Source organism: Leptosomus discolor, chromosome 23, assembly GCF_034619465.1.
Source record: "Leptosomus discolor isolate bLepDis1 chromosome 23, bLepDis1.hap2, whole genome shotgun sequence".
Taxonomy (NCBI): Eukaryota; Metazoa; Chordata; class Aves; order Leptosomiformes; family Leptosomidae; genus Leptosomus; species Leptosomus discolor.
The window spans coordinates 2,472,835-2,608,146 of NC_141413.1; the positions used below are offsets into that span (position 1 = coordinate 2,472,835).

The 135,312-nt window shown below is 57.9% G+C and overlaps 6 protein-coding genes across 15 annotated transcripts; 2 read left to right on the top strand and 4 right to left on the bottom strand.

Annotated features, from left to right (window-relative positions):
- Positions 1-626: 626 nt before the first annotated feature.
- LOC104341321 (peptidyl-prolyl cis-trans isomerase A) lies at positions 627-10,159 on the bottom strand. 4 transcript variants are annotated; one of them, XM_086477198.1, is made up of 21 exons: positions 10,100-10,159; positions 9,874-9,988; positions 9,573-9,775; positions 9,291-9,483; positions 8,950-9,204; positions 8,703-8,876; positions 8,545-8,610; positions 8,297-8,468; positions 7,361-7,505; positions 6,681-6,891; positions 6,489-6,594; positions 6,087-6,244; positions 5,851-5,918; positions 5,652-5,720; positions 5,296-5,540; positions 5,037-5,212; positions 4,691-4,909; positions 1,640-1,670; positions 1,444-1,532; positions 1,081-1,253; positions 627-942 (listed from the first exon to the last, which is right to left on the bottom strand). In XM_086477198.1, the coding sequence occupies exons 1-21, from the start codon at positions 10,147-10,149 to the stop codon at positions 807-809; spliced, it is 3,054 nt and encodes a 1,017-aa protein (XP_086333324.1). In that variant the 5' UTR covers positions 10,150-10,159; the 3' UTR covers positions 627-806. The 4 variants fall into 4 exon arrangements, with proteins under 4 accessions (XP_086333324.1, XP_086333328.1, XP_086333326.1 ...); XM_086477200.1 differs by lacking the exons at positions 627-942; positions 1,081-1,253; positions 1,444-1,532; positions 1,640-1,670 and adding an exon at positions 4,461-4,583; XM_086477199.1 differs by lacking the exons at positions 627-942; positions 1,081-1,253; positions 1,444-1,532; positions 1,640-1,670 and adding an exon at positions 4,461-4,583 and having other exon boundaries at positions 5,037-5,233.
- Positions 10,160-12,218: 2,059 nt separating this feature from the next.
- On the bottom strand, positions 12,219-46,898 carry OGDH (oxoglutarate dehydrogenase). 4 transcript variants are annotated; one of them, XM_086477159.1, is made up of 24 exons: positions 46,847-46,898; positions 43,366-43,615; positions 36,864-37,052; positions 31,414-31,516; positions 26,420-26,464; positions 23,924-24,039; positions 22,595-22,749; positions 22,003-22,149; positions 21,425-21,515; positions 20,290-20,469; positions 19,084-19,212; positions 18,420-18,599; positions 17,906-18,058; positions 17,130-17,232; positions 16,784-16,912; positions 15,720-15,870; positions 15,504-15,631; positions 15,244-15,422; positions 14,995-15,066; positions 14,201-14,323; positions 13,569-13,641; positions 12,791-12,954; positions 12,541-12,695; positions 12,219-12,440 (listed from the first exon to the last, which is right to left on the bottom strand). In XM_086477159.1, exons 2-24 carry the CDS (start codon positions 43,585-43,587, stop codon positions 12,320-12,322), a joined length of 3,108 nt encoding a protein of 1,035 aa, XP_086333285.1. In that variant the 5' UTR covers positions 43,588-43,615; positions 46,847-46,898; the 3' UTR covers positions 12,219-12,319. The 4 variants fall into 4 exon arrangements, with proteins under 4 accessions (XP_086333285.1, XP_086333286.1, XP_086333287.1 ...); XM_086477160.1 differs by lacking the exon at positions 31,414-31,516 and adding an exon at positions 31,646-31,736; XM_086477161.1 differs by lacking the exon at positions 26,420-26,464.
- A 2,358-nt stretch (positions 46,899-49,256) lies between these two features.
- Positions 49,257-50,534, top strand: LOC104349943 (interleukin-1 receptor antagonist protein-like). The gene is made up of 6 exons (XM_009955626.2): positions 49,257-49,297; positions 49,391-49,439; positions 49,529-49,718; positions 49,807-49,977; positions 50,087-50,232; positions 50,322-50,534. The coding sequence occupies exons 1-6, from the start codon at positions 49,257-49,259 to the stop codon at positions 50,532-50,534; spliced, it is 810 nt and encodes a 269-aa protein (XP_009953928.2).
- A 1,350-nt stretch (positions 50,535-51,884) lies between these two features.
- On the top strand, positions 51,885-59,826 carry CKAP2L (cytoskeleton associated protein 2L). The gene is made up of 10 exons (XM_086477044.1): positions 51,885-51,993; positions 53,188-53,254; positions 54,776-54,842; positions 55,184-55,594; positions 55,643-56,307; positions 56,751-56,943; positions 57,611-57,766; positions 58,290-58,364; positions 59,174-59,304; positions 59,397-59,826. The coding sequence occupies exons 1-10, from the start codon at positions 51,885-51,887 to the stop codon at positions 59,638-59,640; spliced, it is 2,118 nt and encodes a 705-aa protein (XP_086333170.1). The 3' UTR covers positions 59,641-59,826.
- A 1,036-nt stretch (positions 59,827-60,862) lies between these two features.
- On the bottom strand, positions 60,863-65,042 carry LOC147413868 (cytosolic purine 5'-nucleotidase-like). 3 transcript variants are annotated; one of them, XM_086477118.1, is made up of 18 exons: positions 64,954-65,042; positions 64,287-64,360; positions 64,037-64,154; positions 63,847-63,942; positions 63,637-63,728; positions 63,492-63,549; positions 63,275-63,368; positions 63,112-63,165; positions 62,927-63,010; positions 62,745-62,786; positions 62,547-62,654; positions 62,324-62,390; positions 62,077-62,247; positions 61,826-61,877; positions 61,649-61,709; positions 61,341-61,517; positions 61,082-61,183; positions 60,863-60,969 (listed from the first exon to the last, which is right to left on the bottom strand). In XM_086477118.1, the coding sequence occupies exons 1-18, from the start codon at positions 65,040-65,042 to the stop codon at positions 60,913-60,915; spliced, it is 1,596 nt and encodes a 531-aa protein (XP_086333244.1). In that variant the 3' UTR covers positions 60,863-60,912. The 3 variants fall into 3 exon arrangements, with proteins under 3 accessions (XP_086333244.1, XP_086333243.1, XP_086333242.1); XM_086477117.1 differs by having other exon boundaries at positions 62,547-62,786; XM_086477116.1 differs by having other exon boundaries at positions 64,037-64,360.
- Positions 65,043-66,440: 1,398 nt separating this feature from the next.
- Positions 66,441-74,964, bottom strand: SLC20A1 (solute carrier family 20 member 1). Of its 2 annotated transcripts, none has more exons than XM_009955222.2 (10): positions 74,649-74,964; positions 74,400-74,540; positions 74,232-74,317; positions 72,563-72,659; positions 70,753-70,872; positions 68,895-69,140; positions 68,257-68,806; positions 67,984-68,169; positions 67,597-67,681; positions 66,441-67,164 (listed from the first exon to the last, which is right to left on the bottom strand). In XM_009955222.2, exons 1-10 carry the CDS (start codon positions 74,962-74,964, stop codon positions 67,003-67,005), a joined length of 1,989 nt encoding a protein of 662 aa, XP_009953524.2. In that variant the 3' UTR covers positions 66,441-67,002. The 2 variants fall into 2 exon arrangements, with proteins under 2 accessions (XP_009953524.2, XP_086333241.1); XM_086477115.1 differs by having other exon boundaries at positions 70,753-70,893.
- Between the last annotated feature and the right edge of the window lie 60,348 nt (positions 74,965-135,312).

The window sequence follows — 135,312 nt, forward strand, 5'->3', positions numbered from 1 at the left end:
GGAGTAGGGAAACAAGGGGCTGGGCCCCAGCTTCTACCCCCACCCAGGCACCCTCAAACTGGAAGCGTTGTGATCATCCTAAAGCTGAGCACCCTTTAACTGGGGGCACAGGCTGCCCCAGCCCAAACTGGGACTGTGCTAAACTGGGAATTTTAAGAGAGCTGATCACCCCCGAACTGAGGCCACTGCCCCCCCCAACTGAGATCACCAAACACATGAGCTCCTCCCAGACTGGGAGCACTAGAATCCCCCCCACACCTGAGCTCTCCCTTACTGGCAATCTGATTTTCCCGGACCAGCAGTCCCCAATGCCACAGACCCACAAGGCACCGAAAGATGAGGGGCAGCACCCCTCCCATGCCTGGGGGTAGGACACATGTTGCAGCCCCACAGCTGCAAGGGGGGGGGGGGGGGGGGGGCGGGCCATGGCAGTGGGTGAAGAAAGGGGGGGGGTCCCTTCCCTATTTGCAGCACCAAGGCCTCAAAGGATCAGCTCCATACAAAGATCTGCACCTGTTCACTCTTGACCCTAATGAGGAACTGGCATAGCACACTGCAGGTGTCCTCATGCCTGCTCCCCCCCTCCCCCACAAGCCTCACCCACCCCCCCACCCCAATAAGGGGGAGAAGGTTTAACTCGTTTTATTTAGACTCAAAGGTAACTGCGGCCCAGCTGGACCGTGCACATGGGGCCAAGACCCAGTAGAAACGCAGCAGTAAGTCAGGAGCAGGGTGGGACAGGGTGAGCTGCAGCAGGGCACGGCGCCCGGGCTGCCGAAGGAATGGTCAGTTGTTGAGAGGAGGGTTTACGAGAGCTGCCCGCAGTCGGTAATGGTGATCTTCTTGCTCGTCTTGCCGTCCTTGGAGCCACAGCGCTCCATGGCCTCCACCACGTTCATCCCTTCCTTGACACGGCCGAAGACGACATGCTTGCCATCCAACCTGCAGAAGAAACACCAGTCACAGCTGGCAACTGCCATCCCCAGGCAGGGACCTCTGTGCCAGGCCTGCCATGTCACCTCCTCACCGGGGTGGGTACCAGGGATCCCGGAGCTCACCCTCCCACAGCCCCTGACTCACCATTCAGTCTTAGCAGTGCAGATGAAGAACTGGGAGCCATTTGTGTTGGGGCCGGCATTGGCCATGGACAGGATGCCAGGGCCCGTGTGCTTCAGGATGAAGTTCTCATCGGGGAACTTCTCCCCATAGATGGATTTGCCGCCAGTGCCGTTGTGGCGCGTGAAGTCACCACCCTGCAAAGAAGTTGCATTTCAAGGCACAGGCACAGGAGAGAACTCTCAAGCCAGGCGCAGCGGCCCCACAGAGGCCGCAGGCAGAGGTGCCTTCCCACCCCCAATCAGCCAGCACCCAACTCTGAAAGCCAAGTGAGCGCCAGATCTCCTCACCCACCCACCTCCCTGCTGTGGCGGAAGCACCACGCACCTGGCACATGAACCCAGGAATGATTCTGTGGAAGCAGGACCCCTTGTAGCCAAAGCCCTTCTCGCCAGTGCTCAGGACACGGAAGTTTTCTGCAAAGGAAGAGGAAAACCATCATCAACGGCTCATTTTGTCCAGAGTTAGGGACAGCACTGGGGTTTGGTGCAGCCACAGCGTGGCCAGTGCTTCTTTTACCAACCTGCTGTCTTGGGGACCTTGTCTGCAAACAGCTGCAAAGAGAGGAGAGACTGTTAGTCAGGCTGGGGTGAAGACTGACCACTATCCCCACCTCGGGGGGCACCGCGAACCCATGGGGATTCCTCTCCCCTCACTGCTCAGAGCCCAGGGACCCTCTTCGGGGTCACCGATCCAGGCCATGCGTGCAGCTGCAGGGCACTCCCCACCTCACGCTTTCATTTGGAAGCATCCGGAAACTCCGAACTAACAGGCATGGCATCCAAACGGCTTTAAAATACGCTGCACGTCCCACCAGGGGGGGCGGATGCGCATTTGTTCTGCTAGCTGCTATTAAATTAAAAACCTATTTAACTCGAGCCTTCCCAGGCAGAGCGCATGGCGCCTCCCAATCGCTCCAGAAAGATTTCGGGCAGCGAGCAGCCATCTGCACGGCGAGGCGCTGCCGGGCGAGGAGGGGAGGGTGCTCCCCGCGGGCTCTGCGACAGCCGCAGCACAGCGATCCCTGGAGCGCAGTCCCTGGCCGTGCCAGAGATGCTTCGCACCCCCGGCCGCCCGCTCCGCGGGGCGCTAAATGCTTTGCTTCCGCCGCGACAATCCTGCGGCCATCGCGTTGCCGCCGCCCTCGCTCCCCACCCGCCTGCCCACACCCGGCAGGACAACGGGCAGCATCGAAGCATCTCCCCGGGGTGGGGGGATGCAGCTCCCTGCGATGCAGCAGAACGGCTCCGGGGACTGCAGGCGCCCGCCGAGGGGCGGCTCCGTTCCGGGGGGACTGGGACAAAATGGCGGCGCGGGCAAACGCGGCCCCGATCCCTTAGCAGGGGAAGCCGCTGAGGCTCCCCCCCTCCCCTTCCCCCCCGCTCCCCCCCCCCCCTGGGGCGGAGCAGGAATGCGGGCTGGCGGCGAGGCCAAGGGGGGCCGGCGCTAACGGGCCGGCAGGTGCGGAGGGCCGGGGCTGCCAGCCGGCCGAGAGGCAGGGCAGGGCAGGGCAGGGCGGGAAGGGCCGGGCGGCGGCGGGGCTCCCCACGGGCTGCGGCACGACCTGCCCTGGCTCCGCACCGCCGCCGCTTCCCAGCTGAACCCTCAGCCCGCAGCGGGGGCGGCGGGGCCGGGGGCTGCGACGGCTCCTTTGTTCCCTCCCCGCCGGGGCCGTGCGGCCCGGGGCGCCGCCAGCCCAGCCCACCCCATCCCCCCTCTCCCCCCCCCGCCCCAAGAGCGACGGCCACGTGGAGGCGGCGCGGGCCCCCCGCCGCCCCCCGCCGCGCAGGCCCAGTGCCCACCGCCCCTCCCCCCCCCCCCAACGGCCCCGCGCGCCCCAGCGAGGAAATGGCGGCGACCCCCGCCTCAGCACCGCCGCCCCCCCCATCCCGCCCCCACCTCGAAGGTGACGCGGCCGAGGGGCTCGCCGTTGGCAGCGATGTCGAAGAAGACGACGGGATTGGCCATGGTGGGGCGGGAACGGAGCAGCAGCGACGACTCCGTGCGGCGGGCGCGGCGCAGCAGAAAGAGATGGGCTGCCCGCCGCTCCTTATATAGTTTCAGAGAGGGCCCGCCTCCCTCCCGGCGCTGACCAACGGCCGCTGGTCTTGTGGCAGAGTGGCGGGGCGGATGGCCAATCGGCGACGCTACGTTTGAAAAAGGGGGGAGAAGCGGGGGCGCAACGAGCGCGGGCCTGGCGGCTGAGCAGGGCGGGGCGCGCATGCGCGGTGCCTGCAGGGTGGGGAGGGGGAGGCGGGGGAAGGGGGGGATGGGGGCGGCGGGGGGCTGGTGAGGGGCCGGGGCGGCGGGCTGGGACCGGCAGCCGTGGGGCGGGAGTGGGGCTGGACCGTGGCCGGGCTGCAGCGTGGGGCAGGCCCGGGTTGGGAGCCGGGCCGGGGACTGACAGCGGGGCTGGGGCCAGGCCCGGCGAGCTGTGGGGCAGGCCCGGGGGGCCGTAGGGCAGGGCGGGGGGCTGTGGGGCGGCGAGCGGCAGCCCCGCGGTACCGGGTCGTGTGCGGCAGCGAGCTGCGGCCTTTATTTGGGTCGCCCCGCCCGGGGCTGTGGGGCAGCTGGGAGCTGCCGTGGGTCCAGCCAGGCCCCGGGCGGCCGCTTGGCCCAGCGGGGCCCCGCTCCCGGTTTGGAGAAACCCCAAAGACCCCCCCCCAGGCCTGGGCAAGGCGTCCCCTGGCCGCGCTGCCCGCCCTGCCCGCGGTTAATGATTGATGGCAGCGGGCACGCTTGACTGCCCTGCCCGGCCGCAGCCGCCCTGGGGAAGCAGAAAGGATCCCTCCAGCCACCCCACCCGCGAGCCCCTGCCCGGGGTGTGGGGGGAGCATGGGACCAGCCCCACAGCAAGATGACAAAGGATGGAGGGGGACATGGGGTGGGGGGACACCCTGCCCAGAGACACGCAGGAGGCCCGCCGAAACGAAATCCTTTAATAGCCAGCGATAAGGAAACGGTACAGGGTGCTCAACGGCTGGGGGGGGCCATGGGGTAGCTGGGGGGCTGAGCCCCACATCCCCTTGGGCGGGCACGTATGTTACAAGGGGAAGCAGCATATGCACATTTATACAGGGGGCACGGGCTGGCCCCGCAGCGACGCACTTGCCTTTAAATACGGGGTGGGGGGTCTTGAGGGGGCGGGGGGGCAGTAGTGTTTCTACACTATGTACAGCCTTGTGCTTCTGGGGGGGCTGAGCCCATCCGTCTCTCCGTCGCATCGTGTCCCTTCAGGGGAAGCCTCCTTGTTGCAGGGGCAGGGGCACGCCAGCGCTGCCCCCCCCCCCAGCCCTGTGGTGGGACTGGGGGGGGGTGGGGTGGGGTGTCCGGTGGGGGTGGGGGTGTGTGAGGATGGCTCAGTTGTTCTCGAAGAGGGAGAGGAGGTCGTCGTTGCTGCTGCTGGGGAGGTCGGGGGGGCCCAGGTAGGAGAGCAGCTCGTCGGGGTTCGTCAGCTCGGGCAGCAGCTGAGGGCAGCAGCGTGTGATGACCAGCCCCCCCTCCAACCACCCCATAGCAGCCAGGGTCCCAAACCAGCAGCGGGACCCCCAGCCGCCCCCCCCGGGGTACTCACGTCGAGGGCAGGCTCCGAACCGTCGCCCGTCCCAGCCATGCCGGGCGCAGGGGGGAAGGCGAGGTCAGCGGTGTGTGCCGGGCCTGGTGGTCCCAGGGGGGGCCGTGCCGGGGCACTCCGGTGGTGCAGCGGCTGGGCCGGCTGGCTGCCCGGGGGGGCGTTGTGCAGCCCCGGTTGCACCGGGGGATGGGACGGCTCCATCCGCCCCGGCGGGGGCAGCTGGGGGGGGGGGGGAAGAGCACAAAGGTAAGACCCCCATCCCCCTCTACCAGGACCCCCCTGGTCCCCCCCACGGGGAGACATGGGGCCCTGGGGGGAAACCCACCCCCTCTGCAGCCCAGCTGACCTGTGCAGGGAGTGGGGGCGCGGGGGGCTTCTCGGGGGCCAGGAGGCCACTGGGGATGTCGGACTGGTAGGAGATGGGGGGGGGTCCTGGCGCAAAGTCACTCAGCGTCGGTGTGCCGGGGGCGCCGGGAGCGGGGAACGGCTCAGGGAAGCCACCGGGTCCCGGAAAGCTGGAACCTGCAGGAGGAACGGATGCCATCGGGCGTGCGGGGGACAACACGGACAGGGCCTGTTCCTGTCCCCTGCAGGTCCCCCCATACCCGGGGTGCCATAATCGGCAGCAGCACCGGCTGCGGGTGGCGGCAGTGCCGGGAAGGGTGAGGAGCCAGGCCCCAGGGCCGCGATCATCTCCATGATGTTGGGCAGCACCATGTGCGTGGGGCTGAGGGTTCGGCACCGCTTCAGCGCCGGCCCCTCCGGCTCCTCCTTGACGTGGATGTCGGGTTTGACTGGGACAGGTTTCCAGCTGCAGGTTGGGTCGATGGTGATCTCCTCGTGCTCAGAGCTGGGGGTGGCAGAATGGGAGGGGGGGGGGGCGTTCAGGTTGGGGGGGGTCGGCTGCATGGCCCCCCAGGGGTGGCACGGTACTGGCCACAGACGGAGTGGTGACACTTACTTCTGGATGTATATCAGGATGCCCAGCATGTACTGGTCCACCTCCAGCCCCTCCAGCAGGGCCGTCTTACTGCAGGCAGGGAAAGACAGGGTGAGGGCAGGGAAACCACCATCATGCACCCCTGCCCCCAAGGGCAGGGAAACCCCCCACCCCTGAAAGCAGGGAAACCAAGGCACAGCCCCGCTGGGCCCCCACTCACTTGCAGACAGGACACCGCCAAGTCCCCCTCTCGCAGTTGAGCTGCAGGTAGGACTCCAGGTCAAAGCACTGCAGGGAAAAGTGATGGCTTTTTTTAGGACACATGTTGCAGCCCCACAGCTGCAGGGGGGGCCATGGCACTGGGTGAAGAAGGGGGGGGGGGGGGCACATGTTGCAGCCCCTGGGGGACACAGGGTGGGACACACCCCCCCAGCCCCCTGCCACCATCACTCCTACCTGTATGTGCCGGCAGTCATGGCCCCTGGCCGGCAGCTGAATCCTCCGGAAGGTGATGGGGCATTTGAGGGACACCTTGATGGCAGTCTGCTCCACTCCATCCTCACCGTTAGGCCCCGGGGTCCCCGGGATGGTCCCACTGCTGAAGTTGCGCTTGACTGGTGGGGGGCAGAGGGCGAGGGGAACCATGAGTCAGAACAGGGGACACCAGGATGGGGGTGGCAGCGTGGTGACATCTGGCCGTGGTGACCCATCACCCCCATCACACTGCAGCCCCCAACCAAGGTGTCTCCCCCACCATGCTGGAGTGCTGGACCAGGGTGTCCCCCCCCTGCACCATGCCACAGACTCCTCCATCCTCCAGGACCTGGTGGGCCGGGGGGTGCCAGCCATGATGCTCACTTTTGGTGATGCAGTGCTCAGCGGGGAGCAGGCGCTTCTTGATGAGACCCTGCAGCACCGAGCGCACCGAGGGCCGGTGCACCAGCTGCAGGACGAAGAGGTGGGACTGCGGAGAGACAGAGCGGGGGCTGAGCCACGGTCCCAGCTCTCACCTGGGACCCCCAGGACCGCCCCCCCCCCCAGGTGACTCACACAGCAGCAGGCGGTGACAGTGATCTGGATGGTGTTCCTGCCGGGCTGGCAAACATGCTTCAGGTAGAGTGGCTTGTGGGAGGTCTTGTTGTCGCCGCGCTCGATGGTGAGCGGTGTGGCGTTGACGCTCACCTGCACGGAGGCCGGCCAGTTGGTGTTCATCTGCCGGTCCTCGTGGTGGTAGCACTTGAACTGCAGCTCCAGGTCAGGCCTGGCAGGGCAGGCAGGGGTGTGAGCGGGAGGGTGGAGAGGGGTTCTGTCCGCATGTGAGACGCTGCACCGTGCCGCACCGCGCCACACAGTGCCAAGCCATGCCGCGTACCATCGCGCCGTACAGCTGTGACAAACCCCACCGGGCACCACCGCGCGGCACTGCGCTGCGCCAAGCCACGCCATGTACCACCACGGGTGCAGCACTGTGCTGTGCCGAGGCACGCCGGGTACCACCGCACCGTACAGCAACGTGCCAAGCCATACCACATACCGCCATGCCATGCAGCACCGTGCAGTGCCGAGCCGCGCAGCACAGCACCGCACCACACCGTGCTGTGGCACACCGCGCCGAGCAGCCCAGCACGATGCCGTGCGGCACACCGCCGTGCCGCTCTGCGTCACGTGCGGCGCCGTGCTGTGCTCCACCGTGCCACGCTGCATGACCCCCTGTCCCCCACCGCCCTCACCTCATCATGAGGGTCTTGTAGACGGAGTCGCGCAACTGGAAGACGTGGTTGCTGACGGCCAAGTTGTGCTGCAGGCGGAAGGGCTCCAGCACCACGCCATCCCGCACCGGGAAGGTCAGCCGCAGCTCTTCCCCGGGGGCCGGCCCTGCCAGGGACACAGTCAACAGGGACCCCTGCGCCCCCCAGCCACGCCCTGGCAAGCCCCACCCATTAGGATGAACCCACTGCTCCGCCCTGCAAAGAGGCACCTCCCACTCCAGGGCACCCCATCCCTAGGCAGAAAGCTTCTCCCACTATGGATGGTCCCACCCCAAGGCAGGAAGCTCCTCCCACTCAAAAAGGCCCCACCCCCACAGTGAAGACCCCTCCCACTCCAAGGCACCCTGTCTCTATACAGGAAGCCCCTCCCATTCAGAGGCCCCACCCCCATAGAGATCTCTTCCCTATGCAAGAAGCCCCTCCCACTACTGATAGCTACACCCCATCCATGTAGGAAGCTCAACCCACTATCCAAGAGGCTCCTCCCACTCCAGGATACTGCACCCCTATGCCAGAAGCTCCTCCCACTCTAGGAAGCCATACCCTTACAGTGGTAGCACCTCCCACTGAGGACCCACCCTTTTCACAAGCCCCACCCACTACTCAAAGTCCTGCCCCCTTCACAAGAAGCCCCTCCCACTGTCTGAAGCTGTCCTCTCATTGGGCAGTGCCTGCTAGGCCCCACCCCAGCCCTGGCAGTGGCCACACCCCCTGCACTGAAGCCCCTCCCTTTTCCTTCAACTCCTACCCACAGCGCCCTGCCCTTAAAGGGGCACTGGCCACCAGGCTGCCAGCCGTGGTGCCCACACCTGGGCCTGGGGCACGGTGGGGGAGGGGAGGGTGTTTCTGTGATGTGCCCCTCCACCCTGGCAACCCACCCCCACCGGGGCCACCTACCCGAGGGGGACGGGTGCAGGGAGGCGACGCTGGGCTTCATCTCCGGCAGGAAGGGTGACTTGACATCCTGACCCGGGGATGCGTAGGGGGGGATGCCGCTGCCCGGCGTCATGGGCGGCGTGGGGTTCCCGGCCAGCGGCGAGCTGGGGTAGCCCGGCAGCGACCGGCCCGGCTGCGGAGGCACCGCGCACCCTCAGCGCCCAGCCGGACCGCCATTGCCCCCCACCCCACCCAGTGCCGGGACTCACCCCGTTGACAGCCGCCTGGCTGTAGGTGCCAAAGGCGGCGCTCTGCCCGTTGAACTGGTCAGCCGGCTGCGGGAAGAGGGAGGTCTCCAGGGGGTGGCACCAGGGGACAGCAGACACCCGGCCCCCCCACCCCATGCCCACTGTCCCCCCTGCAGTACCTTGTAATAGGGTCCGGCGTTGCCCGAGGTGGAGAGGTACTGGCCCATGCCCTGCTGCAGCCTGTGGCCGGGGTAGGAGGGGGACGGAGCGGAGGGCTGGGGGGCACTGGGGGCGTACTGGGCCCCAGCCGCAGCGTACTGCCCGCCCTGGAGGTACTGCTGCGCTGGGTAACCCTGCGGGGCCAGGGCGTCAGCGCCAGTGGGGGGGTCCCGGCACGCCGTGGCCCCCACCATTGCCGATGCTCACCTCGTTGGAGTACGCCCGCTTGAGGCCCTGGCGGGGGAGCTGCTGGCTCGGGGCGGGACCGGGGTAGGCGTGCTGGGGCATCCGCTGCCCACCATAGAGGGGGCCGGTGCTGGGCGCCCGCGCGGGGCTCATGCTCACGGGGGAGACGCCGGAGGGAGCCATGACGCCTGCCATGCCAGCCGGACTCATGCCAGCAGGGCCGCGGGGTCCGGCGTGGGGCAGGAATTGGCTGCTGAAGGGCTGCCCTGCGCCCATCTGCAGCAGGGGAGGGGGGGGGGTGGGTCATGGTGGGGCAGGGGCAGCCGCCGGCCCCCCCGGCTGTGCCACAGCCAGGTTCTTACCGCGCCGTACTGGCTCAGCTCCTGACTCTGCTTCTCCTGCAGCGCCGCCACCGTGGCCGTGGCCGTGGCCGTGGCTGTGGCAGCGGCGGCGGCCACGGCGGCAGCGGCAGCTGCCTGGGTAAAGTCAGCTGGCGGCCGGCTGGCGTGCGAAGGGAGCCCCATCCCACCAGGGCCACCAGGGCTGCCGGCGTAGCTGGAGGACAGAGAGGGGGAGAAGGGGCATGTGGTGGCCCCACAGTGGGGTGTGTGCCAGAACAGGGGGCGGTGCAAGGCTGGCCTTACCTGGCAGTGAAGCCCGGCCCGCCGGGGTAGGCGCTGCGGCCGTAGACACCTGGCTGCACGTAGCCCTTCCCAGCTGCCCCCTCGGTGAAGGGCTGCTGTGGCAGGAACGGCGGCGAGCTCATGCCAGAGCCGGTGCTGGCCATGCCGGGCAGCAGCGGGGTGCTGGAGCTGCTCCCCCCGGGGCCCATGGGGCTGCCAAAAACCTGGGGGGTGGCGGGCAGCAGGTCAGGCAAGGGCACAGCCATGGCCGGGGGGGGGGGGGTCCTCGGGGGGGGGGGGGGGGGGAGGATGCTGCGGGTACCTGGCTCTGGGAGGTGTTGCTGACACCCCAGACGGTGGTTACCACGGAGAGGGAACCCGCCGGCTGATTGGTGCTCGGTTGCCAAGGAACAGCCTCGTATGCAAATGAACCATCACTAGAAAATTTAAAAAAAAAAACCAAACCCCCCGTTAATTAAAAAGAAGAAAGGGTGGAGATCACGGGGGAGCCCCCCCCCCCCCCCCCCCCGGGGGTTGCCGGTGCTCACCCGTGGGGGGTGGGCGGCAGGGAGGGTTTCATGGGGTTCATGGAGTTCATCGGCAGCGGCTGGGCGCAGGTCGGCTCCTCCGGGGCCGCGGCGGGCGCTGCGGGACGGCGTCACCTCACCGGGGCTGCGGGAGGCAGAGAAACGGCGGGTGAGGGGCGGGGGTAGGGGGGCGGCCACCCTCAGGGGCAGGGGACCACCGAGAGCGGGGAAGGAAGGGGGGTACCCGGAGACTGCATGCCCTCCCCCGCCGCGGCCTCCGGTACCGGGAGACTTGGCGTCCTGCCCGCGCCTGGCACCGGCCTGCATCCCGCCCGCCCCCGCCGTGGCCCCCCAGGAGCCCCCCCCGTGCTGGCCCAACGCGGCTCCTCCCCCCCCCCCCCCGAAAAAAACCCCGCGGGCATAGACACCCCCTGCTCCCGCAGGGACCGCGGGCTTTCCCCCACGCCTGCGGGTGGGGGGAACCGCGGGGACTTCCCGGGGCGAAACCCGGGGGTGGGGAGGGACGGACACCGCGGCCCTCCCGGAATCGCCCCCCGCCCCCCGCCCGGGAGCTGCCGCCGGCGCCACCCGGGGTATTTCCAGCGGGGGGGGGGGGGGGGGGGGGGCGGCGGGGTCACCCCGGCGCTTTCGGTTCCCTCCGGCCGCCACGGAGGAAGGGGGGGCACCCGCGCCGCGCCGCGCCTCCCCCGGCAGGGGCCGCCAGTCTCGGTGTGCCCCCGCCGGCGGTGACAGCCCTCCCGTTCCGCGGCCGCGGGCCCGGTGGCACTGAGGGGACAGGCCGCGGGGCCGGGCCGCCCCCCCTCCGCCATTACCATGGCAACCGCCCCCGCCGCCCCCGGCGAAGTAAAGGGGGGGAGGGGGGGGCGCGGGGCCATTTCCAGCCGCGGCGCGGGGCCGCGCACAGGGACCCGCCCGCGCCGGCGCTGCCCGTCCCCGCCCGCCCCGGCGCTGCCCGCACTCACCGTCGCGAACGGCCCAAAATGGCCCTGGCGGCGCCGGGCGCGCGCGGCTGCGCGGAAGCTGCGCGGGATTTTCAGCCAGCGCGCGGCCCCGGCTCCATGGCGGCGGCGCCGGCGGCGGCAGCGGCGGGGAGGGGCGGGGCGCGCGGGGGGCGGGGTGGGGCGGGGCGCGCGGGGCCGAGCCGAGCCGAACCGGGCCGGGCCGAGCCGAGCCCGCGCCGCCGCCGCTCACAATGGGGCCGTGAGCTCATCAGTATGCACGGACCGCCCCGCCCCGCCCCGCCCCGCCAGGCGCGGGCAGCCGAGCACCGAGCGGGGTGTAAAGGGTCGGGCGCGCGCGTGCTCGTGACGGGGGGAGTTGGGGGTGTGCGTGACCGCGCGTGTGACCACCTGTGCGCGAGCGGGCGTGACACGGCGCGCGACTGCGCTCGCGGGGCGGCGGGGCCGCGACACGCGCGTGCGACAGCGCGACAGGCTCCTGTCACCAGCCGGGGCGGGACCGAGGGCTGCGTGGGCGTGCACGGCGCGAGCGCACGAGCGTGCACGGTGCGTACAGGAACACGGACCCCGCGTGTGCCGGGGTGACCGCGCGCCGGTGACGTGACGCGACGTGCGGCACACGCGCGCCCCACGTCCGGGGGGGGTGGGGGGGGGGGCTGCCGGCACCCCGCGGCCGGGGGCGATCCGGGGGCCACCGGGGAAGGCCCGAGCCGGCCCTGGCCGGGGGGTCGCCCCCCTCGGCCCCGCCCCCCCCAGGAACCCCCCCACCCACGGGAGGACGCGGTCTCCAGCGCTGGAGCAGCGGCCGCGGGGGCTGGAGGCCGGGGCGGCCAGAGGGGGACAGCGCTCCCCAGGGACGGGCAAACCGCGCCACGGGGGCCCGGGGGGGGGGGGGGGGGCAGCACCCCCAGACCTGCCTGAGCCCTGCGGGGGGAGGTGGGGGGTGTCACCTCGTCTCGCTCCCCTGGGAGCGGCAACGGCTGCAAGTGCAACCCCCACCTGGGAGGGGGCTGGACGCCCCCAGAGAAGAGCCCCGGGGACCAGCCCCTCCTCGGGGGCTGAGGGTCTCTCCCGTGGCTGCTCCCAGCCCATCGCCTGCCGGGGCGGTTGCACCGGGGCTGGCCCTGGCCCAAGCCAGACAAGGACTCCAGGCGCCAGCGTGGGGGTTTCACAAGGTCTGTAGTTAAGGAAGGAGAGGGGAGGTGAGCGGGTGACAGACGGACAGGCGGACGGGAGCATGCTGCCGCCGCCGCACTGGCGCTTAGGCCAGGTCCTTGAAGGCGTCAAGGTTGAAGGCCGTGTTGAGGAGCCGCTGCAGCTCCGTCAGGTGAGTTTTCTTGTTGCCGGTGGCGGGGGCAGCTGCCGGCTCCCGCCCCGCATACCTGCAGGGGAGAAGGTGAGGGATGAATGAGGACCTGCACCCCCAGACGGACACACACACACACACCCCCCCAGCATCACGGCCACCCCCCAAGTCCCTACCAGACGGGCTTGGCGCGGTTGATGGTGGTGCGGAGCCGGGGTTTGACGTAGTCGTAGTAGCCCTGGTTCTTGTGCTCCTCCTGGCACCACACCAGCTCGGCAGCCGGGTACTTCTCGGCTTCCCGCTGGAGGAGGTCGAAGGGGAACGGGGAGAGCTGCAGGGCAGAGACGGAGCAACGTCACGGCAGCGTCACAGCAGCTACGGCCCCCCCCCAGCCCGCAGGCTCGGAGGCGGCCGGACCCTGCTCACCTGCTCCACCCTGGTGATGGCCACGTCAGCCTCCATCTGCCGGGCCTTGCGCTCGCGGGTCAGGTCATAGTAGACCTTGCCAGTGCAGAACAGCACCCGCTTCACCTGCTCAGGGCTCTGGGCTGCGGGGCCGCTGTCGGGGATGATGCGGAGGAAGTGGGTGCCTGCCAAGGGAGAGGAGGGCACTGTCACCCGCAGCAGCCTGGCACACCGCGCCGGCAGCTGCCTGCACCCACATCCCGTGCCAGCCCCTCCTGGGACCCCAGCCTGGGCAGGCAAACCCGAGAGGCAGAGCCAGACCAGCTGGTATCGAGTTCAGCTCCCAGCCTGAACCATCATGGCTCTGTGGGACTCGGGGCTGCCAAACCCCAGCTGTGCCGCTCCGGCAGGGCGCAGTCGCCGATGGAGGAAGCGCCACGGCAAAGCCTGGAAAGCCAAGCCCCATCTCTCCAGGGCGCCAGAGCTGGCACTAACAAGGGGTGGCTCCAATTTGCTGGGTAGATGGCGGCAGCTGGCACACCAAGGCCAAGGCTGGGGCAAGCACGCCACTTTGGCGCTGGATGGGAGGGGGGAGGGAGGAAGGCAGCCCATGTGCAGAGCTCCCCGCATGGGCTGCCTGTGATGCCCCGATGCTGGTGGCGTCAGCCTCGCTCAGCCATTCTTCGGCACAGGGAGGCAGTGCCAGGTGGACTTTACCCGAGGTGGCCAGTTCCTGCCCTTCACCCTTCATCCCGCAGAGCAGCACAGGGGGGACCGGACACCTCCACGCCACTCGTACCTGGCAGCATGTCGTCGAAGTTGGAGCGGGCTTCAGGGTGACGCAGCAGCGACTTTGGAGTGAAGATTATCAGCTGGAGGGGGAGAGGAGGCAGAGTGAGGCAGTCGGCCTCGCAAGAAACACCTCCCTTGCAAGCAAAGGCCAGAGCACCGACCTGCCTGTCCTGCCTGCCCTCCCCTGCCTGAGCACAGGAGCGGCTGAGAGAGATTTGCTCCTCACTCAGCTGCCGTGCTTTGCCAGATCGGGCACCAGCAGCACCAGCTTTCCCAGTCTGGGTTTCCACTGGGGAAGAGGCCAAGGTGCTGCCGGGAACCCGCCTGCCCCACAGCTGGAGCAGAAGGCAAGCGGCTGGATCAGGTTATTTACTGATACCCACTGGCCCCAAAATCTCCGACCTCCCCGCGCAGCGCAGGAGGGGGTTGCAGCCACCCCAGCCTGCACGAGCTGGCCGGCAGCACATCACGTACTGGGCCAGCCCTGAGCACCAGGAGGTCCTTGGCCTGGGCAGCAGCAAACTGTTTGCTGCCAAGGTGCAAGAACAAGCCCACCCCGAGCCCCGTCCCCAGGCTCGGCAGGGCCGCGGGGCTGCCCCGCTTTGGCACCGAGCCGGGCGCGGAGCTGCGAGCACTGACCGGTTTGCGGAAGGGCAGCAGGATCTGGCGCCGGAGGACGTGGAAAAAGTTGGCTGGAGTGGAGCAGTTCACGACGATCCAGTTGCAGTCGTAGAGCTGGCGCACATCGAAGTCATCCAGTTTCTGCCTCCGCAGTCGAGGGGATTTCATTGAAACACAAAGGGCCTCTTGGCCTCGCAGCTCCGGCACAGGGAGAAGAGCAGCACCCAGCCTGCCCTCCCTCCCTCCTTCCTCTCCCTCCCTCCCTCCTTCCTCTCCCTCCCTCCCTCCTTCCCCTCCCTCCCTCCTTCCTCTCCCTCCCTCCTTCCTCTCCCTCCCTCCTTCCTCTCCCTCCCTCCTTCCTTCCTCTCCCTCCTTCCTTCCTCTCCCTCCTTCCTTCCTCTCCCTCCTTCCTTCCTCTCCCTCCTCTCCCCCTCCAGAGCACACAGAGACCCACGGAGACCTGGGAGAGGCTGCAGGTCTGTGCCCCGTACCTTGAGGCAGCCATGGGGGTGGCCAGCAGCCCCCTCCCACGCTGCTTTTGGGGCCACTTCTGCCTCGAGCTGTGCAGCAGCCCCAGGGGTGCCAGAGGTGCAGCCTGGGCACCGGCTTCAGACCCTTTCCCCAAACCCTCCCGGCTGCAGCATGAGCCCAGGACGTGCCACACCTCCTGCCAGCGGCTCCGCAACACTCGCCCCGACTGCAGCGTTATGCTAAGCCCACCCAAGTGTCGTTGCCCCCCTCCCCATTTCAAGGTAGCGCTCAGATCCAGGACACAGGAGGGCCGGGCTGAGCTCAGCGCAGCCGCCACTCACGGGGAAGACGTCGGGATCGTCGTTGCACATCTGCAAGAATCGCTCCGGGCGGGCGGAGGAGTGCTCGGGGCCCTGCGGGGACCAAGCAGGGGGGACGAGTGAGGGCGGCAAGGCTGGCATGAGAAGCCAATGCCGGGCACTGCCGTGCTCCTAGCAGTGCTACCTGCTGCCGTTTCCCTCGGCTCTGCTTCTGGTGCAGGCCAGGCAATGGGCAGCCCTGGGTGCCAGAGAGCTGGGGGGGGTCCTTACCATGCCCTCCATGCCATGAGGAAGCAGCAGGACAATGCCGTTCTGCCGGACCCACTTGGCCTGCCCAGGACAGATGAACTGGTCGATTATGCACTGAGCAGTGTTGTGGAAATCCCCAAACTGGGCTTCCCAAAGAACCAGGGCGTTGGGGCTTGCCATGGCAAAGCCCAACTCGAATCCTGAGGGATGTGAAAGCGAGGGGTTATCCTCCCAGAGCAGCCTCACACCCCTGGGCGATGGGCACAGACCTCCTCACTCACCGAGGACACCGTACTCTGACAGAGAGCTGTTGCAGACGGTGTAAGGAGCCTGGTTGGGCCAGAGGTGGTTCATGGGGATACAGGTCCTCTTGTCCACGTTCTGATCATGCAGGACATGGTGGCGATGGCTGGAAGAGGGGAAAGTGTTTTACTCCCTTCAGATCCCTTCCAGAAAGGCTGGAGTCGCCTTTACGGCCACCAAAAGCACGACTTTACCTGAACGTCCCCCTCTCTACATCCTGGCCGCTCAGGCGGATGTGGATGCCCTCTTTGAGCAGGGAGCCAAATGCCATGTACTCTGCCAGAGCCCAGTCCACCGTCCGGTTCTTCACCATCTCCCCACGGGTTTTCAAAATACGGCTTAAACCTGCCGGGACAGAAGCCAGTGCATAGATGGCGCCGGAGGGACCTTCAGCGACACCATGTTTGTCCCACAACCTGCCCACGGACTGACAGACTGCAAATGCCTGTGGGCAGAGGGACAGGTCCACTGCTGGAGGGATGAACTAGGGACAAAGAATTGGGACAGCAGAGAAGGATCAGCTCCAAAGAAGAGCTGCTCCTTGGTTCACTTCTGTTAACCACAGCTCCCTCCTGAACTAGTTCTCGTAGATCACAGAAGGGTTTGGGTTGGAAGGGACTTCCAGAGGTCACCTAGTCCAACCTCCCTGCCATGGGCACAGACACCTTTCACTAGACCAGGTTGCTCAAAGCCCCGTCCAACCTGGCCTTGAACACTTCCAATGATGGGGCATCCACAGCTTCTCTGGGCAACCTGTTCCAGTGTCTCACCACCCTCAACGTAAAACATTTCTTCCTTATGCCTGATTTAAACTGAAAGAGGGTAGCTTTAGAACCCTCACCCCTTTTCCTGCCACTGCAGGCCCTCCCTCTGCCTTTCTCATCAGCCCTCTTTAAGCACTGGAAGGCCACTGTAACGTCTCCCAGGAGCCTTCTCTTCTCCAGACTGAACATCCCTGATTCTCTCAGCCTTCCTGCACCTCAGGAGAAGTGTTCCAGCCCCGGAATCATTTTCATGGCCTCCGCTGGACCCGCTCCAAACAGGTCCATGTCCGTCTTATGCTGGGGACCCCAGAGCTGGATGCAGTGCTCTGGGTGGGGTGTCTGGAGCAGAGGGGGAGAACCCCTCCCCTCGACCTGCTGGCCACACATATCGAAGCCCTGTAACAGGTCCCTTCCTTCCAGGCCACATTCCAGCTCTATCCCACATCTTCTCTGGAACAAATGCCCATTCTGGCAAAGTGTCTGCAAGCTCCTACCTCCATGGATAGTGAAATCCTCCACCGGCACTGAGCTGGCCACTTGACCAATGTGTGTCAAGTCGTCTTCGTTCAGACCGGTGGAAGGGCAGGTCATGCTCCGGGGCTGGCCATCCAGAGTGAAGAAACCTGCAGGAGGAGGAGCAGTCCACCATGTTGTGGGAGCCATGCCCAGCTCCGTGTGAAGAACTCAGGTCAAGGACACCCTCCAGCAAGGGTGGGGATGCAGGAGCGGAGAGCATCACCCCACCTCCCTACCAGGGTGATTTACTAGAAAATACCTGCCACAGCTCTAGAGAAGCCAGGCTCTTTGCTAGGGACCTCCGGAACGTTGCTAGCGACTTACCAGGCCAGGGTGAGTCCAGCCAGTGCTTGATGTGCAAGATCTTTTCATCCTTGGATCTCGCATGGGCCTCCTCACAGATCTTGTCATACTTGGCAATTTCCTCCTGAAAGGCAGCACCAGGAGGCAGAAGAGCATTACCGAGGGGTCCCCAAACAAGGGTGCTGAGCCTGGGGGCCTCGGCATGAGCTTGCAAGGGTGCTGGAGGGCACAGCTGGTCCCCGCAGACGTGCAGCTCAGACTTAGGGAGCAGAGCTGCTGCTGGAGGCCCCCGTCCCCCAAGGGCCAGCTCTGCTGCTCTCCTTACCAAGAACTCGCATTCGGCCCTAAAGACGCTGCAGAGTGGCACTGGAGCGAGGAAAAGCCGGCAGAGCTGCTGCCACACTCACTGCCAGGGCGGCAGAGCAGGGGCAGGGGACCTGCCCCAGATAGCCCCAGGCCACAGCGAGCCCGAGTGCTGCAGAGCTCAACTCTCCCGTGGGTCCCAGCTGCGCTGCAGCAGCCCAGCACCGTACGGCCTGTGCTGCACTGATCACGGGGCAATCCTGTTCCTGAGCTGTTCCGAGCTGGCACAGTTCAAGGACGAGCCTCAGCTTCTAACCCCCTCGCTGCCCGGTCTGCAGCGCTTGCCCAAGCCCAGCACAGCTCTGCCACCTTTAGGTGACAAGCACCAGCAGAAACGGGCCGTCACATCGTTCACAGCCAGGTCTGAACCAACAAAGTAGTTCTGCCTGGAGCCGCCACCCGCAGTTTTCCTCCCAGGCCCCAAGGGACAGTACCTCATACTCCAGCTGATTTACCACCCCCTGGGAAATCAGCAGCTCTACGTATTTCTGCAGCACCGGCTTCTGTTTCCGGATCTGTTTGTACATCAGGGGTTGTGTGAACATGGGTTCATCCATCTCGTTGTGCCCGTTGCGCCTGTAGCAAACCTGCCAGGAAGGGAAAGAGCCTTTGAAAGCAGCTGCTTGCAACCTGCGGCTCCAAAAGTGGTCGGAGGCACCTGGGTCTCTGTGCTAGGAAGGGTCCGAAACAGCTCAGGAAGACCCATGCTGTCCTCCCCAATGCTGGAGGTGAGGGCAGGCTCCATACAGAGACAGTGTCGCTCCTGCAAGCACTATTACAGCCTCATTGCCTTGCTTCACACCACCTCCTCCCTCCCCTCATGCCCAAAGGGACAGACAAGCCCTGAAGGGAAACTTCAGCTTTCAGAAAATACACCCTGAGAGGTATCAGCGAGCACCCGCAGCAGAGCCACAGCTTTAGGATAAAGCCTCGTGCCACATTTCTCACCAAATCCACCACCACGTCCTTATGGAAAGTGCTCCGCCACTCCGCTGCCACGTTGCACACGTAGACGACGGCCTCCGGGTCGTCCGCGTTGACATGGAAAATGGGCGCGTTCACCACGCGGGCGACATCGGTCGGGTACGGGGAGGAGCGGGCCATGCGGGGGTCTGTCGTGAAGCCGATCTGCAGCAGGTGAGAGAGAAGGGGACCAGCACAGGGGTAAGGATTTGGAAAGCGGCGCACACAGCTCCAGGGACAGCTTGGCTGCGGCGGCTGAGCTGGGGGCTCCCCCACGGCTGCGCCGCTCAGCACAACCCGCCCGTCTCCTGCACCCCAGGCACCGCAGCCCAAACCCATCCCTAACCCCTGGGAACGGGCTGGTCCCAGCGAAAGGTCTCTGGCTTATGCAGGGGCAGAACGGAGCAGCCCTGCGTGATCTCGTGCGTCGAGCACCAGGTTGCACCACCGGCACGCCAGGCTGGACTCCAAAGCTGGTGCTGTTGAGCGGCTGGGTATAAAGTACCCCCTGCTGACCCCAGGGCGATGGCTCACGCCAGGAACACTGGCTGGGAAACAGCTACTGCCCGCTGCCAGCTACCACCCAGCCCTGGGCCTGCGGAGGCTCGTCTGCGAGGGACCCCACGGACGCAGGGGATTTGCTCCTCACCTGGTTGTTCACCACGACGTGGACAGTGCCGTGGGTGGTGTAGGAGGGCAGGTCGCTCAAGTGGAACGTCTCATACACGATGCCCTGCCCAGCAAAAGCGGCATCTCCGTGCAGGAGGATGGACATCACCTGGGAGACATGAAGGTGGTCGTCAGGGGCTCTGCGGGGATGGTGGGCCACCAGGAAAGGGCCCAAGTCTCATCCCCCTGAGCCTTCAGCATCCCAGAAAGGACATAGAGCAGCTCATCCACGCACCCAGTGCTTTCTCAGGGGACTGGCGTGGAACCAGCCATGGCTGGCGCAACCACCAGGGAGAAGGCTGTGGCCACCAATTCTCTCCCCAAGCAAGGGCGTCACTCAGTATGCCTCGATCGGGCAGCGGGACGGCACCCGCTGGCTGCGAGTCCCATTCCCAAACACGCACATCTCAAAGCAAAGCCTTTTTCTAACTGAGGGAAGACAAGAAAAATGCCCCTTTCCCCCACACTTTCACCCCAGAAGACCTTTGGGCACGAGCTGGGCCGGCAGCTCACTCCAGCTTGGGTGATGTTATTTTGCTGCTGTACCCAGGGGCTGGCTGAGGACGCCGCCTGTCAGACGAGGACAAAGTTTTGTCTATTTATAACCAGCCCTTGGGGTGTAGGAGGAAGGGAAGCACTTTTGATCTCACCCTTCCACTTCTTGGCGTTGGAGACAGGTCTGCGATGAATCAGACCACAAACAAACTCCCCCACCTCCCACAGCCCATTCCCTGCCTGCTCTCCCACCCGGGTGCAGAGAGCTGCCTCCAGCTTTCCCAGTAATGGTTTACCCCAGGAATGGTTATCCCTGGTCATGTTGAGATCTTTCAGCTTGATGCTGCTCCTGCTGAGCCTCCAAGAGCTGTGATGCTCAGGGTTGGCTTTCAGGAGTGCCCCTCATCTCCCTGTTTTCCAGCAGCGGGTTTGGGCGTATGCTGCTCCCCGCAGCCCGTTTGAGCTGGTCATTCTGAGATGGAGGAAGCGGCAACGGGAGCCCGGAGTGGGCAAGCCCCTACCAAAGTTATCCCAGCGGGGAAGGACATGGGAGCAAAGTCAGGGTGACAGCAGGGGAAGGGGCACAGCAAACAAAAACCAGCTGGGTTTCTTCGCTTTCCCCCCAGCCTGCCTCCCACCAAACTCTGCCCAGCCCAGCCCACTCCCCTGCAGGCGTCTCAGCACCACTCACCTTCTTCCCTTCCGTGTCCCCACAGTAAAACTGCTCTGCTTTAGTCTTGCCTTGAACAACAGGATCAGCTGCCTCCAAGTGAGAAGGATTTGCCACCAAAGAAAGGGTGATGTTCCTGTCAGTGACACGGTTAATCCGCCGGTGGTACATTCCCAGGTGGTACTTCACATCACCGGAGCCCTGACAGAGGGGAGAGGACAGTCACCCCCAGGCAAGTGAGCGGCTTTTGGGGCACGGAAGGAGACCTGAGGCAGGGCAGTGCTGACCCCAAGGGCTGGAAAAAGGGTGCATTTTCTGGAGGCACTGGCAGAAAGCAGCAGGCACTCACTTTAGGAGCTGACCGGGCAACCAGCAAAGCAAAGTGGCCTGTTCCAGGTGACAAACTGCCAACAAACCTCAGACAAGCATCAAGCCTTTCTCGGTTGAGGCAAAGAAACAAATGTGGTGGGTTTGGGGAAGACACTGGAGAAGAGACAACGCTCACCCAAGCTCTGCCCGCACTGCAGCCGTCCCTGGCATCGCTCACAATATGCTGCAGGTCCCAGTTGAGGCACCTCGACACCCCAGGATGCTGCTTTCCCACCTCAAAACCCCACCTGAAGGGCATGGCAGGATAAAGCCAGCCCCACCCAGCTTTCCAAAAGTCAAATCATCCTGGCTCATGATGCTGGAAGCTTTGGAGCACGACTGCATCGCAGCGACAGAGCCTGCGGCACAAGCAATCCGAGCCTGGGGGCTTTTGGAGCTGCTTTAGGGCCCTGTATGGGGATGTGGGGCTGCTGCAAAGGGACCAGCCAACCTCTGCTCCTGGCCGCCTTCCCCTCACCTCATCACTCACTCCAAGGCTGCTTTATGCCCACGGAGAGCTGCTGACCGCCCAGCCTGCGCCGGAGACACCGGCAGCGGCCGGGGCACGTGTCACCCCCAGGACAGACAAGGACAGACCAGCACTGGCACAGACGCAAAGGCTTCAGTCGCACACGTGTGCGTGTGACGTGGGAATCTGTGATGCTGATGCCACCGAGTGACACCACAAGCTGTGGCACAATGCAGCTCACTCTGCACAGCCACAGCCTCCAGGGACCACATGGTGACAGGCGACAGCAACCCGCTACGGGCAGAGGAGGAGACTCACCTCATCAGCAGCCTCCAGCTTGGAGTCGAACTGGCAGAAGATCTGCTCCAGCTCTTTCCTGATCACGTTGGCGAGAACATTCAGGCGTCCCCTGCAAAAAGCAAGACCGTTGCTGGTAACCAGCAGCGCCAGTCTGGCATCGAGTGCCACCGGCGACCTGCCGTTCCACCCCGTCACGCAGAGGCAGCGCGACAACCCCACACCTCCTGCGATGGCTGCGGGGTCACCCGGGGAGGGGGGTCCCGAGGAGGAGACTGTGGACCCCTCAGCACAGGGATGGACCCGCTGCTGCCACATCCTGACGGTGGCCCCAGAGCAGACAGGATGAAACCTGCTCTGGGGGTCCAGCTCTGCCACTCGAGCCACCACCCCTCTCCAGGTGAATTTACAAACAAGCTGAAGCTGAAAACACCATGATGGGAGAAGAGCAGCCAAGGCTGGAGCTCTCCAGCTAAGGTTCACCACCAGCCAAGACCAGTTAGGTGATGGCAGAAACCAGTGTGCCCTTCTGTACTGAACCCTGGCAGCATCGCCCTCCTCCGCGCCCCAAGCACCGCCGCGGAGAGAGGCAGGGTTACCTGTGGGGCATCCCCATGATAACATAATCCACTCCCTTCTCACTCGACTTATCAATAATGGTCTTTAAGGCTGGGATCAGCACTTCACAGCCCTCCAGACCAAAGCGCTTCTCCGAAGACCATTTCCGATGGAGGAACTCCTCAAACCTGGAAGGCAAAGGGCGAGAGGGATCAGTGCCAGGGCTACAGCTGGGGGCAGAAACCAGAGGAAGGACGGGGACCGCACCGGGGGAGCCACAGCACCAAGCGATGCTTAAACAGGCATCACACAGCAGCCCACCAGCCTTCCCGGTCATGCCCGTCCGCTCCCGCAGAGCCCAGCTGGCCGCTCCCCCACCCTGACACTGTGCTCCACTTAAGCCTTATTTTTAGACCTTTTCTTTCAGGATCATCCACGTTTTTGGGCTCTTAGCCAACACCTGAGCCTGCCAGCCTGGCAGCTCACTGGCGTCACTCTGCTGATTAAGCTGACCGTGACAGATGATGTCAAGATATGACTCAGGTGGTGACCGCGTCACTCTGGCTGGAAGCAAACCCACCCCCCCAGCAGCAAGAGAAGATCTGGAGAAGGTGAAGACCCCTCCCGAGGTACCTGGTAGAGCGGACCAGCCTGGCCAGCAGCGTGCGTTTCTCTTCGTTGGTGAACTGCATGATGCCGGGGGTCTCAAACTTCTGCCGGATCCACTGGCACTGCTCCAGGTCGTTGATAAACATGAACTCCACGCCGATGTGCTGGCAGTACGCCATCTGCCCCGACGGGAGAAGAAAGGCTGTGAGACAACAGCCAGAGCTTTAGCACCTCCTCACCCCCCCGCAAAGACGGGCACGTGCGGCATCGTATGGGACCCCAGGGCCAGGGACTCTTTCATTCCGCTCTTTAACCTTTCGGTGAGACAAAGAGCCCTCCCGCACCGGCGGAGACACAAACCCTCCTGCCTGGCAGCCGTGCTGCGCTGCCTGACCACCGGCAAGCGCTACGTGCGATGGCAGTCTGGGGGGGACCCGTGAGCAGTGCCCGGCAGCCAGCACCACGCCAGCCCCGTTTTGGGAGCCTGGTTTGAGCTGTCTTCCCAGGAAAGGGGACACTGCAGGGGACGTGCTGGGATGCTGCGGGGCAGTTCTGCCCCTGCACAGGACCCAGCATCAAAATGTTTAATTCCCTGTCCCTGAGAGGCCCGGGATCAGACCCTGGAGTCCTTTACATCCGGAGCCAAGATTTTCCTTCTCAGTGGCATCAGCTGTGACCACGGCCACAACTCCCATTCATATGGTGGGCAGAGCATTAGCAAAACCACCTCCCCCAACAAATAAGGAGCCTGTTCTTGCAGCTTATCTAAGATGTTGACGCAGTTTTGCTTCTCCCAAGGTCAACCTGTCTCAGCAGAGATCGTCTGAGCAAGCCGGCAGCTTGCCTAGGCGACGTCCGTGCTCTCAGACCAGGCAGAGCAGGGTATGAAATTTGGCAGGAAAGGGGAACCGGCTGCAAGAGCTGGAAGCCCACGCTCATGTTGGAGCTGCTCCTGCACCAAGACCCTCCCAGGGGCCACCACACGGGGCCGCAGCACTACTGCAGCACACAAGGGGGGTATCACCTGCCCCCAGCTCAGTCCTCTGCTCTCCCAGCACTGCTTTAAACTGGAAAACACAGCTGGGGAGGTTTCCAAAACAGCAGTATTTAGTTGCCTGGTGTTTGCTCCACCTTGGGAAGACCAGATGTGTTGCCCCAACGCAGCACAAAGCTGGAGGTGATCAGAGATAAGCGAGTAACATGGGGCAGCTGCTACGAGTGGGGCAAGCGCCGAAGGAGCAGCTCCCAAGGCTGTGGGCAGCAGCAGGGCCCAAGACCTTCACAAAACCAACTGCTCTGCCCCCACTGCGGGCTGCAAACAGATCTCACACAGCCCTCCCTGCCCGCCCTCACCTCCAGCCGACGGATGATTTCCCGGAGCGGAAGAGCCGATTCATTTCCACCGATGAAAGTGGTTGTGGGCAAGTGGAAGACCTTGTCGAGGTCAGATTCATCCAGCCCGTAAAAGCCTGCAGGATTTTTCATGGGTGGGACAAGCGAAAGCAAGAGAGAGAAAGAAGGAAGGGGGACGGGGGAGGGACACACCGTCACGCAAGGACCAGGTGCATTTGGGAGAGGTGCAGAAGGGACAAAAAAAAGCAGCATAAAACCAAAATTAAGCATGAAGGAGGTTTATATGGATAAAAACCAAGCCGTAATTAAACAAAAAGACATTAAGCACAGAACAACACCGTTATTATGAAAGGTAACACAGGAAACGAAACACAAAGCAATATATATACGCATGTAAATTGGCAATTAAAATCCCAGGTGAGAATCAGGAAGTTTGTAGCCCCAAGAACGCATAAAATACACCACAAATTATAACAGAAGGGAGAGAAAAGAAACAGAGGAATTGAGGAGTCACCGAACACAACGGAGGTGTCACCACACAGTGGGAATTAAAAATGAAGAGTCAACGCAGAGAAGGAAACGGTTAAAACAGACAAACCCCAAAAAGGGAAAGAAAAAGCAGCAAGAGAGAGAAAACGGCATCAGGGCTCTGCGATGGACTCTCGTGAATAGCTCAGCCCGGGAGCAAGGCAGCCAGCCGGCCCCTCGGGGGGGGGGGTTTGCTGCCCAGATACCCCCTTGCCCCAGTTAACAGCCTTTTAATGACGGGTTTAGCCTAGCTCTGCTCAGCAAACCTCCTCCTTTTTGGTGCTGGCACCTCATGGCTCGTAGGCGGCTCACACGGGGCTGCGCAGAGCTGGGCTGCGCCTGGAGAAGGTGCTGAGCAGGGCCTGGAGCTGGAAGTCGGATTTTAGAGCTGCAGGTGAACACCCCACCCCACCCCCCCCCCGCCGCCGCTGCCTGCTGCTGTTACAGCATCGGCAGGTCCCTGCCAGCACCCGCGGCAGCTCCACGGTACCCCAAAGCACCCACTGAAGCTCATGGTTGTCTTTGGGGAAACTGAGGCACGGAGGAGGAACAACTCACTGAACCGATGCAGCAAGGCAGAAGCAGAGCTGGGAAGGTGACTTGGGAGTCCCAAGACCCTTTTGAAGCAGGAACTTGGCTGGAAGGAGGGCGGACGAGCAGAGCTGCCTGCTGCCAGCCCAGAGCCCTAACGCCTCCCTCGGGCCCTTCGTCCCCCCAAACTCCCAACAGGTTTCAAAGTGGTTTTGAACGCAGGACAGGAGCCACAGAGGCGGCAGTTACCACCGTTCCTCCCAGCTCCCTCTAAACCAGCTCAACACCCCAGCTGGGGTCTCTTATAGGAAGGGTATGGGGGATGCCACCCCCTAAGTGCGGCAGGGCAGCATAACCCACATTCCTCTGGGCAAAGGGAGGCAAAAATTGACCCCTCCAGAGCTGGCCCTCCTTGAACTTAATCTTGAAAGAGTCTATTCCTCACTCTCTGGTCAGGAATGGAGGATGAGCTGGAGACAGAGCTGGCTGTGGCTCACCCCTGTGCAGCCTCAAGGACGGCGCTTGCTGGAGGCTGCGAACACCCACAGCAAGCCCAGAGCAGAGGTTTTCCTGGTTGTCACTGCTGTAAATCCCCTCCTGGACACTGCTAGTCCCCGGGGAAAGAATTAAGCCAGACCTCGGGGAGCTCAGCTCTGGAGCCGTGCCTGGGAGCACTGAGCCACAGCTGGCAGGAGCTGAGGGTTTGGCCCCGTGTTCCCAGGACTTCTCCGTGGTTCCTATCCAAACAGAAGTCCTGGAGAGAGGCGGCATTAATACAGAGCATCCCAGTTAAGCTGCTGGCTGGAGGTTTCAGGGATGTCTCAGTAATTTGCTGTGGCTCCCAGCCCCGCTGCACAGGGCTTTGGCTCACTCTGCCCTGCCCATTTGCAGGCTCAGGCACACTGTGGGGGGTATCAGATTTTACAAGGGGTTTTCAGGGCTCTAAGCGTCTCTGCTTCTGCTTTGCTGCAGCCTGCCAGCTTTTTTTGACAGTGCTCAGTATTTATAGGCAGCAATACCATCAGATGGGGGGGAAGGCTAGGGATGAGCTGCCAAATTTTCACCACGACAAAACCAGGGCAGAGTCAGGAGAAGACAGCTTGGATTTTTAGGAGACTCGAACCAATCGGGGAGATTGAGGCCTCGTAAAATTAATGTTCACAACAAAACGTGTACTCTAGCAAGCTAGGCATGCAAACACACAGGATGGAAAAGGCCAGCGAGGCTCTAAATTGGGGATCTCTACAGATGAAGCATCACTAACCAAGCGCCTACACCGAGACTTCTAGTGGGACAAATTAAAAATAAACACGTTACAAAACTCAAGAGTGGGGTGAGATGGGAGGGACCCGCTTTACCGGCTTGGTTCATGCCCAGAATAACCTATTCAAAGAGAGTCCTGCACTCCAGAGGGTTAAAGGCTCATTAATTGCATACCTCCTACTGTTAACACTCTCAGCCGCTCCTTGAACACTGCGAGATCTGGGGTGGGCAGGGAGGGGGGTGCAGAAAGGGAGAAGATAGAGAGACGCAGTCAAAGTTAGTAAAAAAACCCCTGGAACCGTGAAAACTAGTCATGGAAAGCACAAGTCAAAAAAATACAGTATTTAAAATACAGTCAAAAACCACCAGAGGCAAAAGGGTTGGGACGGAGGATGACTATGGACTAGGCAGAAAAGAAATACCGGTGGGAAGTCTGGCGAGAGGAGGGAGGAGCAGGGAGGGGAACAGGGGGGCCATCAGACACTGGGGAGCAGTTGAGCTGCATGGTTTGAGATCTCCTCTCGAGGGCACCCCTCGGGCGGGTGAGGGAGACCGCCCGGCACAGCGTCTTCACCTGCTGCGACCAAAAGGCACCTTCCCATCAGGCTGCATCAAGGGGAGCGTTATCCTCGGCGGGGCAGGGAGCTGCCTCCCACCAACATCTGCTCCCGCAGGGTTTCGCTCTGCTCGTCGCTAGCGCGAGGATTTCAAGGTCACTCCCAAGGAGGCACCGCTGCTGCCTACAGACAGGCAGGAGGGGGATCGGGGAGGGGGGGGGGGGTGGTTAATGAGCTGCCGTTAATGAGGAAGACCAGCAGCGAGGGGGGCAGGCACGACGCCCGTCATTTCTTGAGCAAGCTTGGTGCAGGCGGAAGCACCGGGACACGCGCTGGCAGGGCTGCCGGGATGGCGGGCTGCGCGCGTCACCAGACTGGGTTAGGTGGCCCGAGCACCTCAATCTCACCTGGGTCACAAGAAAGGCTTTGGAAACACTTCTCCTTCTGGTCAGCAGGGGAAAATCATACGTTTAGGTGAGACGTTTGCTTAGCAAGGTCTCAAACTGGGGAAAGGGGAGGTGGCAGCACTCCCAGCCCATCTCCCCGCAGGGGCTCGCCTGGCTCATCCCAAGCTGGTGGACGATTTCCATCAATTCCCCCTGGGCAAGAGACAGGAGCAACTGCCTTCCACGGAGAGACAGACGGACAGATGCTCAGACACACACCACCTTCCACACAGCACCTGGATTTCAGCGTGCTAAGGTATTATTTCCTCGGACAGGCCACATCAACTTCCTGCAGTCACCTTGTCTTTGGTTTTACACCACTTACCACACAAGATCAGCTGCAGCAGAAGATCGGGATGAGATTACTTTGTTTTTTAAATAGAAAAGACAAAGAGAAAAGAGGAATTTGGTGGCTCCAGCCCCACCACTCCTCAGACCAAATACCCCCAGGCGGGTTTTCTCCCCCTTACATTTTCTCCAAAGCTTAATCCAAAGAGAGCTTCCAAACCAGACACAAACCAGTTGCTAAACAAAAGGCAATTGAGAAGAAAGATCAATTTCCGAGATTAACCATGCAACTCCTTTGAATTACAGCACTGCCTGGCCACGGTTTAAGCTGTTGGCAGCAGAGCTCGCACCACAAAAGCTGACCTTTAAGGATTTCATTGCTCAGAAAGAGGAAACAAGATTGCTTCCAAGTTTCAAAACCACTCCTGTTATTAACTGCTCTGTCAAGTGTTAAGAAATACTCTTTCAAAGCAAAAAAAGCCAGCAGGATCTGCTTAGAAATTGGCTTTCTCTGCCACAAGCAGGCGACAGCCGATCCGAGGCTCAGCCGGAGCCTTGCCCACACTCTGCAGCAGTGCCGCTCTCCTCCTCTCTTGCTGAGCGTTGTTTGCAAGTTGTGCTCACCAAGTTGTATCTTAAGATCAACCAGATGAGGTTTTCCAGGGGAAAGTCTATTCGGTCATAGATAATACTTACAGCAAGATAATAAAGCCTCCTTTGATTAGACACAGCCATTTGAGTCTAGGGTCCTACCATGGGGCATAACTCCAGCATGAGCTAGCAGCTGATACCAGCATAGCTGCTTCCAGGACTTGTTATTTCCTATGAATTCATGGAATTCTGGTAATTAAATCAACACCAGGAACCACAAGGACGGGTATCTTAGCATGAAAGCCACTGAGAAACAGAAATTAAATGCCTGGCTCAGACACAGAGATTGCGAGCTGAGATTCTCTTCTAGCCAATGCCTACGGACCAGCCATGCCTGAACAGTTTCCACCATGGCAAGCTGGGCTGGGTCATGCTGCTGGGCTTGTGATCACTCACCATGGGGGAGCAGGAAAAATGGGGCTTACACTGCTTTACCCATTGTGTTACAGCTGGGATGATGCTGTCAGCTCAGCTCTGCAGCCAGAGCTCCAAGGGAGGACCTGCTCTTGGATCGCTTTGGGCTCTCCTTCCTCTGAAGCAAGGATGCTGCTGGAGCACACCTTGCTTCAGAGGAACCACATGATCAAAGAAGAAGAAAAGACCTCTGAACTAACCTTCCTCACTGAAGCAGCCCCGTGAGTTCAATGTCCAAGTGGAAACCAGTAAGGAGCAGTGTCCCTCAAGAGTCCATACCAGGACTAATACAGTTTAGTACCTGCATCAATGGCATGGATAGTGGGATCCAGGGCACCCTCAACCAGGTTGCAGATAACGCCAAGCTGAGTGGTGCAGTCGACACGCTGGAGGGAAGGGAGGCCATCCAGAGGGACCTGGACAGGCTGGAGACGTGGGCCCATGAGAACCTCATGAAGTTCAACAAGGCCAAGTGCAAGGGTCAGGGCAATCCCCAGTGCCAGCACAGACTGCGGGATGGATGGATGGATGGATGGATGGATGGAGAGCAGCCCTGTGAGGAAGGACTTGGGGATGCTGGTACATGACAAATTGGACACAAGCCAGCAATGTGCACTTGCACCCCAGAAAGCCAAATGTATCCTGGGCCGCATCAAAAGTGTGGCCAGCAGGTCGAGGGGAGGGGTTCTCCCCCTCTACTCCACTCTCCTGACACCTCACCCAGAGCACTGCATCCAGCTCTGGGGTCCCCAGCACAAGACGGACATGGACCTGTTTGGAGCGGGTCCAGAGGAGGCCACAAAAAGGATCCCAGGGCTGGAACACTTCTCCTGAGGTGCAGGAAGGCTGAGAGAATCGGGGATGTTCAGTCTGGAGAAGAGAAGGCTCCTGGGAGACGTTACAGTGGCCTTCCAGTGCTTAAAGAGGGCTGATGAGAAAGGCAGAGGGAGGGCCTGCAGTGGCAGGAGAAGGGGTGAGGGTTTTAAACTGAAAGAGGGTAGGTTTAGATCGGGCATAAGGAGGAAATGTTTTACGGTGAGGGTGGTGAGACACTGGAACAGAGCCTGACCAGTCTTGCCCAGAGAAGCTGTGGATGCCCCATCATTGGAAGTGTTCAAGGCCAGGTTGGACGGGGCTTTGAGCAACCTGGTCTAGTGAAAGGTGTCTGTGCCCATGGCAGGGAGGTTGGACTAGGTGACCTCTGAAAGTCCCTTCCAACCCAAACCCTTCTGTGAGTCTATGACTTACTGAGTGCCACCGTAACTCTGCTCCCTCCACCCAGATCCCTTTTCTCCTGAAGGAGACCGGTCACTGCAACCACTTGCAGCCATCCAGCTCTGGGTTTCATGCAGACCCTGCTCTCCTCTCAAAAGGGAAACATGTCCACCAGGCACAATGCTTCACGGTTCTCCTCTGCTGCTCTGCTTCAGAAGGACCACAGCGCCCACAGCACATACCAAAAGCCCTGAGCTACAAAAGGCTCTCCTCACCCTCTCCTCTCCCCAGCCACTGGGAGTGGCTGCAGAGACACCTAAAAAATTCTCCCGGCTCCCCTCGCAGTGCCTACTATGAGCACTTGCATCCTCTCCTGTGTCTGGATTCACAGCCATCATCTCCCCACCTCTTCTCATCAAAACCTCCCAGGCATAGGGCTTGCTCCCACTCAGAGCCAGCTGGATCCCGAGGCTCAGCCGGGGCTTGGTCCTGCAGACAAGCATATCAGAAGTCCAGACCTCGGGATGAAGCAGCTTCCCCACCATCCAGTGAGCCGGGACAAGCAAAACCTAATCCTTCCCTACCACTCCCAGTATACGTAATCCTGTATGAAGGTCCAGCGGGTCCAGGGCTGGTGTCCCTGCACTGGCAGCTGAACAAGGAATCAAGATTGTTTACATGCACCGTACGCTCTGATCAGCTGTTTGAGTTGTGCAAGGTTAGTAATCATGACTGCTGATCTACTCTAGGTTAGAAGCATGCCTCTCGAGCGCTCGTAGTGCCAGGGTAACAACCCTTGGAAAGCACCAGCAAGGTGAAAGAGCTCAGCACCACGGCCTCGTTCTAGCTAGAAGAATTTCAGCGTACTACAGAGATCAAATCTAAAGCATGTGGAGAGGTGCTGAGTTTAAGCACTTTCAGATTAGGATTTCAAGTCCTAGGCACCACACACGCTTCTGTGCCACACTCATGCATCTTCCGCTCAAAGGCATTGGGCTTTCCACCTCTCTACTCGGACGGGAACGTATCCCAAAGCTTCCTTGTTATGATCACCGGCAGGGACTTAGAGCTCAAGCTCGGAAAAAGGGGCAATTAAGGGATTTACAGATGCTGCGGCAAGCCAGGAGCGAAGGAGGGCAGGGCCTCGTCGCAGGGGCATGCCAAGAGGTGCTTCTCAGCCCCGCAGAGACAAAGCCAGCCCATTCCTCCCAGGTCTCTGGGTCCCCAAGAGCAGCAAGCGGAGCTGAGGCAACAGACCTCCAGCTCTCACCAACACAAAACCTCTCTGCTTTGCATTTCCAGAAGATGCAATTGCTTCCACCCCTGGATGAGTGAGTTCAATGACATAATCAATTGGCACTGGTTGGAGGAGAAACATGAGCTGAGCAATAGGGTTTTGGCACATGACCCATTCGCTGTGACAGCCGGAGGAGGGCAGAACTGCTCCGTGGCCTCCGGTCGACTATAAATTTAGAGTGATCATTACTAAGGAAACTTAAGACCTTTCCCCTCTGACTGGTGAAGCAATCTACCTACAAAGCTGTGAAAGAGAGAGGAGCTCAAGCAATGCAGCACTAACTGCTCTCAAAGCCCTCACCCAGTTTGTCTGTGGATGTGATAATATCGGCTGGAAGGGAGGAGTCCAGATCTGCATCCAAGATGCCCAGTGGGTCGAGTTGTGCTACATGATGCCCTCGAATCTATGAAATGGGCCAGATATGGAAAGGAGAACAGGTACCAAGAGGGAGAAGGGAAAGGGAGAAAAACAAAAGAGGGGAGGGGTAAAAAAGTTAAATTACATTAGAATTAATTTGCAGAGTAATTCTCACCGACGTTTGGAGAAACAGTTACTGGCGCATCATCAAAATTTACACAACTAATGCCGAGAGGATCAAGCTTTGCAATGTGATGACCCCTGACCTGGAAGCAACAACACAGATTAGTCATTAAAATAAGTTAGTTGAAGAAACATTCCTTAAAAATAAAAAATAAAAAAGAAATGCACAGTTTCCACCTTGACATTTTTTGCAGAGCCACCCCAATTTCTGGCTACAACTAAAGCCTGGAGAAGTGGGATTTACTTTCAGCTACAGCATGTAGGTGTGAGTGCCACCAGCTGCAAGGACCACTCTGCTCTGCCTGAAGCCAGGTTTCGGCAGGGCGGGCAGGGGGAAGGTGATCTCCTTGACAGCACAGACCTTCCAGAATTGAGGTCCGAGGGTCTCCTACCACCTGTCTGGTGTCCAACCCAAGCACCCCTTTCTCTACTGATGCAGCAATATCGATGGTTTCCTCCTAAGCACCAGAGCAAATTATGAGGCCATTTTCCAGGTTTTGGCTGATCTGGGTGCCCTCCTGCCAGCGTGGCAGAGAAAACAAGCGTTGCCACCAGCAGCAACAGTTCCTGAAAGGCAGAGGAATGTGTCTGAGGAAGATCTGCCTGTCTGTGCTGTTAGAGATCAGCAGCTCACAGCATCCTTTTGGAGAGAGGAGCCTCCAGCACGACTTGGAGCACTCTTCTAGGAAGGGGCAGGTGCAGAAATAGCAGAGCGCTTTGGCCTGAAGACAGCCTTGACGGCTCCCGCTGGTGGCAGTCAGGCCAGGAGTCACCACGCCGCGTTTGAATCCACCTCAGGAGCCACAGAGAGTAACAGGAGGTAATGAGTTTTGCTTTTCGCCTTCATAGGAGGAGGTGCCCACAGACGGACCCCAGCACATCTCACTGGGCAAACTCAACCCGTCTCAGTGGCCAGCACTCTCCAATTGGCAGGCCATGATTCATGTCTTGACAGCTCCTGGTCTCAAAGATTCCAGGCTCAGCTACACTGGGAGCAGGGCAGGAAACATGACTGCCACGGTGTGGGGTGCAATGCTGCCTTGACACTGTGAAAACAATACTCCCAGCCATCAAATCTGTTAGCAGTTAGGGGAAAAAAAAAAAAAAAAATCACTCGTGTATGAGGGGATTACTGAACCTCTTGTACAAGGCAGACACACGGATCTGACCTTATCTACCAGAAAGGCACTCCTATTCAGAGTATCCCAAAGGGATTTTAGGAAATTATTTTTGTGGTTTTACCAGCCAAGAGCCTGAAATCAGCCATCAACTTCAAGGCAAACTGCTAAGAAAGCACCGACCCCTCTCCATGCTCTCTGTAGGGCCAGATGACGACGTGCCCCTGAGCAGTGCTGGCCACATGGAAAGCTCTTCTTCTGGGCCAGCTTTGTCTGGGAAGGAGTTGCTTGTCCATTTTGCAACAAAACACGGGGGCTAGCCCATCATTTACCAGTCAGCAGGACACAAGCTCACCACGCTGTTCCCCACAGCCGGGTTGCTCTCACCGAGACCAAGGAGGCCACTTCGTCCAGCAAACAGGTTTGGGCTGGAGGCACCCGGTGGCTTTGAGATCAACCCAGCAGTTTGCAGGCACGCAGCAAATCCTCAAATCGGTGTAGGAGCAAGGAGAAGGTCTTTTCCACCATACAAGCCATGCTGCTTGTTGTTCTCCACGTGCAACGCAAGCTGAAACCAGAGGCTCCTGACCCAAAACAAGACCACAGCAGGAAGCATCAGGCTTGCAGATCCTGATCCTGATAGGGGACTTCAACCACCTGGACATCTGCTGGAAAAGCGGCACAGTGGATTGCCAGCAGTCCAGGAAACTACTGGAGTCCATTGAGGACAACTTCCTAGTAGAGATGATGGGAGAGCCTGACCAGAGGAGAGGCGCTGCTGGGCCTGTTGCTCACTAGCGCGGAAGAACTTATTGGAGAGGTCAAGGCTGGAGGTTGCCTGGGCTGCAGTGATCACACCCTGGTGGCATTCTCCATCTTGAGGAGTACGGTACAGGTAAAACATGGAGTCAGGACCCTAAACCTCAGAAAGGCCAACTTTTGGCTGTTTAGGGTGCCAGGGCATGGGATCCCTTGGGAAACTGCCCTCGGAGGCAAAAGAGTGAACAAGAGCTGGGAGATATTCAAAGGCATTTTTCTTCAGGCGCAAGAGCTCTCAGTCCTGACACGCGAGAAGTCAGGCAGGGGAGGCAGGAGGCCAGCTTTGCTAAGTCGAAACCTCTTAGCCAAACTGAAACACCAAATCCTGGGGAGATTATAGGGATATGGCCCGGGAGTGCAGGGAGGGGACCAGGAAAGCCAAGGAGCAGCTGGAGCTGAAAAATAACAGGGGTTTATTAAGGTACATAGGACAACACAGGGAGATGAAAGAAACTCTACACTCCCCGCTGAGCAGAACAGAAGACGTGGCTACAACCAACGTGGAGAAGGCTGAGGTACTCAACGACTTTGTGGCCTCAGTCTTCACTGGCAAGTGCTCCAGCCACACCGCCCAAGTCACAGAAGGCAAAGGCAGGGGCTGGGAGAATGAAGAACCATCCACTGCAGGAGAGGATCAGGTCTGAGATCATCTAAGAAACTTGAAGGTGCACAAGTCGATGGCACCTGGTGAGATGCATCCGCAGGTCCTAAGGGAACTGGCGGATGAAGTGGCTAAGCCGCCATCCATCACATTTAAAAAGTTGTGGCAGTCTGGTGAAGTTCCCACTGACTGGAAAAGGGGAAACATAACCCCCATGTTTAAAAAGGGATAAAAGTCAGACCCAGGGAACTACAGGCCAGTTGGTCTCACCTCTGTGCCCAGCAAGATCATGGAGCAGATCCTCCTGGAAAATATGCTAGGGCACGTGGAAAACAGAGAGGTGGCTGGAGACAGCCAACATGGCTTCGCTAAGGGCAAATCGTGCCTGACAAATTTGTTGGCCTTCTACAATGAGGTTACAGCATTCGTGGATAAGGGAAGAGCAACCATCATCATCTACCTGGGCTTGTGCAAAGCATTTGATACCGTCCCGTGCAACATCCTCGTCTCTAAACTGGAGAGACATGGATTTGACAGATAGAATACTTGGTGGATCAGGAATTGGCTGGATGGTCACACTCAAAGAGTCACGGTCAACAGCGTGATGTCTGAGTGGAGACCAGTAATGAGTGGTGTTCCTCAAGGGTCAGTATTGGGACCAGTGCTGTCCAACACCTTTGACAGCGACATGGACAGTTGGACTGAGCGCACCCTCAGCAAGTTTGCCGACGACACCAAGCTGTGCGGTGCGGTCAACATGCTGGAGGGAAGGGAGGTCATCCAGAGGGACCTGGATGTCAGGTAACGCCAAGTGCAAGGTCCCAAGCACAGATACAGGCTGGGCGATGAGTGGATTGAGAGCAGCCCTGCGGAGAAGGACTTGGGGGTGCTGGTGGGTGAAAAACAAAACCGAATGAGAGGCAGCAACGTGCGCTCGCAGCCCAGAAAGCCTCATCAAAAGAAGCGTGGCCAGCAGGTCGAGGGAGGGGATTCTACCCCTCCACTCTCATGAGACCCCACCTGCAGTACTGTGTCCAGCTCTGGGGTACTCAGCATACAAAAGACATGGACCAGTTAGAGTGGGTCTAGAGGAGGCTGGATCCCAGACAGTGAGATCTGTGAGGACAGGCTGACAGAGTTGGGGTTGTTCAGCCTGGAGAAGAGAAGGCTCCAGGGAGACCTTATAGCTGCCTTCCAGTGCTTAACAGGGGCTTACAAGAAAGATGGTGACAGACTTTTTAGCAGGGCCTGTAGCGATAGGAGAAGGGTAATGGTTTTAAACTACTCATCACAGGCAGGGCTTCCTCCTGCCTTCCTACTCTTTCATACCTCCATACCTTGTGCTGAACTTCCCCACCTGAACACCCCACTGCAGCTACAGCCCTACAGGGACACTAGGGTAGGGAGATGGATTTCTCACTGCAGACAGCTTAGAAAAGTACATCCAAGAGCAATCACCTCCCAGCGCCGCCATTCAGAACCTGAGGAAGTGACAGGAATGCAAAAGAGGTTACGGATTTTGCGTTCAAATTGCTGACTCGGAGCTGCTGCCTCCATCTACATCAGTCACCACTTGTTTGAACTTGGCATCTGCCCACTTGTTCCACCAGCGAGAGCTGCATGGCCTTTAGACACGGCTCACCAGGATCTGCCCGAGCTGGAGAGAGCTGGCAGGGTGGTCACCTCCCATGAAATCAGCCACGAGGGAAGATGCAGGTCCTCACAAACATGTCCCAGCTTCCCCTTCTTAAAGAAAAGCAGGGCAGTGCCCCAGCGCTGATGTCAGCACCTCGGCTGCGGAGGCGGGCAGGGCAGGGGCACTTTCTTCAAGCCAGAGAGCAGGGCCAAGCCTGGGCAGACCTTTGGACTTGCCCAGTGCTGCAGTTCTTGCCTTAACCTGTGGCCTTGTACATTGGATTTTTCCCCACACCTGAGTAGGAACACAACCTGCAGTGGGTCCTTCTTTGCAGGAATAGGTGAGAAGACCACGGTCACAGCATGCTGGGTTTGTTAGCTTCTCACCACAGCCCCAATTAGAGCCCCTCTGCTTGACAAACCAGAGTGCAAACAGAGGTGAAAGGATGACGCAGATGTAGAAACACATTTAAATGTCCTCTCGAGTTAAAATATTGGCTGGCCATCCCCAAGCCGGAGGATATTTGCTTCCTGCTCAAAACTTATTTCTCCTGAAAGGCTGACTTTGGCAGCATCGGTCCGAGTTGCAGCCCAGCGGCACCGCAACCCTCTTCCAGGTCGCAAATCACAAGGAAATGTTTCCTGAACTTTTATCTTAGGACCTCGGAAGTTCTCTCAGCAACACAGGGGAAGCAGGACGGGTGCCCCACACCACTGCTGAGCATGGCAGGAGCCCACAGCACAGGAGCATCATTCCAGAAGCCAGCAAACCATGCTGTGCAGAGAAGACCTCCCCTTCCCTGCCACCATAATTGCTCTGTTTGCGTGACAATAACTTTAATCTTCCTATTGTCCAGCAAAGCATCAGCTGAGCTTCTGCCCCAACAGATCAGCAGCTCCTGTTAAAAACCAGGCAGCCCAGCACACATCCTGCATGCTCTCCATGCAAGACACATGCATCAACTGCACTAACCCCAGCCCACCTCAGCCACCCTACGGAGGACACGCTCCTCCTTGGCGCAAAGCCGCCTCCTTACCTGATATGCCCTGATGAGAGATTGCACTGCGAGATGGTCCTCCACCAGTTTATCTACGTTGGGCTGAGCCTGAACCAGGAACTGGGCTTGGGACAGCGTGGAAAGGCTGGTACTCAGTGGAGGGGGGCTTTGGTAAGCGGTGCCTGGAGCAGCTCCAGCATTGGCGTTGCGAAAGAAGATGTCCCATGACTAGGAAAAGGGAAAGAAGAGAGGCATCAGGGTCATTACCCGTGACCCAAACACCTCCTCACTGGAGGTTACTGAGGTCTCAGCATTATTGCCACAGCAGGGAGTAAAATCCCCGGGGGCAGAGCTGCTTTCTCCCCTGCACCCAGGCTCCCACTGCTGAACCACCCACTTGCCTTGGACTGCAGAGAACTAAAGCTCTCCCACTATTCCAGTTAACACCATTATCCTACTTCCCATCCGTCTGGATTGTTTCTTTTGGCATGACACCGTCCCCAGAGCCCCCCCTCCCTTGGCAGCAGCACTCAGGACAGTCCACAGGTGACACCTCCCACGCAGCTCAGCTCTTGAAACCACTACTCTGAGCAATGAGCCCCAGACCGGTCTTCGGTCTCTCGTTTCCTTCTCTCCAGGGCAGGAGACTGCCTTCTAAATACCCACAATATTTTCTGAAAAACAATTTTTGCCCTGTAATCACATACATCTCTTTTGCTTTTCCATGGACTAAACGGTGTGAGGCCCAAGTCCCAGTGCGAGCCGTGCTGTCTGGCCCTCAACCAATTTTTCTTTTTCTGTCCCTTCTTCAATTTTTCCCCATCCTTTCAGTGATGCTGACGCCAGCACAAAGCAGATACTCCCGTGCCAGCTCTCCTGTGCCCTTAGCAAGGCAGATACCACCTCTGGTCCTGTTCCTCTCTGCAGACTGGATTTCTCAGTGTTACAAAACCAAAGCAAACCCCCCCAAAAACCCCCTCGTCAGTCTTGGTGTAACTTTGTGGTACTTATCCAGCACTGCCTGAAGAGCCCAAAAGCATCCCAGGCCAAATCCAAGTTAATCTGTCTACTTGAGGAGGCAGCATCGGATCTGGGAAAGGGCAGAGACCAGCAGAGCAAGGTCCAAGCCACGTCCCCCCGTCACTCTCCCACCCCTGCCCGCTTCCCGCGGGCCACCGAGCGACAGCAAAGGACGACGGCAAGGCAGAGCGGCGTCTGCATGCCCGCACATACCCGAGACACCAGCTAGAGCAAACAAATCCCATCGGATTTGCACGCTGCTTCCAGCCCAAGGGTCTCTCCACTGACCGGGAGCAGGAGCCCAGGACCCTGCACGCCCCTGAACCTTATGTCTGCGGAGAACAGCGAACCCAGCCGCGGCGATGCAGGGCCAGGTGAAGCGCTGCCCAGCCAACCCCAGCTTGTTCAAACCGAGTCGAAAAGAGCCGTGAGAGCAGCTCCGGTGGTGCTTTGGGGCAGAAAGAGCAGCTTTTGCACCCTGGTAGCAGGATGGAGGGGACCAAAAACCCGACCTTTACCAGAAGAGCACCAGCTCTCCCTCTTCGCTGGAGCTCCTCCGGCTGCAGCACCCATCACATGCCCCAGGAAGCTATTTCCAGCCCAGATTTACCCAGACTCCCCACCACACGGCTGCGCAAGGTGATTAAATTTAGAAACAGGTCACGTTGAAGGAACATAAATAAAATCTGGAAAAATTTGGCACTAACTGATAAACAATAGCTCCCCCAAAGGGAAAAAAAAAAAAAAAAGGAAAAACAAAAGGCAAAGACAGAAAACACTCGATCCCATTCTGATTGCTCTCTGCTAAAGGGTTTCAGCAGGAAAAGCAGCAGAGCTGCTTTTTGTATGATCCTTACTCCAGGCTACTGGTGAGAGCAGCCCAAGCTCCTTCCCTTCCACAGGTTCACAGAGCTCACGGGTGCCCCAGAAGCCATCAGCTCCTGCGAGCAAGAGGGATGAGCACCCGGGGATGGGGAGGAATCTGGCTAGCTGCTTCACTCAGTGGTTAAAGTTGTTTAGTGTACTGGAAAATAAAGACAGGCAAGAGAAAGGGAGCACCTGCCAGCCCCAGGAGAGGGCTGGCAGCAGTGCAGGGGGGACAGGGACAGAGCCAGGAGGCAGAAGTGTTGCCTTTATGACCTCCTCCCTTCTGATATTCAACAATATTAACCTCTTAGAGATGCAACTTGCTTTGGTACTGAAAGAAAAAGTTCATTTTAAGCTCTCTAAACAAGGTGTGGCACCAGCTTGGTGAGCTCAGGCACTTTCACTAAATGCTTTATTGCCCAACATAATCACAGAGTATCTCAGGCTACCTGGCTGCAGGCTGTGCCCCACGTGAAGGCTGTGGCCCTGATAAGCGCTATAAAAACGTCACCTTTCAAGTTGCTGATGTGGTTTCAAAGTTGAGAGTACTTGAGGGCCACCCCGGGGGTTTCTAGTGACCCAGGGAGGTACCTCTAGAGCTCACGTATCCCGTGGGAGAGGCTGAACAGCCCCATCAGCATTACCCTGCTTTATCACGGGAAGGAGGACTTTGCCTTAATCCAGCACTTACCAAAGGTAACAGCAGTAATAAAGCTCATCAGATTATTCCCCTCCGACCCTCTCCATGTCCACAGCAGCCCTGTGAGCGCTCCTCTGGCTTCTCCTATATATAAGGGTACTATATATATATATATATATATATATATATATATATATATAGGGTATAAGAGAGTTCGGATTCACCTCATTTTTACCAAGAGGGCTCAAAGCCACTATCTCCTTGCTCCTAAGTGCCCAGACAGCCCCCAGGTCTCAGCACGCTAAATACTACCAGTCCAGGTCCCTGCTGTGACCGTCCCTTGGCCACGCAGGCCACCACGGCCCCAGCACAAGGTGACAGCCCAGACTGCACCAGCAAAGCGGGGCAGGAGAGGCAGCTGACCGAAAGCAAGTCTGGATAGTCCAGGCTTTAGAGGGATTTTGAGCTCAGCTCTGAGAGCGGAGCTTACCGCAGGTTTCTCTGTTGAGAACAGCCCCAAAACCAGCTCACCAAGCAAAACCAGTATCTTTCACTTCACTTATCAGACTTGGTTCCTAGAGAAGGGTGCGGCCTCAGGCTGCTCCATCCCAGCCTCCACCACAAAGACAGCTCAGAGGTTGGGCACGCACAGTAAGGGGAGTGGGGTGACATCTCCCACCCACCACAGGGCACCTCAAATCGGGCCGGGGCTGCTCCAAGCTAGGAGGTGCACAAGGGAGACATGGCCGCTCCCTCCAGCTTGGGCTGCGTCCCTGCTCCTTCTCCTGCCATGAACTCCAGGGGATGGAGAGCACCAACCAGACCTGTTCTGCACGGTGACAAGCAAGGCAGCACCTCCTGCTCTAGCAGGGAGAGAAGGAAGAACATTCGTAGCTTAAGGCTGGAAGACAAGGACCATGAACCAGATTTACAGCAGGTAACCTTTGCTGAGAATAGGTCAAGCACCGACCGATCGGTCCGTGCTCTGCGCATCACCTGCTCCCTTATCAACATGAACAAGGACCTTCAGTTCTCCGGGGTGCTCGCTTTTGAAGATGGGTAATGAAAGCCCAACGTTTCAAACCTCCAAGCGAGACTCCTACCAAATCCAGGCTGGGCCCCTGTGGGCGAGCCCGACTGCAAAGGATGCAGTGAAGGTACCTCCCAAGGCCAGGCGCTGGGGTCTGGCCTCACTGCAGACCGCAGGCTCCTGCCGCCGTGTCGGCGAAGCCGGGGTTACACGGCGTGGTCTACACACGTTGTGGACATAAAACCACTTTCAGTATAAAAACCAAAACACTGGCATACTAAGAAATCCACGCCAAAGGCTGAGGTGCATGCATACAGGGAGAGCTGTACCCCTCCACAACCCCAACGCAGGGGCTGCTGTTTAGGAAGATTAACTTGTCACGCAGATACGACTGCGGGTACCGTCTACCTCAGCAGCGAGAAGCAGCACGGTGAGGCACAGCCAGGCTCTGCTCTGGGCAGATAAGCCACAGCCAGGTCTGTGTGACAGCTCGGCTGTTTTTGGGGACTCCACCCTCAGATGGGACCCTACATCTAACAGGACGGAGGCCAGTGCTTATCAGGGACGGGGCGACACTCCACTGCTGCTCCAGCGTCATGATGGGGGGGACACAGGCTGACAGGGACCGCTCGCAAGCCGAGATCAGGAACGGCCACAACCCCAATCCCATCGCAGCAGCTCGGTGTCTCAGTGGGGACAGGGTGAGCAATGAAAAAGCGTGGAGGAGACGGGGGCAAAGCTCGGAGCTGGGAAGGGATCTTGGCGAAGGGGTCACAGGAGAGACAGGTCAAGTATGAGGGCCAAGTGCATCAGGGAGCCACAGCAGAGTCCACGCCCACTCAGGTATCAACCCCACCCAAAGTTTGGGGACCTGGAGCTGGATTTCGTAGCATCACAGAATGGTTTGGGTTGGAAGCAACCTTCAAAGACCATCTAGCCCAGTCTCCCTGGTCTAAGCCTCTTTCTCCCAAGCAGGACGCCAGCTTGATTTTGCTCAAAAAGCAGTTTGTAAGACTGGCTTTTTACATTACCAGCATCAGGTTTGCTTCCTGGCAATGGTAAGACCCCTTTTCATTTTCACACTGATTTTCCTGACGTCACAAACCATTCCCAGCCATGCTGGGGGCAAAATCTTATGCCAGCTCCTGCACTGCTCTGAGCACTTAAAAGTACTTCAATGGACATTGATTTCCAGGGGTGACTAACACACGCTTGCAATTCCTCACCCTAAACATTGGACTGGGGCCCTGCAGAGGTGGTGGGAGCTCCACCCTTGTACATGCTCAAAACTTGACCGCATGAGGCCCCGTGCAACCTGGTCTAGCCGCAAAGCTGGACATCACCTCCAAGCCAGCCGTGCTGGGGCAGAAGCTCTTTCCAACCTAAATTCTCCTCCAATTTCTTCAGCCAAGCATGCATAAGGACCCCTGTACAGCAGTGTACACAGTGCCTACGTATAGACAAGTTGATGAAGCTACAGGGGCTACATTAAAGAGGAGACAAGACCAGAGGAGACCCAGAGGCCTGGCCTCAGGACCCAAATACACTTCCCACCCAGCTGCCCCAGTTAGTCTTGATGTTTACTCTCACATCTGCTCTGAGCGACAGGCAAGCCTGAGTAGAGTCTGTAGATCAAAGAGCCGGTATCAAACCATGAAGACTCTTTGCCAAAGACACAACTGTGCCTGCCACTGGGACAAGCATGTTGTAACCCTCACTTGTTTTTAAATTAGACTACAGCATTTAGGTTCATGGCTTTTAATTCAATATCCTGCCTCTGAAGGACTGGGCTGCACCACGGGCGTACGGGTGGCTAGCTTTCAAGCCACTACCTGACAAAGGGCACAACCCAAACCAACACACTTTGTGTTTTCCAAGATTGTATTGCTTGGCTCAGCCACTCATCTGCCTCAAAAGAAGCATAAAGTCAACACTGGTTTTGAAAATCCAGCTTTGATCCTACCTCAAGACCTTCACAGCACCCTACAGGCTGTGTGTTTTGAATGCATGGGATCGGTGCCATCGAAACCACACTCAACACTGATGCAAGTGTTGGGGCACGAGATTCCTTACTCACCCTTGACCACTCCTTTAACCATCGTGTCCTGGTTTGCAAGCGGCTCATGTGCTACTGAATAAAGAAAAGCCCTGCTCTGCATCAGGACACGTATGAAACAGTCTTAAAAATCCCCTTGGTAATGTTGAAACTTAGTCATCAGAGGAACATTTTCCTCGTGAAACACTGGGGATGGGGAAAAATGCAGCCAGGTTTCAGAAATCCTCTTCCCAGCTGAGCCCTCACCTGCTGGACTCTACGTTAAAGAGCTGGCCTTCTCCTCGCTGAAGGAGCTTCAATAATTCAGATCAAGACAGATCTCTGCACATACTGCCCATGGCTGGGTTGGTTTCGCAGTTTAAAGTTCAGGAACAGCTGGTGGGAATCCTTCTGGATGCCAGACCCAGTCCCCCTCCCCAGGCTGCATATCAGCAGTCTGGCTTTACACACACAAGCTCAAAGTCAAGCTTAACTACAGCATTTACCTCAACATGTAACACCACCCATGCCTGGAGCAAAAAGGAAACCAGTCAAGACGTAGAGAATACCCTCCCTGCCTGCCCCCCTCCTCCACTCCGGAATAAACCCTCCTGATGAGCCATCAGCGCAGGGTAAAAACAAAGCCTCAGGAGCTCTTAAAGGTGTATTCCCAGGAGAAAGCATTCCTTGTATCCGCTGGCAATCCAGGATGCTGCCCGCGTCCCACAGGCCCACGGTGTTCCCTCTTGAACAGAAAAGCTCCTCTTGGCTCTTGCTCAAGGAATCGCAGACGTTTGTTTTGGGCAAAGCGAGGCAGAAGGACCATCCACAACCACGCGGCCTCTCTGGCTGAATTCAATCCTCCTTGGGACACGTGCACTTACCTGAACCCACTGCTCAAACACACAGAGAGAAGCAAAGGCGACATCCTGGCGAGGTTACTCCTTACCTTATGTACACTTTTGGGATTTTCCAGCCAAGCATAATACATTTCCTCCACGTAGTTTGAACTAGTCCCACTCAAAAAAGGCTCGGCAGCCACCGGTGCGCTGTAGCACCTGATCTGTTGAAACGTCCTGGGTGCTGCCGGCCTGTGTTGGGAAATTGTCTTTACAGTCTGCGAGGCCGTCAACGGCCTCAGCTTTGCTGCACAAGTCCTTAAGTTAAGCATGTTTGTCCCGTCGCCTCACGGCAAGTTTCTGTTGGGAGAGAAGGGAAAAGCAGCTTAGAAATTATTGCAGGGGAGCACAGAGCAGAGACCACCCCCCCCTCCACCCCCCATCAGCCCCGAGCACGGAGAACTGAGCTCAGGATCAGCTTTTAGTTCAGATTAATCCATCCACCCCACGGCCGAGTCCCTGATGGCTGGGAAATGCAGTTTTTGCTCAAGTCACTCGGCGTGACCAGCTCTGCCCCCCCCCCATCCCTGCCAGCACGGCACCGTCCTCCCCCGTGACGCGACAGCGAAAAGCCGACGTGCTCAGCGGGGGCCCCAACACTGGCCTCAAACGAGCCGCTGCGCGTCAAAGCCACCAGCAACTTTTCAGATCAGCACAGCCCAGATTAACAGCAAAAGGTATCAGGTTCCCCCGGTGCTCTCCTCTTCAGCTCCCAGCCAACAACATCTACTCCTTTTCCAATAATAAATCCATCAACTATTCTTCGATTTTGTTTCATTTGTTTAATTCTTCCTCTGAGAATCCTCTTTTTTTTTTTTTGTTTTAAACAGAAAAATCCTCTCTATGAAACTCAAACTCCAGCTGGACACTTTGGCCCTTCAACCTCCCATTTGCAGGGACGTCACATGAGTTTAAAGAAAAACACTTTAAAGCACCATGCCCAGAAGGGTGCTGCAAAAATTGTTACCAGCTGGATTTTACCGCTGAACATCACGTTTTCCTTCACACCGAGCTGAACAGATCTAGCACGGCACACTCCTCCAGGTCTGAGCAAGCCACAGGAGGACAACTCCCACCACGCCGACCCAGCACAGAAGCTTTTTCCATCGCTCTCCCAGGTAGAGAGAGTGTCTTGGCTTCGATTTCTACTCACTCTGTGACCACTCTGCTTGGCCAGGGTTTTCTTTGCACCGGTTTGTGTTGCACGGACCAGGAAAAAGCTGGGAAGAAATAGTCTGCGGGGAAGACTCCTCGCAAAGTAGAGGCATGGTGGTGCAAAGCACTTGGGATGTGGCTCCAGGACAGACCACTTCATCGCTCCCCCTTAAAGCTCAGACCCAAGAAGGCCAACGCAGTCGAAAGACCCAGAAAGGGGCTCTCCCCTGCCCAGAGAACCCAGAGAAGCACCCCGGAGCTGGCATGGAACCTCTCAAAGGTCCTCCAGCAACGTCCACCTTGCAGCTCTTGGTGGGGCACAGCCCTGCATGGACAAGTGAGGCCTGGGGTTAACCACGCTCCGACAGCCGCAGCCCAAGGGAAAGTGCTGGAGCAAGATCATTTCGGTGGAAGCGTTGGCACTTGGAGCCAGGTCTTCTTGGAGCTGCCCTTTCCAGCCAGCTCCTCTCGCAAGAGGCAGGACCCAAGGCTGGAGGTGACCCAACTGGCCGGTTTCCATATCCCCGACCAGTTTAACAAGCAGCAGCCCAATGTCAAAGCAGCTATCGTGCATTCCCCAGACTAAAATGAAGTTTTGCAGTGGACCCGAGGAAAAAAAAAAAAAAAAAAAAAAAAATACAACTTCGTGACTAGCATTTCTTCACCCGGGCTTCCAGATTTGCCTCGCTGAATCTAGTTCTGGCTACTTGGCACAGCACCAGTTACGCTTCCCACCTCAAATCCACAAGATTTTGGTCCAAAGAGCCCAAGGAAGACCCAGGATCACTCTCTAATTCAGCCAAAGTGTTTTACAGATTTACCCAAGGGAAAAAAAGGAAGATCATTCATCGTTTCCACCCTGCTTGATCACTTCTGCCCACAGTCAAACCAGGACCATAATGGGCAAGAAATGGCAAGCGGGTGCAGGACAGTGAGCATAGGAGCACTAGATGTTTTCCCAGCTTACCCTCCTCAGATTTTAGCACCAAAACACATGCTGATGTTTTAGAGAGCTGACTGAACTGGGTGTCAGTGCACAGGCACGCACGTGGCGGGGAAAAAGCTTTAGGGTGAAAGCACTGGCGGCATCTCTGGTGTCCAGTTTCGGTGCTGCCACTCAGCAGCATCCCAGTGACCTCTCTGGAAAACACAGGGGCATTAACGCCAGGGTTTGACCCAAAACAAGCAGAACCAGGAGGTCTTTGGGGGCCTCTTGCAGGAAGGGTTGGCATCCTGAAGGCACGGGAGCCTGTGCCACACACCAGGGCGAGCTCAGAGCAGGGATATTTCTGAGGTAAATCAAAACAGCGCCCAACAACCGGGAGCAAGGACATAGGAAAGAGCCCAAGATAACCGATATCGGGGTCACACATGATGACAAAGTCCTTGCACGGAGCTACAGCTGAAGGGGGGTTAAGCAGAAGAAGTCCGGCCTTGTCGGCTGGGCCCTCGTGGCGACAGCCGGATCACAGCCCAAATTTCACCGGGAGGTCAAACAACAGGAATATCCATAACAGATTAACGGCTCGGATGGGCAAGAGCGCACCGTTAAGCAGATTAAGGTTCTAAATTTGACCTCCGGCAGCCGGAACCCACGACACCTGCCGCAGAAGGCAGCCTGGCGGGAAGAGCGCCTTTTTCGTGGGTTAAAAGCAGAACAGGTTCACGGTTAATGGGAGCGCCGGGGCCAGGCCGGCCCGGGGGTGCGGGCTGCCGGCCCGGGGGTGCGGGCTGCCGGCCCGGGGGTGCGGGCTGCCGGCCCGGCTGCTCCAGCACCGGGCGTCTTCGGGCCCGCGGCAACCGAGGGCCCCGGAGCAGCCGGCGGCAGGGCTGATCCTGTTCAGTGGGGGGGTGTACCGTCGCCCCCCCCCCCCCCCCCTTCCGCCCGTCTCTGCCCTCCGAGGCCACCCCGGGTCGGAGCGGGGGATCCACCCGCCGGCGGGGGCGGAATGTGGGGGTCCCGGGAGCGCGTGGGGGGGGCCCCACGTGCGGGTCGGCGCGGGAAAGGGGCGCGGGATCCCCCGCCCGCCGCGCGCGGCCCCACACAAGCGCGCGCGCCGGGCCCGCCCCCGCTCCGCGCTCGCCAATCAGCGGCCGCCGCCGCCGCCCGAGCTTCGTGCCCCTCGCCGCCTATAGGAGCGGCGCAAAGCGCCGAGCCGCCTTCCCATTGGCCGCGTCGGCCTGCCCTTCTAGCCGCAGTCCCGCCTCCTCCCCCCGCCCCGAGGCGCCCGGGCGGCGGCGCCAAGGACACCGGGGAGCGGCCGCGGCCCCCCCAGCCCCGCGCGCCCTCCGCCCCCCCGCCTCGCTCCAGCCCCAGCCCCAGCCCTCGCCCCGGCCCGGCCCGGCCCCGCCGCCCGGCCCGGCCGCGGTACCCACCAGCACGACCGTCCGTCCCGCTCGTGGCTCCGGCTCTGACAGCGGCCCCCAACCGCCGGCTGCCGCCCCGCCCCGCGCCACCCCGCCCCGAACGCCGCGTCACCGCGTCGCCACACCCTCCCGCCTGCCGCCACGCCCCCCTCCGAGCACGACCCAAGGCGCCTGCGCAGCCGCCTCCGCGGGCCGGCCGGGGAGAAACCTCCAGGGGCGGGGCCGGGCGGTGGGGCGGGGGTTGGGCGATGGCTGCCAGGGCGGGGCGGTCGCCATGGTTACGCGGCGCGGCCCTCGCAGAGGGCTCGGCGCCACTGCCTGGGGACCCTACCACCACCTGGGGACCCCACCATGGCCCGGGGACCCCCACCACAGCTTGGGGACCCCGCCATGGACTGGGGACACCCCCCACAGCCTGGGGACCCCAACTATGGCCTGGGGACCCCACCACCACTTGGGGACTCCACCACGGCCTGGGGACCCCACAGCAGTCTGGGGGCCCTCACCATGGCCTGGGGACCCCATCATGATCTGAGAAACTCACCACAGCTGGGGGACCTCCTTTGTGGCCCAAAGACCCTCACCACAGCCTAGGGACTCCCACCACAGCCTGGGGACCCCACCACAGCCAGGGGACACCTAGTATGGCCTGGAGGCCTCACCCCAGGGGGACATCCACTGTGCCCTGGGGACCCTCGCCATGCCCTGGGGACCTCCAGCCTGGCCTGGGGATCCCTGCTGTGCCCTGGGGATCTCCACCACGGTTTTGATAGATGGTCCTATTGTATAGGTCTGGTTCCTCTGTATAAACGATGCGTGCCTCACTAACGACTTCATCCTTGAGGAAAAAGGACTGATAAGGAGGGAACATCCTGCCACAGAAGGCCTGAAAGATGGAGGATTATTGAAGAGGCACAACGTCAGCAAAATCTGCAGCAACTGGGGGAAAGGCAAATGTGGCTGGGGGAGATCACAGCCACCAACTCAACTGAAACCCTCTACTCACTATTGCCCATCCCTCTCTGAGTGTGTGCTGTCGAACACAAGAGTGCTGTGTGACTTTAGACAGAGACGGGCAAAGCCAGAACCAATAAAACTCGGGGTGTAAACAGGAGCAGGTTTTTTGTAAGCGTGTGTCAAGATAAATAGGCTGTGGCTCCTGTAGCAGGTTAAGCTGGCCATGGGGAACACTATCTGGCTTCCAGCTTTGCGCCTCGACCCCATGCACATATTGGCTTTGCACACCGGGTTAAACATCCCACTTTTCGGGACAGCAGTTTGGAGGTGTCATGTCCCCCTGGCATGAGGGACTCCATGGCCTGGGGGGCTTTCGGGGGCATCCTGGTATGGGTGAAAGCCAGCGGGCCTCACCCCTGTGCGGGGGACAGTCAGAGCTGGCCAGGGGCACAGGCAGGGCTGAGCAGGCAGGAGGTGCCCTGGGGAGTTTTGGGGCTGATGGCAATTTCCTGCTGGCTGAGTCACAGCCGCAGCAGCCCTGAGCTGAGGAGCTGTGTGGGGCCGGCTGGTGCTTTTGGGAAGTGAAACGGGTGCCAGGAAAACACCCCAACAGCCCGCAGCCACGCAAGCCTGGACAAACATGCCTGGCCCGGCCGGCATGGCGCAACCGCTGGCACCCTGGATGGACGCGGGGTGTCCTGCGGAGAGGGGTGTGCTGCCGGCTGCGGGGCTGGCCGCAAGGAGCGTCCCCAAAAGCACAACATCCCCAAACGCCATGTCCCCAGGGTGGCATGGATGGGCACTGAGGGGACAGCGGGGTCCTGCGCCCTCTGATGCTGGGGTGGTGGGGACAGGAGGGGTGACGGAGGGGGCCCTGCTGGCCTTGGGGCGGCAGGCCCAGGCAGAGCGGGAGGAAGCCATGGGGTAATGGTGGAGCGGCAGCGCTTGCGCCACTGGCCCCTTCCGGTGCCGCTGTGGTCCCCAGCCCTGACGAGGATGGGCGTCATTGCGGCCCCAGTGGGACGGGCCAGGATGGGGCAGATCCTGCTGGGTCAGCCCAGTGCCTGAGGGCCGGCACACACGCACCAGCCCCATACCTTGACCCAAAACATTGCCCCTGCTCGCTGCCCCACACACCAACCCCAAAGCATCCCCCCTGCTCTGCCCCACGCACGGCCCCTCACTCAACTCCACGGCGCTGCTTGGGGGGCAGCTGGCCCCCCAGCTCTCCTGGTCTTGCTGGAGGAACTGGGCAAACCCAGGCGTTGCGAAAGGTGGAAATCCCGCTGTGACGATGCTTCTTCCTTCCAGAGACTCTTGAAAAGGCGCTGCCCCGGCGTCAGGCTTAGAGGGTGTCCAAGCGAAGCTGCAGGCCGGACAGGCAGGAGCAGGCAGCCAAGTGCTGCGATACTCAACAGGTTCCAGCAAGTCTCTGCCCAGGTTTTTGCAGTCAGCGGCGGCAATGGCGTTCGTCCCCGATTTGGACACACTGGAGAGCAGCAGGTAAGCGTGGCCATCCTGGAGGGAATATTGGGGACACAATGCTGCCCTGGTGCCATGGTGGCCCTGGCTTCACCACCTCCCTTTGCCTTTCAGCCTGAATGAGGAGACATTTTATGGCCCCGACTGTCTCTGCCTGCAGAAGGTAACACTGGGCTGGTGGGAACATCCTGCCTCAGAGAATCCTACGATGGAGAAGCCAGTCTCTCACCCTGCATCCCCTTTCCTCCCCAGAAACCCCGCCTGGACTTGGAGGTGACATTGCCCAGGGTGGGCGTCCAGGTGACAGTGACCAAGGGACACCCAGCCAGGACCTTTCGCCGGGTCGCCACCCTTGTGGTGGCTGTGACCAAGTTCCTGAAGCAGCCGGAGCAGAAGGACTTTGCTGATAGTGACCTTGGGGGCTTCCTGGATGATATTTTTGGTATGGGGAGGTGGTATCGGGGGTATCACCCCAGCTGGGGGTGCTCTCAGACCCAGAAACATCCCCCTGACCATCTCTCTCCCCGCAGAGCCCGTCTCCTTCCAGCGGATCGAGAGCAGCTACGCGGGGGCACCCGTCTACCGCTACACCCGCTCCCAGTCCTTCGACATACTTGACATTGACCACAAGTGCTTCGTGCTGGAGTCACCCACCCAGCTGGTGGCCCTGCACCTGCAGGGACCCTCCATCAAGCGGAAAGGTAAGGGGACATGGTCCTCAACCAATGGCCCCAGCCCCAACCCTGGGGCCAGCTGGGAGCCAACTCACAGCCCCAGGACCACCCCTTAACCCATCCCTTCTCTCTGCAGTGAAGTTCAACATCGCTCTGTACCGTCCCCGGTCATCGCAGGGTGGCCCGGCCACCGGGGGGGTGCCGGTGGCATTGGGCATCAAGGGCTACCAACTCTACATGTCGTGTGTGATGAGCGGTACTGAGCCCACGCTGCAGCTGGAGGTGAGCAGGAGGGTCCCACCAGCTCCATCTCCCGTGGGGGCTGAGGGCTCCATCACACCCTGAACCCCGTTTTGCCTCCTTGGTTGTAGGAAGCTGACATCAGGAGGGACATCGAGAGCGTGGAGCTGACCCGCTTCATCTTCTACCGCCTGGACAGCCCAACCGAGGGGACCACCCGCTTCGAGTCGGCCGCCTTCCCCGGCTGGTTCATCTGCACCTCCCTGCAGCCCCGCCAGCCTGTCGGCATCACCAACCAGCCCGACCAGGTCAACATTGCCACCTACGAGCTGAGCGGGCGCTGAGGAGCCCCTACACCCAACCCAACCGGCAGTCACCGGTTTTCAGGCCGTATGTACCGAGTACAAACCCGCCCCAGCCAGGACCCCCGTCCTCCCCATCTATTTCAGGTGAAATAGCAGCTCTGGGCCCCGTGGGCCCAAGTCACCCCAATTTGTCCTTGGTCATTGTACCTGTCCCGTGCTTTTATATTTACTTATTGTGTCCACCCCTTGCTCTTAACTTATACACTTTTTATTGGAAAGATTGTGGGAACAGGCAAGAACGGAAGTGTAAATAAAATGTTTCCCAGAATGGCGTTGCTCAGCTCATTGCTCTCACAGGGGTTAAATGATGCCGCAGTGGTTTATGGATGGGAAAATCCCACTGTTTCGGCTGGTTTTGGGGGCTCTCTGGGCCTGGGCCCAAAGCCTAAGGGGTGGGGGGCGACCCCAGAGCCCTGAGACCACCCCACACCCATGGGACCACCCCAGACCTGGGGACCACTGCATCCCCATTGCCACGCCACTGCCAGAGCAGTGGCTGGGGTGGGTGTCCCATGGGTGGGGGTCACCCACCGCCCCCAGCAGCCTCCTGGGGCTGCCACCTCTGCCCCAGCCACTGCCACCACCCACCACTGAGGCACGGTGCGGTGGGTTGTAGCATGGCATGACATCATGCCATGTGGCGTGACATTACATGGCATGGTGTGGTGTGGCATTGCATGGCATGGTACAGCATGGCATGGCATGGCCTGGTGTGGCATCGCATAGCATGGTGTGGCATGGCATGGAGTGGTGTGACATTGCATTGCACGGCATGGCATGGTGTGGCATAGCGTGGCATGGCATCACGTAGCATGCTGTGGCATGAAATGGCCTGGCACAATGTGACATAGCATGGCACAGCATGGTGTGGGGCGGCATGACACGGCCTGGCATGGCGTGACGTAGCATGGCATGGCACGGCATGGTGTGGTGTGGCATTATCTGGCACAGCATGGCACAGTGTGGCGTGGCCTGGCACGGCGTGGCACGACGGGACATGACCTGGTGTGGCATGGAGTGACACTGCACGGCGTGCCAGGCCGTGCCCCGCCGTGCCAAGCCAAGCCACGCCTCCGTACTCTAATTGACAGACATCGGGTCTAATGGACAGGGAAGCCGCCCGTGCTGTGTCCCCGCCTCGCCCCGCCCCCTCTCCGCCCCTGGCTACGCCCTCCGCATCGCCCCGCAGTGAGCCAAGCTGCAGGTGGGGACGCGTTGTCACCGCCTCCCTGTCACGCCTAGCCAATCACGACTCTCCTCGCTCCGGCCCTTCTGGGAGCCGGCTGTTTCGCGCTCTCCAATTGGTGGGTTTGAAGAAGATGGTGGCCAATGAGCGCATCGCTGCGGTTGGCGGTGGCGGCGGCGGCGGCGGCGGCGGGGCGGTTGGCCGTCCTGAGGCGATCCCCCGGGATGGAGCGGGCAGGGTCGGCCGCGCCAGGTGAGGGGCCAGGGGGACCGAGGGGGCTGTGAGGGGGTGCGGGCTCTCCGGGGGCCCGGCGGGGCTCGGGGGGCCCCGTGGGGTGGGAGGTGAGCGGGAGCGGAGGCTGGGGGGGGGGGGCCTGTGGGTGATCGGAGCACCCTGCGGGGGTCCGGGACCCCTCTGGAGCGGGGACACCCCCGGGGGTGTGGGCTGGGTGCGGTCTGTGGGGACCCTGTGGTGACAGGGGCGATCGCGAGTGCCACGTGGAGGGGGTGTGTGTGCTGAGTTAGGGGTGATCTGGGGGGGGGGGGGGCTGGGTTGAGGGGGTGATCCGAGATCGGCCTGGATGGCTTTGGGGGGTGGAGGGGCAGGGACGGACTGAGTGGCTGCTGGGGCTTTGGGAGGAACATGGGGTTTGGGGGGGTGGAGGGTGAGGGTGTTGCCTACCCGAAAGGGTACACAGGGGGAGGACCCCCGAAATGGGAGTCTTGATGTGGTTTGTGAGGGCAGGTAGTGCGGGGGGGCTTGGGGTGTGCTGGGGAGACTGGGGAGCACCCCTTGGGGCTCTGTGGAAGCCTTAGGGTGCAGCGTCAAGGGAAGCGGGTGGTTTGGGGGGCAGAGGACTGCCAGGGGAGAGACACACTGAGGTGAGCCCTGGGCATGTGGGCTGTCAGATGAGGGTAGTACAGTTTTAGGGACGGGGTGAGGCCCTGGGGACAGGGCGATGCTGGGCTCCAGCCAGGCCAGGCCATCCCTGGCATAAGATACCCCAGTACCACAGCCCTCAGCCAAAGCAGGGGTGTCAGTGGTATCCCCTGCCCCTGCGCTGAGATGCTCCTTGCTTTTCCCACCTGTCTGTGCTAGCAGGGGGCCTTGCCACAGCAGGGCACAGGCTTACAGGACACACAGGTGAGGCAGGGGCATCGGCAGCAGCATCTCCGCTTTCTTAAGCCCCACGCAACTGAGGTTTCAAGCGGCATCACACCACGACTGCCAAAGAGCTCTGGTCTTTATGTGCCGCTGAGCCTCTGGGCAATATCACGTGCATGGGAACGCTGTGGGAATTTCTGGGAACAGCATTGCCAGGCTCAAGTGGGGAGCTTGGGAGCCTGGTACGGTAGTGCTGCGGATGTAAAAGAAATCCATTCTGATTGGTGTCCAAATACTGAGGTTGTGGTACACGTGCTGCATTTTCCGACCATCTCGTTGCAGAAGAGCTGAGAAGACGGCTCCAGGACCACCTAGCAGCCAAAGGAAAGCCGGAACGCCCAAGTGCAAAGTAAGTCAGGAGGATATGGGGCTTGGACTAGATGATCTGTAAAGGTCCCTTCCAACCCAAACCGCTTGGTGATTCTCTGGACTATAGCTGACTCTTCCCAGCTTGCCAGCGTCTGTCTTCTCTCCACGGCGAATCACTGGCCTACAGAGAATTGCCTCCTGCCAGTGCCTTGTGACTGGGGCTCTGCCCCCCCAGCACCTTGGCAGCGCTCTGTAGAGTTACTGGCAGCAGGAGCAAAGGGATGGTTTGAGCATTGACATTTCCTGCTGGTTGTTATTGTCTCTTCTGGGTATTTTCTGAATCTCCCTGAAACTTGCTCAGCTCAGGTCTTGGGTCTGGCAGAACAGGCCTTTTTGCCAATAACTCGGCTTTGTAACTGGGTCTTGAAGAAAGGGTGGTTCGAGTTCGCTGCATTTAGCGGCAGCTTTTAGTTGCCTTCTGGGATGGGCTTATACAAGGCAGGGACATTTTCACTGTGTTTAAAAGGAAAGAGTTACAAGCACCTACTAAATGAGGCCCCTGGCTCTGGGACCCCTTTGCTGCCTTGCTTGGTTCCTCAGGAGCCAAGGCACCTTTCTGCAGCACTTTTAATTGAAACTGCTGATGTGCTGGGCAAACCTGAACGCTTGAAAGCCTCCCCGTTGCAGCGAGTATTTCTCATGATGTCATAGTGCAAAGGAAGCCATAAAACTTCTCTGCGGGGAGACGATAAAGGGAAGCAGAATCAGAGACCAGAAAGAGCAAACCAGTCCCTGGTGCCAGGCTTTGGAAAACACCACTAATATAATAGAAACAGAGAGAGAAGATTCGTGAGCTTGCTTTCTAGCATAGCACACCACTTGTGTAGTACAGAGGTCAAAGCCCAACTCTCCGAGCTGTTTTATTACAGAAAAATATCTGCGTGGGCATTAACCTTCCCTGCCGGCTGAGCTGCCAGCTGCAGAGCAGAGGGGTGGGCGAGCCCCGCTGCTGGTCACTGTCAGAGGGCTCCGATTCAGGGGGGAGGAGGAGGACAGGAGGGGGGAGCTGACAGCCAGGGCTGCTGCCCCCACCTCCCTGCTTCGCCACCAGCACTGGGGCAGCTGAGGGGCTCGTGAATCAGCCGTGGCAGAGCGAACGCTGGCCGGTGGGCTCCAAGGCACCACTGCGAGCTGCAGCACGGCACCGGCTGACTCGGGTGCACCTCAGCATGTGGGGCAGGTCGGGATGCCAGGCAGGGGCAGCAGCACCAGGAGCCCTCCAGACTGCCTGCCTGCCAAGGCCCCCTGCGGGCAGGAACCATTTCGGTTACTTCTGCTGTCGGAGGAAGCCGTGAGTGTTGTGATGACCTTGGATGTCAATGCTTGGGGTTGCTTTTCTGTTGCCACACAAAAGAAAAAGAATGTTATGTGGTGCTTCTTTGACAGCTCTTTGATTTCCAAAAGCTTCTCATAAGCTTCTGCAATAAACACCCAGCGGTGTTTTAGATATTTAATCTTTTCTGCGACAGCTGTTAAATAACTTGATCTGTTGCTCCTGCAGACCTTTTTTAAAGGACCAGAAGAATTGCCTGAATCTACCCTTAGAACCAGCTTCTAAACCAGAGCATGTAAGTAGAAATCTTTTGAGTCTAGTTTTGTATTTCATGCTTGAAGCGAGTCACCAAATCAGGGTTGTGAATTCCTGACCCCAAATGGGGTGCAGCCAACAGACGGTGAAATAGCTGGCGATAAGTCAACTAATTATTTTTCAGAAGAACTCGGTGTGGGAGACTCATCCTCTGCCCATGCACCGGTGGGTGTTGTGTCCCTGTTCTGTTGACAACTGATTTGTCACCACGGGCCTTTACGTGGACATCCCCTGGGCTGGCAGGGCTGGGGCAGGAGCGAGCTGTCAGGGTTTGACCAAGCTGAGCTCTCCTTGGGGCTAAGATTCGCTTTGTCTCTCCAGGTTGACCGGAACAAGAAGGATGTTCTCAGAAACGTGGTGAAGGGTGCTCAGAGGGATGGCACCAAAACCACACAGCGCACTGGCCACGCTGCTCAGCATCATTCCAGTACATCCCAGAGAGCAGCGGCGGTGCGCCCAGAGCAGCCGAAGCGGAGTGCAAAGCTCCCTGTGGGGCTTGTGCCCAGCGTAAGCCGCTCTGTGCAGCCCAGAGGGAGGCTCCCGACTTCAGCCTCTGGTCACCTAAATCCAGAAAGGACCAAGAAGCCTGCGCAGGAGACTGTCACCGCTGCAGCACCTCAGACTGGAAGAGACCACCCCCCTCCTGGGGCACCTTGCTCCCTAAATGAGGACCTGCAGGACAGGCTGGTCTGCAACAAAGAAAATGTCCGAACACAAGCCTCTACACACCCGGTGCTGAACGGGGGTTTTCAGTCCGGTGGCAGCAGTCTCGGGAACAAGAGAGTCTTGGCTCACGGGCAAAGCTCGGTCACAATGTCAAGAACCGTCACAGGCCCAAAGGACAGAATGAAGAGCTGCCAGACTAAAGAAGAGCCGATTCAGGATAAATTCAGGAAAACCCTGCCAGGCTCAAAGAGCGTGTCTCAAAAACCAAGTATCAAAACTCAGCCGTTGCAGCCCCCTCGGCCACTTACTGCTTCTACTAATTTGCTACATAAAAAGCCAGGGGCAAACCAGGAAAACACCAACACAGCACGGCAACCCACAGGAAAGCCACTCGGCATGCTGCCAGCGGGAAGGCTTCAGCACCACAGTAGACCCCCTCAAATGAAAAGATCTCCCACAAAGGCCCTGGCCTTCAGCAGGCCCCAGGGGACCACAAACCTGAAATCCAGCCTGAAACCGGGTGGTACCGTGCAATGTCAAAGGCCCACGGCCCCAAGGCAGGCGGGTGGGAAGGACGTGAAGGTGGTGCCTCCCGGACACGCGGCAGCGTCCCGAGTGACGCTGCCCCAAAACCAGCCTCGCAGCGCATACAGCTCCAAAACTCAAGCACTTGAGAGTGATTTCAGGAGTAGGAGAGAGAGGCTTAAACCAGAGCTGCCAAAGGCAAGTGTGCTACAGGCCAGGCGTGTTCCCAAGACCCCGTCGGCCGCGGATCGTAAGTAAGTAGCAGTTTTGTCCGACTGTCCTCGCCTCCAGGGGACAGTGGAGTTTAAAGTGTTTAACTGGGTGAACCAGCACCAACCTGCTGAAAACAGGGTCCAAAGTCCCCTTATCAGTGAATGGCTGTTTGGAGGCTGATGCCCCAGAAAAGAGAAGGGTGAGGGGTGCGATTTGGTGGTACCCTGGGTTCCTCTCCCACCCTGGGCTCAGAAAGTGGGAGGAGAGCGTGCAGCTGCTCTCCTGTTTCACTTTCAAGGCACGCTTAAACTTGTGAGGGTTTTCTGTTCCCAGCCTGGAGCTGGGACGCATTTTTAGGACAGATGTTCAGGTTCTCCCTGAGAAGCTGCATTTGCCTAGAGGGAGATTCCGAGGGAAAACAGCAGCCTGGCAAGTGCTGGCGGTCTGCTGGGGTGGTAACAGTGATCCCTTGGTCCTTTGGCAGGAAGCAGCTGGAGGAGTGGTTGGCATCCAAAGGCAAGACATACAAGCGGCCGCCTATGATGCTGCTTCAGAAAAACCCGGGGAAGCTGTCCTGCAGAAATGTCAAGGAGAAAGAGAAGCAAGAGAAACCAGAGCAGCGAGCCCTGGAGAAGATCAACAACATATTAACTGAGTGCCTGAAGCTCGCTGAGGAGGTGGGAATGGGAAAGGAGCTGCTTGAACAAGCTCGTCTTCTCCTGGAGCATCCCAGGAGACGAGAGCCACATCCCCGCAGCAGTACTGAGGGCGTTGGAGCAAGCGCTCTCACTCCCTTGGCTGCAGTGGCCAGAGGGGTAACATCACGTGTAGGAAAAGGAAAAGTCCTCATGGAGGCACAGATGGGCCAAAGGCATCAGCGGGATGCGCTGGTGGGGAAACCCCCCTCATGGGGCTCGCGTGTGTCGCTGCTGGTGCCTGGCAGCGCAGTCTGCAGCAGGAATTTCTGCGGCAGCAGCCCGGGCTGATCGAGCCAGCTTGAGGTACGTCCCTGGGGGACCTCACAGCTGCTCTGAGGTATCCCCTCTGGGAATGCTGACCACTAGCCCTGCTCTGGGGTTTAGTGGCTCTGTTAGTGCCAACACTGGAGAGTCTGTCCCTTGACATCCCACTGAAACACTAGACTCATTTTACCAAGGGGAAAACAGGCAGAAAAGCTGTTATCTGTCCACAGTGATGTAGGAAACTTGTAAAACCAGACTCATCAGACCTTTCTTTTCCTAGAGAGCACTGAGAGGGAGGTTCTGCCCTTACAGCCCCTGCAGCGCACACCTCTGGCCCTTGCAATTGGCGCCTTTCTCCAGGACCTTGCTCTTCTTCTCGTAGGGTGTCCAGGCAGAGGAGCTCTTTGCCGTGCTGTCCCACGTGCCCCAGGCAGAGAAATTTGCCAAGTTCTGGATCTGCAAAGCGAAACTGCTCGCCCGGAGCGGCCCTTTCGACGTGACGGGGTTGTACAAAGCGGCGGTCTGCGCGGGCGCTGTGGTGAGTGAGGCACGCCTCTGCGGTGGCTCCCAGCCTTCCCTGCCTCTGTGCCGGCAGGTTTCCTCAGGATCCGGGAGTTGGATTTTGGGATGGGTTTAGCAGCACTAGTCATGGATAAAAAAAGCTCTTTAGAGCTGCTGGTCCCAGTTTGCCTCTCAGAAACAGCTTTGGCTTTAATCAGTCAAGCAGGCAGGGCCCTGCAGGCAGGAACGGGGCTGGGGGAGGCCAGGGAGGACACGCACCCTGCGCCGTGTCGCAGCTGTAGCTGGAAGCAGTGACAGCTGCTCCGGGCAGCACAACTGCAGCATCTGGTGGGATTTACCTGGGCAGGATGGACGCCTGCCCAGCCGTGCCCACGGGCTGGCGGAGCTCGCTTGGACAAGGGGAATTCTGCGGCATTTTGCCACCGTCTCCAGCACAGGGTGTCATGATGCAGCAAACCCCTTTTCTCCTATTCAGTTGTAACTCCAGCCTCTGTTCCCAAGTCAGGCCTGCCTTGACCCGCATTCTGCTTTTCCTGCAGCCGCTCCAGGAGCTGAGAGAAGTTGTCCTTGATATGTTGAAGGCTGCAGACCGAACTTCAGAAGGTAACGTGCATGTGAGGGCTGGCTGGCAGGCTGGGGTTCCCTGCTGCTGCAGGCAGGGAAGCAGCATGGTTCGCAGTCTGTCCCAGCACCCCGTGGCCCTGTTGACTTTGACGGAGACAGTGTTGTGAAAGTCCAGAATCCTGATCTCAAAAATAGGACAAGCTGTGTTCAGCTCTGGATTCCTCAGCACAGGGAACACCTGGACCTGCTCGAGCGGGTCCAGAGGAGGCCACAAAGATGCTCAGGGGGCTGGAGCACCTCCCCTGTGAGGACAGGCTGGGAGAGTTGGGGGTGTTCAGCCTGGAGAAGGCTCTGCAGAGACCTTACAGTGGCCTTCCAGTATTTAAAGGGGGCTACAGGAAAGGTGGGGAGGGAGTCTATCTCGGGGAGTGTAGTGATGGGATGAGAGTAACAATTTCAAACTGAAAGAGGGGAGATTTAGATTAGGTATCGGGAAGAAATTCTTCCCTGTGAGGGTGGTGAGGCACTAGACCAGTTGCCCAGAGCAGCTGTGGCTGCCCCCTCCCTGGCAGTGCACAGGGCCAGGTTGGATGGGGCCGGGAGCAACCTGGTCTGGTAGGAGGTGTCCCTGCCCATGGTGGGGGGGGTTGGAGTAGATGATCTTTAAGGTCCCTTCCAGCCCAAACCATTCAATGACGATTTTACGATTCCTCTGCCAGGGCTGGGCACCGTCCCAACCCAGCACCGCTCCCCAGCCAGATGCCCTCACCCGTGCCTGGGGGTGTAATCCCTTCCCAGCTGCCGCTTTCTGCAACTGTGCTGCCCTTTTCCCCTCCCTTCAGGGCAAAAGGCTCAGCAGCCCGTTCCTGGGGACCCCACGACGCCTTGCCCGAGTGAGGGGCAGCACGTGGCAGTGACTCCCTGCCCGCTGGGCAGGTCCCTGACCAGCTTGCCGCTCTCCATCAAGTTACAGGTTACATCTGCATCCAGGTAAGGCTGAGCTGCCCGCTCCTGGCAGCGAGCACCCTCTGGGCTAGCGCCCCTCTGCAGGGTTTACCTCCAGCCTCTTGTCCTCTCTGCAGAGCAAAGGAGCTGCTGGAAGGCCCAGAGCTGAAATTCCTAACGCCGGTGCGGCGCTCGCTGCGGATAGAGGGGGCTGGGAGCCGCTACCCAGAGATGCTGAAGGACCACGACCCTGTGGTGTCATCCCTCAGTGAACTCCTGGATGCTGAGGAGGAGACTCAGTTCTTCTTCCGGAAAAACAAGGCTTTGCCAGAGGTGGCAGAGCTGGAGGGTTTGAGTTTGTATCCCCCAGAGTGCTGCTGAGTGATTCCTGGTGGGGTGCAGGCTGATTGCTCCCCCAGGCTGCCTTGCATGCTCTCTACTGACTTGTTGCCTCTCAGATGTAAATATGTTCAGGTGGCACATAATAAGCCTGTTTCAAGTATATAAGCACTGTTTTAAATACATAAAAACTTGCCACAGAGATGCAGCGTGGCCTAGTGAGTAGCGTGCAAGTTCTGGGCTTGGAGACGTGGGCTGTGTCCCCTGGGACTGCCCTGGGCTGCTCTGCTGTGACGCCCGCTCCGATGTTCCTGCTGTAGGATGACGTCAGTCAGACTCTGCAATGCTCCTGGGTTTTGGAAGCAACGTCCCCGGGGCTTTGCTCCAGAGCTGCCTTGTGCCCTACCCGGACAGCATCCGGATGGTCCCCGCCAAGAGGTACACAGGTCCCCTGCAGCAGCACCACCTGTGCCAGGCCTGGGGGACCCGTGGGACTGTGGCAGCTCCCTCACAGCCCCCGAGGGGTGCAGAGGTCCTTGGGGTGCAGCTGGATGAGGTCCCAGACCCCTGGGCACCATCATCACCTTCCCATCCCCAGCAAGCAGCAGTCTTGTCCTCATCCCACCTTTTGGCCTCCTCCCAACACAACCACCACTAACGTTGGCTCAGCATCTTTATTGAGAAACCTCGATGCTGGAAGGAGTCTTAGAGCAGCATCTGGCCCAGCCCCCTCCTGCGGGTGCAGGACAGTGCTGGCATGGGGTGGGGGGGTGTCAGGGCGGTCACCTCTGCCCAGGGGCTTGCACTTGTACCAGCTGCTGGCAGAGGACTTGACAACTGCCCTTTGCCCCCCCTCCCCCCCAGGCAAAGCAGTTTGCCTTTAAAATGGCCAATTTTATGTCTCTGTGGTGCCAGGACTTTGGGTATCTTTTATAAATAGAAAAGGGGAGAAAACAAGAGGGAGCAGCAGTCACCTCCAGAGCCCTCCTGTGCTTGAGCAACATTCACCCACATCCACCCAGAGCTGGGCCACAGTGCCTGGGGTCAGGCACCGAAGCTGGAGGGGTAGGAGCTGCTGAGGGCGCTGACTGGTGCAAAGCAGTTTTCCAGTGACAGCCGGAGCGGCGGCACTGCCGGCTCTCCCCGGTCTCGGGGAGCCCCAGGCTGGTATGGAGCTGGCTGGGGGGCTGTGAGTGAAGGTGGGGGCACTGGTGTGTGGGGAGAGGTGTGGCGTGGGGCACAGGCCAGGGGCACTGAAAGCCCTCCTGGGGGTTGGCACCTGCCAGATCAACAGCCGTTGGCACTGGGGTGGGCTCAGGCTTCTCCATCATCCTCCTCCTCCCCGCTGGAGTCCTGGGGGACCCCACTGACCTGAGACAGAAGTGAGGGGCTTGGTGGGCACAGGAGCCCAGCAGCATCAGGGTGCTGGTGCTGGGATCCCCATGCTTACAGCCACCAGGTCCTTCTGTCCCCTGTCACCCACCTGCTGGCTGGGGTGGCCATGCCAGGCCAGCCAGGGTGCCAGGGCCGTGCCAGCCTCCCCCGTGTCCAGGCGGCCGTGCTCCACCGTCGACTCGTGTGCCATCTGCGGTGGGGAGAAGCCTTACAGAGACGGGCCAGCACTGAACGGCCAAGGGGTTGGGTGCCCACCAAACGCCTCCATCAGCCCCATCCCCGTGCTCAGGCAGGGAGGGAAACTGAGGCACAGTGAGTGAGCCAGGGGAGGGTTGGGAGCTGCATACCAGGACGGGGGGTGCCCGGAAAAGGTAGCTGAAGGGGTAGTAAAGGAAGTTGATAAAGGAGGCGGCATAGAGGTCGGCGTAGCGCATCAGCTGGTTGGCGAAGAGGGTCTGGCGTGAGCCACAGCGGAAGAGGCTGCCCATCTTCCCGTAGCACATGTCCATCTCGTGTGTGACCTTCTGCAGGTGCAGTGGGATGGTCAGGGCACCCACCATCCCTGCTGGGGTGACCCCCGTGGTGGTGGTGGTGGTGGTGATCTGGGGCAGAGAGCTGAGCTGTGCACTGGCTGGGACGGGATCCCGGGCGTCACCTGGATCCGACGCTTGATGGAGCTGATGTCTGGGCGCTCGCTGCTGCCGCTGTCCAAGTGCCTGGAGTGGAAGAGATCCGGCTGGGGGCTCGCCTGGAGGGTCTCCCATGGGTGCCTGCACACCCCCCCTCCCCCCGCCCTGCACCAGTGCCCCCTGCCCATCCTGTGCCTACTCACTGGTACAGCTCTGCCAGGAAGAGGTCCAGGCTCCGCAGCTCCTCAAACAGCTCTGCAAGGGCAACAAGGCCAGCTCAGTGCGAGCAACGTCCCTCATTGCCTGGCAGGACCGACATAGGGTGTCAGGCCCATCCCATCGGGGCTGGTTTTGCCATGGAGGTGGGTAGAGGGCTCCAGGCCACCTCCCCCAGCTGGGCTTGGCCATGTCCCCCGCTGGGCAGGGTCCATGTCCCTGGCCAGACGCTGCTCACCGCTCTTCTCCGTCCAGACCTGCAGCTCACGGGCCAGCTCGGGCACCACCAGGAAGGTGCGCCAGCCCTGCCGCTTCTTGGACTTGAGGATGTCCCCGAAGATGTGGTCTCCCATGTAGAGGATGTCTTTGCCCTTCACACCCAGCAGGTCACAGACCACGTCCGAGGAACCTGCAAGAACCAGACGTCAGGGGGATGGCATGGGCAAGTCACCCCTGCTGCCTGCGGAGCCCGGCCGGGCGCTCACCGCCAGAGTAGACAGCGCAGTGCTGGAGCGGGCCCGTGTATGTCCCGATGCGCAGCTTCCCTGTGTCCTGTGGGACAAGAGGACCCCGGCATGGGGTGGGGGGGGGGTAGGGGGGTACTGTTACCTGTGCCCACCCAACGGCGAATCCCCCCTGCCGTGCCCACGGGATCCCCTGCCGTGCCCACCGCCCCGACTGGCCCCGCGGCAGGGGAGGGTTCTCCACCGTGTTGACTTGGCGCAGGACAGTGCCCTCGGCGAAGAAGAGCGGCTTGCGGGTGTCCACCACGATGAGGTCGAAATAGGATCGCCAGGGGCGCTGCGGGGTCTCAGCCTGCCAGGTGTTGGGGTGGGGGGGGGGGTCAGCCGATGGCGCCCTGCACCCCCCTCCACCCCCCCCGGCCCATACCAAGGACAGACTTACCTCATCCTCATTGCTGGAATTGAACAGGTAGGACATGATGGCCTGCAAGGACACCCATCATCTCCACCACTGTCCCTCAGGGAGGGCAGACCCCACCTGCACTTTGCCCCGCAGGGCCTCCCCCCCAGGACAGGCTGGACCCAGGGTGGGGTGGGGGGACGGACACAGAACCCCCTACTCACGTCAGTGTAGTTGTAGTCGCTGTTGGTGGCCAGAAAAACCTTCCCCACCTCCTTCATGCGGCTCAGCAGCAGCGGCACCCGGGGCTGGCAAGGGGCAAGTCAGTGCGGGGGGGGGGGGTGTCAGGGGAGCCACAGGGACCTGGCTAAGGGGACCAGGGTGGGGAGGGGGGGGCGCAGACACTCACATCCTTCACCACATATTTCTCCAGGTTCTCCAGCGTCTTCTCCTTCAGGCAGCCCTGTAGAGGGGACAGATGCGTCTGGCCAAAATCTCCCAGGGTGATGGTGGGTGGGCACCCCCAGCACTCTCAGCATCCCCCTCCCCAGCCCCCTGCCCACCGCACCCACCAAGAGGTGGACGTGGTCCATGGCCTCGCGCACGTCCTGGAACATGCTGCGGAAGGACATGAAGAGGTTCCCATGCTTGTAGCCGGTGTCGCAGCTGGAATGGTTGGGAAAAGGGGGGGGGGGGGTTGAGTGTGTGAAGGGGCTGCGCTGCCAAGGGGAGATCCCCCCACCTCCAGATCCACCAGGTCCAGACTCTCACCCACCATCTCCCTCTTACTTGACATATCTGGAGCAGTTGGTGAAGAAGTCCACGAGACAAGCGTAGAGGTAGGCCTCTGCCGGGGAGGGGTTAGTGAGAGGAGGCACAGGGGGAGGGCAGCACCCCACGATGGGGTGGGGGTGTGGGGTGTCATCTCACTCACCCGTGAGGTTGAAGAGGGTGTTGAGAATGTGGAAGCGCTTCATGTCGTCCCTCTGGATGAACTTATTGGGGTAATAGTGGAGGATTTCGGCCCTGGGGAGGGAACATGAAGCTTCACACCACACCAAGGGTGTCCCCCCCGTCCCATCCTGTCCGTCCATCTCTGTCCCCCCCTGCCCCAGCCCCCAGGGCAGGGGAGTCCCAGCCTCACCCCTTGAGGAAGCGGAAGCCATGGGCGCAGACCAGCAGGTTCCCGTGGGAATCCACCTTCAGCAGGTTCCCGTACAGGGCATCGAACACCAGCCCCCTGCACCGCACAGCCCAGTCAGTAGGTGGGGGGGTCCCACAGCCACCCTGTGCCCTGTGTGTGCCCTGTCCCCCCAGGACCCGCTGGCACTCACCGGGTGGGAAAGGTGGGGTCGTACTTGTAGGCGAGGATCTCATGGGGGTACCCAATGGAGACGAGGTGCTCCAGCAGCAGGGTGAAGGCCAGCTCCTCATAGTCAGGGGACTTGTACACTGCGGGGGGGGGGGCAACAGGGTGGCGTGGGCAGGGGCTTGGGGGGCGGGGGGGGGGGGGGGGGGGGGGGGGGGGGGGTGTCCACTCCCCCCACACCCTGCCACAGCCCCCTTCTCCCAAAAAAAACGCACTGGCCAAGGTGTAGTCCATGTCGAAGCCGAAGCACTTGATCTTCTCCAGCGCTAGGCTCCGGTTGACAAAGATCCTGGGGGTGACCAGAGCGGGTTATGGGCTGTTGAGGGCTGGGGGTGGCACAGAGGAGGGGATGGGGACCTGTCCCCACATCCCCTGTCCCTACGTCCCCTGTGCCTGGCCAGGGGCTTGGGGGGGGGGGGGGCGGGCGGGGGGGGGCGCCGCACACCCACCCTGGCCCGAGGGCCCCGCAGTGAATTATTGGAGCAGAAAAATGGGCTTTTGAGCTGGAAATGGAGCCGGGGGAGGGTGGGTGTGTGTGCAGGGCAGGGAGGGGGAATGATGAGCCCCCTGTTTTGGCCTAACACCCCCCCCCCCGTGTGTCTACATGGGGGGGGCTCCTCCCAGGGCTACTACCCCCCCCTCAACGGTCCTCCCCCATACCTGCACCCCGGGGTCCTTCCCCCATGTCCTGCCCCCCCCGCCAAGCGCCCCCCCCATACCTGCCCCCCCCCATACCTGCCCCCTCAACCCTTTCCCTGCAGCTCCAGGTCCTGCTGGCCCCGATCGCCCCCCCCCCCCCGCCCCCCCCCTTGTCCAGGCCCCCGGCCCGCCCCCCCCCCCCCCCCCCCCCCCCCCCCCGCCCCGGCCGCCCCCCTGCCCCACCGGTGCTGGCAGTCCCTCCGCAGCGCCCGCGGGTCGCCCTGCCCCGGGCCCGGGGCCGCCGCCGGGCCCCGCTCCCCCTCGCTGCCCATCGCCGCCGCCTCCGGCCGCCGCCTCCGGCCGCCGCCGCTTTAACGGGGCCCCGCGGGACCGCCCCGCCCCGGCCTGCGGCCCCCGGCCCGGCCCCCCCCCGAGACGCAACAGCCCGGACGGGACCCGGGGGCACCCCAGGGCGGTGACCCCCGAAAGGGGGCAGTGCCTCTCCCGTGCACCCCTCCAATGGGGCAGCGGGGTCCCCCCCCGTGCACCCCCCACATGGGGCAAAACCCCTCCATACACCCCCAAATGGGGAAGTGGGGTCCCCCCCGTGCACCCCAAAATGGGGCAGTGCCCCCCCGTGCCTCTCTAAAAGAAGGTGTGTCCCCCCCCCTTCTCCGGACCGTCCCCCCCCCCGGGCTGTGCCCCCCGTGCCCTTAAGCCCCCCCCCCCCCCCCGGAGGAAGCGCCCTCCCACGGCCCCGGTCCCGACGGCGCCAGGAGCGGCCGCGGGCGCCCGGCCCGGCCCGGAGCCCCCGGGGCCGGTGTTTGCCCAGCGGGGCCGCTGGCAGCGGGAGCGCCCGGCGGGGAATCATTAACCGGGGTCAAGGACCGGCCCCGCCGCTGCCCCGATGGGCGCCCCGGACCCCTCCCCCCGTCCCCGGAGGGGGGGGCTGCACGGCACGGCACGGCACGGGGTGGGTGGGGGGGTGTTGTCCAGCACCCGGGGCCACCCCCGGCACCTCACACCGGAGGGACGGGCCGGGACATCGAGGCCAGTCCCGGCGGGAAATGTCTCCCATCCCCGTGGGTCACATCCCAAACCCTCCAGGGCCCGTTCCCGAGCCCACGTGTCCTCCCACCCCTCAGCACCCCCAGGGAGCCCGGGGCACCCCGGTTGGCACCCCACCCACCCCAGCCCAGTGCCAGTCCCAGGTCCCACTGCAGTGGCCCCACAGCTCTTGCGACACCCCAGTGCTAACTCGCTGACGTGGGTCCCCACACCTGGCCTTGACCGAGGCTGTACCCCTGTCATCGGGGGGGGGGGGGGGGGGGGGGCGACACACAACACTGTCACTGAGTGGATAGTGACACCCCCCCCCCCCCCCCCCCTACCCCGGGAACAGGCAGGAGCATCCCTCAGGCACACTGGGGATGGGGACAGGGAGGGGAGGGCTGTAACAGCCCCTGTCCCAGGGCTGGAGGGGGGTCAGGAGTTATGTGTCACCACCCCCCCACCCCCCCCAGGTGTTGGTCCCCGATAACCCCCCCTGCAGAGCTGGGGCACAGCCGGTCCCGTGACACTGGGGGACACGTGGGGCCCTTATCAGCTGCCCCAGGCCCAGCTCCCTCCCAGGGTGTGGGTCCAAGGAGGGGCAGGGCAGAGGCCACGGGGCAGCACATGACAGGGGACAGGTCCCAGGGCCCCCCCGCCAATCACCAGTGGCACTGGTATTAAGAAGGAAATCTTTATTGAGTCCGAGGTAGCAGCAGTGGAGGGGGGCCAGGGGCTGCCCCCCAAGGACCCCCAAGCGGGATGGTTGGGCAGCATTGATGTCCACGCCACTACAGCAATGGAGGCAAAGCTGAACGCAGCACAGCCCACGGTGGGGGGGATGCCCCACAGCCCCCCTGAGCCCTCCCAGGAGGGGCAAGGCCCAGCCCCAAGTCTTTTTGAGGAATCACTGCCAGGGGAATCTTAATTAAGTCATTAAAAATAAGACAAGTGGCCTCCCATAACTGCTAATCTAAAGCTACAGCGCAGCAGGGGAGTCACCCCGGGGGGAGGAAGGACAGGTACAGCCTCAGTGCTGCACACAACCCCCACCCCCCCCGCTAGAAAATGAGCGCCAAGACATTTATATTAAAAAAAAAATACTTCAGTGACAACACTATGCAGAACTGAGGAAGCCCCAGAGATGATGGTAGCCCCCATCCTGCGGTGGGACAAACCTCCCTGGCTCCTGGAGGGGGGGCTGGCAGCAGGGGAGCAGGAGCAGCGTGAGCCTCAGTGCCCTCACACCTTCAGGATGGCGTACTTGAAGACAGCCATGATGGCAGCGCTGATGAGACCCGAGATGGGGACGGTGACAAACCAAGCCATGAAGATATTGCGGAAGAGGCGCCAGTCCACCGCCTTCCTGGAGCGCAACCAGCCCACCGAGACCACGGAGCCCACCTGCCCGAGGAGGCGGGACACAGCTCAGCATCGCAGCAAGATGGGGCACCCATCGGGTGTCCACCACCCCAGGGAAAGCCTCAGCTGTGGGGCCAAGGGTCTTGCTCCAGCCTCTGGGGACCCAGCAGACCCCATGCAGAGAGGACAGGGTGGTGATGGGGACAGGTTCCCACAGCCACTTGGCAGAGCCCAGGGGGTCCATGGAAGGGGTTTTGTTCTCCCATCACCTCCCTGAATGTCCCCTCAGCCAAGGACTCCCCTCAGCTGCTGCCACCCCGCATCGAGATGCGAACGGCAGAGCAGGGAGCTGAAGGCCGGCCAACAGCCTAGTTGGGGACCTCCCGCACAGCTCAGCCTTCTTAGCACCAGGACTTGGGGGGAAGCTGAGCTTGCACCAAGCCGGTGTCATCCCCTCCTGCCACCCCGACCTACCTTGCAGTGGGTTGTGCTGATGGGGAGGCCAACATTGGAGGCGATCACCACCGTCAGGGCAGACGCCAGCTCGATGCTGAAGCCGCTGCAGAGACAGAAAGCGTGTGAGAACCCAGGCACAGGACCCAGCCCCCTGGCCCAAGCCAGACCCAAATTGCTCTTCCCCAGGCAGACCCTGCCCAGGGGGTTCAGCTCCTCATCCGGTCCTCCAGAGCCCCAGACCGACCCCCACAAGGGATGCAGGGAGGTGGTACCAGACCATGCACACCCCAGCTCCACCACCCCGAGCAATGAAACCCCCAAGAGAGAACAGAGAGGGGCTTTAGGAGCAGGGTGCAACTCTAGGAATGCCTGAAACCTCCCGCCCTGCCCCAAGGCAGACCTTACCTTGATGGTGTGATGGGAGTCAGGTCCTTCCCCATCGTCTGGATGACTCTCCTTCCCCAGACCCACAAGCCGATGCAAATCCCCACACCTCCATAGAGCAGGAGCCAGATGGGAGTTGCCACCTTGGCAGCCACATCACTCGTCTGATAGACCAGGTAGAGTGCGACCAGGGGACCTATGGCATTGCTGGAAGAGAAAGGAGAGCTGGTCTAGAGGGCAAGATGGGCACCAGCCCCAGCAAGCAACCCTGCTGCTCCAGCTGAGCCAACTGACCTGACATCATTGCCACCGTGAGCGAAGGAGCCAAAGCAGGCAGTGAGGATCTGCAGGAACTGGAAGAGGAGGGACACCTCGGGTTTGTCCTGGTCATGCCATTCTTCCAGGGAGCTACTGCTGCCCTTGTGGTCGCTGACGCCCATCTCCACCTGGGCTGTGTTCAGATCCACGTCTGCAGCCGGGTGGGCATCCGCCACCGCGTTGCAGTAGCTGGTGTAGCTGTCCATGCGGACCCTCTTCTTGGTGTCCACCACGGGCCAGGTCAGCTTCTCCATCTCCTCCCCCTCCTTGGCACGGAGGGAGTCCAGGGGCATGCCGCAGATGGCCATGGTGTAGGAGGTGTAGCTGTTGTTGCGCCGCAGGGGCTTGTCCCCCGAGTCCCCCATGCAGTCCCCCATCTTGGCCAGGTGCAGTTTGTGCAACAGCTCCTTGTAGAGGCCGGAGTCCTTGTGCACGGTGTGGTACTGGTACTGCCCGCTGGAGCTCAGTTGGTGGCCCACAGCCTGGTTAAACTGGACGAGGTTGCCGTTGGGCAGCCGCACAGCTCCTGCCGAGGGAGACGGCACGGGTTTAGCACTCGGGATGGAGGGAGACCACCCTAGCACCCCCCCATAACACCCCTCACTGCCACTCACCACTGTCGATGCTGGTTTCCTTCAGGAGGCTGGGGAGCCTCTCCTGCTCCGGAGCCTCCTCCAGGTCCCCCAGGTTGAAAGAGACTGTCCGCTCCTCCACTGCTGCCCGGTGGGGCACGGCCAACCCCACATCAGCAACAGGGCTCTTGGCATCGCCCAGGGGCACCTTGGGCTCCTTGTGGTCCTCCTTCGGGCTGATGTTCTTCTCCATCAAGGGGCTTTCAGAAGGACTTGATTTGATTTCTCCTGTGAAGGGAGGCTGCTGCCATCAAACCCCTTCCCACCACCACAACCAACACCAGGAGCAAGCCCACACCCCTCACCACTCAGATTTATGGCAGCTAAATAAAAATTTACAGCTTCCCCCTCATTCTGAACTTCAGAAACTGCTGGGCAGTCACACCTTGTCCTGGGCACAACAGCCAAACCATCACAAGCCAGCTCATCTCCTATTTTTAGGCCCCCACCCACCCACACGGGGTGTGGTGAGCACCATTATGGGGCTTTTATGCCCATTCTTCCTAGGGCAGAGGTTCCTCTTTTAGCCATGTTTGTCCCATCCCCATTCCTGGCAGCTGTGGGATGCTCTGGACCTGCTTCTAGGGTGGTTGCGACCCCTGAAGCTGATGGGAAGGTGCCCAGAAGAGCCCAACTCCTCTACCAACCCATCAGCTCCAGCCTGTGGCAGGACTTGCCTACCTGGGCTCCCCTCCAGCTCCCACTGGTGAGTGACAAACCCAAACAGGAGCCGGTCCCCACCTCCCAAGCACAGTCTGGTTTCCTGTCCCACTGGAAGAGCCAAGCCAGTGGCACCAAGCCCTGGAAGCTGAGGTTGTTACTCCCCCTCTACTGGGAAAAGCGTGTTTTCTCCAGGTGAAAACATGAGGTCAGCTCCTTCAGACAACAACAACAACAACCCACCTCCTGGTCACAGCCGTGACCATTTCCCAGCCAGTTCGCTCACTGCAAGGGCCAGGCATCCAGCCCCTGCAGAGCTCGTCTCCCCCTGCACCCCCACCTCCTCCCAATGATGCTCTCCAGCAGGCAGGCTGCCTTAGCAGGCAGGAGCGCCTGCCTTGCAGGCAGGAGTTAAGCCGAAGCTCAAACAGCTGGAAGAATGTCAAGGGCAGCCATAAAGCTGTTAGTCACACCCCAATTACACCAGTCTGACAAGGACACTGGTTATCCCCTCATCTCCAGTTCCTTAAGTGCCCCAGACTGCACACAAAATTTATATGCAAGACCACACACGACTACAGGAAAGCTGCCTGTACTTTTCAGAACTCGGGACTGCTCTTTTGGATGCCTTTCAATAGAGTGGGTTTTCTTTTTTTTTTTTTTTTTTTTTTGCTACAGGGAAAGGATTTCATCAGCTTACACAGCTTTAAACTTGTGATCTGCATCCGCCAGGCCAAAGACTGATCAGCAGGTATGCGGAGGATTAAAGGTTACACTGGTTAACAGGCAGGTTGTTCTCCTGCTTCTCCTCTGTTCAGTGGTGAAACCAGGCTGTTCCATATCGCCTGCTCTCCTGCGCAGTTCAAGGAGAGCTGGCCCTGCTGCAAAGTCAGCTGCCAGGCGCCACTCGGCAGCACAGCAGCTACTTTGAGGGGTATTTTGGGGTCCCAGGGAGCAGCTTTCTGGGGCTGCTGCAGGTTAGGAGCACGCAGGGGGGGTCCAGCTCGAGGAGACGCGCCCCAGTGACTCAGGGTTTGCAGAGCAGCTTAAGCGCTCACTGCAGCTGAGGATCCCTGCTAATAACAGCCCTGCGGCTAATGAGATCTCCCGCTGGGAAAAGAAGTTGGTTAGTCCGAGCATGCCCTTCCCCCGAAGGATTGCAAAGAGAGGCGTTACTTACGTTCGATTTTCTTCTTCATTCTTGGACATACAAAGAACCAGACGACGAGAGCACAGACAACAGCACTCCCCGCCGAAATTAGGAGGATACCCCAGAGAGGAAGTTTGTCAAAGCCCAGCACTAGGAAATAAAACAACGGATCTTTGAAAACCTCCGGGCAAAAGCTTCCTCGATGCATGACTTTGCTCTTCCCGGCACGGGGACTCCCATCACCTGCAACATCCCTCAGCTAATTCACCTGCCAGGGAGAAATGCCGTCGGAAAGCCATCACTGACCGCACAGAAAGCAAGAGCTTCACCCCCACAGAAGCCCCCCCAAGTTACAATCTCTCCCTATCAAAAGCTAAATTTTTCACATGTGCGGCCACTTCCCCCTCCCTCCCGCAGCCAAACCTGATCAGGGACCAGCATGTGCCCTGAGCAGGGACAGGAGGCTCCTCGCAGCCCTTGTCTTGCTGCAATGTCAAAGAAAAAAATAAAAATCCACCACCCAGCACGGCTGCTGCAGCGCCAGCGCCGCTTCCCCCGGTCAGGGAGAGGACACGCAGGACCCAGGCTGCTCCCCTCGGAGAGCCCCATGTCTCCGATTCACTCCTCCAGCTGCCGGGGGAAGAGGATTCTCCTGCTCCGCGCGTCCTTAGGAACTTAAGCTCGAGTTTCAAGGCACCCAAGGTGGTACATGACCTAGTTACGAGCATTTTCACATGCAGCGTGACTTTTAGCAGAGGTTTTGCATCACACAGCCTGCTGCACGCCCCCCCCCCTCCCCCCGGCTGGGGTATCAGGTGCTTGCAACCACTGAACTCCTGCGTTTTCTGCTGCAGGCAATAACCGAACTGCTCCGAATGCACCACCAGCAACACCGCGGCTGCTTTACCCACGGGTTTGGCTACCTGCTTGTGCCAAGCCTGGCTCACCAAAGGCTGGACTGGCACAGAGCTCACCCAGCCCTCCTGCAGTGGAGGACTCTGGATAAACACGAATCCACCTCGGGGGTGGCAAAGTGATCTTGGAGCAGTGCCCCCAGCAACCCTGCCTTCTCCCCTGGGCTGGAAAGCCGAGGGAAGGGGAAGCTGACATCCCCGTAAAAAATTTTTCCAGCCTCTGTTTACAGAGAAAACCCTGCGGAGCCAGCACCGACGGCTCTCACCCCACCTGCAACAACTCCTCCACAACAGGAAACCCACGTTCAGACCAAAAACAGCTCAACGCCGACTCACCCCGGCGGATGGAGGTTACGGAGCCTCCAGCTCCGCAGGCAAAGCCGCCCTCCCCTGCCAAGCCCTCTCCTAGTCCTGCCCACGACCTGTCCCCCACCCTGCTCCACAACAGCCAAACAAGCACTTCAATTTGGCTTTTCCAACTCCTCTTCTCGGTTACAGGTGCCAGCTCTTCTTGCCAGGGATAATTAGTTTATTCTTAGGGACAAGGTGAATCAGGAGGCACAGCCTCCATCCCTGCTCCCAGCCTCCCCACCGGCAGCCCAAGGAGTCTCTTCAGTGGCAGCCGGGTACCTGAGTTTTAGCACAGGTAAGAGAAGGGAAGGGGAAGTCAAGTTATCTGCCAAGTCCTGTGAAGTCTAAGGAGAAAGGTCTGGAGGGGTTTAGTTTGAGCAGGTCTCTTTGGTTGGGCAACTATCTAGCCCAGAACTCAGCGCACGCTAGCCTGCAGCCTTCTGTAACCGGCACAGGCCAGCCGCCTTCTAGAAGATTTCAGCCCTGTAAAGCAAAAAAGGGGTAAATCGTGCATTTAATGGAGGTTCTGTAAAGAATGTAAAAATTAAGGTTCAAATGTTCTGATGCGTACTTACAAGGTGCACCGGTATACATGATGGAGAAGAGGTTGATCCCCACGGTACAGGCATAGAAGACTGGCAAAGCTCGCAAGCCGTTGGGAACGGGATCCACCTGCAAAAGGAGGATTAGTGCTGCAGAAAGCCAGACCGTGAGGGTCGTGCAGCAGGCAAGCAACAGCCCCTTCCCAAAAGGGGGGGGGTGGTGGGGTGTGCCTTTGGTCAACTGCTGAGCAAGCCCGAGCTCCCAACAGCTTTTGTAGAATAACCTGTGGGGTGGCCATCACCAGACACGCCCCCCCCCCCCCCCCCCCCCAGCAGCCTGGGGCACAGAAGGTGGCAGAAGGCCGTGGGTCCCACGAGGCTCCCCAGGACAGGACCAGCCACCACTCCCAAGGCTGAAGCATCTCATCTGCTCCCGAAGCCAGGGGCTGCCTGGCTCTCGGACCCTTCCCAAGGCTCCCCAGCCTGCAGACCCCCACAGCCTCCAGCTGCACGTATGTTTTCTTTCAACTCCCCAGGCACTTTCAGACAAAACCATTTGTCCGACAAAGCTTTTACCTTTTTCTAGCTGACTTAGACAAAATAAAACAAAAAAAAAAGAGTCCATTACTCACAAAGTAGCTTATTTGACCACATACCTGCACAGAGAGGCCCTCACCCGAGCAGCAGGAGCACTTAATCTCCGCTGCTGCCCAGCAATCAGGGTCTAGCGTCAGTACAAATACACTGAGTGTTACCAAAGGCTGAGCAGGACGGAGCAACCGGACTATTCAGCACCAGAATGAAGCGTGACAGGGCCAGCCCAGCTTTGAAAGGCCAGTTATGCAAGGTCCCTCTGACAGCAGTGACACTGAATTGTTTTAAAGGGCTGCCAGGTAGAAACCAGCAGTGATAAGATCTTAACATCTCTTGAACCAGAAATGGTTAGGGCCAAGACCTAAAATAATTTAAGTTAACCGCAAATATGCGGAAGAGAATGCTGGAGTTCCTCTCTACAGCTGCCTGGATACCCCTGCTCTGGGCTGGCAGCATCCTGGGCTCCAGGGTTGGCATTATCTCAGAAAGATGAGGTCTAAAAGCGCCACCTCCATTTCAAGCACCTTTGGGTGCCAAATCCCTCTTCCTAGGCTTTCAGACATTCCCAACAGTGGGAGTGTGTCCCTGGAGTGAGCCAGAGCACCCCTCACTTTACCTGGGGCCCCAGATAGGAGGAAAACACAGTTTCCACAGCACCAGGGACAATTCTGGCTCTCCTGGCTTAAAAAAAAAAAAGCCATTGCTGTTGGTCATCACCTTCATCTGCAGCCTGACACAAAAGGAGGTCCAGCCTTGCACCAGGACTTAGGAAAAGCCTGACAAGCAGCTCTGATCTTATCAGTTCTGGGTTACTTCGCTACTTGGAAACTGCAGCTGTTTCTGCCGAGGCCAGGCAGGACGCTCTAGGCCCAGATGTTCTGCAGGAGGCAAAGTGATGCCTCCTCACCTTCCAGGCTCCTGGAGCAGCTCCAGGTCTGGTTTTCCCATCCCTTCAGTTCCTCCTGAAGGCCTCACCCAACTGTCAACGCAAGGATGAAAGTGCCCAGAGAAGCTGTGGTCCATGTAAGCCAACCAACCCATCCAATGGGCAGCTAGGGGAGCAGCTGGGAGCCCTGGGGTGTCAGAAAATGGGTTGGACAACTCTTACCTTACAGAGGATGAACCTCCGGACGAGGAAGAACAGGACAGCAGACATGATGCCCGAAAGGAGGGGTGAGATGAACCAGGACAATACTAGGAGAGAAGAGGCACAATCAGCATCCCGCTGCTGGGAGCCCAGGGGGCACACGGAGGTGGTCACACAAGCTGGACTTACCAATCTTTAGCAGCTCAGACCACTTGACACCCTCCTGCCCTTTGGCCACCAGTGAAAAGCCAATGGTTGCACCAACGATGCAGTGGGTACCAGAAATGGGGAGCTTCAAGAACGAAGCCACTAGCTGCCACACAGCAGATCCTGGAGGAGAAGCCTGGTAAGAAAGCCATCACTGGGGGCACCTTGGGGCACACTGCACACCAACCGCCCACTCCACCACCACCACCATTTTGACACCCTATTCCTCACCGAACATGGCGCTGATCGACCCCGCCATCAGCAGCTGCTGGGTGGAGTTGTACATCTCCACGTCGATCAGCCCTTTCCGGATGGTCTCGCTGACTTTGGCTCCCAGGAGGACAGAACCCACCGTCTCAAAGACGCTGGCCAAGATGCAGGCTTGCCGGAGGGTCACCACCCCTGAGCCCACTGCTGTCCCAAAGGAATTGGCCACGTCGTTGGCACCAACAGAGAAGGCCAAGACGAAGGCGATGATGAAGCCCAGGACCAGCATCCAGAGGAAGCCCGCCATGGGGGTGGGGGGCACGGCAGGGGTCGGGTCCATGGTTTGGGGGGGGGGGGGGCCGAGGTATTAATAAATTAGGTATAAAATTAAATACGGGGATGGGGGAGTCGCTATAGGGAGCGGGGGTGCTCCGCCGTCCTACGGCCCGGCCGGCCGCAGGGACTGGGGACCGTGGGCCGCGCCATGGCCTGGGCCGTTCTTCATCCTGCGGGAGAGACGGGGCTCAGCGGGGAGGTAGCGGATAACGGCCCTTCCCGCGCGCCGGTAACGTCCGCTGCCGCGCGCGCGCGCCGGCGCCGCCGCCGCCATGTGCCCGCCCCGCCCCCGCCCCAGCCCCACGCCGCCGCTCACCGGCAGAGCCGGGCCGGGCCGGGCCGGGCCGCGCTGTCGCTGCGCTCAGCCGGGAACCGCCCGCTCCGCTCCGCTCCGCGCCGCCCCCGCCGCCTTCCGAGTGGCGCCGCCGCCGCCGCCGCGCTTTAACCGCCTGCCTCCGCCTCACGTAACGGCCGCCCCGCCCCCCCGCCCGCCTGACGCGCGGCACCGCCCACGGGGCCCATTGGCCCGCTCGCCGGCGGGGCGGGGCGAGCCCGCGCCGCCATTGGGCAGCGTCCAGCACGAAACGGGGACCCCGCCCCGCCGCCCGCCGCGCCCCCGCGCCGGCCGCGCGCCCCGGCACCACGTGCTCGTTCAGCGGCGCCCCGGGCGGAGCGGAGCGGGGCGGCTGCCGGCGCGATCGCCCCGGTTCGGCTCGTCCCGGTTCGGCGGGGCTGGGCTCGGCCCGGCCCGGTTCTGCTCGGCTCGGCCTGATTCGGCTGGGCTCGGCTCGGCTGGGCTCGACCTGCTTGGGCTGGACTGGGCTGGTTTGGCTTGGCTCAGTCTGGTCCGACTAGGCTCGTCTTGGCTCAGCCCGGCCCAGCTGGGCTGAACTTGGCTGGGCTTAGACCGGTTTGGCTGGGCTCAGCCTGATTTGGCAGGGTCAGCCCGGTTTGGCAGGGTCAACCCGGTTCGGCTGGGCTCAGCCCGGTTTGGCTGGGCTCAGCCCAGTTCAGCCGGGCTCAGCCCTGTTTGGCAGGGTTCAGCTTGGTTTGGCAGGGCTCAGCTCGGCTGGGCTCAGACCGGTTTGGCAGGGCTCAGCTCGGCTGGGCTCAGACCAGTTCATCTGGGCTAGGCTTGGCCTGGCCTGGCTGGGCTCAGCTCAGCTGGGCTCAGACCAGTTCGGCTGGGTTAGGCTCAGCTCAGCCTAGCCCAGCTCAGCCGGGCACGGTTTAGCTGGGCTCAGCCCGATTTGACTAGGCTGGGCTGGGCTCAGTTCCGCTCGGCTCAGCTCAGCTCGGCTGCACTCTCTTTGGCCCGGTTTGGCTGGGCTGGGCTGAGCTTGGCCTAGTTCGGCTGGGCTAGGGTGGGCTCAGTTCGGCTCAGCTCAGCTTGGCTGGGCTTGGCTTGGCCTGGCTCAGTCGGGCTGGGCTCGACTGAGCTCAGCTCAGCTCAGCCTGGCTCGTACCAGCTCCACTCAGCTCAGCCTGGGTTGTCTCCACTTGGCTCATACCAGTTTGGCCCAGCCCTGGCACAGTCCGGCATGGCTCAGCCCGGCAGTGGGCTTGGCTGGCCTCTGGCATGGCCTAGCACAGTTGGTCTGACACAGTGCGGGATCAGCTCCAGCATGGCCTGGCACAGGTGTGGGCTGGCTCAGCTCTGGCACAGTCCAGCACTGGTGTGGCACATCCTGGCACATGTGTGGGCTCGGCTCCGGCACAGTCTGGCACAGCCCAGCATGGATGTGGGCTGGCTCAGCTTTGGCACCCGTGCGGCACTGCTGGGCACAGGTGCAGCCTCGCCTCTGGCATGTTCTGGTACAGCTCAGCACGAGTGTGGGCTCAACCGGGCTCTGGCACTATCTGGCATGGCCTGGCACGGGTGTGAGCTCAGCTCTGGCATGATCCAGCACAGACGTGGGATTGGCTTGGCTATGGCATGGTGTGGCATGGGTTGGCACAGGTGTGGGATTTGCTCCAGTATGGTCTGCTTTGGCTCCATGTGGGTCTGGCACACATCCGGCACAGTCCGGCATGGCTCCGAGCTCAGCCACAGCATGGCCCTGGCACAGCTCTGGCACAGGTTACACTGGACCCAGCTCCGGACCAGCCCGTGCCAGGCACAGCACCAGTACTGCACTGGGTCAGGGGGGCACTGAGCTGCAGACCACCAGGCTGGCACCACGGTGCGGCTCGACACTGCTCCGGGCTCTGGATCAGCATCACCCACGGGCCTTGTGCCAGCTCCGGCTGGGCGCCAGCACCCAGCAGCAGCACCAGCCTGGGGGGCACCCGCCTCACCCCGGCACTAGCGTACCCCAGGTTCCCCCCCAGGCAAAGGCCCCATGCGGGGACCAAAATTCGTTCCCACCAAGACCCACTGCGGCACCAGCACCCGCAGCCGAGTCAGCACGGCTTGGGGGATCCGACAGGGTCCCGGGAGGTTCATGGGTCCCCCCACCTCCCCCCAGCCAGGGCGGCACAGGCAGGGGGACACCCCTGGCTGCTGCTGGTGTGCACCCCACCCCGTGGACATGTGTGCACCCATGGCCCCCACGTGCAAATGCTGGGTACACACGTGTGCCCCTGGGGGCGGGGTGGCCATTGCCCCTTCCCACCTCGGGGTGACCGTTGCCCAGCAGGAAGCGTGGCTCAGCGGGCAGAGCCGCAGCATCCCGGCCCTGGGGCAGTGGGTCAGCCCCACACAGGAAGCTGGGGTGTCCGGCCAGGACGGGTTGTGCACGGGGCAGCGGCTCGATGCTGGCCGGGACTGGTCTGTCACGGGCCATCGCATTGCGGGGTCGCTGTTGACGTGGGCCCGCAGATGGCACATGGCGCTGGGGGGGAAGCGGCCAGGGTGCCCCAGCCCTGCTGCCCCGCTGCCCCCGCACCACCGGGCCAGAGTCCGTCCTGTGTCCCCACGGGCCCTGTGTCCTCGGCCACGTGCGCACCAGGTGTGCGGAGCTGCAGCGGGGCTCAGGGCGCGCCTGGGGGGTGAGGGGGGGCAGGTGCCTGGAGCTTGGGTTCCCCTTGTCCCTCTCAGTCCCCCAAGGCAGTAGCAGGGGATGACCCCACACCCTTACCCAGGCCCCAATCCTGCATTCCTGTCACCCCCAGGGGCCCCATCTGCCCTAGACAGGCGAGTCTGCAGTGGAAACTAAGGCAGGAGCCCCTGGATGAACCCTGTGAGGACCCGAGGTCCGGGCCCCCGGGTCCCAGCCCCCTGAACCCCAAAAGCTGAGAAGGGACTGAGGAGTGCCTGCACTCCTGCAGGGGCATAGGTGGCCCAGAGCGGGCAGCACCAAGCACAGTGGGATGCAGCACTGCATATGTTGGGGTGCAGCACTGAGCACGTGGGGTGCAGCACAAAGCACAGTGGGGTGCAGCACCGAGCACATCGGGTAGAGTACTGAGCATGGTGGGGTGCAGCACTGAGCACGTGGGGTGCAGCACAGAGCACAGCAGAGTGCAGCACCAAGCACAGCAGGGTGTAGCACTGAGCACGTGGGGTGCAGCGCCGAGAACACGGAGTGCAACACCAAGCACGTGGGGTGCAGCTCCGAGCATGCAGGCACAGCACAGAGGAGGTGGGGTGCGGGGCCAAGTACGGAGAGGTGCAGTACCGAGCATGTGGGGTGCCGCACTGAGCACACAGGGTGCAGGGCCAAGGGTGCGCTGGGGGATGAGCAGGGCCAGGTGCCTTTCCAAGATGTCTCCAGGGGAATACACCCAGTGTGGGGAGCCAGCAGCGTTGGAGCATGTGGGGGAGCTGGATGTAGATCAACTTTGAATGGTCCCGGTGATCCAATGAGCTTCCCGAAGACTGGAAGAGAGCAAAATACCACTCCTAGCTTCAAGGAGGACAAGAATGAAGACCTGGAAACCATTTCCAAGTGCATGATGATGAACAAGAACCTGGTGGGGAGTGGTCAGCATGGACTGCCAAAGGGGAAGTCATGCTTCACCAGCCTGATGGCCTTCTGCAGTGAGGTCACCAGCTTGGTGGAAGAGCAGTGGATGCTGTTAACCTCCGTCTCAGTAAGGCTCTTGATGCTGTTGGCCAGAACAACCTCAAAGACAAAGAAGTATGCTTAGGCTAGTGGGCTGTGAGGTGGGCTGAAAACTGGCTGAACAGCCAGGCCGCAGCGTGGTGATCAGTGGCACAAATTCCAACCAGAGGCTGGTCACTAGTGGTCTACCCCAGGGGTGGATGCTGGGGCCAATCCTCTTCAACATCTTCATTCATGACCTGGACACTGGGGCAGATGTACCCTCAGCAGCTTCACAGACGATACAACGTGGGAAGGAGCAGCTGACACATCAGAGGGTTGTGCTGCCATCCAGATGGACCTCGACAGGCTGGACAACTGGGCTGAGAGGAACCCTGTGATGTTCAACAAGAGGACATGCAGAGCCCTGCAAGTATCTGATGGGAGACAGCAAAGAAGAGAGAGACAGACAGGACGAAGGGCAACAGGCACAAGTTAAAAACCCAGGAAATTCCACCCAAGCAGAAGAAAGCACTCTTTTGGGTGGTCAAACACCAGAACAGGTTGCCTAGAGATGTTGTGGAGTCTCCATCCATGGACATATTCAAAAGGTTCTTCCTACTGCTCCTTTGCTCCATGAGGGTTCCTCAATGGGTTTCTCTTAGCAGTGTCCCTGCCCCAGCGTGGACCCATGCACCCTCAACGGGCTGCAGTCCCTCCCCTCAGAGGTGTACCACCTCCAGCATGGAACACCTTCTTCTAACAGTGCCCCCTCCTACAAGTCTTCTCTGCTTCCTCCTCACTCCTCGCACGCCTCCTCATGCATGCCCTAAGGTCTCTCCCTTTCCGCCTCCTTTTTGTGTCTCAGGTCTTTTGCTCAGCATCTCCTGCCCCAAATGGCTGCTGCTCTTCCTCCTGTGTTTTTGAGCAGAGGTGCCATGTGCTCCAGCAGATTGAAGTTGTGGTGCAACCCATCATACAGTTGTGGCTCCCAGCTTAGATCATGGTTGTCCTCAAATAAGAAGCCCATTCTTGACAATAACAGCCATCCCCAGCTCCATGGAGGGAGGAGGTAAGTGCCCCCCACCTCTCCAGCCTTCCACCAGACAGGGCTGTTGGCTTATTCAGAAGAGAGTTGGTGTGGTGACTTGGTGAAGACCCTGCCTGGGGAAGTGGGGAAGGGACCTCCCCAGCTCCCAGGGCAACTGTGCCTAGATGCTGGGGAGCCACAGCAACCAGAAACACGTAGGGGATCTGCAGCTGTATCGGCCAAGGTCTGGTGAGCAAGTCTTTGGGAACAGCACCACGAGATCAGGGCAGGGTATCACTTCCAGGATGGCATCTCCATATCCCAGAGACCCCAAGGCTTTGACTGGCGTCACCTGTAGAAATGCTGCTGTTTCTGGGGAAACAAGAAAGCTAATTTATGTGTCAACATCCCTGTCTGTAGCTGTACCTACAGCTGTATCTACAGGTTATTGGCCAAAGGCTTTGGGCCAGTTGTGTCCTGGGCCTGAGTGGTGCTATGTGAGATAGGGTTCCCACCTGAAGGGCAGAAGCCGAGATCATGCAGCCTGGGTTGGATGACAGCCCAGTAGCCACCAGCACTTCGCTGCAACATTTATCCCATTGAGAGGCTTGCATGGAGATGTGGGTTTGCTGTGATGGAGATGGTGAATGATGTGGGGAAAGGGGCTACCACCCAAACACAGAGCCAAAACATGGCTCAGCTCCACCACCAGGATACCAAAGCAAGACAGAAGAGGGCAATTCCTGCAGGTCCAGCCAACACTGGGTGGGGGAACCTTGAACCTGCAGCTCCCCTCCCTGAGCAGTGGGGACTATGAGACTTCAGGGACTTAAGGCCCCAGGGCAGAAGGAGCTGCTGGAAAACAGCCTGGGAACTGCTCCAGCCCATGCCCATCTCACCTACAAAACCGCAGGCTCTGTCCCTGCACCCCAGTAACACCAACAAGTCTGTAAATCCTGTGTTTGATGCACTGGCAGTGCAGGTTTCCAAGGCTGCGGTTTCTCTGCTGGGTGCTAAGCCTTCCCCTGAATCCTCCTGGGCACAGGGTGTTCCCACGTCACAGCATGCTCCAGGGAGAGGAGTTGTGGGAGTCCTGGAGCAGAGGGGCCCCAAATGCCCAGGGGATGGCCCAGCAGCAGGGGAACAGGGTTCTTGGTGCTGTTGAGCTGAGCTGCTTTGCATCGGTGCTCCCAGCCCCGCCACTAGCTTTGACCTGGTGGTCCCTTAAAGTGCCTCAACCGTCAACAGCATCACTGGGCACTCCAACGCTTGCTGGCACACCATGGACCCCCAAGTGTCATCAGCACCTCCCAGCACCCCCCAGGACCCCAACGGTCACCACCCCTGCCCACCCTCTCTCCTCTCCTGACTGATCCTCACAGATTCCCCCTTCAGTGTCCCCCTGGCCCACGGAATCCCCTGCCAGACCCCCACCATCACTCAGACCCACCAGAGGGGACGCCACCCCCTGCACTCCCAGAGCACTCTGTTCCTCCCTTGCCCTCGCAGCCCCCGCCTTGCCCTCCAGGCAAGGTCACATCCCCTCCAGCCCCCAGTGCCCACCTGTAGTGGATTTACATGGCAAGATTTTGGTAGTGGGGGAGAAGATGCCGGAGAAGATGTCCCCGTGTCCAACGGAGCAGGTGCTGGCCAGCTCCAAGACGGATCCACTGCTGGTTGAGCCCATCAGTGATGGTGGTAGCACCTCTGTGATAAAATATTTAAGAAGGGGATAAAAACAGCAGCTGGGAGAGAGGAGTGAGAAATGTGAGAGGAACAACCCTGCAGACACCAAGGTCAGTGAAGAAGGAGGGGGAGGAGGTGCTCCAGGCATCGGAGCAGAGATTCCCCTGCAGCCCGTGGTGAAGACCATGGTAGAGCAGAAATTGGGAATGAAGTTGAACCTGGGAACAAGGGAGGGGTGGGGGGAAGGTGTTGTTAGATTTGTTCTTATTTCTCATTATCCTGCTCTGTCATTAATTGGCAAGAAATTAATTTCCCTGTGTCAACTGGTTTGCCCATGACGGTAATTGCTGAGTGATGCCCCTGTCCTTATCTCGACCCACAAGCCGTTCATCCTGTATTCCCCCCCCGCCCCCCATCCTGCTGAGAAGCAGGAGTGACCGAGTGCCTGGGTGGGCACATGGCATCCAGCCAAGGTCAACCCACCACACCACCCTGTTTACTCACATCCCTTCCTGTCCCTGAGCACCCTCATCCCCTCCCTTCCCCTCTGCAGGCTCCTGGAGCCCCTCCATGTCCCCTGTAAGCACTTGTGTCCTGAGCATTCCCCTCCCTGCTGTCCCTGGACAGCACTTCCCCTCCAAGATTCCTCTGGCCTCCCACACAAGCTCGCAGCTCCTGGCACTACCTGTTTACACCTCTTCCCGCTGCCCTCCATGTCTGCTCTGACACTTCATTTACCCTATGTTCATGCCCACATACCTTTTACTCTCCAGTCTGGACCACTCACATCTCCTTCCTTCCCCTCTTGGCATGCTCAAAGTCCCTTACTTCCCTCCATGTGTGCTGAAACCTCTTTCACTGACCCCTGCCTGAGCCAAGATGCTCTCTGCTCGCCCCCTGTTGTTGGATCCCTTCCCCTCCCAGGATGATAGATCAGGTCTCCTCCCTTCCCTTCCTGCAGGCTCACACCTCCTCTGCTTCCACTGCCCAGCTCAACTCTCCTCCGCTGCCCTCCAGGTGCCTCACCTGCAGGCCCTCGGCATTGCCCTCAGGGGACACCTCCCTTTAGACAGCCCTTTGTCCCCAGGTGTCCACTATTTCCCTTTCTGGGTGCTCCCTTCCCCTCCCTGTGCCTGCTCAGCTCCACCCTGTGGGGCAAGAAAGGGATGAGCTGCCTGTGCACGGCAACCCCAAGTGGGGCTGCTGTGCCCATGCACTGCCGTCCGCCACCCACCCCTGGATCTGCAGCACACGCTCTGCCTGAATCCTTGCAGATCAATGCCTTGCCAGGAACAGGCTGGTGACTCCAGCTAGGAGCTGGCCCCAGGGGACTTTATCTGGAATTTCCAAGGGAGCTGAGGGGAGCAAGAGCAGGAGCTCCCTCACCATCAAGCCTCAGAGCTTGGGGTTTCCCTGCCTTGGAATCTCCCTAGATCTCCCCATGCATCACATGTCATGCAGGTCCGTGCAGGTGGACTGTTCATGCCTCTACTGCCCTGGAAAGAAGGCCTCGCACTCTCGGATTTTCCCGATGCTCTTGGAGTTCGATTTTCCCTGCAAGCCTAAGGTGTTTTGGCAAAAGAGTGCTGTGCCATTCTCCGGTGCCAGGGATGAACCTGAGAACCGTTATCAAGAAGGATCAATCAGCATTGATGGAGCCAAGAAGAGGTGGAGATATGGAGGAGGAGCAAGGGGTGCTACTGGGCATAAAAAAGGGCTCCTCAGCACCCGAATTTGGGAAGCTTTCCCCACCAAGGATCACAACCATCGTTAGGACCGGCAGGACACTGCCTGGACCTGGGACCGTAGGGATGCCTCGGACCCGTGGTGGTAGCTATCAATCTCTGTCATCTTTTCACTTTACTTTCCCCTTTCCTTTCACCCTCTACTATTGCAAACCCCTTTGGTGTGGTTGCCTTAATTTTGCACTTCGAGATCACAGCGAACAAACCATCACGAATCCACTGAGTGGGCCGTGACAGGTGGGCAGGGCAAGGCAGGGCAGGGCAGGCGAGGTGGAGGAGTCACACAGGATGTAAGGGAGAGGTTTGATGGCACAGCCCAACAGTCAGCGATGGTGTGGGTGAGAGCCTCTGGGTGAGGATGAGGGGCATGAAAAGCAAAGGACATGTTGTAGTAGGTGCCTACTGCCGCTTGCCAGCGCTGATGAGCTGTTTTGCAAGCAGGTAGGAGAAATCTCTGGATTGGTAGCCCTTGTCCTTACAGGAGATGTCAACTTCCCAGACATCAGCTGGGAATACCATACTGCTGTGATGAGCAGGTCTGGGAAATCCCTGGAGTTTGTGGGAGAGAATTTTTGTCGCAGGTACTCAGGGAGCCAACTAGGAAAGATGCCCTCCTAGACTTGTTCTTTGTGACTGGAGAAGGACTGGTGGGAGATGTGATGGTAGGTGCCGGCCTTGGCCACAGGGATCTTGAGATGGTTGAGTTTAGAATTATCAGGGTAATGAGAAAGAAGGACAGCAGTGCTGCCACCCTGGACTTCAAGAGAGCAAATGTTAGGCTGTTCTCGTTGTGAACTAGAACAAACATCGGATTTTGCACCTACAGAGGGGTGTGTGTATGGGGAGGGGATGCACCAGGGCATGGGCAATCCCAGGGGAGGGCATCTGAGGGTGCCCAGAGGGAAACAGCAGAGCTCCGAGGGTGCCCAGAGGGGCTGGTGGGTGACGGCAGCTCACAGGCAGCAGAGCCGAGGGGCTCATAAAGATTAGGGCGGCGACTGGAGAGGACCTGAAGTCCTGCTTGAAGTCCTAGGCTGGACTAGCTGATCTCCAGAGGTCCCTCCCAACCCCTACCGCTCTGTGATGCTGTGATGCTGTGGTACTGTGACGCTGTGTTGACATCACAATGACCGCTACCCCTACCGCTCTGTGATGCTGTGATGCTGTGGTACTGTGACGCTGTGCTGACATCACAGTGACCGCTGCCCCTGTCCTGCCTGCCCCCAGCCCTCACTCACACTTCCCTGCAGGGCACTGGAGGAGAAGCAGGATGAGAGTGGGGAAGAAGGCATGAAGCACAGCCAAAATGATCAAGTTTCCTTTCGTCAAGCTCCCAGCACTGAGGCTGCTCAGCCTGGACGGTGAGGCCTTCAGGAGCTCCTCCGGCCATGTTACTAGCTTCCAAAAGTGCGGGGTGCCTCGAGGACCCTGACTGGTCCCAGCTGGGGAGACCCTGTGGATGCCAGAAGCCCCAGGGAGCACAGCACCACCCTCCTGGTGGGAGGAAGTCCATGGTGACATTTCCTCAGGAAGAGGGTCCACCCTGGAGATGAGCTGCTGAAGGCGAAGGGAAAGGGAGGGGAAAGGGGAGGGGAAGGGAAAGGTTCTGTCTGAGGAAGGCTGAGGTGTTGTGCACCTCCCTTGGGTCTCTAGAGACCCCTGCAATGCCTGTGTTGGAAATCGGAGGCTTTCCTTCCAACTGGCTTGGCTTGGCTCCTCCGCTGGGCATCCAGCCACAGCCTCTGGGTTTCTCCCACTGGTGCTTCTTGTCATTCCCTGCCCTGGAGCTGGGGGACAGCCTCCCCCTGCCCAGAGGAGGCAGCAGTGTGCCCGTGTCCAAACCCCTTCTGCTGCCCCTGGCTGAGCTCCAGCCCGCTCCTGGGCTTACACTGAGGCTGACAGGCAGCAGTCAGCCAAGAGGTGGGCTCCGCAGCCCCAGCCGTGCGCGTCCTTCCTCTGCCGTGTGTTTGATTACAGCTGCGCCCATCTGCTCCGCGGCTGGGCCGGTGCTGAAGGGTGGTGAGCCGCTGGCTCAGAGCCTGACTTGTCTCACCTTGCTTCTCAGAAGTCACGAGGATTTGGGACAGCGTGTCGGAGTACATGCTACAGCAGATTGCGCTGAACAAGGTGGGCTTTTCCTGCCCTTCCTCCTGGGACCTGGATGCTTGCAGCAGCCTGGGGCAGCCCCCCTGCCCTACAGCAGGGGCTCCTTGGCAGTCTTCCCAGGTCCTTTCAGAGGACTCGGGACAGGGCTTCTCTCAGCCTGCTATGATCGCCCTACCGCTTGGGCAAGTCAGGGCCAGCCACAATGCCAGCTTTCCACAGAGCTCCTTGCTTCCATTCGGTGGCCTTGGCTACAGTGGAGGCCAGGGAAGAGCAGCCTTGGCTCAAGTCAAACACCCCTCCAGCCTGGGAGCCCACACCCAGCGGCTCGGGGAAAGGGTGGGCACCAGCACCACGGCCACCATGCCTGCCTGGGCTTCACTGTCCTTCTTGGGAGAAAGCCCGTGGGAGCAGAAGGCCTCCCTCCCGCTCCAGCGGAGCATCTCTCTCCCCCTCTCCATGGCTGCTCGTGGCAGGGTGGGCAGGGTGCTTGCTCTGCCATTCCTGCTGTTGACGCAGCTCCCAGCCATGACCTTTGTGAGGTTCATAAAGAAATTCATGACAGAGTGTCAGAAACCTTAATGAAGTCTGGGTAGGCGATAGCCACTGCTCTCCCCTCATCTACCAAGCCACCCATGTCAGCGCAGAAGGTTATCAGGCTGGTTCAGCATGACAGCCCCTTGGTGAAGCCACGCTGACAACTCCTGATGACTTCCTTGCCCTTCATGTGCCTGGAAGTGGTTTCCATGATCAGCTGGCAGGCAGCCCCCTACCATGAGGTGTGAGCATCTACCCCCTCCCGGGAAAGCAGAGGAAATGCCCCAGTGGGGCACAAAGGTGTGACAGAGCTGCTCCTTCGAGAGCGGATGTCCAGAAGGGAATTTGGCTGTAGTAGAAGAGAGGCTTTGAGCCTTTCTGGCCACTTGTAGCCCTTGCTGCTGGAGGGCAGAGGCCCAGCCGATGGCCTGGCACCCTCCTCAGGGCTTGCTCAATTCCCCAAAGCCCCATGGACCTGGCGTGGCACTGAGATACTTGTTTGGCTTTTACCTTCCACCCGTCTTAGGAGGCCAGTCCTCCATCCATTTGTGCATCTCAAGCTCTTCATCTGCTCCTCTGCTCTCTGCTGGTTTCAGGGTGTGGCTGTAGACGTGCTCGGCGTTTTCTACGTGCTGAGAAAGCACTGCAGCAAACGGAACAGGGACGTGATCGCACCCAAATTTCATCTGTCGGAGAGAGTTGCACAGGCTCAGGGGATCAGCCATGCCAACAGAGACATTCCTGGTAAGGCGGCAGCGTGAAGCCTTGGCTTCCCCTTGCGGTGCCCTTGGGCTGTGAGCTGGAGAACATCTTCCCCTTGTCCAAAGCCAAGACCTGGTTCAGGTCCTGAAAGCTCAGACCTCCTCCAAGCAGTGGTGAGGGCACAGGGTGGGATGGCCAGGCTGACCCTCCAGGCTGCTGTGCAGTCTTTGATGGCCTGAGCGTGGCACAGCTTCCGGGGCTGGCACCCTCCACATGGCTCCTACCCAACGGCCACCCTTCTTCTGTCCTGCTTCCGCGTGGAAGAAACCCTCGCTTCTACCTGATACCGCGTTTTGGGGAGGGCTTTGAGTTTAGGCCAGGACATTGCCCAAGACAAGTCTGTAGCACAGGATTGCTGGTGGGGTGGGCAGCTCCTTCAGCCTGCCGAGCTGCTGCCTACCTGACCTTGCTCCTCTTTTGCCATTTTCCAGATGACCTCGAAATCGTCCCCCTGGACTATTCTCAGCTGTCCCTAAAGACGGCCCTTCCAGAGAAGCTAGTGAGGGAATGCGTGAATGACATCGTGGTGCTCTTCAGCTGGGGCGCGGGGCTCGGAGAAGATTTTGACCTTGTTTTCAAGGGCATCGGTCTCCTTATGAGCCGAAACAGGACCCTCACAATGAGATACTACGAAGACTTTCTCCTCGCCATCGATGGCACTGGACTTGTATTGAAATGTCTGCTGTCTGTAAGTTTAACATTTTTTCCAGGGCTCCTTGGCAGTCTTCTGAGGTCCTCTCAGAGGACCCGGGAGATGGCTTCTCTTGGCCTGCCCGGATTGTCGAACCACTTGGGCAAGGCAGGGCCCCCCGCAACGCCAGCTTTCCGTAGGGCTCCTTGCTTGCGTCTGGTGGTCTTGGCTACAGAGGAAGCCCAGAGAAGAGTTCTCTCGGCTCAAGCCAAACACCCCTCTAGCCTGGGATCCCACACCCAGCGGCTTGGGGAAAGGCTGCAAGACCAGGGCAAGTCTTGTAGCGCAACCGTGCAGCTCTTGTTCACGCTACGGGAGGGCTGCTGGTGGGGAAAGACACAGAGGGTTTCCTTGAGGCAGCTACGCTATAGCGGTGGGAAAGCTTGCTGCCCTTGTGAAGGAGGAGCTCCTTTCCTTGGACTCATCTGCCACGTCTCTGTGCCTTCTGCAGAACCCATGGACAAGGATTCAGGTGGTATCAGACAAGAAACCTGACGATGTCCACATGTGTCCTAGGGGGATCCACGTGCTGCCCACGTGAGTACCTTTGCTTGGCTTCTCAGCTCCTGCTGGGCAGAGCTGCGTTGCCAGACCTTGCCTGCACCTGAGGTTAGTGAAGACTCCTTCCTTAAAGGAAGCCTTCCCAGCTACCTCCATGCGTCCTCTGTCTCCTTCCTGACTCTGCCTGTCCTCACCTGCATTAACCTGGAAGAGGGATTGTGCTTTACCCTCCCAACACAGTTATAGATCCAGATGGGGTGATGGCAAAAAGAATTTCAGAAGACAGCTTTGCAATTTCCCTGTGGGTTGATTGTACCCAAGAAGCCTCTCTTCAAGGCTGGTCAAAGACCTGACCTGTACACGCCCTGTTGGGGACATTTCCCTGGTTTTCCTGAGACTCCAGCACATGAAGAGTCTCCGGAGTGACTTCTCCTTGGAGCAAGGGGCAGAAACGGAAGGACTTGCTGGCGCAAAGGGAGGCTGTGGGGCTCTGCAGAGCTCCGTGCTGGGACAAGCCCTGCTGAGCCGATCCACCGATGAGGCGTGGGACAGAGCTGGCTCTGTACGAATCTCGAGGGTGCATCAGGGAGGGACTGCCAAGGAGCCGGGGAAGCTCTTGACTGTGTCACACGTTTCCCGGATGGAGTCCTCCAAGGAGCTGAACAGCCTGCACGTGCTGTTCTAGAAAGCTAGAGGCCTTGCAGTGACTTCTGGCCGTATCTGTCACTGGAAGCAAAGGGAAGGCGAAGCCCTTTCTTCCAGGTTGTGTCTGCTTCCTTCCAGGTTTGAGATTAAGCCACACCCTGGAGGAACAGCCAAAGGCTTTTCCCAGGCAGAGGGATCCAGGGAGAAAGAAGGTAAAGACTGTCCGACTCCTAAGCCGAGACTGAGCAGGTCTGCACCTCCGCTTGCCTGGGCGGTCACAAAACGCTCTTCTGAGGAGCTGTCTTCTTTCACAGTTCCGGGGAGCCCTCCAGAAGAGAGACCTCACCGTCAAAAGAAGCATTCATCAGGCAAACCGAGGGGACCCAAAAAGGCGAAAGGGAAACAAGGCAGTACAGAGAGGCCTGGGAAGAGGTGAGGCTCTTGGAGAAGCGGATAAGGGCCATGGGATGGTCTGGTACTTGTGGCAGCAAGACACATCCGTTGGGAACGCTGTCTGTATTGGCGCTGAAAGGCAGTTAGTGCATCTGACAAGGAAGGGGCGCATTCCGGCTGGACTGCGGGTGTGCAGCAGAGTTTTGTGCGGCACTGGCGTCACCTTCCTGCCTTTTCACCTCCTTTCCAGTGAAGTGGTTAACAGGCCGATATCCAGACCGAGGGCAGAGTTCCAGTCTCAACAGCTGGGAGACTTGGGAGCAGACATGGCTGAGAAGCAAAAGAAAGAAGGTAAAGTAGTGGATGAATCCTGACACAGGCTTGCAGGTTTCCTTACTGCCAGGGGAAGGGAGCCAAGGCTCCGCGATGCATGACCACTGCTCACAGATGGAGTTGATCTGCTGAGTCTGAGTGGGGACACCTCCCTGCTCCGCCCCATTATATCCCTACTGTAGCTTGCCAAGTGATCTTTCCTATGCACCCTGTCAGAGAGGACATGAGGCCTCCTGGGAAACGTAACTCCAAGGCCCTCAGGATTAGTGTCGTAGACAGATTCCCCATAGCACTGAGCAGCTCTGCATGTGCTTCTTGTCTGGGCTGCCACAAAGATGACGTTGTACTGAGGAGGTTTCTTCTGTCTCACTTGCAGGATGTCCTCCTGAGAGCAGCCCCCTTCGTCGGAGGCAGCTTTCCCCCTTGGCATCACAGGGGCTGAAAGCAGAAGATGGCAAGGGCGAGCAAGCTGTAGGAGTCAAGCCCCCAGAAGGGTGAGAGTCTTGGAAGAAGACCCCAGGGCCAGGGTGTGCTCTGTCCTTGGGGCAGTGACATGCTTGTGATGGACACACGGCCTTTATCATCTCTGTAAGGCGCTTTGGACGTGTTCCCGCGCTGGGCATTTTCTTGCTGGAGGGCAAGGGTGCGGTGGGGTTTGGCGAGATGCTCATCATGGCTTCATTTTTGTTGTCTTCTGCTTTCCAGATCTCAGGTTGCCCAAGCACCATCTTGCGCTCCTGAGTTTCACAAGTCACTCCCACGACATGTGGAAGAAAGCCCAGGTAAGGGGAGTGAGAAAGAAGACAAAGAACTGGGGGGGTCCTGACAGAGGCTCACAGGTTTCCCTTGTGCCCTTGGTGCCAGGGAAAGAAAGCCTTTCTCCGAGGTGATGGGTGGGGCAGCAAAATGCCCGTCTGGTGGCTGCGTTTGCCCCAACTAATCAGCCTTCAGGGGCTCGCTATGGAAGAAGACCCTTGGGCAGCGTGACGCTCCCGGCTGGGGCTGGTTTGCTGAAGAGCACATCCCCACTGCGCGCCGTTCCCTGCTGTATCTTGCCCAGGCTTTTTTTGTTTGAGGCGTGTGTTTGTGCCGGAGGGAGACAAGAAGGACTACGGTCCACCCTCACTCTGAGCAGCAACTGCTGCCGTTAAGCAGAAGGAAGAGGACGGTTGGTACAGCCGGTGGTTTCACCCTGTTTGCATTTCATGAGTAAAGCTGTGTTGGGAAGACTGTCAAGTGTCTCCAAGCGTTTGCTCCAACACTGGACACTTGGGAGCTGGTAGCTTGATCCCTTCTTCTGGAATTGCTGGCTGACTCCTCTGAAACAGCGTCTTTGGGCTAACGGTGCCCACAGCTGCAAGCGTGTCTGAGAGCAGTGCAGACAGCCGGGGACCTCTTCCCCTTGGCTGAAGTTGTTTGCCCCAGAGAGGCTCTGTGAGGTCTCCATCTTATGCTGGCAAGCCCCGCTTTTCCAAAGATGTCCTAGGGAAAAAGGATCCTAGATGAGGAATACCACAGGGGTGAAAGTTGCACTCTGGACCTGCGGAATTGGATGAGAGAAAGGGTTTACTGCTGTCTGAGACCTCCGTGGAAATGAGACCCCCAAGGCCCTGAGGAGTGCTGCCACAGCTGGTTTCCCCACAGGACTGAGCAGCTCTGCATGTGCTTCTTGTCTGGGCTGCCACAAAGATGACGTTGTACTGAGGAGGTTTCTTCTGTCTCACTTGCAGGATGTCCTCCTGAGAGCAGCCCCCTTCATCAAAGGCAGCTTTCCCCCTTGGCATCACAGGGGCTGAAAGCAGAAAATGGCAAGGGCGAGCAAGCTGTAGGAGTCAAGCCCCCAGAAGGGTGAGAGTCTTGGAAGAAGACCCCAGGGCCAGGGTGTGCTCTGTCCTTGGGGCAGTGACATGCTTGTGATGGACACACGGCCTTTATCAGCTCTGCAAGGCGCTTTGGACGCGTTCCCGCGCTGGGCATTTTCTTGCTGGAGGGCAAGGGTGCGGTGGGGTTTGGCGAGATGCTCATCATGGCTTCATTTTTGTTGTCTTCTGCTTTCCAGATCTCAGGTTGCCCAAGCACCATCTTGCGCTCCTGAGTTTCACAAGTCACTCCCACGACATGTGGAAGAAAGCCCAGGTAAGGGGAGTGAGAAAGAAGACAAAGAACTGGGGGGGTCCTGACAGAGGCTCACAGGTTTCCCTTGTGCCCTTGGTGCCAGGGAAAGAAAGCCTTTCTCCGAGGTGATGGGTGGGGCAGCAAAATGCCCGTCTGGTGGCTGCGTTTGCCCCAACTAATCAGCCTTCAGGGGCTCGCTATGGAAGAAGACCCTTGGGCAGCGTGACGCTCCCGGCTGGGGCTGGTTTGCTGAAGAGCACATCCCCACTGCGCGCCGTTCCCTGCTGTATCTTGCCCAGGCTTTTTTTGTTTGAGGCGTGTGTTTGTGCCGGAGGGAGACAAGAAGGACTACGGTCCACCCTCACTCTGAGCAGCAACTGCTGCCGTTAAGCAGAAGGAAGAGGACGGTTGGTACAGCCGGTGGTTTCACCCTGTTTGCATTTCATGAGTAAAGCTGTGTTGGGAAGATTGTCAAGTGTCTCCAAGCGTTTGCTCCAACACTGGGCACTTGGGAGCTGGTAGCTTGATCCCTTCTTCTGGAATTGCTCGCTGACTCCTCCAAAACAGCGTCTTTGGACTGATGGTGCCCACAGCTGCAAGCGTGTCTGAGAGCAGTGCAGACAGCCGGGGACCTCTTCCCCTTGGCTGAAGTTGTTTGCCCCAGAGAGGCTCTGTGAGGTCTCCATCTTATGCTGGCAAGCCCCGCTTCTCCAAAGATGTCCTAGGGAAAAAGGATCCTAGATGAGGAATACCACAGGGGTGAAAGTTGCACTCTGGACCTGCGGAATTGGATGAGAGAAAGGGTTCACTGCTGCCTGAGTCCTCCCGGGAAATGAGACCCCCAAGGCCCTGAGGAGTGCTGCCACAGCTGGTTTCCCTACAGGACTGAGCAGCTCTGAATGTGCTTCTTGTCTGGGCTGCCACAAAGATGACGTTGTACTGAGGAGGTTTCTTCTGTCTGACTTGCAGGGCGTCCTCCTGAGAAGAGCGCCCTTCATCAAAGGCAGCTTTCCCCCTTGGCATCACAGGGGCTGAAAGCAGAAGATGGCAAGGGCGAGCAAGCTGTAGGAGTCAAGCCCCCAGAAGGGTGAGAGTCTTGGAAGAAGACCCCAGGGCCAGGGTGTGCTCTGTCCTTGGGGCAGTGACATGCTTGTGACGGACACACGGCCTTTATCAGCTCTGCAAGGCGCTTTGGACGTGTTCCCGCGCTGGGCATTTTCTTGCTGGAGAGCAAGGGTGCGGTGGGGTTTGGCGAGATGCTCATCATGGCTTCATTTTTGTTGTCTTCTGCTTTCCAGATCTCAGGTTGCCCAAGCACCATCTTGCGCTCCTGAGTTTCACAAGTCACTCCCACGACATGTGGAAGAAAGCCCAGGTAAGGGGAGTGAGAAAGAAGATAAAGAACTGGGGGGGTCCTGACAGAGGCTCACAGGTTTCCCTTGTGCCCTTGGTGCCAGGGAAAGAAAGCCTTTCTCCGAGGTGATGGGTGGGGCAGCAAAATGCCCGTCTGGTGGCTGTGTTTGCCCCAACTAATCAGCCTTCAGGGGCTCGCTATGGAAGAAGACCCTTGGGTAGCGTGACGCTCCCGGCTGGGGCTGGTTTGCTGAAGAGCACATCCCCACTGCGCGCCCTTCCCTGCTGTATCTTGCCCAGGCTTTTTTTGTTTGAGGCGTGTGTTTGTGCCGGAGGGAGACAAGAAGGACTACGGTCCACCCTCACTCTGAGCAGCAACTGCTGCCGTTAAGCAGAAGGAAGAGGACGGTTGGTACAGCCGGTGGTTTCACCCTGTTTGCATTTCATGAGTAAAGCTGTGTTGGGAAGATTGTCAAGTGTCTCCAAGCGTTTGCTCCAACACTGGGCACTTGGGAGCTGGTAGCTTGATCCCTTCTTCTGGAATTGCTCGCTGACTCCTCCGAAACAGCGTCTTTGGACTGATGGTGCCCACAGCTGCAAGCGTGTCTGAGAGCAGTGCAGACAGCCGGGGACCTCTTCCCCTTGGCTGAAGTTGTTTGCCCCAGAGAGGCTCTGTGAGGTCTCCATCTTATGCTGGCAAGCCCCGCTTCTCCAAAGATGTCCTAGTGAAAAAGGATCCTAGATGAGGAATACCACAGGGGTGAAAGTTGCACTCTGGACCTGTGGAATTGGATGAGAGAAAGGGTTCACTGCTGCCTGAGTCCTCCCGGGAAATGAGATCCCCAAGGCCCTGAGGAGTGCTGCCACAGCTGGTTTCCCTACAGGACTGAGCAGCTCTGCATGTGCTTCTTGTCTGGGCTGCCACAAAGATGACGTTGTACTGAGGAGGTTTCTTCTGTCTCACTTGCAGGATGTCCTCCTGAGAAGAGCCCCCTTCATCAAAGGCAGCTTTCCCCCTTGGCATCACAGGGGCTGAAAGCAGAAGATGGCAAGGGCGAGCAAGCTGTAGGAGTCAAGCCCCCAGAAGGGTGAGAGTCTTGGAAGAAGACCCCAGGGCCAGGGTGTGCTCTGTCCTTGGGGCAGTGACATGCTTGTGATGGACACACGGCCTTTATCAGCTCTGCAAGGCGCTTTGGACGTGTTCCCGCGCTGGGCATTTTCTTGCTGGAGGGCAAGGGTGCGGTGGGGTTTGGCGAGATGCTCATCATGGCTTCATTTTTGTTGTCTTCTGCTTTCCAGATCTCAGGTTGCCCAAGCACCATCTTGCGCTCCTGAGTTTCACAAGTCACTCCCACGACATGTGGAAGAAAGCCCGGGTAAGGGGAGTGAGAAAGAAGACAAAGAACTGGGGGGGTCCTGACAGAGGCTCACAGGTTTCCCTTGTGCCCTTGGTGCCAGGGAAAGAAAGCCTTTCTCCGAGGTGATGGGTGGGGCAGCAAAATGCCCGTCTGGTGGCTGCGTTTGCCCCAACTAATCAGCCTTCAGGGGCTCGCTATGGAAGAAGACCCTTGGGCAGCGTGACGCTCCCGGCTGGGGCTGGTTTGCTGAAGAGCACATCCCCACTGCGCGCCGTTCCCTGCTGTATCTTGCCCAGGCTTTTTTTGTTTGAGGCGTGTGTTTGTGCCGGAGGGAGACAAGAAGGACTACGGTCCACCCTCACTCTGAGCAGCAACTGCTGCCGTTAAGCAGAAGGAAGAGGACGGTTGGTACAGCCGGTGGTTTCACCCTGTTTGCATTTCATGAGTAAAGCTGTGTTGGGAAGATTGTCAAGTGTCTCCAAGCGTTTGCTCCAACACTGGGCACTTGGGAGCTGGTAGCTTGATCCCTTCTTCTGGAATTGCTCGCTGACTCCTCCGAAACAGCGTCTTTGGACTGATGGTGCCCACAGCTGCAAGCGTGTCTGAGAGCAGTGCAGACAGCCGGGGACCTCTTCCCCTTGGCTGAAGTTGTTTGCCCCAGAGAGGCTCTGTGAGGTCTCCATCTTATGCTGGCAAGCCCCGCTTCTCCAAAGATGTCCTAGGGAAAAAGGATCCTAGATGAGGAATACCACAGGGGTGAAAGTTGCACTCTGGACCTGCGGAATTGGATGAGAGAAAGGGTTCACTGCTGCCTGAGTCCTCCCGGGAAATGAGACCCCCAAGGCCCTGAGGAGTGCTGCCACAGCTGGTTTCCCCACAGGACTGAGCAGCTCTGCATGTGCTTCTTGTCTGGGCTGCCACAAAGATGACGTTGTACTGAGGAGGTTTCTTCTGTCTGACTTGCAGGACGTCCTACTGAGAAGAGCGCCCTTCATCAAAGGCAGCTTTCCCCCTTGGCATCACAGGGGCTGAAAGCAGAAGATGGCAAGGGCGAGCAAGCTGTAGGAGTCAAGCCCCCAGAAGGGTGAGAGTCCTGGAAGAAGACCCCAGGGCCAGGGTGTGCTCTGTCCTTGGGGCAGTGACATGCTTGTGATGGACACACAGCCTTTATCAGCTCTGCAAGGCGCTTTGGACGTGTTCCCGCGCTGGGCATTTTCTTGCTGGAGGGCAAGGGTGCGGTGGGGTTTGGCGAGATGCTCATCATGGCTTCATTTTTGTTGTCTTCTGCTTTCCAGATCTCAGGTTGCCCAAGCACCATCTTGCGCTCCTGAGTTTCACAAGTCACTCCCACGACATGTGGAAGAAAGCCCGGGTAAGGGGAGTGAGAAAGAAGACAAAGAACTGGGGGGGTCCTGACAGAGGCTCACAGGTTTCCCTTGTGCCCTTGGTGCCAGGGAAAGAAAGCCTTTCTCCGAGGTGATGGGTGGGGCAGCAAAATGCCCGTCTGGTGGCTGCGTTTGCCCCAACTAATCAGCCTTCAGGGGCTCGCTATGGAAGAAGACCCTTGGGCAGCGTGACGCTCCCGGCTGGGGCTGGTTTGCTGAAGAGCACATCCCCACTGCGCGCCGTTCCCTGCTGTATCTTGCCCAGGCTTTTTTTGTTTGAGGCGTGTGTTTGTGCCGGAGGGAGACAAGAAGGACTACGGTCCACCCTCACTCTGAGCAGCAACTGCTGCCGTTAAGCAGAAGGAAGAGGACGGTTGGTACAGCCGGTGGTTTCACCCTGTTTGCATTTCATGAGTAAAGCTGTGTTGGGAAGATTGTCAAGTGTCTCCAAGCGTTTGCTCCAACACTGGGCACTTGGGAGCTGGTAGCTTGATCCCTTCTTCTGGAATTGCTCGCTGACTCCTCCGAAACAGCGTCTTTGGACTGATGGTGCCCACAGCTGCAAGCGTGTCTGAGAGCAGTGCAGACAGCCGGGGACCTCTTCCCCTTGGCTGAAGTTGTTTGCCCCAGAGAGGCTCTGTGAGGTCTCCATCTTATGCTGGCAAGCCCCGCTTCTCCAAAGATGTCCTAGGGAAAAAGGATCCTAGATGAGGAATACCACAGGGGTGAAAGTTGCACTCTGGACCTGCGGAATTGGATGAGAGAAAGGGTTCACTGCTGCCTGAGTCCTCCCGGGAAATGAGACCCCCAAGGCCCTGAGGAGTGCTGCCACAGCTGGTTTCCCTACAGGACTGAGCAGCTCTGCATGTGCTTCTTGTCTGGGCTGCCACAAAGATGACGTTGTACTGAGGAGGTTTCTTCTGTCTCACTTGCAGGATGTCCTCCTGAGAAGAGCGCCCTTCATCAAAGGCAGCTTTCCCCCTTGGCATCACAGGGGCTGAAAGCAGAAGATGGCAAGGGCGAGCAAGCTGTAGGAGTCAAGCCCCCAGAAGGGTGAGAGTCCTGGAAGAAGACCCCAGGGCCAGGGTGTGCTCTGTCCTTGGGGCAGTGACATGCTTGTGATGGACACACAGCCTTTATCAGCTCTGCAAGGCGCTTTGGACGTGTTCCCGCGCTGGGCATTTTCTTGCTGGAGGGCAAGGGTGCGGTGGGGTTTGGCGAGATGCTCATCATGGCTTCATTTTTGTTGTCTTCTGCTTTCCAGATCTCAGGTTGCCCAAGCACCATCTTGCGCTCCTGAGTTTCACAAGTCACTCCCACGACATGTGGAAGAAAGCCCGGGTAAGGGGAGTGAGAAAGAAGACAAAGAACTGGGGGGGTCCTGACAGAGGCTCACAGGTTTCCCTTGTGCCCTTGGTGCCAGGGAAAGAAAGCCTTTCTCCGAGGTGATGGGTGGGGCAGCAAAATGCCCGTCTGGTGGCTGCGTTTGCCCCAACTAATCAGCCTTCAGGGGCTCGCTATGGAAGAAGACCCTTGGGCAGCGTGACGCTCCCGGCTGGGGCTGGTTTGCTGAAGAGCACATCCCCACTGCGCGCCGTTCCCTGCTGTATCTTGCCCAGGCTTTTTTTGTTTGAGGCGTGTGTTTGTGCCGGAGGGAGACAAGAAGGACTACGGTCCACCCTCACTCTGAGCAGCAACTGCTGCCGTTAAGCAGAAGGAAGAGGACGGTTGGTACAGCCGGTGGTTTCGACCTGTTTGCATTTCATGAGTAAAGCTGTGTTGGGAAGATTGTCAAGTGTCTCCAAGCGTTTGCTCCAACACTGGGCACTTGGGAGCTGGTAGCTTGATCCCTTCTTCTGGAATTGCTCGCTGACTCCTCCGAAACAGCGTCTTTGGACTGATGGTGCCCACAGCTGCAAGCGTGTCTGAGAGCAGTGCAGACAGCCGGGGACCTCTTCCCCTTGGCTGAAGTTGTTTGCCCCAGAGAGGCTCTGTGAGGTCTCCATCTTATGCTGGCAAGCCCCGCTTCTCCAAAGATGTCCTAGGGAAAAAGGATCCTAGATGAGGAATACCACAGGGGTGAAAGTTGCACTCTGGACCTGCGGAATTGGATGAGAGAAAGGGTTCACTGCTGCCTGAGTCCTCCCGGGAAATGAGACCCCCAAGGCCCTGAGGAGTGCTGCCACAGCTGGTTTCCCTACAGGACTGAGCAGCTCTGCATGTGCTTCTTGTCTGGGCTGCCACAAAGATGACGTTGTACTGAGGAGGTTTCTTCTGTCTCACTTGCAGGATGTCCTCCTGAGAAGAGCGCCCTTCATCAAAGGCAGCTTTCCCCCTTGGCATCACAGGGGCTGAAAGCAGAAGATGGCAAGGGCGAGCAAGCTGTAGGAGTCAAGCCCCCAGAAGGGTGAGAGTCTTGGAAGAAGACCCCAGGGCCAGGGTGTGCTCTGTCCTTGGGGCAGTGACATGCTTGTGATGGACACACGGCCTTTATCAGCTCTGCAAGGCGCTTTGGACGTGTTCCCGCGCTGGGCATTTTCTTGCTGGAGGGCAAGGGTGCGGTGGGGTTTGGCGAGATGCTCATCATGGCTTCATTTTTGTTGTCTTCTGCTTTCCAGATCTCAGGTTGCCCAAGCACCATCTTGCGCTCCTGAGTTTCACAAGTCACTCCCACGACATGTGGAAGAAAGCCCGGGTAAGGGGAGTGAGAAAGAAGACAAAGAACTGGGGGGGTCCTGACAGAGGCTCACAGGTTTCCCTTGTGCCCTTGGTGCCAGGGAAAGAAAGCCTTTCTCCGAGGTGATGGGTGGGGCAGCAAAATGCCCGTCTGGTGGCTGCGTTTGCCCCAACTAATCAGCCTTCAGGGGCTCGCTATGGAAGAAGACCCTTGGGCAGCGTGACGCTCCCGGCTGGGGCTGGTTTGCTGAAGAGCACATCCCCACTGCGCGCCGTTCCCTGCTGTATCTTGCCCAGGCTTTTTTTGTTTGAGGCGTGTGTTTGTGCCGGAGGGAGACAAGAAGGACTACGGTCCACCCTCACTCTGAGCAGCAACTGCTGCCGTTAAGCAGAAGGAAGAGGACGGTTGGTACAGCCGGTGGTTTCACCCTGTTTGCATTTCATGAGTAAAGCTGTGTTGGGAAGATTGTCAAGTGTCTCCAAGCGTTTGCTCCAACACTGGGCACTTGGGAGCTGGTAGCTTGATCCCTTCTTCTGGAATTGCTCGCTGACTCCTCCGAAACAGCGTCTTTGGACTGATGGTGCCCACAGCTGCAAGCGTGTCTGAGAGCAGTGCAGACAGCCGGGGACCTCTTCCCCTTGGCTGAAGTTGTTTGCCCCAGAGAGGCTCTGTGAGGTCTCCATCTTATGCTGGCAAGCCCCGCTTCTCCAAAGATGTCCTAGGGAAAAAGGATCCTAGATGAGGAATACCACAGGGGTGAAAGTTGCACTCTGGACCTGCGGAATTGGATGAGAGAAAGGGTTCACTGCTGCCTGAGTCCTCCCGGGAAATGAGACCCCCAAGGCCCTGAGGAGTGCTGCCACAGCTGGTTTCCCTACAGGACTGAGCAGCTCTGCATGTGCTTCTTGTCTGGGCTGCCACAAAGATGACGTTGTACTGAGGAGGTTTCTTCTGTCTGACTTGCAGGGCGTCCTCCTGAGAAGAGCGCCCTTCATCAAAGGCAGCTTTCCCCCTTGGCATCACAGGGGCTGAAAGCAGAAGATGGCAAGGGCGAGCAAGCTGTAGGAGTCAAGCCCCCAGAAGGGTGAGAGTCTTGGAAGAAGACCCCAGGGCCAGGGTGTGCTCTGTCCTTGGGGCAGTGACATGCTTGTGACGGACACACGGCCTTTATCAGCTCTGCAAGGCGCTTTGGACGTGTTCCCGCGCTGGGCATTTTCTTGCTGGAGAGCAAGGGTGCGGTGGGGTTTGGCGAGATGCTCATCATGGCTTCATTTTTGTTGTCTTCTGCTTTCCAGATCTCAGGTTGCCCAAGCACCATCTTGCGCTCCTGAGTTTCACAAGTCACTCCCACGACATGTGGAAGAAAGCCCAGGTAAGGGGAGTGAGAAAGAAGACAAAGAACTGGGGGGGTCCTGACAGAGGCTCACAGGTTTCCCTTGTGCCCTTGGTGCCAGGGAAAGAAAGCCTTTCTCCGAGGTGATGGGTGGGGCAGCAAAATGCCCGTCTGGTGGCTGTGTTTGCCCCAACTAATCAGCCTTCAGGGGCTCGCTATGGAAGAAGACCCTTGGGTAGCGTGACGCTCCCGGCTGGGGCTGGTTTGCTGAAGAGCACATCCCCACTGCGCGCCCTTCCCTGCTGTATCTTGCCCAGGCTTTTTTTGTTTGAGGCGTGTGTTTGTGCCGGAGGGAGACAAGAAGGACTACGGTCCACCCTCACTCTGAGCAGCAACTGCTGCCGTTAAGCAGAAGGAAGAGGACGGTTGGTACAGCCGGTGGTTTCACCCTGTTTGCATTTCATGAGTAAAGCTGTGTTGGGAAGATTGTCAAGTGTCTCCAAGCGTTTGCTCCAACACTGGGCACTTGGGAGCTGGTAGCTTGATCCCTTCTTCTGGAATTGCTCGCTGACTCCTCCGAAACAGCGTCTTTGGACTGATGGTGCCCACAGCTGCAAGCGTGTCTGAGAGCAGTGCAGACAGCCGGGGACCTCTTCCCCTTGGCTGAAGTTGTTTGCCCCAGAGAGGCTCTGTGAGGTCTCCATCTTATGCTGGCAAGCCCCGCTTCTCCAAAGATGTCCTAGGGAAAAAGGATCCTAGATGAGGAATACCACAGGGGTGAAAGTTGCACTCTGGACCTGCGGAATTGGATGAGAGAAAGGGTTCACTGCTGCCTGAGTCCTCCCGGGAAATGAGACCCCCAAGGCCCTGAGGAGTGCTGCCACAGCTGGTTTCCCCACAGGACTGAGCAGCTCTGCATGTGCTTCTTGTCTGGGCTGCCACAAAGATGACGTTGTACTGAGGAGGTTTCTTCTGTCTGACTTGCAGGACGTCCTACTGAGAAGAGCGCCCTTCATCAAAGGCAGCTTTCCCCCTTGGCATCACAGGGGCTGAAAGCAGAAGATGGCAAGGGCGAGCAAGCTGTAGGAGTCAAGCCCCCAGAAAGGTGAGAGTCCTGGAAGAAGACCCCAGGGCCAGGGTGTGCTCTGTCCTTGGGGCAGTGACATGCTTGTGATGGACACACGGCCTTTATCAGCTCTGCAAGGCGCTTTGGACGTGTTCCCGCGCTGGGCATTTTCTTGCTGGAGGGCAAGGGTGCGGTGGGGTTTGGCGAGATGCTCATCATGGCTTCATTTTTGTTGTCTTCTGCTTTCCAGATCTCAGGTTGCCCAAGCACCATCTTGCGCTCCTGAGTTTCACAAGTCACTCCCACGACATGTGGAAGAAAGCCCGGGTAAGGGGAGTGAGAAAGAAGACAAAGAACTGGGGGGGTCCTGACAGAGGCTCACAGGTTTCCCTTGTGCCCTTGGTGCCAGGGAAAGAAAGCCTTTCTCCGAGGTGATGGGTGGGGCAGCAAAATGCCCGTCTGGTGGCTGCGTTTGCCCCAACTAATCAGCCTTCAGGGGCTCGCTATGGAAGAAGACCCTTGGGCAGCGTGACGCTCCCGGCTGGGGCTGGTTTGCTGAAGAGCACATCCCCACTGCGCGCCGTTCCCTGCTGTATCTTGCCCAGGCTTTTTTTGTTTGAGGCGTGTGTTTGTGCCGGAGGGAGACAAGAAGGACTACGGTCCACCCTCACTCTGAGCAGCAACTGCTGCCGTTAAGCAGAAGGAAGAGGACGGTTGGTACAGCCGGTGGTTTCACCCTGTTTGCATTTCATGAGTAAAGCTGTGTTGGGAAGATTGTCAAGTGTCTCCAAGCGTTTGCTCCAACACTGGGCACTTGGGAGCTGGTAGCTTGATCCCTTCTTCTGGAATTGCTCGCTGACTCCTCCGAAACAGCGTCTTTGGACTGATGGTGCCCACAGCTGCAAGCGTGTCTGAGAGCAGTGCAGACAGCCGGGGACCTCTTCCCCTTGGCTGAAGTTGTTTGCCCCAGAGAGGCTCTGTGAGGTCTCCATCTTATGCTGGCAAGCCCCGCTTCTCCAAAGATGTCCTAGGGAAAAAGGATCCTAGATGAGGAATACCACAGGGGTGAAAGTTGCACTCTGGACCTGCGGAATTGGATGAGAGAAAGGGTTCACTGCTGCCTGAGTCCTCCCGGGAAATGAGACCCCCAAGGCCCTGAGGAGTGCTACCACAGCTGGTTTCCCTACAGGACTGAGCAGCTCTGAATGTGCTTCTTGTCTGGGCTGCCACAAAGATGACGTTGTACTGAGGAGGTTTCTTCTGTCTGACTTGCAGGGCGTCCTCCTGAGAAGAGCGCCCTTCATCAAAGGCAGCTTTCCCCCTTGGCATCACAGGGGCTGAAAGCAGAAGATGGCAAGGGCGAGCAAGCTGTAGGAGTCAAGCCCCCAGAAGGGTGAGAGTCTTGGAAGAAGACCCCAGGGCCAGGGTGTGCTCTGTCCTTGGGGCAGTGACATGCTTGTGACGGACACACGGCCTTTATCAGCTCTGCAAGGCGCTTTGGACGTGTTCCCGCGCTGGGCATTTTCTTGCTGGAGAGCAAGGGTGCGGTGGGGTTTGGCGAGATGCTCATCATGGCTTCATTTTTGTTGTCTTCTGCTTTCCAGATCTCAGGTTGCCCAAGCACCATCTTGCGCTCCTGAGTTTCACAAGTCACTCCCACGACATGTGGAAGAAAGCCCGGGTAAGGGGAGTGAGAAAGAAGACAAAGAACTGGGGGGGTCCTGACAGAGGCTCACAGGTTTCCCTTGTGCCCTTGGTGCCAGGGAAAGAAAGCCTTTCTCCGAGGTGATGGGTGGGGCAGCAAAATGCCCGTCTGGTGGCTGCGTTTGCCCCAACTAATCAGCCTTCAGGGGCTCGCTATGGAAGAAGACCCTTGGGCAGCGTGACGCTCCCGGCTGGGGCTGGTCTGCTGAAGAGCACATCCCCACTGCGCGCCGTTCCCTGCTGTATCTTGCCAAGGCTTTTTTTGTTTGAGGCGTGTGTTTGTGCCGGAGGGAGACAAGAAGGACTACGGTCCACCCTCAGTCTGAGCAGCAACTGCTGCCGTTAAGCAGAAGTAAAAGGACGGTTGGTACAGCCGGTGGTTTCACCCTGTTTGCATTTCATGAGTAAAGCTGTGTTGGGAAGACTGTCAAGTGTCTCCAAGCGTTTGCTCCAACACTGGGCACTTGGGAGCTGGTAGCTTGATCCCTTCTTCTGGAATTGCTCGCAGACTCCTCCGAAACAGCGTCTTTGGACTGATGGTGCCCACAGCTGCAAGCGTGTCTGAGAGCAGTGCAGACAGCCGGGGACCTCTTCCCCTTGGCTGAAGTTGTTTGCCCCAGAGAGGCTCTGTGAGGTCTCCATCTTATGCTGGCAAGCCCCGCTTCTCCAAAGATGTCCTAGGGAAAAAGGATCCTAGATGAGGAATACCACAGGGGTGAAAGTTGCACTCTGGACCTGCGGAATTGGATGAGAGAAAGGGTTCACTGCTGCCTGAGTCCTCCCGGGAAATGAGACCCCCAAGGCCCTGAGGAGTGCTGCCACAGCTGGTTTCCCCACAGGACTGAGCAGCTCTGCATGTGCTTCTTGTCTGGGCTGCCACAAAGATGACGTTGTACTGAGGAGGTTTCTTCTGTCTCACTTGCAGGATGTCCTCCTGAGAAGAGCGCCCTTCATCAAAGGCAGCTTTCCCCCTTGGCATCACAGGGGCTGAAAGCAGAAGATGGAAGGGCGAGCAAGCGGTAGGAGTCAAGCCCCCAGAAAGGTGAGAGTCTTGGAAGAAGACCCCAGGGCCAGGATGTGCTCTGTCCTTGGGGCAGTGACATGCTTGTGATGGACACACGGCCTTTATCAGCTCTGCAAGGCGCTTTGGACGTGTCCCTGGACTGGGCATTTTCTTGCTGGAGGGCAATGGTGCGGTGGGGTTTGGCGAGACGCTCGTGTTGGCTTCATTTTTGTTGTCTTCTGCTTTCCAGGTCTCGGATTTTCTCAGCACCACCTTTCCCTCTGGGGACTCTGAAGTGGCTCCCAATACGACATGTGGAAGAAAGCCCTGGTAAGGGGAGTGAGAAAGAAGACAAAGAACTGGAGGGGTCCTGACGGGGCCTCACAGGTTTCCCTTGTGCCCTTTGTGCCTGGGTAAGAAAGCCTTTCTCCGAGGTGATGCGTGGGCCATTAAAATGCCCATCTGGTAGGTTCGTCTGCCCCAACTAATCAGCCTTCAGGGGCTCGCTATGGAAGAAGACCCTTGGGAGCGTGACGCTCCCGGCTGGGGCTGGTTTGCTGAAGAGCACACGTGGTTTCCCAACCTGAGCAAGCAGTTCTGCCTGTGCTTGTTGTGTGAGCTGCCACAAGGTCATTGCTCTGAGGTGGTTTCTTGTGTCTCACTTGCAGGGACTCTGCCTGGTTACAGAGTTCTTAAAGAACTTTTCGTTCGAATCATTGCGCCTGCTGCCAAGAAAGTATGGCAAGGATGAACAAGCTCTGGGATTCAAGCCCCCAGAAAGGTGAGTCTTGTAGAAAAACCCCGCAGCCCGGGTGTGCTTATGTCCTTGGGGCAGTGACATGCTTGTGATGGACACATGGCCTTTATGAGCTCTGCAAGGCGCTTTGGACGTATCCCTGGGTTGGGCATTTTCTTGCTGGAGGGCAAGGGTGCGGTGGGGTTTGGCGTGACTCTTATGTTTGCTTCGCAATCCCAGGTCTTGTAGATCTTCTGCTCACTGCTTTTAGTAGATGGAACTGAGCCCACCCCTGTTTTTGAGGAGGCACAGTACTCTGCTGGGTAAAAGGACATGGAGGTTTTCCTGCCTCTGCTACATCTGCAGTGTCCCTGCTCCACCCCCTGGTGGGGTTGGTGCTTTTGGGTGACAGACAGATGCGTTTGCCTGCTGCTCGAGAACCTCTCTTCCTTTTCAGAAATCCTCCTGCCCCACTCCTCCAGCCTGCTGCAGGAGAAGGGAGTAGGAGCGGGTGATTGCCAGGGATATCCCCCTCTCCTCTCAGCACCACTGCTGGAACAAGGAGTCCCCGCGCCCAGCTTGCCTACCGATGTCCTGTGCTTCCATTTCAGTTTTTGCCCCCCAAAATAAATGGTGATTCCTATCTCCTGTGCTCAGTTGACGTGCGGAAAAAAAAACTTTACAACCCGAAAGGTTATACAGTAAGTATGTTTATTGCGCGCAGGTGCACGGGGGATTGCTCCACCATAAACGTGCATGCCCATCGTGGCCCCTTGTCCAGTATTTATACAATTAAAACACTACATATTCCAGAGACACCTATGCATATTCACGATCTACCCCCGAAAAGGCAGTTCCTTCCGGTCACTCCATTTCCATAATCTCCGCCTTGGACTCCTCCTCGGTGCCCTTGCGCAGTCCCTCCAGGTGGTCGTGAACAGGGGTCTTCAGGGATGAAGGCCATAGGTCTTCCTCGCTGTGTACTTTTCACCTCTCCCCTGAAATCTCTAATTTGGCTGAGCTTGCAGTCGCAGACCGGTTTCGGCCTGGTCTGTCCTTGAGTGCACATCTGGCTACCTCCCTTTTGTTATTGTTTGAAGATGGATGTTAGCTAGCCCTCGTTAGCCCTTATCTCCTCCCACCTTTGACACCTTTGAACCATGAATTACATCCTTGGTTTCGTCTTTTCTGTTTCCCCTTATCAGCTTCTTTCTCCAGCATTCCGGACCTCCTTCTCAGGCCGTTTGCAGGGGTTAGTAATTAATTGCCTACTTGCATGCATGTTAGTTCTGGGAAAGCAGGTTTTAATAGTTTTAGCATTTTCTATGTAGCTCTCTATTAATATTTTCGATATATCTTCGGTTAGAAAGTATATTTTCTATATGGGCCCCTATCAATTCCCCCCTTTTCTATTGAGTTAAGTAAATTCTTTTACTTGACTGTTCTCTCTGATTAGTGTTATACTTTGCACATTGATGTCAAACCCACATGTATAGAGTCACTACTAGAAGTAAATAGAATAGTGGTAGCTATTATTAGATGCATTAGGACATTGAAGAATCTGGTGGCTGAAGGTGACCACTCAAAAGGTGTGTCCCACCACTTGTGTTCTCCATCTTTTTCTACCCTTTGCAATTTCTTTTTGCTATATGCTGCCATTCCCTTGGAGAGTTTTAGTAAAGTACTTTCCACTCCCAACTTTTTGTCTGAGTTTGTCTCTTCCATTGTTCATATGTATCTCCAGTATGTTTACACATCCATAGGGAACATTGTAGCGTGCAGCATATCATCAACCCCAGTATAATAAACACAATTATACTAACAAAGAGTTGCTTAAGCCATGTAAAGTTAGGTAGCCATGATGTTAGTTTTTTCCAAAGTTCCGAAAATCCCAGTGAAGTGTCATCCAAGGTCAGTTGATGTAGCACCTGTGTTTGTTTCCAGATTTGTTCCAAGTCAACAGTTATTCTCTGACTCTGATCTACATATGTACAACAGCTATTATTTAGTACTGTACATACTCCTCCTTCCTTGCTATATAGCAAGTCCAATGCTAATTGTTTTGTAGTGTAATTTTTGAAATGCTTTCTATTTCTTTCTGTTGTGCTCTTATGGCATCTACAGTGGAATTCATGGCCACCTCTAAGGTAGCTGATAGGTTTACCATAGCTTTTTCTAGTTCACTTACCCCTAGCCATGGCAAAAACCATCGAGCAGAACTATGGAAAGAGCTGGGTTTTTCTAAAGATCCATGATTGAAATGGTTCTTAATACTTCAGAACTGGTGGGGAAGGCTGTACCTATTAAGGGGAACCCACGTGCCGAATTTTCAGGTAATTGTGCACAAATCCAACAGGAAGATAATTTCAAGCTGTCAACCACCTTCCTTAACAGTTGCAAGTACACATTTTGATCCCATGCGGTGGCAATGCTTACCACTGACAATATCCACAGATAACTAACCCTCATTTTGCCTGTACAGTTTGAGTTTAGATGGTCCTGTTAGCTCCGAGGTCCATCCTTTGTGAGGCACTTTCCTCACACGGGTGTGGTGAATCCAGGCGTTTTATTCCCTGAGCTTGGTTGCTGTGAAAGAGGTGAGAAGCACTTGGTATGGTCCTTCCCACTGTGGCTCCAAAGTTTTCTCTGTAAGAGACTTAACATATACATAGTCTCCAGGTTGTATGTTATGCACTGGCCCATCCAAACCCCTGCATCGAGTTCCAAACACCTGTTTCTCAATTTTATGAAGCTGTTTCCCTAATGCCACCATGAAGGAAGTCATCAATTCTTCACCAATTTGTGAAGAGGTTCCCTTCTGTACCCCATAGGGTCGTCCATATAGAATTTCAAATGGGCTTAGTCCTTCCTTAGCTCGGGGTCTCGTTCGTATCCGTAGCATTGCTAGGGGTAGAGATTGTGGCCAGGCCAAATTGGTTTCTTGTCCTAATTTAACAATCTGTTGTTTAATCAAGTGATTCATTTTCTCCACCTGGCCACTGGATTGTGGCCGGTGTGGAGTGTGTAGTTGCCAATCTGTCCCTAGATGGTGGCTTATTTTTTGCACTATTTTGGAGATGAAGTGCGGCCCTCTATCTGAGGACATCACCTCTGGGACTCCAAACCTGGGTATGATTTCTTGTAGCAACACCTCGGTCACCTCTCGAGCTTTAGCTGTCCTGCATGGGAAAGCTTCTGGCCAGCCTGAAAAGGTGTCAGTTAGTACAAGGAAGTATTTATGCCCCTCTTTTCTAGGAAGTTCCGAGAAATCAATTTGCCAATGTTGTCCCGGGCAATTTCCTTTCCCAATTTGGCCCATTTCTGGTTTTGGGACAATTTTTGGGTTAGTCTGGAGGCAAAGGTCACATTGCTGAGTCACTTGTCTGACAGTGGTGTATAAATTCCGAGCTGTCGTGTGTCGGATAAGGTATTTGTATAATGTCTCCGCCCCCCAGTGTCCCTTCTTGTGTTCCTCCCGGACCAATGGCCAAACCATATAAGAGGGGACTATGAGTTTCCCGTGTGATGTTACAGCCCACCCGTCCTCATTGTATGTTCCTTCCAAATCTGTAATTAACTTTCGATCTTCCTTAGTGTATTCTGGCTTACCTTCTAAGGTTATCTGTCCGTCTGGGACTAGTGCTCCTTCCACCTTTACCATTTCTTTAGCTGCCTGTTTTGCCTCTCGGTCTGCCAGTTCGTTTCCCGTTTCCAATTCGGTGCTCACTTTCTGGTGTGCCCTGATGTGCATAATTGCCACTTTTTCAGGAAGTTGGACTGCATTCAAGAGTCTTAAAATTTCCTCCGCGTGCTTGATAGTCTTTCCTTGGGAGTTCAACAGTCCTCTCTCCTTCCAAATTGCTCCGTGGGCATGTACCACTCCAAAGACGTATTTAGAATCAGTCCAAATATTCACAGCCTTTCCTTCGGCCCTCTCCAGGGCCCGAGTGAGGGCTATGATCTCAGCCTTTTGTGCTGAAGTGTCAGCCGGTAGTGGTCCAGATTCTATTACCTTTTCAGCAGTGGTGATGGCGTACCCGGGATGTCGTCTTCCGCCCAGGATGTAGCTGCTCCCATCTGTGAACCAGTGCTCTACCCCATCCATGGGGGCATCTTTGAAGTCAATGCGGCTAGAGTATGTGGCCTCAATCGTCTCGAGGCAGTCGTGGTCCACCGGTTCTCCAGTCTTCCCACTAAGAAATGAAGCTGGGTTGACAATGTTAGTGTTCACAATCTCTACATAGTCCTGCTCGACCATGATAGCTTGATATTTCAGGAACCTCTGTGGGGAGACCCAATGTCCCCCTTTTACTTCAAGGACTGTAGACACTGTGTGAGATACTAAACCAGTCATTTTCTGACCCAGGGTAAACTTCCGCACTTCCTGAACATTCAGGATGACTGCTGCTACTGCCTTTAGGCAGCCAGGCCACCCTTTGGCAGCAGCATCCAATTGTTTGGAGAAGTACGCCACAGCTCGTCTGTATGGTCCCAGGTCTTGTGCCAGTACTCCTAACGCTATTCCCTGCTTTTCATGGGAAAATAGGAGAAATGGTCTACTCACATCAGGGAGTCCCAGTGCCGGTGCTGACATCAGGGCCTTCTTCAGCTGATGGAATGCCCGATCTGACTCAGCATCCCATTGGAGGTGACTTTGGCTGGATGTTATCAAGGAATACAGTGGTTTGGCCAGCAGGCCACAGTCATGTATCCAGAGCCGGCACCACGCCGTCATTCCCAGGAAGGTCCGCAGTTCTTTTACAGTCTGTGGCCAAGGGGTCTGGCATATGGCTTCTTTCCGGGCTTGCCCCAAGGACCGTTGCCCTGCACTGATCTCATACCCTAGGTATGTAACCTGCTGCAAAGTCACTTGTGCCTTTTTCTGGGACGCTCGGTACCCCTGAAGCTCAAGAAAATTTAATAAACTTACAGTCCAGGTGACACAGGCTTCTCTGGTTTTAGTTGCAATGAGGATGTCATCCACATATTGTAGTACCTTTCCTTCTTCTGATGGTGGTTCCCATAATTCCAAATCTTTTGCTAGTTGGTTCCCGAAGATGGTAGGGCTGTTCTTGAAACCTTGTGGCAACACAGTCCACGTGAGCTGGGTCTTCTGACCACTCTTAGGGTTTTCCCACTCGAATGCAAAAATTTTCTGACTGGCTTCGTGGAGAGGGAGGCAAAAGAAGGCATCTTTTACATCTAGAACTGAAAACCAAATTAAGTCAGGAGTTAAAGTGATTAGCGAGGTATATGAATTGGCAACGACGGGGAATAGATCCTCTGTTATTTTGTTAATGGCCCTCAGATCCTGGACTATTCGATAGGACCCATCTGGTTTTCGGACAGAGAGGATGGGGGTATTGAACTCCGATTCGCATTCTCTCAATAAGCCCAATTCTAGGAATCGCTCTATTTTGGGGCAAATCCCTTCCCTGTCTTCTTTCTTCAGTGGGTATTTTTTGATTCTTACTGCTCTCTGTCCATCCTTCAAATTTATTATTATTGGTTGGGCATTCTTGGCACGTCCTGGGACATCAGTCACCCAAACCTGTCTTGGTTTGAAAAGACAGGTGTCTGTGGAGGAAGGCAGGAGCCTCCCTTGAAATGGAAAGTGCAACCCCCTTCCCTCCGAATTATTATAATTTTGAAATTAACAGGCCTTCAGGCAAAGATATGGGGAATAGGAATAACAGTTCTTTACTAACATATATATATATATAACACAAGGCAGGGAAAAACAAACAACCCCCTGGTTTACACTGACAGAGTCAGGAATACAACCTGACACCCTGTTAGGGTGGCAGTAGCAGTCCGATAAGGTGATGGCTGCAGTCCTCCTGAAGCGATGGATGTAGTTCTGTGGAAGCAGCGATCAGGTAAAAGAGTCTGGTCTTCCTCCGAAGGTCCAGTGGTCGGCAGGTAGCTCTTGTCCTCTGGAACTCCAGTGGGGGGAAAAACTCCTCTGGGAATCCAGTGGAAGAAAGGCTGCTAGGGTGTTCGAGATCTCAGTTTTTATTTGGCATGGACTGCTTGGCTCCTTCCCCCCCCCCCCCCCCCAGGGTGGAGCATCTCACAATGGGATGGGGAGTCGTGAGGCAGTTCCTTGATGGGCCATGAACAGGAGATAGCCCAGGAGCGAGTTACCGATGGGTCAGGCGATAAGGCATTGCTGTGCCCAGTAACAGGAGATAGTCCAGAGGGGGGAGGCAGGGAGCACCACCCCACCTGGTCTCAACAGCTCCTGAAGATGGTAATAGAATATTTTATTTTTTTTGTTCCTTTTGGCACATTTTACCCTGTAACCCAGGACATAATCCACCCCTTATTCTATTACCATCTACACCATACCCAACCCAATGCCCCCTTACAGATACATATATACATATATACACAATGAAACCTTACACAGAGTTCTCACTTAAAATTAGGTCTCCTTGTGGTACACAACGGGTTTCCCCATTTTTCTGCATTACCCACCAAGTGTAACCAGGTCCTTGAGCAAAAACAACCCCACGGAGGGGTGTGCCTTTGCCTGATGTGGGATTAATCCAAACAGTCTTTCCTAACATACCTCTCGTATGTACCACAGGGACTTTATCTCCGTCCACTGTGTGCAAGGGTCCAGACTGGGCGGGACCAGCTCGATTGATGGACCCTCGGGTATTGACCATCCAGGTGTCCTTTGCTAAGTTCAGTTCCCAATTTTTGAAAGTCCCCCCTCCAAGTGCTTTTAGGGTAGTCTTAAGTAGCCCATTGCACCGTTCAACTTTCCCGGCAGCTGGTGCATGATAAGGGATATGATATATCCATTCGATTCCATGTTCTCTGGCCCAAGTGCTTATGAGGCTGTTCTTGAAATGTGTCCCGTTGTCTGACTCGGTTCTCTCAGGGGTGCCATGTCTCCAAAGAACTTGCTTTTCCAGGCCCAAGATGGTGTTCCGGGCAGTAGCATGAGGCACAGGGTAGGTCTCCAGCCACCCAGTGGTTGCTTCCACCATGGTCAGCACGTAGCGCTTGCCTTGACGGGTTTGGGGAAGAGTGATGTAGTCAATTTGCCAGGCTTCCCCATACCTGTACTTCGACCATCGTCCACCGTACCACAGAGGCTTCATCCGCTTGGCCTGCTTGATCGCAGCGCAGGTCTCACAGTCTTGGATAACCCGGGAGATACTGTTCATGGTTAGATCCACCCCTCGGTCCCGTGCCCATTTATAAGTGGCCTCTCTGCCTTGATGGCCTGAGGCATCATGGGCCCATCGAGCTAAGAACAACTCTCCTTTATGTTGCCAATCTAAGTCTATCTGGGACACCTCTATTTTTGCAGCCTGATCTACCTGTTCATTGTTACGATGTTCTTCATTAGGCCGACTCCTGGGGACATGAGCATCTACATGACGGACCCTCACAGGTAGCTTCTTTACCCGAGTGGCAATATCTTTCCACTCATCAGCAGCCCAAATTGGTTTTCCCCTACGCTGCCAGTTGGCCTTTTTCCACCTTTCCAGCCAGCCCCACAGAGCATTGGCTACCATCCACGAATCAGTATAAAGGTAGAGCTTGGGCCACTTCTCTCTTTCAGCAATGTCCAGGGCCAGTTGAACGGCTTTGAGTTCAGCAAGTTGACTTGATCCACCTTCTCCTTCAGTAGCTTGTGCGACCTGTCGTGTGGGGCTCCATACGGCTGCTTTCCACTTCCGGTTCATCCCTACGATGCGACAGGAACCGTCAGTGAAAAGAGCATATCGTGTTTCCTCTGCTGGTAGGTGGTTGTACGGTGGAGCTTCTTCAGCCCATGTCACTTGTTCCTGCTCCTCTTCGTCAGTGAGGCCAAAGTCTTCACCTTCCGGCCAGTTCGTAATTATCTCCAAAATCCCAGGGCGATTTGGGTTTCCAATACGGGCGCGCCGTGTGATGAGGGCAATCCATTTGCTCCATGTGGCGTCGGTGGCGTGGTGGGTGGAGGGAACCTTTCCTTTAAACATCCACCCCAGCACCGGTAGTCGGGGTGCCAGGAGGAGTTGTGCTTCGGTGCCAATCACTTCCGAGGCAGCTTGGACTCCTTCATAGGCTGCTAGGATTTCCTTCTCTGTGGGAGTGTAGTTGGCCTCCGACCCTCTATAACTTCGACTCCAGAATCCCAGTGGTCGGCCACGAGTCTCTCCAGGCACCTTCTGCCAAAGGCTCCAGGACAAACCATTGTTCCCGGCCGCAGAGTAGAGCACGTTCCTCACCTCTGGTCCCGTCCTGACTGGGCCACGGGCTAGCGCATGAGCGATCTCCCGCTTGATTTGGGCAAAAGCTTGTTGCTGTTCAGGGCCCCAGTGGAAATCGTTCTTCTTGCGGGTAACCAGGTACAAAGGGCTCACAATCTGGCTGTACTCAGGAATGTGCATTCTCCAAAAACCTATGGCGCCTAGGAAAGCCTGTGTTTCCTTCTTGCTGGTTGGTGGAGACATCGCAGTGATCTTATTGATGACCTCGGTGGGGATCTGACACCGTCCGTCTTGCCACTTTACCCCCAGGAACTGGATCTCTCGGGCAGGTCCCTTGACTTTGCTCTTCTTGATGGCAAAACCAGCTTCCAGGAGAATCTGGATGATCTTCTCTCCTTTCCCAAATACTTCCTTTGGCGTGTTCCCCCACACAATGATGTCATCGATGTACTGCAGATGTTCCGGAGCTTCACCCTTTTCCAGTGCAGCCTGGATCAGTCCATGGCAGATGGTGGGACTGTGCTTCCACCCCTGGGGCAGTCGGTTCCAGGTGTACTGTACGCCCCTCCAGGTGAAGGCAAACTGAGGCCTGCATTCTGCTGCCAGAGGAATGGAGAAAAAAGCATTGGCAATGTCAATAGTGGCATACCACTTTGCTGCCTTGGACTCCAGCTCGTACTGGAGTTCCAGCATGTCCGGCACGGCAGCGCTCAACGGTGGAGTCACTTCATTCAAGCCACGATAGTCCGCAGTCAATCTCCATTCTCCGTCAGACTTGCGCACAGGCCAAATGGGGCTGTTGAAGGGTGAGTGGGTCTTGCTGACCGCCCCTTGACTCTCCAGCTCGCGGATCATTTTGTGGATGGGGGTCACGGCATCTCGATTCGTCCGATACTGCCGGCGGTGCACTGTCGAGGTGGCAATTGGCACTTGTTGCTCTTCCACCTTCAAGAGTCCTACTGCAGATGGGTTTTCCGATAGTCCGGGCAAGGTGTTCAATTGCCTAATGCTCTCTGCCTCCACAGCAGCTATCCCAAATGCCCACCTGAGACCTTTTGGGTCCTTGTAATAGCCGTTCCGGAGGAAGTCTATGCCCAGAATACACGGGGCCTCTGGGCCAGTCACAATCGGATGTTTCTGCCACTCCTTCCCAGTAAGGCTCACCTCGGCTTCCAACAGAGTCAATTGCTGCGATCCCCCCGTTACCCCGGCAATGGAAACAGGTTCTGCCCCCACACGTCCCGATGGCATTGGGGTACACTGCGCGCCAGTATCAACTAACGCTTTGTATTTTTGTGGCTCTGGCGTGCCAGGCCATCGGATCCACACCGTCCAAAATATCCGGTTTTCCCGTGCCTCTCCCTGGCTAGAGGCAGGGCCCCTCTAGCACTGGTTACCATTTCCTTTCTGGACATACATACTAGAGGTTCCTTCAAGGGGATCTGTCAGATCATCCTCCCTTCTGTAATATCTGGCAGCTCGGTCCTGGGAGGTTGAGGCTACCTTCACTTTAGTGTTACTCCCCCGGTTAGTGTTTCCCTCCTTGAGTTGACGCACCCGTGCTGCCAGGACAGAAGTGGGTTTCCCATCCCACCTTCCCACGTCTTCCCCATGGTCGCGCAGGAAGTACCATAGCTCAGCTCGCGGGGTGTACCCTCTCCCTCTAGCTGGGGGACGTTGGGCTCTGACTTTGGGGCCTGTGACTTGTACCGGTGCCAAATGGGAACTGCTCCTCCTCACCTCCTCCTTTATTTCCCTCATCTCCTCTTGTAGGCTCTTAATCACAGCAGAGATGTTAGCCTGCATTGGGCCATGGATCACGCTTTCAAAATTTCTAAGCTTGCTCGTGACAGAACCCACTGTCTCTCGGTCGTTATCTGCATTAATCATTGCAATGAAGGTGGAGTATTCAGATGGCCCTAGATTTGCCAGATTCCACAACATTTGCCCTGTGCACCTGACTTTGTCAGGGTCATTACCATGCTGTCCATCCCTCCCAAAGAGTACCTCCAATACTGCCACTTCTCTCAGCTGCTGGATCCCTTCCTCAAGGGTCTTCCAGCACATTCTGTGATGGTGCTCCTGCATTCTCTCTCTGTGGACAAACCTCTCTCTCACACTCATTAAAAGCCGCTCCCAGAGGGAAAGGGTCCCTGGCTCCCTTACAAATACCAGATTGACACCTGAGTCCTGAGTCAAGGGTCCCAAATTCCTTGCCTCACTGCCATCCAGTTGCACACCCGTACCCATAAGATCCCAGACCCGAAGTAACCAGGTTGTAAAAGCCTCACGCCCCCGCCGTACGATGTCTTTGTGCAGATTACGGAGACTGTCGTACGTCAGGGACTCTGTGATTATCTCAACCACTGGCTCGCCTGCAGGTTCTGAGGGCCCTCCTTTCTTAACTGGGCGCTCTGCTTTCATCTTAGATTTCCTCGTTTCCACAGGGGCGACTGCTGCTGGCTCTGACTGCCCTTGCGTTTCAGCTGGAACCTGGACGGTTGTAACGTCTGTGGGTTCTACTGCTGCACCATTAGACTCTCCCTCTTCAAGGCAGGAGGAGGGATTCCCAGCAGCTGAGAGAATGCACTCCTTCAGCATCTGGCCCATCTCACGTATCTCCTTCACCCAATCCGGGTGGTTCATTTCTGATGGGAGCTGTGAGGCAGGGTCAGATTCTGGAGCAGCATTCCTAGTCAGGGTGGTTATCCAAGCCAATCTCCCCTGATCTCTGAATACTGAATAAAACAGGATTATGAGCAACACCAGCCACTGTATGATATCATTAGCACTTAGGAAAGATCTGAATCCTTCGAAAACTGGTGGAGTAGACCCAAAGAGCTGGGTTAGGGGTTGGGAGAAAGTTTCTCCTGGTGTCATTTCCTCACAGTAGGTACCATTATTAAAGTAACCCCAAAAGCATACAGTTAGTGTGTGACAGCTCCGAATCCGTGTGCCCGCCTTCCAGAGGAAGTTAATAAGCCCTGAATTCCTCACCTTATTAATCCATAAAACAAACTGGAAAACAGTCACAGTAGCCTTAGTTATAGGACCCATGTTTAGATAAGGGCCTGCAAATGGGAGAAATACAGCCACCACCACATGCCACACGAACCAGGATAAGCTAGCCCACATGATGCCACCTAACAAGGAATCTATATCCAACGCACAAGAACCGTTATTCCTTTTATCTCTCAATGCCCTCGTGCCCCACGTTGGGCGCCAAAATCTGTCTTGGTTTGAAAAGACAGGTGTCTGTGGAGGAAGGCAGGAGCCTCCCTTGAAATGGAAAGTGCAACCCCCTTCCCTCCAAATTATTATAATTTTGAAATTAACAGGCCTTCAGGCAAAGATATGGGGAATAGGAATAACAGTTCTTTACTAACATATATATATATATAACACAAGGCAGGGAAAAACAAACAACCCACTGGTTTACACTGACAGAGTCAGGAATACAACCTGACACCCTGTTAGGGTGGCAGTAGCAGTCCGATAAGGTGATGGCTGCAGTCCTCCTGAAGCGATGGATGTAGTTCTGTGGAAGCAGCGATCAGGCAAAAGAGTCTGGTCTTCCTCCGAAGGTCCAGTGGTAGGTAGGTAGCTCTTGTCCTCTGGAACTCCAGTGGGGGGAAAAACTCCTCTGGGAATCCAGTGGAAGAAGGCTGCTAGGGTGTTCGAGATCTCAGTTTTTATTTAGCATGGACTGCTTGGCTCCTTCCCCCCCCCACCCCCCCCCCCACCCAGGGTGGAGCATCTCACAATGGGATGGGGAGTCGTGAGGCAGTTCCTTGATGGGCCATGAACAGGAGATAGCCCAGGAGCGAGTTATCGATGGGTCAGGCGATAAGGCATTGTTGTGCCCATGAACAGGAGAAAGTCCAGAGGGGGGAGGCAGGGAGCACCGCCCCACCTGGTCTCAACAGCTCCTGAAGATGGTAATAGAATACTTTTTTTTTCCTTTTGGCACATTTTACACTGTAACCTAGGACAGCTTGTTCCCCAAGGTGGGCGCAGTGTTGTCCTCAGATGCCTTGCGCTTGATGCCACCCGCTTGTCGCCTGCTGCTGCCCGCCTGCTGCTTGCTGCCGCCCACCGCCGCGCCGCCCCTGCCCAGCTGCCCCTCGCACAGGGCTTTGGAGTCTTTGTCCACGTGGCACGTTGCCGTCTTCTTCTTCTTCTTCTTGGGTGGGTCCTCGTCCTGCGGGGAGCTCTCTTGCATCTTGGACATGTCGGCCGGTGCAGGGCGCTTGGCCTGCTTGCCGCCCGCCTCTCCCGCTCTGGGCAGTGCCTGGCCGGAGACGTCAGCCGGCATCAGCGGCAAGCGGCTCACAACCTCCTGGGGCTGCCGCTGCGGCACCTTCTCCAGCTGCTGGGCTGTGCAGGGTGGATCATGCTGGGGGGCTGCTGTGGGGCTGGCCAGGGGACGAAGCAGCGGGAAGCACAGGGGGCTCAGCCAGGGACTCTCCAGGGGACACTTCAGCGGGTTCTTCTTGGGACTCCCCACAGGACAGTCCTCTGCAGTCTTGGGAGAACTCTCCGGAGCGCTCTCCTTGAAAGCCTCCAGGGGACTCAGTGGCAGGCAGCTGGGGAGGTCTGTCACCAACCCGCCCCGCTTCCCCTTGGGGTCCTGCAAGGGGCTGGCCGGCACCCCCCAGAGGGGGTTGGTGTCCCCCAGCATCACCTCCGCCAGGCTCTCCGTGCAGCAGCTGCCCTCCACTGCGTGCTGCGCAGTCAGCCGTCTTTACAGGGTACAAAACGTGTTCAGCCGCGGGTTGAAACCTGCAGAGCTCATTTGTGACTTTAACCTTTCTGAGATTTTCTTTTTTTTCAATTCCTAAAAGAAACTGTGAAAAACAATCTTCTGGCCCACGGCTGGTAATTAGTTTGGAAAACTTGTGGAATGAGTGCAGCAAGCGGATAGTTTGTGGTCTCAAAGCCTCAGTTTTAGGGTCCATAGCTCAGTTTCTAGGGGTGAAAGCCTCATTTTTCTGCTCCAGACCCTCCTTTGAAGGGGCAAGTCCCCACTTAGGACAGATGACAGACGCTCTCTGTTAACCCCTCTCCCCTACCAAAAGGGAAAAGGAGAGAGCAAGGGAGAGAGACTTTACGGTTTGGAAAAGAAAACTAAAACACCTTTAATGAAATAATAACCATAAAAGAAGAGATAATAATAAGGAAATAATGAAATATATACAAAATATACAAATAGATACACCACCAATACTGAACCCAGCTCCCCCCACCCTGATGACGACCCGTCACCACCACGCTGCAGGGCTGGCACAGGGGCAGTCCCAGGCTGGATTCGGCAGCAGACAGGGATGGGATGCAGGAGCTGGACTCAGGCACTGGATTCGGGGATGCACGGGTCGGGATCGATGACAGAAGAACAGACAGAGCCCTCCTTAGATGTCGGCCATTGAAGAAGAGAGATTGACCCTCGTGATCCCTCAGCTTTATGCTGAACATGACGTCTATGGGATGGAATACTCTGTTGGCCAGGTTTGGGTCACCTGTCCGGTTCGCTCCTCCCTGCAGGTGCGACCTTTTTCATGCTTGCGACCCTCTTCACTGCCGGCACCCCAACACGCAGAACAAGATTTAGCAGTGACCTTGGCCGCTACAAGGACAAGTATAAGCAAGAGCCTCTCTGCATCCCATTCCTTGGTACGAACTATAAACATCAAGTGTTATCACTGCTAGGAGCAGTCACTGTCTGGAAAAACAGGCTGTTGATTTCAGAAAGTTCAGTTGCTTACGAGAGACTTAACAGAAAAGTAAAAGCACTAAACCAGAATCAGTTGTGATTTAGCCCAAACCAGGACACTTATGTCCTGAGGTACTCCTTTTGCCCTGTGGTGGTTTGGCCCTGGCCAGATGCCAGCTACCCACCAAAGCCACTCTATCACTCTCACCCCCTCAGCTGGACAGGGGAGAGAAAATATAACAACGGGCACGTGGGTCAGATAAAGACAGTTGAATGAAGCAAAAGCCACACGCGGAAGCAAAAGCAAAACGAAAGATCTTATTCTCTACTTCCCATCAGCAGGCGATGGCCAGCCACTTCCTGGGAAGTAGGGCTCCGGTACGCGTAGCGGTTGCTCTGGACGACAAACGCGAAACAAACGTCCCCCCCTTCTTCCTGTTTTCCCCAGCTTATATTGCTGAGCAGACGTCATGTGGGATGGAATATCCCTTTGGACATTCTAGTTAGGCATGGTGGATCCTATCTACGTTTCTATCTGTGAATGGTGGATTCTGTCTATGAATGGTGGAGTCTATCTAGAAATGGTGGATTCTATGTAGGAGTAGTGACGAGTGGTCTGGGAAATCCCTGGAGTTTGTGGGAGAGAATTTTTGTCGCAGGTACTCAGGGAGCCAACTAGGAAAGATGCCCTCCTAGACTTGTTCTTTGTGACTGGAGAAGGACTGGTGGGAGATGTGATGGTAGGTGCCGGCCTTGGCCACAGGGATCTTGAGATGGTTGAGTTTAGAATTATCAGGGTAATGAGAAAGAAGGACAGCAGTGCTGCCACCCTGGACTTCAAGAGAGCAAATGTTAGGCTGTTCTCGTTGTGAACTAGAACAAACATCGGATTTTGCACCTACAGAGGGGTGTGTGTATGGGGAGGGGATGCACCAGGGCATGGGCAATCCCAGGGGAGGGCATCTGAGGGTGCCCAGAGGGAAACAGCAGAGCTCCGAGGGTGCCCAGAGGGGCTGGTGGGTGACGGCAGCTCACAGGCAGCAGAGCCGAGGGGCTCATAAAGATTAGGGCGGCGACTGGAGAGGACCTGAAGTCCTGCTTGAAGTCCTAGGCTGGACTAGCTGATCTCCAGAGGTCCCTCCCAACCCCTACCGCTCTGTGATGCTGTGATGCTGTGGTACTGTGACGCTGTGTTGACATCACAATGACCGCTACCCCTACCGCTCTGTGATGCTGTGATGCTGTGGCACTGTGACGCTGTGCTGACATCACAGTGACCGCTGCCCCTGTCCTGCCTGCCCCCAGCCCTCACTCACACTTCCCTGCAGGGCACTGGAGGAGAAGCAGGATGAGAGTGGGGAAGAAGGCATGAAGCACAGCCAAAATGATCAAGTTTCCTTTCGTCAAGCTCCCAGCACTGAGGCTGCTCAGCCTGGACGGTGAGGCCTTCAGGAGCTCCTCCGGCCATGTTACTAGCTTCCAAAAGTGCGGGGTGCCTCGGGGACCCTGACTGGTCCCAGCTGGGGAGACCCTGTGGATGCCAGAAGCCCCAGGGAGCACAGCACCACCCTCCTGGTGGGAGGAAGTCCATGGTGACATTTCCTCAGGGAGAGGGTCCACCCTGGAGATGAGCTGCTGAAGGCGAAGGGAAAGGGAGGGGAAAGGGGAGGGGAAGGGAAAGGTTCTGTCTGAGGAAGGCTGAGGTGTTGTGCACCTCCCTTGGGTCTCTAGAGACCCCTGCAATGCCTGTGTTGGAAATTGGAGGCTTTCCTTCCAACTGGCTTGGCTTGGCTCCTCCGCTGGGCATCCAGCCACAGCCTCTGGGTTTCTCCCACCGGTGCTTCTTGTCATTCCCTGCCCTGGAGCTGGGGGACAGCCTCCCCCTGCCCAGAGGAGGCAGCAGGGTGCCCAAACCCCTTCTGCTGCCCCTGGCTGAGCTCCAGCCCGCTCCTGGGCTTACACTGAGGCTGACAGGCAGCAGTCAGCCAAGAGGTGGGCTCCGCAGCCCCAGCCGTGCGCGTCCTTCCTCTGCCGTGTGTTTGATTACAGCTGCGCCCATCTGCTCCGCGGCTGGGCCGGTGCTGAAGGGTGGTGAGCCGCTGGCTCAGAGCCTGACTTGTCTCACCTTGCTTCTCAGAAGTCACGAGGATTTGGGACAGCGTGTCGGAGTACATGCTACAGCAGATTGCGCTGAACAAGGTGGGCTTTTCCTGCCCTTCCTCCTGGGACCTGGATGCTTGCAGCAGCCTGGGGCAGCCCCCCTGCCCTACAGCAGGGGCTCCTTGGCAGTCTTCCCAGGTCCTTTCAGAGGACTCGGGACAGGGCTTCTCTCAGCCTGCTATGATCGCCCTACCGCTTGGGCAAGTCAGGGCCAGCCACAATGCCAGCTTTCCACAGAGCTCTTTGCTTCCATTCGATGGCCTTGGCTACAGTGGAGGCCAGGGAAGAGCTGCCTTGGCTCAAGTCAAACACCCCTCCAGCCTGGGAGCCCACACCCAGCGGCTCGGGGAAAGGGTGGGCACCAGCACCACGGCCACCATGCCTGCCTGGGCTTCACTGTCCTTCCTGGGAGAAAGCCCGTGGGAACAGAAGGCCTCCCTCCCGCTCCAGCGGAGCATCTCTCTCCCCCTCTCCATGGCTGCTCGTGGCAGGGTGGGCAGGGTGCTTGCTCTGCCATTCCTGCTGTTGACGCAGCTCCCAGCCATGACCTTCGTGAGGTTCATAAAGAAATTCATGACAGAGTGTCAGAAACCTTAATGAAGTCTGGGTAGGCGATAGCCACTGCTCTCCCCTCATCTACCAAGCCACCCATGTCAGCGCAGAAGGTTATCAGGCTGGTTCAGCATGACAGCCCCTTGGTGAAGCCACGCTGACAACTCCTGATGACTTCCTTGCCCTTCATGTGCCTGGAAGTGGTTTCCATGATCAGCTGGCAGGCAGCCCCCTACCATGAGGTGTGAGCATCTACCCCCTCCCGGGAAAGCAGAGGAAATGCCCCAGTGGGGCACAAAGGTGTGACAGAGCTGCTCCTTCGAGAGCGGATGTCCAGAAGGGAATTTGGCTGTAGTAGAAGAGAGGCTTTGAGCCTTTCTGGCCACTTGTAGCCCTTGCTGCTGGAGGGCAGAGGCCCAGCCGATGGCCTGGCACCCTCCTCAGGGCTTGCTCAATTCCCCAAAGCCCCATGGACCTGGCGTGGCACTGAGATACTTGTTTGGCTTTTACCTTCCACCCGTCTTAGGAGGCCAGTCCTCCATCCATTTGTGCATCTCAAGCTCTTCATCTGCTCCTCTGCTCTCTGCTGGTTTCAGGGTGTGGCTGTAGACGTGCTCGGCGTTTTCTACGTGCTGAGAAAGCACTGCAGCAAACGGAACAGGGACGTGATCGCACCCAAATTTCATCTGTCGGAGAGAGTTGCACAGGCTCAGGGGATCAGCCATGCCAACAGAGACATTCCTGGTAAGGCGGCAGCGTGAAGCCTTGGCTTCCCCTTGCGGTGCCCTTGGGCTGTGAGCTGGAGAACATCTTCCCCTTGTCCAAAGCCAAGACCTGGTTCAGGTCCTGAAAGCTCAGACCTCCTCCAAGCAGTGGTGAGGGCACAGGGTGGGATGGCCAGGCTGACCCTCCAGGCTGCTGTGCAGTCTTTGATGGCCTGAGCGTGGCACAGCTTCCGGGGCTGGCACCCTCCACATGGCTCCTACCCAACGGCCACCCTTCTTCTGTCCTGCTTCCGCGTGGAAGAAACCCTCGCTTCTACCTGATACCGCGTTTTGGGGAGGGCTTTGAGTTTAGGCCAGGACATTGCCCAAGACAAGTCTGTAGCACAGGATTGCTGGTGGGGTGGGCAGCTCCTTCAGCCTGCCGAGCTGCTGCCTACCTGACCTTGCTCCTCTTTTGCCATTTTCCAGATGACCTCGAAATCGTCCCCCTGGACTATTCTCAGCTGTCCCTAAAGACGGCCCTTCCAGAGAAGCTAGTGAGGGAATGCGTGAATGACATCGTGGTGCTCTTCAGCTGGGGCGCGGGGCTCGGAGAAGATTTTGACCTTGTTTTCAAGGGCATCGGTCTCCTTATGAGCCGAAACAGGACCCTCACAATGAGATACTACGAAGACTTTCTCCTCGCCATCGATGGCACTGGACTTGTATTGAAATGTCTGCTGTCTGTAAGTTTAACATTTTTTCCAGGGCTCCTTGGCAGTCTTCTGAGGTCCTCTCAGAGGACCCGGGAGATGGCTTCTCTTGGCCTGCCCGGATTGTCGAACCACTTGGGCAAGGCAGGGCCCCCCGCAACGCCAGCTTTCCGTAGGGCTCCTTGCTTGCGTCTGGTGGTCTTGGCTACAGAGGAAGCCCAGAGAAGAGTTCTCTCGGCTCAAGCCAAACACCCCTCTAGCCTGGGATCCCACACCCAGCGGCTTGGGGAAAGGCTGCAAGACCAGGGCAAGTCTTGTAGCGCAACCGTGCAGCTCTTGTTCACGCTACGGGAGGGCTGCTGGTGGGGAAAGACACAGAGGGTTTCCTTGAGGCAGCTACGCTATAGCGGTGGGAAAGCTTGCTGCCCTTGTGAAGGAGGAGCTCCTTTCCTTGGACTCATCTGCCACGTCTCTGTGCCTTCTGCAGAACCCATGGACAAGGATTCAGGTGATATCAGACAAGAAACCTGACGATGTCCACATGTGTCCTAGGGGGATCCACGTGCTGCCCACGTGAGTACCTTTGCTTGGCTTCTCAGCTCCTGCTGGGCAGAGCTGCATTGCCAGACCTTGCCTGCACCTGAGGTTAGTGAAGACTCCTTCCTTAAAGGAAGCCTTCCCAGCTACCTCCATGCGTCCTCTGTCTCCTTCCTGACTCTGCCTGTCCTCACCTGCATTAACCTGGAAGAGGGATTGTGCTTTACCCTCCCAACACAGTTATAGATCCAGATGGGGTGATGGCAAAAAGAATTTCAGAAGACAGCTTTGCAATTTCCCTGTGGGTTGATTGTACCCAAGAAGCCTCTCTTCAAGGCTGGTCAAAGACCTGACCTGTACACGCCCTGTTGGGGACATTTCCCTGGTTTTCCTGAGACTCCAGCACATGAAGAGTCTCCGGAGTGACTTCTCCTTGGAGCAAGGGGCAGAAACAGAAGGACTTGCTGGCGCAAAGGGAGGCTGTGGGGCTCTGCAGAGCTCCGTGCTGGGACAAGCCCTGCTGAGCCGATCCACCGATGAGGCGTGGGACAGAGCTGGCTCTGTACGAATCTCGAGGGTGCATCAGGGAGGGACTGCCAAGGAGCCGGGGAAGCTCTTGACTGTGTCACACGTTTCCCGGATGGAGTCCTCCAAGGAGCTGAACAGCCTGCACGTGCTGTTCTAGAAAGCTAGAGGCCTTGCAATGACTTCTGGCCGTATCTGTCACTGGAAGCAAAGGGAAGGCGAAGCCCTTTCTTCCAGGTTGTGTCTGCTTCCTTCCAGGTTTGAGATTAAGCCACACCCTGGAGGAACAGCCAAAGGCTTTTCCCAGGCAGAGGGATCCAGGGAGAAAGAAGGTAAAGACTGTCCGACTCCTAAGCCGAGACTGAGCAGGTCTGCACCTCCGCTTGCCTGGGCGGTCACAAAACGCTCTTCTGAGGAGCTGTCTTCTTTCACAGTTCCGGGGAGCCCTCCAGAAGAGAGACCTCACCGTCAAAAGAAGCATTCATCAAGCAAACTGAGTGGACCCAAAAAGGCGAAAGGGAAACAAGGCAGTACAGAGAGGCCTGGGAAGAGGTGAGGCTCTTGGAGAAGCGGATAAGGGCCATGGGATGGTCTGGTACTTGTGGCAGCAAGACACATCCGTTGGGAACGCTGTCTGTATTGGCGCTGAAAGGCAGTTAGTGCATCTGACAAGGAAGGGGCGCATTCCGGCTGGACTGCGGGTGTGCAGCAGAGTTTTGTGCGGCACTGGCGTCACCTTCCTGCCTTTTCACCTCCTTTCCAGTGAAGTGGTTAACAGGCCGATATCCAGACCGAGGGCAGAGTTCCAGTCTCAACAGCTGGGAGACTTGGGAGCAGACATGGCTGAGAAGCAAAAGAAAGAAGGTAAAGTAGTGGATGAATCCTGACACAGGCTTGCAGGTTTCCTTACTGCCAGGGGAAGGGAGCCAAGGCTCCGCGATGCATGACCACTGCTCACAGATGGAGTTGATCTGCTGAGTCTGAGTGGGGACACCTCCCTGCTCCGCCCCATTATATCCCTACTGTAGCTTGCCAAGTGATCTTTCCTATGCAGCCTGTCAGAGAGGACATGAGGCCTCCTGTGAAACGTAACTCCAAGGCCCTCAGGATTAGTGTCGTAGACAGATTCCCCATAGCACTGAGCAGCTCTGCATGTGCTTCTTGTCTGAGCTGCCACAAAGATGACGTTGTTGTGAGGAGGTTTCTTCTGTCTCACTTGCAGGGCATCCTCCTGAGAAAAGCCCCCTTCGTTGGAGGCAGCTTTCCCCCTTGGCATCACGGGGGCTGAAAGCAGAAGATGGCAAGGGCAAGCAAGCTGTAGGAGTCAAGCCCCCAGAAAGGTGAGAGTCTTGGAAGAAGACACCAGGGCCAGGATGTGCTCTGTCCTTGGGGCAGTGACATGCTTGTGATGGACACACGGCCTTTATCAGCTCTGCAAGGCGCTTTGGACGTGTTCCCGCGCTGGGCATTTTCTTGCTGGAGGGCAAGGGTGCGGTGGGGTTTGGCGAGATGCTCATCATGGCTTCATTTTTGTTGTCTTCTGCTTTCCAGATCTCAGGTTGCCCAAGCACCATCTTCCGCTCCTGAGTTTCACAAGTCACTCCCACGACATGTGGAAGAAAGCCCAGGTAAGGGGAGTGAGAAAGAAGACAAAGAACTGGGGGGGTCCTGACAGAGGCTCACAGGTTTCCCTTGTGCCCTTGGTGCCAGGGAAAGAAAGCCTTTCTCCGAGGTGATGGGTGGGGCAGCAAAATGCCCGTCTGGTGGCTGCGTTTGCCCCAACTAATCAGCCTTCAGGGGCTCGCTATGGAAGAAGACCCTTGGGCAGCGTGACGCTCCCGGCTGGGGCTGGTTTGCTGAAGAGCACATCCCCACTGCGCGCCGTTCCCTGCTGTATCTTGCCCAGGCTTTTTTTGTTTGAGGCGTGTGTTTGTGCCGGAGGGAGACAAGAAGGACTATGGTCCACCCTCAATCTGAGCAGCAACTGCTGTCGTTAAGCAGAAGGACGAGGACGGTTGGTACAGCCGGTGGTTTCACCCTGTTTGCATTTCATGAGTAAAGCTGTGTTGGGAAGATTGTCAAGTGTCTCCAAGCGTTTGCTCCAACACAGGGCACTTGGGAGCTGGTAGCTTGATCCCTTCTTCTGCAATTGCTCACAGACTCCTCCGAAACAGCGTCTTTGGGCTAACGGTGCCCACAGCTGCAAGCGTGTCTGAGAGCAGTGCAGACAGCCGGGGACCTCTTCCCCTTGGCTGAAGTTGTTTGCCCCAGAGAGGCTCTGTGAGGTCTCCATCTTATGCTGGCAAGCCCCGCTTCTCCAAAGATGTCCTAGGGAAAAAGGATCCTAGATGAGGAATACCACAGGGGTGGAAGTTGCACTCTGGACCTGCGGAATTGGATGAGAGAAAGGGTTCACTGCTGCCTGAGTCCTGCTGGGAAATGAGACCCCCAAGGCCCTGAGGAGTGCTGCCACAGCTGGTTTCCCCACAGGACTGAGCAGCTCTGCATGTGCTTCTTGTCTGGGCTGCCACAAAGATGACGTTGTACTGAGGAGGTTTCTTCTGTCTCACTTGCAGGGCGTCCTCCTGAGAGCAGCCCCCTTCGTCGGAGGCAGCTTTCCCCCTTGGCATCACGGGGGCTGAATGCAGAAGATGGCAAGGGCGAGCAAGTTGTAGGAGTCAAGCCCCCAGAAAGGTGAGAGTCTTGGAAGAAGACCCCAGGGCCAGGGTGTGCTCTGTCCTTGGGGCAGTGACATGCTTGTGATGGACACACGGCCTTTATCATCTCTGTAAGGCGCTTTGGACGTGTTCCCGCGCTGGGCATTTTCTTGCTGGAGGGCAAGGGCGCGGTGGGGTTTGGCGAGATGCTCATCATGGCTTCATTTTTGTTGTCTTCTGCTTTCCAGATCTCAGGTTGCCCAAGCACCATCTTCCGCTCCTGAGTTTCACAAGTCACTCCCAGGACATGTGGAAGAAAGCCCAGGTAAGGGGAGTGAGAAAGAAGACAAAGAACTGGGGGGGTCCTGACAGAGGCTCACAGGTTTCCCTTGTGCCCTTGGTGCCAGGGAAAGAAAGCCTTTCTCCGAGGTGCTGGGTGGGGCAGCAAAATGCCCGTCTGGTGGCTGCGTTTGCCCCAACTAATCAGCCTTCAGGGGCTCGCTATGGAAGAAGACCCTTGGGCAGCGTGACGCTCCCGGCTGGGGCTGGTTTGCTGAAGAGCACATCCCCACTGCGCGCCCTTCCCTGCTGTATCTTGCCGAGGCTTTTTTTGTTTGAGGCGTGTGTTTGTGCCGGAGGGAGACAAGAAGGACTACGGTCCACCCTCACTCTGAGCAGCAACTGCTGCCGTTAAGCAGAAGGAAGAGGACGGTTGGTACAGCCGGTGGTTTCACCCTGTTTGCATTTCATGAGTAAAGCTGTGTTGGGAAGATTGTCAAGTGTCTCCAAGCGTTTGCTCCAACACTGGGCACTTGGGAGCTGTTAGCTTGATCCCTTCTTCTGGAATTGCTCGCAGACTCCTCCGAAACAGCGTCTTTGGACTGATGGTGCCCACAGCTGCAAGCGTGTCTGAGAGCAGTGCAGACAGCCGGGGACCTCTTCCCCTTGGCTGAAGTTGTTTGCCCCAGAGAGGCTCTGTGAGGTCTCCATCTTATGCTGGCAAGCCCCGCTTCTCCAAAGATGTCCTAGGGAAAAAGGATCCTAGATGAGGAATACCACAGGGGTGAAAGTTGCACTCTGGACCTGCAGAATTGGATGAGAGAAAGGGTTCACTGCTGCCTGAGTCCTCCCGGGAAATGAGATCCCCAAGGCCCTGAGGAGTGCTGCCACAGCTGGTTTCCCCACAGGACTGAGCAGCTCTGCATGTGCTTCTTGTCTGGGCTGCCACAAAGATGACGTTGTACTGAGGAGGTTTCTTCTGTCTCACTTGCAGGGCGTCCTCCTGAGAGCAGCCCCCTTCGTCGGAGGCAGCTTTCCCCCTTGGCATCACGGGGGCTGAATGCAGAAGATGGCAAGGGCGAGCAAGTTGTAGGAGTCAAGCCCCCAGAAAGGTGAGAGTCTTGGAAGAAGACCCCAGGGCCAGGGTGTGCTCTGTCCTTGGGGCAGTGACATGCTTGTGATGGACACACGGCCTTTATCATCTCTGTAAGGCGCTTTGGACGTGTTCCCGCGCTGGGCATTTTCTTGCTGGAGGGCAAGGGTGCGGTGGGGTTTGGCGAGATGCTCATCATGGCTTCATTTTGTTGTCTTCTGCTTTCCAGATCTCAGGTTGCCCAAGCACCATCTTCCGCTCCTGAGTTTCACATGTCACTCCCACGACATGTGGAAGAAAGCCCAGGTAAGGGGAGTGAGAAAGAAGACAAAGAACTGGGGGGGTCCTGACAGAGGCTCACAGGTTTCCCTTGTGCCCTTGGTGCCAGGGAAAGAAAGCCTTTCTCCGAGGTGATGGGTGGGGCAGCAAAATGCCCATCTGGTGGCTGCGTTTGCCCCAACTAATCAGCCTTCAGGGGCTCGCTATGGAAGAAGACCCTTGGGCAGCGTGACGCTCCCGGCTGGGGCTGGTTTGCTGAAGAGCACATCCCCACTGCGCGCCCTTCCCTGCTGTATCTTGCCGAGGCTTTTTTTGTTTGAGCCGTGTGTTTGTGCCGGAGGGAGACAAGAAGGACTACGGTCCACCCTCACTCTGAGCAGCAACTGCTGCCGTTAAGCAGAAGGAAGAGGACGGTTGGTACAGCCGGTGGTTTCACCCTGTTTGCATTTCATGAGTAAAGCTGTGTTGGGAAGATTGTCAAGTGTCTCCAAGCGTTTGCTCCAACACTGGGCACTTGGGAGCTGTTAGCTTGATCCCTTCTTCTGGAATTGCTCGCAGACTCCTCCGAAACAGCGTCTTTGGACTGGTGGTGCCCACAGCTGCAAGCGTGTCTGAGAGCAGTGCAGACAGCCGGGGACCTCTTCCCCTTGGCTGAAGTTGTTTGCCCCAGAGAGGCTCTGTGAGGTCTCCATCTTATGCTGGCAAGCCCCGCTTCTCCAAAGATGTCCTAGGGAAAAAGGATCCTAGATGAGGAATACCACAGGGGTGAAAGTTGCACTCTGGACCTGCGGAATTGGATGAGAGAAAGGGTTCACTGCTGCCTGAGTCCTGCTGGGAAATGAGATCCCCAAGGCCCTGAGGAGTGCTGCCACAGCTGGTTTCCCCACAGGACTGAGCAGCTCTGCATGTGCTTCTTGTCTGGGCTGCCACAAAGATGACGTTGTACTGAGGAGGTTTCTTCTGTCTCACTTGCAGGGCGTCCTCCTGAGAGCAGCCCCCTTCGTCGGAGGCAGCTTTCCCCCTTGGCATCACGGGGGCTGAATGCAGAAGATGGCAAGGGCGAGCAAGTTGTAGGAGTCAAGCCCCCAGAAAGGTGAGAGTCTTGGAAGAAGACCCCAGGGCCAGGGTGTGCTCTGTCCTTGGGGCAGTGACATGCTTGTGACGGACACACGGCCTTTATCATCTCTGTAAGGCGCTTTGGACGTGTTCCCGTGCTGGGCATTTTCTTGCTGGAGGGCAAGGGTGCGGTGGGGTTTGGCGAGATGCTCATCATGGCTTCATTTTGTTGTCTTCTGCTTTCCAGATCTCAGGTTGCCCAAGCACCATCTTCCGCCCCTGAGTTTCACAAGTCACTCCCACGACATGTGGAAGAAAGCCCAGGTAAGGGGAGTGAGAAAGAAGACAAAGAACTGGGGGGGTCCTGACAGAGGCTCACAGGTTTCCCTTGTGCCCTTGGTGCCAGGGAAAGAAAGCCTTTCTCCGAGGTGATGGGTGGGGCAGCAAAATGCCCGTCTGGTGGCTGCGTTTGCCCCAACTAATCAGCCTTCAGGGGCTCGCTATGGAAGAAGACCCTTGGGCAGCGTGACGCTCCCGGCTGGGGCTGGTTTGCTGAAGAGCACATCCCCACTGCGCGCCGTTCCCTGCTGTATCTTGCCCAGGCTTTTTTTGTTTGAGGCGTGTGTTGTGCCGGAGGGAGACAAGAAGGACTACGGTCCACCCTCACTCTGAGCAGCAACTGCTGCCGTTAAGCAGAAGGAAGAGGACGGTTGGTACAGCTGGTGGTTTCACCCTGTTTGCATTTCATGACTAAACCTGTGTTGGGAAGATTGTCAAGTGTCTCCAAGCGTTTGCTCCAACACTGGGCACTTGGGAGCTGTTAGCTTGATCCCTTCTTCTGGAATTGCTCGCAGACTCCTCCGAAACAGCGTCTTTGGACTGATGGTGCCCACAGCTGCAAGCGTGTCTGAGAGCAGTGCAGACAGCCGGGGACCTCTTCCCCTTGGCTGAAGTTGTTTGCCCCAGAGAGGCTCTGTGAGGTCTCCATCTTATGCTGGCAAGCCCCGCTTCTCCAAAGATGTCCTAGGGAAAAAGGATCCTAGATGAGGAATACCACAGGGGTGAAAGTTGCACTCTGGACCTGCGGAATTGGATGAGAGAAAGGGTTCACTGCTGCCTGAGTCCTCCCGGGAAATGAGATCCCCAAGGCCCTGAGGAGTGCTGCCACAGCTGGTTTCCCCACAGGACTGAGCAGCTCTGCATGTGCTTCTTGTCTGGGCTGCCACAAAGATGACGTTGTACTGAGGAGGTTTCTTCTGTCTCACTTGCAGGGCGTCCTCCTGAGAGCAGCCCCCTTCGTCGGAGGCAGCTTTCCCCCTTGGCATCACGGGGGCTGAATGCAGAAGATGGCAAGGGCGAGCAAGTTGTAGGAGTCAAGCCCCCAGAAAGGTGAGAGTCTTGGAAGAAGACCCCAGGGCCAGGGTGTGCTCTGTCCTTGGGGCAGTGACATGCTTGTGATGGACACACGGCCTTTATCATCTCTGTAAGGCGCTTTGGACGTGTTCCCGCGCTGGGCATTTTCTTGCTGGAGGGCAAGGGTGCGGTGGGGTTTGGCGAGATGCTCATCATGGCTTCAGTTTGTTGTCTTCTGCTTTCCAGATCTCAGGTTGCCCAAGCACCATCTTCCGCTCCTGAGTTTCACAAGTCACTCCCACGACATGTGGAAGAAAGCCCAGGTAAGGGGAGTGAGAAAGAAGACAAAGAACTGGGGGGGTCCTGACAGAGGCTCACAGGTTTCCCTTGTGCCCTTGGTGCCAGGGAAAGAAAGCCTTTCTCCGAGGTGATGGGTGGGGCAGCAAAATGCCCGTCTGGTGGCTGCGTTTGCCCCAACTAATCAGCCTTCAGGGGCTCGCTATGGAAGAAGACCCTTGGGCAGCGTGACGCTCCCGGCTGGGGCTGGTCTGCTGAAGAGCACATCCCCACTGCGCGCCGTTCCCTGCTGTATCTTGCCCAGGCTTTTTTTGTTTGAGGCGTGTGTTTGTGCCGGAGGGAGACAAGAAGGACTACGGTCCACCCTCACTCTGAGCAGCAACTGCTGCCGTTAAGCAGAAGGAAGAGGACGGTTGGTACAGCTGGTGGTTTCACCCTGTTTGCATTTCATGAGTAAAGCTGTGTTGGGAAGATTGTCAAGTGTCTCCAAGCGTTTGCTCCAACACTGGGCACTTGGGAGCTGTTAGCTTGATCCCTTCTTCTGGAATTGCTCGCAGACTCCTCCGAAACAGCGTCTTTGGACTGGTGGTGCCCACAGCTGCAAGCGTGTCTGAGAGCAGTGCAGACAGCCGGGGACCTCTTCCCCTTGGCTGAAGTTGTTTGCCCCAGAGAGGCTCTGTGAGGTCTCCATCTTATGCTGGCAAGCCCCGCTTCTCCAAAGATGTCCTAGGGAAAAAGGATCCTAGATGAGGAATACCACAGGGGTGAAAGTTGCACTCTGGACCTGCGGAATTGGATGAGAGAAAGGGTTCACTGCTGCCTGAGTCCTCCCGGGAAATGAGATCCCCAAGGCCCTGAGGAGTGCTGCCACAGCTGGTTTCCCCACAGGACTGAGCAGCTCTGCATGTGCTTCTTGTCTGGGCTGCCACAAAGATGACGTTGTACTGAGGAGGTTTCTTCTGTCTCACTTGCAGGGCGTCCTCCTGAGAGCAGCCCCCTTCGTCGGAGGCAGCTTTCCCCCTTGGCATCACAGGGGCTGAAAGCAGAAGATGGCAAGGGCGAGCAAGCTGTAGGAGTCAAGCCCCCAGAAGGGTGAGAGTCTTGGAAGAAGACCCCAGGGCCAGGGTGTGCTCTGTCCTTGGGGCAGTGACATGCTTGTGACGGACACACGGCCTTTATCAGCTCTGCAAGGCGCTTTGGACGTGTTCCCGCGCTGGGCATTTTCTTGCTGGAGAGCAAGGGTGCGGTGGGGTTTGGCGAGATGCTCATCATGGCTTCATTTTTGTTGTCTTCTGCTTTCCAGATCTCAGGTTGCCCAAGCACCATCTTGCGCTCCTGAGTTTCACAAGTCACTCCCACGACATGTGGAAGAAAGCCCGGGTAAGGGGAGTGAGAAAGAAGACAAAGAACTGGGGGGGTCCTGACAGAGGCTCACAGGTTTCCCTTGTGCCCTTGGTGCCAGGGAAAGAAAGCCTTTCTCCGAGGTGATGGGTGGGGCAGCAAAATGCCCGTCTGGTGGCTGCGTTTGCCCCAACTAATCAGCCTTCAGGGGCTCGCTATGGAAGAAGACCCTTGGGCAGCGTGACGCTCCCGGCTGGGGCTGGTTTGCTGAAGAGCACATCCCCACTGCGCGCCCTTCCCTGCTGTATCTTGCCCAGGCTTTTTTTGTTTGAGGCGTGTGTTTGTGCCGGAGGGAGACAAGAAGGACTACGGTCCACCCTCACTCTGAGCAGCAACTGCTGCCGTTAAGCAGAAGGAAGAGGACGGTTGGTACAGCTGGTGGTTTCACCCTGTTTGCATTTCATGAGTAAAGCTGTGTTGGGAAGATTGTCAAGTGTCTCCAAGCGTTTGCTCCAACACTGGGCACTTGGGAGCTGGTAGCTTGATCCCTTCTTCTGGAATTGCTCGCAGACTCCTCCGAAACAGTGTCTTTGGACTGGTGGTGCCCACAGCTGCAAGCGTGTCTGAGAGCAGTGCAGACAGCCGGGGACCTCTTCCCCTTGGCTGAAGTTGTTTGCCCCAGAGAGGCTCTGTGAGGTCTCCATCTTATGCTGGCAAGCCCCTCTTTTCCACAGATGTCCTAGGGAAAAAGGATCCTAGATGAGGAATACCACAGGGGTGAAAGTTGCACTCTGGACCTGCGGAATTGGATGAGAGAAAGGGTTCACTGCTGCCTGAGTCCTCCCCGGAAATGAGATCCCCAAGGCCCTGAGGAGTGCTGCCACAGCTGGTTTCCCCACAGGACTGAGCAGCTCTGCATGTGCTTCTTGTCTGGGCTGCCACAATGATGACGTTGTACTGAGGAGGTTTCTTCTGTCTCACTTGCAGGATGTCCTCCTGAGAAGAGCGCCCTTCATCAAAGGCAGCTTTCCCCCTTGGCATCACAGGGGCTGAAAGCAGAAGATGGCAAGGGAGAGCAAGCGGTAGGAGTCAAGCCCCCAGAAAGGTGAGAGTCTTGGAAGAAGACCCCAGGGCCAGGGTGTGCTCTGTCCTTGGGGCAGTGACATGCTTGTGATGGACACACGGCCTTTATCAGCTCTGCAAGGCGCTTTGGACGTGTTCCCGCGCTGGGCATTTTCTTGCTGGAGGGCAAGGGTGCGGTGGGGTTTGGCGAGATGCTCATCATGGCTTCATTTTTGTTGTCTTCTGCTTTCCAGATCTCAGGTTGCCCAAGCACCATCTTGCGCTCCTGAGTTTCACAAGTCACTCCCACGACATGTGGAAGAAAGCCCAGGTAAGGGGAGTGAGAAAGAAGACAAAGAACTGGGGGGGTCCTGACAGAGGCTCACAGGTTTCCCTTGTGCCCTTGGTGCCAGGGAAAGAAAGCCTTTCTCCGAGGTGATGGGTGGGGCAGCAAAATGCCCGTCTGGTGGCTGTGTTTGCCCCAACTAATCAGCCTTCAGGGGCTCGCTATGGAAGAAGACCCTTGGGCAGCGTGACGCTCCCGGCTGGGGCTGGTTTGCTGAAGAGCACATCCCCACTGCGCGCCGTTCCCTGCTGTATCTTGCCCAGGCTTTTTTTGTTTGAGGCGTGTGTTTGTGCCGGAGGGAGACAAGAAGGACTGCGGTCCACCCTCAGTCTGAGCAGCAACTGCTGCCATTAAGCAGAAGGAAGAGGACGGTTGGTACAGCCGGTGGTTTCACCCTGTTTGCATTTCATGAGTAAAGCTGTGTTGGGAAGATTGTCAAGTGTCTCCAAGCGTTTGCTCCAACACTGGGCACTTGGGAGCTGGTAGCTTGATCCCTTCTTCTGGAATTGCTCGCTGACTCCTCCGAAACAGCGTCTTTGGACTGATGGTGCCCACAGCTGCAAGTGTGTCTGAGAGCAGTGCAGACAGCCGGGGACCTCTTCCCCTTGGCTGAAGTTGTTTGCCCCAGAGAGGCTCTGTGAGGTCTCCATCTTATGCTGGCAAGCCCCGCTTCTCCAAAGATGTCCTAGGGAAAAAGGATCCTAGATGAGGAATACCACAGGGGTGAAAGTTGCACTCTGGACCTGCGGAATTGGATGAGAGAAAGGGTTCACTGCTGCCTGAGTCCTCCCGGGAAATGAGACCCCCAAGGCCCTGAGGAGTGCTGCCACAGCTGGTTTCCCTACAGGACTGAGCAGCTCTGAATGTGCTTCTTGTCTGGGCTGCCACAAAGATGACGTTGTACTGAGGAGGTTTCTTCTGTCTCACTTGCAGGATGTCCTCCTGAGAGCAGCCCCCTTCATCAAAGGCAGCTTTCCCCCTTGGCATCACAGGGGCTGAAAGAAGAAGATGGCAAGGGCGAGCAAGCGGTAGGAGTCAAGCCCCCAGAAAGGTGAGAGTCTTGGAAGAAGACCCCAGGGCCAGGGTGTGCTCTGTCCTTGGGGCAGTGACATGCTTGTGATGGACACACGGCCTTTATTAGCTCTGCAAGGCGCTTTGGACGTGTTCCCGCGCTGGGCATTTTCTTGCTGGAGGGCAAGGGTGCGGTGGGGTTTGGCGAGATGCTCATCATGGCTTCATTTTTGTTGTCTTCTGCTTTCCAGATCTCAGGTTGCCCAAGCACCATCTTCCGCTCCTGAGTTTCACAAGTCACTCCCACGACATGTGGAAGAAAGCCCAGGTAAGGGGAGTGAGAAAGAAGACAAAGAACTGGGGGGGTCCTGACAGAGGCTCACAGGTTTCCCTTGTGCCCTTGGTGCCAGGGAAAGAAAGCCTTTCTCCGAGGTGATGGGTGGGGCAGCAAAATGCCCGTCTGGTGGCTGCGTTTGCCCCAACTAATCAGCCTTCAGGGGCTCGCTATGGAAGAAGACCCTTGGGCAGCGTGACGCTCCCGGCTGGGGCTGGTTTGCTGAAGAGCACATCCCCACTGCGCGCCGTTCCCTGCTGTATCTTGCCCAGGCTTTTTTTGTTTGAGGCGTGTGTTTGTGCCGGAGGGAGACAAGAAGGACTACGGTCCACCCTCACTCTGAGCAGCAACTGCTGCCGTTAAGCAGAAGGAAGAGGACGGTTGGTACAGCTGGTGGTTTCACCCTGTTTGCATTTCATGAGTAAAGCTGTGTTGGGAAGATTGTCAAGTGTCTCCAAGCGTTTGCTCCAACACTGGGCACTTGGGAGCTGGTAGCTTGATCCCTTCTTCTGGAATTGCTCGCAGACTCCTCCGAAACAGTGTCTTTGGACTGGTGGTGCCCACAGCTGCAAGCGTGTCTGAGAGCAGTGCAGACAGCCGGGGACCTCTTCCCCTTGGCTGAAGTTGTTTGCCCCAGAGAGGCTCTGTGAGGTCTCCATCTTATGCTGGCAAGCCCCTCTTTTCCACAGATGTCCTAGGGAAAAAGGATCCTAGATGAGGAATACCACAGGGGTGAAAGTTGCACTCTGGACCTGCGGAATTGGATGAGAGAAAGGGTTCACTGCTGCCTGAGTCCTCCCCGGAAATGAGATCCCCAAGGCCCTGAGGAGTGCTGCCACAGCTGGTTTCCCCACAGGACTGAGCAGCTCTGCATGTGCTTCTTGTCTGGGCTGCCACAAAGATGACGTTGTACTGAGGAGGTTTCTTCTGTCTCACTTGCAGGGCGTCCTCCTGAGAGCAGCCCCCTTCATCAAAGGCAGCTTTC

What these genes read in the sequence shown, in the direction of transcription:
- SLC20A1 (XM_086477115.1), bottom strand. Translation starts at nt 74,964, where the DNA reads ATGGACCCGACCCCTGCCGTGCCCCCCACCCCCATGGCGGGCTTCCTC. An exon ending in GTCGATCAGCGCCATGTTCG is followed by an intron (nt 74,541 to 74,648) that starts GTGAGGAATAGG and finishes CTTCTCCTCCAG; the next exon opens with GATCTGCTGTGTGGCAGCTA. An exon ending in TCAGCACAACCCACTGCAAG is followed by an intron (nt 67,165 to 67,596) that starts GTAGGTCGGGGT and finishes CTCCTCGGGCAG; the next exon opens with GTGGGCTCCGTGGTCTCGGT.
- LOC104341321 (XM_086477198.1), bottom strand. Translation starts at nt 10,149, where the DNA reads ATGAACTCCATGAACCCCATGAAACCCTCCCTGCCGCCCACCCCCCAC. An exon ending in ACGCCGGACCCTATTACAAG is followed by an intron (nt 8,611 to 8,702) that starts GTACTGCAGGGG and finishes CTCTTCCCGCAG; the next exon opens with CCGGCTGACCAGTTCAACGG. An exon ending in GTTCGGAGCCTGCCCTCGAC is followed by an intron (nt 1,671 to 4,690) that starts GTGAGTACCCCG and finishes CTCTCTTTGCAG; the next exon opens with CTGTTTGCAGACAAGGTCCC.
- CKAP2L (XM_086477044.1), top strand. Translation starts at nt 51,885, where the DNA reads ATGAGCGCATCGCTGCGGTTGGCGGTGGCGGCGGCGGCGGCGGCGGCG. An exon ending in CACAAGCCTCTACACACCCG is followed by an intron (nt 55,595 to 55,642) that starts GTGCTGAACGGG and finishes CTCGGGAACAAG; the next exon opens with AGAGTCTTGGCTCACGGGCA. An exon ending in CGGTCTGCGCGGGCGCTGTG is followed by an intron (nt 57,767 to 58,289) that starts GTGAGTGAGGCA and finishes CTTTTCCTGCAG; the next exon opens with CCGCTCCAGGAGCTGAGAGA.
- LOC104349943 (XM_009955626.2), top strand. Translation starts at nt 49,257, where the DNA reads ATGGCGTTCGTCCCCGATTTGGACACACTGGAGAGCAGCAG. An exon ending in ACTGTCTCTGCCTGCAGAAG is followed by an intron (nt 49,440 to 49,528) that starts GTAACACTGGGC and finishes TTTCCTCCCCAG; the next exon opens with AAACCCCGCCTGGACTTGGA. An exon ending in AGCCCACGCTGCAGCTGGAG is followed by an intron (nt 50,233 to 50,321) that starts GTGAGCAGGAGG and finishes CCTTGGTTGTAG; the next exon opens with GAAGCTGACATCAGGAGGGA.
- OGDH (XM_086477159.1), bottom strand. Translation starts at nt 43,587, where the DNA reads ATGCTTAACTTAAGGACTTGTGCAGCAAAGCTGAGGCCGTTGACGGCC. An exon ending in AGGCTGGTCCGCTCTACCAG is followed by an intron (nt 22,150 to 22,594) that starts GTACCTCGGGAG and finishes TTTGCCTTCCAG; the next exon opens with GTTTGAGGAGTTCCTCCATC. An exon ending in AGCTGGAGGCTGCTGATGAG is followed by an intron (nt 20,470 to 21,424) that starts GTGAGTCTCCTC and finishes CCCCTCTGTCAG; the next exon opens with GGCTCCGGTGATGTGAAGTA.
- LOC147413868 (XM_086477116.1), bottom strand. Translation starts at nt 65,042, where the DNA reads ATGGGCAGCGAGGGGGAGCGGGGCCCGGCGGCGGCCCCGGGCCCGGGG. An exon ending in GGCTTCCGCTTCCTCAAGGG is followed by an intron (nt 63,729 to 63,846) that starts GTGAGGCTGGGA and finishes TTCCCTCCCCAG; the next exon opens with GGCCGAAATCCTCCACTATT. An exon ending in GCGACTACAACTACACTGAC is followed by an intron (nt 62,787 to 62,926) that starts GTGAGTAGGGGG and finishes GTGTCCTTGCAG; the next exon opens with GCCATCATGTCCTACCTGTT.